At 41.2% G+C, this 144,179-nt stretch overlaps 4 protein-coding genes and 1 long non-coding RNA gene across 8 annotated transcripts; 3 read left to right on the plus strand and 2 right to left on the minus strand.

Moving 5' to 3' along the window:
• The first annotated feature begins 21,881 nt into the window (after nt 1–21,881).
• nsfl1c (NSFL1 (p97) cofactor (p47)) lies at nt 21,882–29,574 on the plus strand. Of its 2 annotated transcripts, none has more exons than XM_085345635.1 (9): nt 21,882–21,988; nt 22,712–22,812; nt 22,934–23,011; nt 25,452–25,617; nt 25,744–25,839; nt 26,826–26,935; nt 27,051–27,188; nt 28,048–28,218; nt 28,653–29,574. In XM_085345635.1, the coding sequence occupies exons 1-9, from the start codon at nt 21,887–21,889 to the stop codon at nt 28,813–28,815; spliced, it is 1,125 nt and encodes a 374-aa protein (XP_085201761.1). In that variant the 5' UTR covers nt 21,882–21,886; the 3' UTR covers nt 28,816–29,574. The 2 variants fall into 2 exon arrangements, with proteins under 2 accessions (XP_085201761.1, XP_085201763.1); XM_085345637.1 differs by having other exon boundaries at nt 22,937–23,011.
• Nucleotides 29,575–30,729: 1,155 nt separating this feature from the next.
• On the minus strand, nt 30,730–36,183 carry LOC146610765 (uncharacterized). The gene is made up of 3 exons (XR_014905025.1): nt 35,851–36,183; nt 35,592–35,734; nt 30,730–30,821 (listed from the first exon to the last, which is right to left on the minus strand). It is a non-coding gene; the product is annotated as an uncharacterized LOC146610765 (long non-coding RNA).
• Nucleotides 31,801–40,852, plus strand: fkbp1ab (FKBP prolyl isomerase 1Ab). The gene is made up of 5 exons (XM_085345638.1): nt 31,801–31,962; nt 32,069–32,116; nt 35,609–35,721; nt 37,828–37,995; nt 39,504–40,852. Exons 1-4 carry the CDS (start codon nt 31,827–31,829, stop codon nt 37,954–37,956), a joined length of 426 nt encoding a protein of 141 aa, XP_085201764.1. The 5' UTR covers nt 31,801–31,826; the 3' UTR covers nt 37,957–37,995; nt 39,504–40,852.
• Nucleotides 40,853–54,831: 13,979 nt separating this feature from the next.
• On the plus strand, nt 54,832–80,517 carry sdcbp2 (syndecan binding protein (syntenin) 2). Its single transcript, XM_085345486.1, has 9 exons — nt 54,832–54,961; nt 66,362–66,413; nt 67,201–67,297; nt 71,478–71,578; nt 72,357–72,521; nt 74,599–74,774; nt 76,007–76,178; nt 78,260–78,351; nt 79,000–80,517. Exons 2-9 carry the CDS (start codon nt 66,363–66,365, stop codon nt 79,052–79,054), a joined length of 909 nt encoding a protein of 302 aa, XP_085201612.1. The 5' UTR covers nt 54,832–54,961; nt 66,362; the 3' UTR covers nt 79,055–80,517.
• A 7,791-nt stretch (nt 80,518–88,308) lies between these two features.
• Nucleotides 88,309–101,217, minus strand: snphb (syntaphilin b). 3 transcript variants are annotated; one of them, XM_085345116.1, is made up of 7 exons: nt 101,168–101,217; nt 96,334–96,486; nt 91,984–92,163; nt 91,382–91,489; nt 90,441–90,590; nt 89,029–90,301; nt 88,309–88,986 (listed from the first exon to the last, which is right to left on the minus strand). In XM_085345116.1, exons 1-7 carry the CDS (start codon nt 101,215–101,217, stop codon nt 88,309–88,311), a joined length of 2,592 nt encoding a protein of 863 aa, XP_085201242.1. The 3 variants fall into 3 exon arrangements, with proteins under 3 accessions (XP_085201242.1, XP_085201241.1, XP_085201243.1); XM_085345115.1 differs by having other exon boundaries at nt 88,309–90,301; XM_085345117.1 differs by lacking the exon at nt 96,334–96,486 and having other exon boundaries at nt 88,309–90,301.
• Between the last annotated feature and the right edge of the window lie 42,962 nt (nt 101,218–144,179).

The raw sequence follows: 144,179 nt of genomic DNA on the forward strand, positions 1-144,179 counted from the left end.
CAGTAGATGTTTTTTTCTGAAAATGCTGCAAACAAGTTTAAGAATATAATTCCTCCAGAGTTCTCTTCTTCAATTCCTTGTGCCAACACAACACAGAGCAGCGATCTGAACTCTACTCTATTATCTTGTTTATAGTATTACATCCTCGTCCCATTTGACACGAGATATAGTGGCTCTACTGAAAAAGAAAGTCAAATCAGAAATTAGAAGATCTTCATTCAGCCTAGAAAGCAAGTTTGTTGCACTTTTTTAAGCCCTTTGTAAAGCTGTCATCTTACCATTTATGGATTCTGTGGTTCTCTTTAGCACCAGTGTAACTCATGTATAAATGGTAAATGGCCTGTATTTGTATAGTGCTTTACACAACCAGTCATCCACCCATTCACCCACACATTCACACACTGGTGATGGCAAGCTACGTTGTAGCCACCGCCACCCTGCACTGAAAAAACGGGAATTGGCAGGCTTTTGAATTTGCACAAATGAATTTAGTTAATGCTACACAAGCTTTTCATGTTTCTCTTATTTACATGATTAAATAAAGTACCATTTACTTGATTATAAACAATACTGAGACTACTCATTTTTCTTGCATTGATTTAAAGTGACTAAATTAGAATACTAAAACCATTGTAATCATGTTTGACCACAACCGGAAATGATGCAATATATTCAAAGACAACAACTAAATATGATTGGATAATACGACCTAGAGTCTTATCCAATAAGACAACAACATAATTTAAGGAGAGCGCAATTGACCGCCAGATTCTGGAAGACTGTTCAGCCACATGCGACCTTTGGCACCGAGTCAGGCATACTGAGAAGGTAAGTAATTTAAATACATTTGTTTTAGTTGGGTACGTTTTCACAGAATTGTTGTAGTGCATGCTATATGAAACGTAATCTGTAATGCATCTACATGTTGTTTTTACAGTGCTAGCTAAAGTTGGTATTAGCTTTGTGGCTAAAGCTGAAAAATATTAACAAATTGCACATAGTCGGGAGAAAGCAGCTGTTGTCGGTCAGATATGGAATTTATGCATGTGACAGAGAGCACTGACGTTTTTGATGGCTTAGCAAGTTAAAACGTCACTGAGAGAGCACAATAGTGTTTGTGTTACTGGTGCTAGTTATTATGGCTACATTGGCTAATTAGTCTGGCTGTAACCGTCAGAGTTTCAGAAGCTGGGAGGGCCACAGTGCCATACCTTAATTATTGCTGATGACATGCACTCAAGTTATAATAAGTATCCTGCCACCTTAGACGTGGGTTTAAGAACCTGTGCCCATAAATGCCAAATCATTTTTCCATTTAGTCATTGTTTTAGGTGAAGTGTCACTTACTTGACTATTCTATTGGTCACGGCCAAATAATACAGCAGATATCTACAAGGAGATAAGTTTGTTCAACAGACTATGTCTTATTAAGTGATGTATTGTGAATTTTCCAACATCGTCCTAACAAAAATTAGGATCCCCCCCCCCCCCCCTTTTTTTTCTACTTTGTGTAGAACATATGTGAGCTCATTTATACATTATGTATAAATGAGGGAAAGATTGGTACTTTAAAGAAACCATTGATGCTCTTCTGGACTGGAATACCTTTTTTCAATTAAAATTAATGTTTTTTGTGATGGTGGAATTTTTACCTTTATGATTACAGAAGTCAAAACATCAGATGATGATAGCTTACCATCTAAACTCCCCATCTCTTGGCAAGTCTGAATTAGAGAGCTCAGCTGTATCGGCCTTTCTAGTGGATTTGCTTAAAGAGGAGATAGCTTAAGTCATTAGGTACATATTCCCTGACATTCTAGAGGTCAACCTTGCACAGTGTGTGACATTAAAGGGCATAACTTATAGAAATGGAATGGTACTGGCCCAAAGGGCAGCAGGTGGATTGCCAGAATACTGAAAAACCATATCTGCATTGTATCACAGCATATTCTACATTGTCAGAGAGCTTGGTGGCTGGTACAGAGAGCACGACAGAGCTTTTGAGCTCCGCCCAGTATCCACAAGAATATTCACTCTCATTTCACTCTGTAAATTCCTTGATACTTATCCATTGGTTGACTATGAGATTGGATCAGTCCACATTGTGACTTTAAAAAGGCATATAGAAATAAAAGGTGTTCATATAAGTGTAATAGGTTCAGTCGCATGTATTTCATTAGATAAATTCTTCTTTTTTATGTCTGATCTTTATAACTTTGAGTATTGGGTATGGATAGCTTTATGAAAACTAAACTGAAATGATTCTTTCTGAATGTCTGATATGTAATTCTTTGTTGCCTACAGAGTCCTATGGTCCTAAAGACTGTTTTGGCTGACGGAACCTGTCGAAGGCTCACTCTCTAATGGAGCGCCTGAATCAACTGAGGATCTCATCGTTGAAGTCAAGAGACAGTGTTGTCTTCAGGGCAGTTTCAGACTTCAGTTTATGGATTCCTTGTTTGGGAATGAGTTTCTTAACCTTACCTCAGTTTCAGAAGTAGCAGACAAAGGGACTCTTAAAGCTATTGACATGTCAAAGCCCACAACATGGACATAAAAAAGAGTAACAGAGTTGGTGAAACTCAAGATGGAAAAGACTTTTTCATACAGAAGACATGAAGGTGTTCGTGATGCACCAATGGTGGAGGCTTTCATGGCAAGATGGCCTGCTCTATTTGATTTCCATGAGGTAAGGTTTGCCTCATACACGGTGTTCTTGTGGTATTAGCCTAAAATGGTTAAGGCACAGCCCATTGACAGCCCATTTCTTCAGCATGAGTGATTGCAGCCTTCTTCCAGGTATTAAACCTTTGAAGCTCATTCCTTTTTTTTTTCTTTTTTTTCGGACTTTCCACAGTGTGTCATATTACTTACTTGGCATGAAATGACTAACATGGCTTCTTTTTTACAGGGCATGGAAGAACGTGCCATCAGTGAGACTGTTGAAGACACCACTGTTTGAATTTATCTTCTTAAAGAGCAAGCTTCAGCAGATGAACAAGAGTTGTCCTTGCAGGCATCAGGGTGGCGAAGACTTTGGATAATGTAGCATTTGCTGTGATAATGCTATTTGGACTCATGTATGCATTAAACCTTGCCTACCCTGCGGACCTTCGCTACAACTTTGACGTTTTCCAGAAGGTTTTCATGGAACTGGATGGAGCTAAACTCTCTAAAGTTCTTGCTTTCAAAAACCATCTGTTTCATTGAGAAGTCAAAGACTGCACTTCTGCAATTCTTTGCAGTTTTTCATTTTGTGTTCAGTAACGTTATACTGCTTATGTTTTTATTGCTTTCCCCTCATGTGACTGCAATGCAGGATGATTTTTCCTTTTGGTATCATGTTGTAAGAAATTTTTACTGACGATTTTTAGCAATATGTTCTAAGTCAACCTTAATGTCCTGCTTACATGTTTAAAATGAAGATTAAAATTCATGTAGGTGTTTGGTATTAGTTATGTAACAATGTCATTTAAGGCTCAACTTAGTTGAAATCTTGTACAGGTAAATACATGTACAGAAGCTGAAACTGTTGTCAAATAACACACAAGTTATATTTGTGTAAATCTGTTTATTCATAAAAGCGTGTTGCTTTTTTTCAGGTAGTCTTAATTTAGTTTACATTTTCAATTGTGTAATTAATACAAATGTTATATGTAAGAGATGACAGGATCATCTATAAGCACTTTCTTTTATTTGCTGCTAAGGTCAGTTTTTTGTGAAATATTTGCAAATATATTCTCAAACTAACTTTTTCTTTTAGTTATTTCTGCAGGCTATCTTTAAAAATGTGTTAACAAGTTTATATGGATGTGATTTTGGACTTGTTCATGGCAGAATTGCTGCTTTCACTGCTGTTACAGTTTAATAAAGGTGAACTGTTCAGTAGCACTCACAGTCTTTGCCTTTTTTGTCAATAATGATCAGTTAATATTTCAATTGAAAAAATTAAGCAGGATTTAAAGCCATAATTTGTGTTGCAGGAACATAATTGCAATGTGTTTACATTACATAATATCATTGCATACCACTGGCAAATAAAAATAAGTTGGTGTTAAACATTAAAATATATTGACATTATGCAATACATTGATATTATGATAATAGATTAATATTAGTACAACAAACATGATTTTTTAAAGTAATCTGATGTAAATAAAATACTTTGATTTGGCAAGCTTTAATTACTTGAGGGAAAGTGGAAAATTAAGTCAGTCATACTTATTCATATTATGTGGGACCGATGTACACAATAAAATCAAGTAAATTGAAAGAACTTTTTTTTTCAGTGTGGGGCGCACTGACAGAGGCGAGGCTGCCGGACACTGGCGCCACCGGGCCCTCTGACCACCACCAGAAGCGGGTGAAGTGTCTTGCCCAAGGACACAACGACCGAAACTGTCCAAGCCGGGGCTCGAACCGGCAACCTTCCGATTACAAGGTGAACTCCCAACTCTTGAGCCACGATCGCCCCAATAAAAATTTAAAAAGAAATTAATAAAATTAAATTAATCCTAAAGACTGCAATAAAACAGCATTCATTACTAATGCAAAACAAATTACTAATATAACTCATAATCTAGATTTAGGAAGCTTGTATAAATCTATGTTCTTTTGCAAGAAGTCATGTTCAGTTTAACAGCCTGCTGTTGAAAATTCAAAATATTTTAGCAGGTTATGACATAAAATGGAAAATGCCTTAATCAACATGATCAATACATAATCAACATTTACATTAAATGTGGCACTTTGTCAGTTCTGTTTATCATTGTAATGAATTATAGTACGCATTTTCTCTTCTCGTTTTACAAAGTATGGTCTGGTAAAGAAGGTAATAAAAGAAGGATTGAAGCTCCTTTCCTTACCATGTGGAGAGTTCAAACAGCTCCTATTATAACTATCACACAGAAACATCTGGATCACTTTGGTCAGTTACAAACATTCTTTATAAAAAACAAAACAAAAAACTGAACTTATCAAAAAAGGACTGTTGGAAAATATCCAAAATCTTGGATGTGAGTGTTCTTGGTTCCCCTTACAAGACCTCTGTAGAGGCTCTTTGAGCCTAAACAGGTCAACGCCTGCAAAAGCCCACAGCTGTAGGAATGAATGGACCACTGTTTTATCTGCATGTTTTACACAATACTGTTACCCACCTTCATTAAAATGACACTAACTCTCAGTAAATTTGGAGGTGAATGCAGAAATATTTAATTTAGTATCCCTCAAACCATGTTCTGTGCAGTTAAGAAAACACGGGGTAATTATACTAGTATAAATACACACATAAAACCATTAAGACCCAAATAAGGCACAGCAAAATATAGTAAAGAATGCCTCTTGAGGCCCTCAATTAAAAATTGATGTTATGCTCAAACAAGCTCTTGGCTGTATCCACTGCATATTTCATAAACAGTCTGACTTTTCCTTTTTGCTTTGGCACCATTATGCTGGCTTGGGTATGTAGGACAGGAAGCCACTCACAACTACTTCCTGTCTGATAATGCAGATCTCTGGAAGACCTGGAGGAAACCCCACCAGGAGAAACAGGGGCGAGGGAAAAGAGGAAGTGGGGATCAAACTCGGTAGAAGAAGTTGTCACATAGAAAAGACTATATTTATCTCGATTCTTAACTTATTGAGAATGACACTGAAACAAGATGGGAACTGTCATGCACTTGTTTAATGAAATCGAAAAAGATAAAAAGCTGAGAAAGAGCATATAAATGGGAGGGGAGAACGGGAGAGGGATGATAGGCAGCTTGGGAGAAAAAGAAAAAAGTAGGAGACAGCAGGGAAATGTACAAAGATAGCACGGCAGCAATTGTGTCGCAGGATCCAAGGACTTGTTTTGTCTTCATGAGAATCAGAGAGGAGGAGGAGGAGGCAGCCAGGAGCTACATGTGTATGTATGAAAGAGAGTGAAAGACAGGGAAGAAGTGTGTGATGCCTGGTGTGTGTATACATGTGTGCGTGGCAGAGGGTGGAGGGGACTCCGGGGAGAAAGAACCTCGACTCAACCTCCAAAATCCTTTTCATGTGCGATTGGTGCCGTGCCTCTGTCTCCTTGTTATCTTCACACACAGGCCGGGTATCGCTTTCTCTGTGCTGGCCGACTCTGTAACTGACACCAAGTGTCTGCAGCACAACTTTGGCCGGCTTTTCTCAGCCTGCTTCTCCCTGCTTAAAACTGATTTGAATGAGGGTGAGAAGTGAATAGCTCAAATAATGCGGTGTCTCACTGCTATTTTTGACCTGGCATACATGTAAGCATTTGAATAACACTGCCATGTACAAAGCCCTTAATTTGAATGAGAATAGAACAAAAGGCTCAGCTGAGACTTTTTAGAAGGCTGAACCACCAGTTTTGACACACAGTGAAAATATACAAAATTCAAAGCACAACTTTATTGGAACAACGAAATGCACTATAAACTACACGGCAGATGATTCTACAGCAAAGCACCTAAGGTAATGAAGACTGGAAGATAAATTTAAATTGCACTTATTAGTATAAGTGAAAGGACAATTTTTTTCTTTTTCCTCTATGTTTGTATGTAGACACATTTTTCTTATATTCTTACACATATATATTTGATATTGGAGATTTATTTATGTTGTATTAATCCAATGGCAAGTAAATGCAAAAATTCATTGTAATGTGCACCAGCTGGTGTATGTTCTGAATGACAATAAAATAGCTATCCTCTTCCATTCTACAAAACCTTCAACAACTCAGAGCCTTCTTGCTATGAGATGGTAGTATTCAACTGAATTAAACTCAGTTTTATACTTCCAAATCACAACAGTCGCTCTATGGTGCTAAATGAATAGGGAATAAACCAAGGCAATTAGATGCCCCCCTGTGAGCAAGCACTTGGTGACAGTAGGAAGGAAAACATCCTTCCTACCTCCAGCAGAGCCAGGCTCAGGTAGGAGCAGTCATCTGCTATGACCAGTTAGGAATGGGAGCAGGGAGGCAGGACAAAGCTACATTGTGGGAGAGAGCCAGAGATTAATAATAACTAATGATGAAATCCGGGGTGGTGTACAAAGATATACTGAGTGAAAAGAACTTAGTGAAGAGAAACACTGAGTGCATCATTGTAAGCACCCAACAGCCTTGGTCTATTCCACCATAACTAAAGGAGGGTTCGAGGTCACCTAATCCAGCCCTAACTATGTGCTTTATCAAAAAGGAAAGTTTTACATCTAATCTTAAAAGTAGAAAAAGTGTCTGTCTCCTGAATCCAAACTCAGAGCTCTTTGCACAGAACAGTGGTCTGCAAACTGAAGCCTCTGCCTCCCATTCTACTTTTAGTGTCATGAAGTGGGGTGTGTGGCAGCAGCAGGTGGACCTAGAATGCAGGACTCATGACAGACAGAAATAAATATTAAATCACAGTGTTTATTTGTGCTGGCAAAACAGCAAAGACAAGAACACACCCAGGCTGGAACAAACCAGAGGCAAAAAAGACTGACACAAATTACATACACCATGACAATATATACACAGGAGGAGATTATGGTAGAGTGAACACACCTGGGAACACAGCTGAACAGAATCTGACGAGACAGGGAAACAAAAACTGAAGGTTATGCACACAGGATGAGGGACTGTCAGAATAAAACAGGAAGTCAGTAGGACTGAGACCCAGACTAAGACATATGAACCTGAAACAGTCACTGGAGATAAATAGACAAGGAGACATGACTGACAGGGGGGACCAAAGGATCAAACACTGAGAGATAATAAAAGGAACAGGAAGTGAAAAACACAGGGAAAAGGTCTTAAGACATATTAACTAGACAAGACAGGGAAACCAGACAACCACAGAGACAGGACACAGAGAGACAAAACAAACACAGAGACAAGACTGATTACCACAGGAGACGCTGGAGACAGGTCAGAGAGACGAGACTGGGACTGACTGTACATAAAAAGGTAACTAATGCAATAAACCAAAAACTAGAAATATAAATAACAAAACTATGAAGCTCTAGGAACTAATAAACTCAAGGCAAATACAGAGCTAAAAGATAAATATGTCTTAAATCTAAAAGAATAATAATAATAATAATGGATTGGATTTATATAGCGCTTTTCAAGGCACCCAAAGTGCTTTACAATACCACTATTCATTCACTCTCACATTCATACACTGGTGGAGGCAAGCTACGGTTGTAGCCACAGCTGCCCTGGGGCAGACTGACAGAAGCAAGGCTGCCATATCGTGCCATCGGCCCCTCTGGCCAACACCATGTAGGCGGTAGGGTAAAGTGTCTTGCCCAAGGACACAACGACCAGGACAGAGAGGCCGGGAATCGAACCGGCAACCTTCCGGTTACAGATATGCTTCCTCAGAAGTCCAAAAGTCAGAAGTCCAAAAACAAAACTCAGAATAAAAGCTCAGAGACCTAGGACTACGACTTTTAGAAACTCTAGGAACCACAAGTAATCCAGCAATCTGAGAGTAAAGTGCTCTTTTTGGGTGATATGATACTGTGAAGACTTTAAGATAAGAAGCTGATTCACAACTATCTAAAATGTCAATCAAATGTTTATCATTAATTGGTCCAAAATCATCTTTATTTTTCTTACACTGGGTCTTGGTGCAGGCCCTTGATTCATGTCTGTCTGAAACTAGCCACTCGCCCTTTAACTCAGCCTTTTCTGACTGGTTTGCGCCTCACACACAAAACATTTCTTTACGAGGGGCTGTTTAAAGTGAAGCTCTGCCCTGAAGCTGATTTTCCTGAAAGGGCACACCTGTGTGTGCCTGAAATCAAAGCGTGATGACATGTGACCAGTAATGGGAGGTCAACCCTCTAACTAATGTCTAATTCACATCTGTGACATAACACACCTTTATTCAGGGTCCTTTGGCAACCTGATGAAGGTCCTGTAATGCTGTGTTCTAATATATTGAATGCTGTGTTTGCTTTGCTCCTTAGATATTACCATGAAATAGTTTTTACTTTACAGGTTTGCAAGTGTGAGCCAAAATAAAATATTGCTTAAAGCTCACCGTTTGTAATTTGAGCTGTTTGAAAGAGCTCAAGGCTTTGTTTACAGAACATGTGCTCACCAAGATAACGACTGGAGGTTTTTATTACTGCCACCACTCTTCATTTTTTTTATCCTTATTTCAGAGAGACGATGTTTTGTCCTTCGCTGAGCTCTAGACACCACATAAAAGTCAGTAAGAGGTGCAAATTCACACTCTGTGTATTCAAAGACTGTCTCTCCATCCACCCCCACCTCTACACTTGGGAAAAAAAGATGATTCTGTGGAATCATCTGATTTACCTTATTTTAAGACCTTCTAAGGTTTTATGTCCTGATATGCAAAACATATCATATTCAAATTCAACTAGAACACAGTTGGACGCAAAAATTCCAAATGAAAAAGGGATTTTCTTTTTTTGGTGCAGCAAAAGCAACAGGGACATGGTGTAACATGTAACAGTGTGCTCATTTACTCCCAGCGCTGATTATCACAGACTTTACAGAGCTACTGCAGGAGCATCAGAGAGGAATCTCCTTTGTATTCACATGATACTTAAATGATATGTAAACTGACCTTTATGTGTAAATGAAGTCACAGAGAGTTACTACATTTCTGTTTGGGTTTGTTTTTTTTTATATAAACTTGAAAGCATAGCTGCTAAGGTGTTAATTGATTTCATCATTTGGCTCACCAAATATTCATCAAGGACAATCATTTGTAACTAACCATGCATCTGTATAATCCTGTTCATCATTCTATCTCTTTCCAACTCTGTGCTTTGTTTTTTGCCATTTTTTCTCTCGCTGTGTAACAATGCAGTGTCGGTGGCTTGCATAAGCACATGCGTAGACTGAGAGGAACTAGGTCTGTTCAAAGCATGATGACTGAAACAGAAATCCACCCCCCCATCCCCCTCCAAAAAAATCTGAGAAGATGAAACGACACAAGAAAAAAAAGAGAGAATCTTTAATTCTGATGAAAAAGAGGACACTTCATAGCATCTGTGTTGCATGCTAGAAAACCTCATTTGGGCAGAAAATGAGTAAGTTATCCTTCATCATCATTCCACGTGTAATTTAGTATATAGAGCTTTAGATAAAACTGACAAAGAAACTGTCAGAACATGAACGTGTTCACGCAGAAGCAAACTATGATGTATCATAAAAAATGATAAAAGCCCAAATCTTAATGCGTTCTATCATTTTATTCATGTCATGAATGAACATGAATAAACTAGACCATAGTCACCTGCCCCTCCCCCTACCACAAACACATCCACTGTACACTAACTTAGACGTGCAGACACTGAAGGCTGACAAATGTCGACTGAGATCTGGGGCAGTTTCCTCCTGGGCACAACATTGCTGTCCGTATGCAGCCAGATGAGCTCCTGCATCCAGCTGAGTGTGTGGTTACCACGGTGACCCCGATGTCTCGTCTCGTTCACGACCAATAAAAATGCCGAAAAGCTGCAGAAAGGAGGATTGTCTGGGGGGCATTTAGTGGAATGTCATGTAGTATTACCCCAAACAGAGTGTGTACTAGTGCACACAGTGTTAGTGTTGGACATTTAAAGGGTCTGGTGTGGTAATAAAACACACGCAAAGAGTCTGACGGTTTAAGGTTCATTTCAAGGCTCTTTTCTTTTCTTTTTCAAACCTCATTTGATTTAGGTTCAGCCTTTAACAGCAACACGCAGCTCCTGGGGCTTTATTGCACCAATGATTACACCGGCTCATTGACTTCCTTTTAAATTCAACTGTGGATGCACACATTAGGGTCTGTTTATATGGGCACATGCAGCCTTCCATACATTTACCACTACTAAGTGCCTGCATCCAAAATGCACAGATAAACATTAAAATATTGTTTATTTCAAGTTTCCTTTTAAAGCAACTAAAACCACATGATGCCTTCATGTTTGGTTAAAAAAAACAAAAACAAAACACTAAAACAAGCAAATTTGAATGAAAAAAGGATGCTTGTGCCAAGATCCTTTCTTTTTTTTAATTTTGAAATTTACTTACTTATTCCTTTTTTGTTCTTGGCATTAAAGGAACAATACACCTATATCTCAGGTATGGCGCAGACACTGTTGGAGTGTGGTAATAAAAAAAAAAAAAAAAAACCCCCAAAAAAACTGAGTATCGTGCATGACAGTTGAATGTTTTCCCAGTGGGTCATAATACTGTAGACCCACTTGGGTTCTATTATGTTTTGCTAAGTCTTTCTTAATGGTTAAGCAAAAGTAGAATTGTCATTTTTCCGAGCTGTCAAACGACGTGCAGGTACAGGTGTCATTTTCAAAAATGTGGTCTTTTTTCTACTTCAAGAAAGAAAAATTGCAGTAAATGCAATGCTGACAAAAAGCTTCTACAAGAGTTTGTTTATTTGGAATGACAGAGGGAGATGTTATCAGAACGAGTGCATAATTAGCACTTTGGGTGGATAGCTCAGAGCTGTGAGAGCAGTGCCTAAACTTTGGCTCCGTCCTAAACTCTTCATTCCATCCTCACACTGAGTGTGTAGAACTCACTCTCACTTGTTTCTCCTTCTGTGGGGAGGACATAGCAGTAAAGCAAGGGTGCCCTGCACGTTTTAAATGTGTCCTTGATCCAACACAGCTGATTTCAATAGCTAAATTACCTCCTCAACATATCTTGAAGTTCTCCAGAGCCTTGGTAATGAACTCATCATTTGATTCAGGTGTGTTGACCCATATTTAAAACCTGCAGGACGCCGGTACACCGGCACATGTACTACTACTACTAATAATAAATTGCATATACCGTAAATATAAATAACAATCCTATACACCAATGGACATTAGAATGCAAATTGAATAATACAGAACCTTGAACACACTTTTAGCAATATATATAGATGATGATGTTGACTTATAGAGAGCACTTATAAATGTATGTTTATGCAAGTGAACACCTGAAAAAGAGGCATTGTGACATAGTAACACAATGAAGTGCTGAATGACTTACTCTGAGACCAACTTGGAGACTGGCGTCAAGCTCCAAAGGCGATGGATCAGGTGGTTCAGCTGACTGAGCTTTATGAACTGATGATGTGTGGGTCTGCACTCAGCATGCAGCTGAAACACTCAAACGTTGTTTGTGACTCACATTGTCCTCCTCACGTTTCATATGTGAGTGGGAAAAAAAAATCTATTGTTGTTGGCTCTTTACTTTGGCCCTCAGTGCTAACTACTCCTCCAGATAGTCTGTTTTCTCCTGTTCACCATTAACTTGTCCCTGCTGGTTTTGTACATCTCTTGACTCCTTACACCCCGTTTTCCTCTCTGCATGAATACCAGAACCTAACATTAGTTGGCATAATGTTAGCTTATAAACAGCTGTTGCTGTTGTTGTTTAGCCAGCTTGTTGTCAGCAGTCCGGAGATGGGAGGGTCTAATCTACTGACAAGAAGCAATTGCGACAAAATTGGGAATAAGTAAGCGTGTTTATGAATGTTTCTGTGTACTAGAGCCCTGATTTCAGTACAGGAGATGAAATTTGAGGTGAGGAAGAGGATGAGGAGGGAATGAGGGAGGAGAGAGATGAAGAAGCAGAGTAGATAGACATAGTGAGAAAGAGATGATGAAAATATCTACGTCCAAATCCTAATTGGTCATATGCAATTTGAAATAGCTGTTTGTAAACAAGTAATTTAAAGGCATACTTTGTATGTGGCCAGCCTCTAGCAAGATACATGAAACATGATTAGGCAGAACAGGGATACCCATTCAAGATAGACATCAGGGTGGCTTCCACAAAACAGTGCCTCTTCTTGTGTATATTTAATAGTTTAATTCTATGTTCATTAATCCATTAATTTGTTGGAAGATGTAATTACACAGTAATCAATATATATTTATGAGTACAACATTTTTACCCCCCCCCCCCCAAAAAAAAAATTACTTGCTGTACCTTTAAACCAGGTCCACCCCCAGCAACTTACATAAATTATTGATAAAACAATGTAAACTAAATGTGCATGCCACCAGAATACTGTGCACTACACAGAATACTGCTTCTTGTCAGTTTCTGCAGTCCCAGAACTTGGGAACACAGACCAATTTATCATGGTTGCTGCTAACACGTGCAAAACGGAAAGCTATCCACATCCTCAAAAATGTAAACACACTGTTGTCTCCACATGAACAGATAGTGTAATTAGGTCAGCCAGCAATGTGCCCCAGAGTTTGTATCCTCCTAAGATGTCCTTTAGACATTCACATCCTAGACGCCAAACATCTATAACGGATTTGGAGATTGGAGAAAATATATGATAAGTGAAACATAACACACAAATAAATATCCAAATATGTTGCTTTTCAGCAGGCATGCGTATATAAGCAGTGTCCCTTGGTATGTTCAACATTTTTGTCATCGAAGGGAAGCTTAATTTTACTATGGATGCACAACATGCACCATAAAACATTTAGCAGACAGAACAACAAAATGTTGGCTGAACCATTTTCCATTCATCTACCGTATAAATAATCACAACTGAATAACTACTTTGTAATACTAAATAATCTCAACCGTAAATCAAGAAATCAATGTAGTCACTGTGGCATATCCTATTGCTTAGTGTAGCATCTTAGTGAACTCAAAAGCTGCAGACACCATTGTGATCATTTGAAAGTGGACCTGACAGGAGAGTGTGGGGTCTGACTGAGAAACCACAAGAAATCACAGGGCCAGCCTTAACCTTCTCTGTTTAGGACTATTAATTGAAAAATGAAAATTGTGTTTTATTTAATAATAAGGCACTTATGGCTCCACCTTTCAGACATGGAAGCTGTGTCACTCTTATGCAAAGTCTCATATATAATCCACGACAGAGTAGCATTAAAAAGCAGTTGCGTGATCATTTTTAGAGAAGGATCTTATCTCTACAACAAGTGTTTACATTTCAAGGTGGTTGCATGAACGCAGGTATTGAATGTGAGCTATAATACATTGTTTAGAATCTGACCTGAGAATGCACCAGAAACAACATTAAATAAATCTATTTAATAAACAACATATATATTCTTTTGAACTCTGCATCAGTTGCAGCCTTCAGCTTTACAGCTGTTGTGTGAACTGTAAATCACTGTGGGGTTTAATTAAAACGTGTTCACTGCTGTGTCAGTGTGTGTCCCCAAGTTACAATGTGATGCAGCGGGTGTTTGACCCTTGGTGACACTGGGCTGTGTGTGTGTGTGTGTGTGTGTGTGTGGGGGGGGGTGAAAGAGAGGAAATTGAGGGAGGAAAAAGGTGTCAGGGAAGGGAAGAGGGGAAAAGGAAGAGACAGAGGTTTGAAAATAAAGGAAGAATAGAGAAAACAGAGGAGGAGGAGGCAGAGGAAAGCATCCTGGCTGTAGTAAATCTCTCTCTGGCAGTCGAGAGAGCAGCAGCCAGATTCATGACTGCATGCTGGGGTAATAAGAGAATGGACTGTATCCCTTTTAGTGGCCCTCTTCACAGCATTGCAGTGCCTACAGCCAGAGTGACCTCCCTGCTGCTGTACACTGATTTATGTACTCTATGATCTGCTACAATATGCACACCCTTTAACCTAATGCAATTTACACTTCTTGTCATATGTAGGTCAGAAGCTTCTGTCTCGTCCCTGCAGACCCGGTTCTGCCAACTTTATCAGGTGATTGTCTGCTGCCACGGAGATAAAAATGGAGCTGGCTCTGGTTTTGGTCTTTTGGACGCACAGACAGGCAGTTTTCAAGTATCTGCACATGCAGAGATGCACCCGTGGAGAAAGAGGAAAAAGTAACAATATAATGGCTACGAAGATAATAAGGCCCTTCCTCTTTCCTTCTTCCTGCTGATACCAAACTGTTTATCTTGTGCAGGCTACACAGCCTCATGGGCAGAAGCAAAAGACAGAAAAAAGACAACAAAAAAAACGGAGATAATAATGTGTGGATATCCGCCCTGCCCACGAAACTCAAGGGAAAACTCAGTGGTGGAGAGTGAAAATCTTGTTCACATTGGCAACTTCTCTTTAAAAAAGTAGTGGAAATCCACAAATCCTTTAACGCAAACACTTGGATAATACTTAGCACCTTGTAAGTGGATGTGGAAAAAATGTTATCAATCATCTAACACATACTGAGCAAGTCTAGTCTCCTGTGCATGTCTGTCCACCAGAAATCCAAAGAAGGCCCCGAGAGCTCGGTGCAACGACAAAACACACACAAATAGACAAAACTTAAACAAATTAAGGACACATCTTTTGAGCATACCAGACTTTTTTCTAGGGAGACTTAAAAAAAAGTTGTAAGCACTGCTGGAACACAATTATTGTTGCAATAATTTACAGCTAAAATCAAATGTCTGTTGGTGACGTTGAAAAATGAGCCTATAAAGGCTTTTGGTTAGTTTTTAGCATGAAGTATTGTAGCAAAAAGTATGTCCGCTGTTTTATTTCCTTTTCGTTTACACTCTCACATAATGACTCTGGAAACCACGCACCTCTATGTGCTAACAAAGTCGTAGAAGAAGGGAACCAAAACATAGCAAATATGTATGTAAATGGTGCAAGACATCAAATATTCGGAAATTGTCATTCCATTTTTGAATGCAGGAGTTGGAATGCTTTGCTTTAAAGTGACACACGTAGTTCAGTCTGTGTGGCAGCACTACTTTTGTTCATGTAACAACCACAAGTGCTACTTCTATGGTTCCTGAGTCACCAGCACTCAGTGCCAGCACTCAGTGACTTTAGCGCATGATGTCAGTGACATCCCAGTAATGTATTAGCCAGATTCTAAGAAATAGCTCTGTCAGTTTGTAATTATGGTTAGACTCATGATAGGTGGGAAGAAAAGCTCGTGCTGACAGAGACCCTCAGGGCAGCCATTGTTAGGTCTGACTTCACCTGGACTTCTATGACGTCTGTCTGCTGGGATTAAAAATTCTCCCAAAGGGAAATACCAGTGTGGCACTGTGAATGCACTGGTGCTTACAACAGATGAAAAACCACCGCTGGGGATGACATCGATATAAGTGTACTAACTTTTAGAGGGGTACAAGAATCCTCTGCTTTGTTATTACAGAATATAACATGGATACGCCTTCAATTCCAAAAGGGTTGGCATGCTGTGGAAACAGAATACAATGATCTGTAAATGTGCAAATATTTTATTCACCATAGAACATAGAAAACAGTGACATGTTTTCCCTGCTTTATTATGAATAAAATGTGGATTTTAACCCTTAAATTTTGTTTTATTGACATTTTATACAGAATCCCAGTGTTTTTAGAACATTTTTTAAAATAAACTTTAAATTAAACTTTTTAATTTTTTTAAAGTGAACTTTAAAAAATGTGTTACACATAATATCAGATTACAATAAAAGCTTATGACACATGGTGTGTGTCTATCGAAGCAGAAATTACCAGTTTGATTGGAAATTATAGTGATTTTTATTTATTTTATGACATATCCCCAGCATCACCTTGTTGCACATATATGCTTCCTTTGTTGCAGGATTCCTCTCTGCAGAATGAATTGTTTGTGACTCTGCTGACCTTTAACAGGGCAGTTAACACAAGGCCTTGACCTTTTAGCCTGCAATTGTTACTATTAGCTACTCCCTGCCTAAAGACAAATGAGCATATTGCTATGCTTGACAATACTAAAGCAGGTGGAGGATGAATAAAGAGCAGGAACACAACGAATTATTGAAATATGTACTGATACAAGTTGGTACCAGTCAAGAGTTAAGTGGTAAGTATAATAAATCCTTGAATTTCTATGGCATAGTCTTCAAAAGTAGCCATCACTTATTTGGTGCTCTCCTGAAGATTGTAGACCTTCACTAAGTCTTGAGTTGTTCTATGCTGTGGTTCTTTTATGACATGACACCACTGGTAATTGCGATTGTGCAACTTGTACATGATTTAGAAGAGTGAGTGGCAGGGAGGTGGAGGGAAGTTCAGGGGCCTCTAGGTTTATGTACGCTTGGACTAACAAACCTCAAACAGCAGCTTTCTTTTACGCTCTGCTGGATACTGACCTCCTGAAGGCAGTTCAAAATTAAATTACTGTGTCCTATAATAGGAAGGTGTTTTTACCTCTAATAAGAAAAACTGAAAGATACAATATTAAGATTATCATGCTATTGCACATATATGAACAGAAACTATAATCCTATGGTAACTTTATCACAATAGAACCTGAAATCATATCTAATTTATCTACTCTCTAATCATATCTACTAATGTTAAATACATCATAAAACAAACTACAATTTACATACTTTTAAATTCAGAGAAATACTATATTTAGCATTCTTGTACAAAATATGAAAAAACGGATACCACTTTTATAACTATGCATTGTATGCCGAGGGGGAGCCAGGAGAGAGTAGCATCAGTTAGCATAAAGAGTGGGAGCAAGAGAAACAGCCAACATATATGATATATGTTAGATTAGAACTGGAATATTGTTGGATAATAATAATAATAATAATAATAATAATAATAATAATAATAATAATAAGGAAACTACAACCAAAAATCAGCTCAAGGGATCACTTCTGTGGTGTCCCTGGTTGCAACAGTTTTGTGTTTGAGTTTTATGCTAAGAAGCCGAGGATATACTGCATCACAAATAGCTGGATTTTCTTGTTTGAGTGCAACTAGCCAAACAGCGAACAGCCACTGAGACAGAGAGTTACAGAGACAGGCAGTGAAAGTGGACAGTGTGTCCTCTGTTTCTTAACATAAAACTCATTGCTGCAGCACAAATGTGATCTCCTTAAACAGATTTTCAGTTGTAGTGTCCTTATTTTCCCCTGAGTTACCGATTCTGTCACTAGTTAGCTAACATAAACTAGTGTCTATTAACTGCAACCAACCACATTTCTTACTGACAGAAGATGGTGCTGAACATGTTCTTAAAACTTTACAGAGCTACATCGATTTCAGTTTTTGAGAGTAGGGCTCAATGGTGTAAATTAGCCTTTATATGTGTAGCGTTTCATGTCCCCTTTAAGGCAAGGTCATGAATTTACCATTCCACAATTAAGTAGAGAGTAGGCTACTGAATTGTAGTCGTTATAAAAAATTACACATGCATTTCAGGTAGCAAATCTCTAAATCTTTTATTTTCTCCAGAAGGTCCTCCAGCTAAACAATTATATAGTCATGGTCCTGCACTGGTCCCATTGCTGTTTTGGTATTCCACTTTCAACAAGTAGGTTGGAAGTTGGGTTAAGCAGGTGATGATGTGCCTGAGGCTCAACACCAACAAGACCGAATACTTAGAGGCTGGCCCCCAGACCGACGGCACGATCAGCGTTGATGGAGAAGATCTGGCGAAAGTACCTCATTTCAAATACCTCGGATCGATGATCAGCAATGACGGCGATATCCTACTAGATGTACGAGCCAGGATCAACGCAGCGTGGATGAAATGGCGCCAAGTCACCGGCGTCCTGTGTGACCGAAGAATGCCCAATCGCCTCAAGTCAAAGATCTACAAGAGTGTAGTGCTCCCCGTCGCCCTCTATGGATCCGAGTGCTGGCCAGCCACCGGAAAGCACGAACAAGCCCTTCACACGATGGAAATGCGGATGCTGCGATGGTGCCTAGGCCTAACATGATGGGACCACATCATGAACACCGACGTTAGAAAGAGGATGGGAATCGCGCCAATCACAGATAAGATGCAAGAAGCGAGGCTGCGGTGGTACGGACATGTGGTACGGAGCGATGAGAACTCAGTGGTGAGAACAGCACTACGGCTCAGCCCCCAAGGACGTCGACCTAGAGGCAGACCAAAGCGGAGATGGATGGACCGAATCAAGGACGACGTGAAGAAGATCGAAGCCGATCTGAGCGACGCCCTTGACCGACCCAAGTGGAGACGACTTTGCAGAAAAGCGGACCCTGCAACCGAGCGGGAAAAACGCTAGGAGGAAGAAGAAGATGTGCCTGAGGATGGAGTCCCGTTTTTCAGCCGCCACACTGTTGTTTGTCAGTCTTATTTTCAGCACTTAAGGTCCAGCTCCAGCATCCAGTATCTGATTGTCTGCCTCCTTAGAGTGGTCATCAGGCTCCTCTGTGACTTTCTTGTTTTTTCACAAACCTTCAAACTAAAGTCTCAATTTCCTTGTCTCCCAGTGTTCCTTGTGTGGCCCAACTTACCTGTTCTCATCTAGCTGGTCCATTCTCTTTGGAATCCGTCAGAGAATTACCGCATCTACTCACCTGTCTGCCCTGGCACAAAACAGATCAGTGCTTCCCTTCCAAGTATCCTCCCCAGATCAGCCATACTTGTTATTAATCTCTGTCTCTCTTCCACAGCATTTCTTTTATCCTGTCTTCCTTCTCTCTCCCCAACCGGTCGCGGCAGATGGCCCCGCCCCTCCCTGAGCCTGGTTCTGCGGAGGTTTCTTGCTGTTAAAAGGGAGTTTTTCCTTCCCACTGTTGCCAAAGTGCTTGCTCATAGGGCGTCATATGATTGTTGAGTTTTTCTCTGTATGTATTATTGTAGGGTCTACCTTACAATATAAAGCGCCTTGAGGCGACTGTTGTTGTGATTTGGCGCTGTACAAATAAAATAGAATTGAATTAAGTAAAACCCTCTGGGACAATGCTGTGGAAGTCTTGTCTGTAGGTTAACCTGAGCCAACCTGCCTCTTCCTCTCTCTCAGTGGTTCCAGTCCTCATAAGCCAAACGGTCCCCAGGAAGTCTCGTAGCTGACATCTCCTCCAGTATTTCTTTGTCATTATTTAATAAATCTCTCAAACTTTTAATTTGTCTGCACTGCTCTAGAGTCCACTACTATTTTGGTGTATGACACATATTTGTAATATTTGTTGTGTGTTCTTATTATCTATCTTAACTATCTTAACAATCTCAAGTGTTGCTAAAATAATCTTTCCACTATAAAAGCCTAAAACCATCTGCACTAACGGGGAATGACACACACAAACACATTGAAATCTTGTCCAGGAGATTTTAGTTCTGTCTGTTTAACCACCAAAACTACTTGGTTAGGCAAATACCATGTCTTAAAAGTAATCTCTTACAACATTAGAAACACGTTAAAACCCTTAATTTTCTTGTATATCAGTGTGGTGCCAGTCCCACTGAACCTTAAAGGTGAAAACACTATTTACATTTCACTATGTATTTACTATTCACAGGAGGGGAGGAGGTCACGTTTTCTGTCCGTCAGTTCATCAGATGCTTCCAGTGACATTCCAGTTAACTTCAGCTGACATCTAAAGTCTGCCGTCTACTTCTAACATTTTGCAACTGTAGGCTCACTGTAACATTACACTTCGACAACATCAGCCTCCAATCTCATGGGACCATAAACACACACATAAATCAACACTCACGCCTTCAGGATTTCCTGAGGCAAGATTCACTGATGTCAAGCCGTGACATGGGTTGAAGCTGACTCTAGTGTGTGTTGGTGTGTGACAGGCTTTAGGACATGATAACAACTACTTCTAGTTTTGTTCCTTTTTCACTTTATACATCATGTGCATGTGATTTTTCTTGTTTTTCTTCCATTGGTCTGCAGGTTTACACTTCACTCTCTTCCTGATATCATTCCCTCTCTTGCTTTGAATCCGGGTGCTGTTGCCTCATTACGCAGAGCCTGAAGCTAAAAACATCCAAAGGGGGAACTATATGATCACAGCCTCTTAAACTTCCTCACTGTATTTTTCCTTTATTTATCTCCATCTTTTGTCTGCGTCTGTTGGGGGATGGTGGGTGTTGTGCTTCACCAATGTGACAGCAGGGTTTTCTCACTTCACTACAGATTAATTAGCCTTGAAGATCAAACAACGAAGAGCACATGGCACAAATAACCCCACCAACCCAACCCAAGAATCCTCTGCTTTGCCAAAATTAAGACGGTCCAAATCTGTCTGAATGTGGATTGCTTTGTGCCATCTGACCAGCCTGCGATCAGACACTTTATTGGAATACAAAGGTAGCCTATCACCCATGGGAATATTCTCACCATCTGCTTATCATACTGGAATCAGAGGAACATGTTTCCTGGAGCAGTTCTGCCAGAGGTGAGGGTGTTTGACATTTCAGTCAGCATTTGTTTCACGGAGCACTTGCATAAAAATATAAACTAGAGATAGGGGCTTAGAAGTTCCCACATTGATGTGTCAGAGTTTGTTGGAATGGAATCAGATTAACGAGACAAAATGAGATGAAAACCCTGGCAGGGCCTGAAGAAAAGCTAGAAAGTTGTTATAGTCTGTTTAAAATAAGAGGTGATCTTTTCTCTTTCTCTCTCCCAGCAACTCGCTTGTCACAAGGGGTCAGCCCAGCAGGCAGCCTTTACACCAGATACTCTTTTTGATGTAACTCCAAAAGGGATTTGTGTCCCCAGTTGGAACTGAACCAAATGCAAATGTATAATCCAACACAGTTAAATTTATAGACTTCTTTGTCCTAGTTCAGAAGCAAAGTTTGAATATATATATATATATATATATATATATATATATATATATATATATATATATATATATATATATATACATATATATATATATATATATATATATATAGTGTAACGCTAATGAGTTACTGCTCAGTTTAACCTGTGGGTATGTCGCCACCAAGTGGTTAAAATCATGTTAACAACGCAGAAAATTGTAATAAAAAAAATACACTGTGTTCAAAATTATGAGAGCTGTCGATACTCGTTGAAAAAATAATAAAATACAGTTTGAAACCACTTTTTTCTTTTTTGACTGTGATGTGTTTAACAATTGCTTCCTGTCTGGTTTGTAACAGGATAGGAACCATCATCTGTTGCTAGTTTCTTCAGGTGGAGGCGGACGAGTTATTGAAGGAGCGAATCAAAATGGCGAACCAAGAGGAGTCAGTGAGGGAGTTCGTCGCTGTTACTGATGTGGATGAGGAGAGGGCCCGTTTTTTCCTGGAGTCTGCCGGCTGGAATCTGCAGGTACGGCTTTTCTGTGATCTTCCATGGAGCTGCGGTGGACTGTATGAAAGACCCTATGAAGGAAACTCAGGTTACCGGGCAGGTGCCAGACCAGTAGCTCGACGGCTAACGTTAGCCGGGTTTTGCCGGTAATTTGTGCAAGTCACCCTTTGACAATGGCCGGACTGCTTCTTATCATCAGCAACAATTCACGCGTGCAGTTAGTCAGCTGATAGCGTCACGCGTGCAGTAACTACTGCTGTGTTATCATAAAGAAGATTGTCCATTAAGTGTTGTCTAAGCTGGTCTGCCGTAAACCTATTGACTCATGCTAGCTAGCGTTAGCATGCAACGCTAAATAAAATGGTTATTATTAGTAGCCACCTTCCCGGGTCGTATGGGCTGCTCCATGGGAGAATAACGTGTGTGTGTGTGTGTGTGTGTGTGTGGGGGGGGGGGGGGGGTTTAGGGAAATAAACGCATATCCACAGTATTTGCGTGGTCTGATACTGTAAGATAACACAGACATGGGCAGTTTCTTCACTGTACCAGCGTCGTCAGTGTACAAAGACAAAATAAGTCAGTGAAACTGTGGCTAAATCGCTTAATCCTCGAGAATGTTTGACGTGAGCTCTTGACTGACGTGTTACCGGAGCGGTGTACTGTATCATCTTGAGCTCGTCAGATATTATCTTACTGTCTGCTTCGTGCTGTCACATTTGCATGCTCGTTTTGCATCCTCAGCTTGCACTTGCCAGCTTCTTTGAAGACGGAGCCGATGATGACATAGTGACACTTCCCCAGCCTGAGGGAGGCTCCTCGGTGTCCCGATCCGCAGGCCCCAGGTATAGTCTCCATCCAGCCTGTCAGTGCTTTAATCACAATGTAATGGCACAATTATAAGAGGGACGTTTTTGTTTAAGTACAGGACACTTGTACATGTATTTATACAATTGTATCGTCCAGTAGTCAGCCCAGAGTGACCTCCTTCAGAGATCTAATGCATGAAGCAGAGGATGAGAGTGATGAAGAGGAAGGCCAAAGGTAAGTGTGCTTCCCTCTTGTCTGTTTATCTTCAGTGAGTGTGTGGAAATAAGACCACCGCTCTCTTAGGCTGAGTTACAGAAAAGCTTCAGTGTGTCTCAGTATAATACTCAAATAGATAATTACGAGCAAAGGAGGTGAATACCTTTTTGTGCCGGAGGCCTTTCAGAATGGGTGTGACAGATGTTGCTGTCTGTTTGAGCTGTGGATGGATGGTACAAAGTCACACCTAGCTGGCGTGGTTCCAGAATGCACCAAACTATTTTTGGTAACACCTCATTCTCTGGGAGCTGGTCGCTTTCCTGCTGTGTCAACAGATTCTGCTGCTGGATCAGTGCAGTGGACTAGTTGTTAAGGGGACCGTGTGGGGGTACTGATAACCTTCATAGTCATTTTTCATTTCATCCAAGCAAACAGAGCTAAAGAACACAGTATTTTATTCCAGAGTCAGTAATGATGTCATTTATAATTAACATTTCTTCTGGTTCTGTTTCTCAGTGCACAGTGGCTTCTGGGATAGTTTGGAGGAGGGGGGAGTGTCTTTATTTCAATATGTACACAGCTCAAAATGAGTGAAGGGACATTCACACATTGCTGTATTAATCAAAGTCAGTTCAACTTCAGGGATATCAGTTGATCCAGTTAGGAAGTGTAAACCATTGTGAATCCATTTTACTGACTTTGGTGCAAACGACATTCACAACAGGTGCAGTATACAGACAACAACAAGACCAGGGAATGGTTTTACAGCAGCTGCTCTCTCTTTACCTCTGATGTTAATTGTTTTCTGTAGTTTTCCTTTTGTTAGTAGTATTATCTTCTATGGTAGCATGAGACAGTACCTGTTGTAGAAATGGTGCCGTATTTCTTGAGAACTTCTTGACAAGTCAGTCTACAGGACTACCTGTGCAACCTTAAGGAGCTGTCAGTACAGTCACATGCTACTATGACACCAGCTTTAGAAAATAAAAACAGTTAGGAGGGATAAGAAGAGAGCATTGGTCTGCAAAAGCTTTCCCTCTTTGTTGTTGTCTTGTTGTTGCCTCCACAGCACACCTGTTGTCAGTTTCGTTTCATGTCTATCATTTTTAAGTTTGTTTCCATCCAGGCGACACACTTTAACATGCATAAGAATTATATAATGCAGCACTGTAGATTGTGCAGTTTTCAAGTCTGGTTACATTGTTTGTCTTGCTGCCTGACTACTAGAACAATGTGCACATAGTTGGCTACCCAGACACCCGTCTCCAGTGCAACTGTATGCTCATCTTATTTCTTTGTTGTCCAAACAGCTGATACGCTGCAAAGGACTACTCAGTAGAGATGTTCCATTTTCTTTTGCCTATTTTCTTCATTATGTATCAAAACTTTAAAACTATGAAAAGACACATTGAGAAAAGTGCTTTAAATTTGCGATTGTTAAATGTTTGTACCTTTAGCTTTGATTACAACTTTCCACTCTATCAGGTTGTCACATGAAGCCAGTCCAACACCCTTGAATAAGTTCTAACATATGGTTGCTTTTCTCACTCATACAGTTACTGTGCTGAATGGTCTGTAGTCCATTCATTGTTTCTAGATCTAAGCACTTTTCTCCCTTCTTCTCAGTTGGTTCCAGAATTGATTTTTTCCCCCTGTAGATCCACCATGAAGGCTTTATTCAGTTTTCTACACACAGTTGAGATCTGTCTGAAAGATTCTGAACTTGTCTTTCCTGTGGTGATCCTCCTACAAATTATTAAATAAAACCATGTACACTTTATAGTCCAAGATGTAGGAGTTACCTGACTAGCCTGTTTGTAAGGAAAAGGATAGACAGGAAAGACCAGAGCTAGCTGGTTAGCAGCAAGTTGACTTTCAAAATAAAAGCCAGGAGACTGTTGAATAATCAGTCAGTTGCCTTGTGTTCTCAGGTGGATGAAAAAGTAAAGATAAATCACTAAATGTGTTTTTTAGTCTACCCAAATAAGCTTACTCCTAAAAATCACACGTAAACACACATACTATCCATACACCAATAGACTTAGTTTATTTGTCATACCTCCAAGAGAACAGAACCATCTGCAATTATTTTACTTGTGGTCAGTACCTTTGCTCTAGACACCAACTGTGAGCTGGAGGACCACTCCGACCAGATCCTGTGCTGTTCCAAGCTTATAAAGGTTGCAACACAGAACAAGGATTACTGCGGCCAGTTGTCCATCAGCAAGACAAGAGACTCACTGTAAACAGTCTTTATTGGGCACAAAGGACAAGGACTTTAGTTTTTGCACAGAAACACTGTTGTTTTTCAACCTTTATTTTGCAATTATGGCTTTATTATCCTCACTCTCACACTGTGACATGCGACCCTGTAGAACACTATTCTCTCTCTTTCCCCAGAGTGGCTGTTGTTCTGTTTATAAAAGACTTCTAACTAGCTCTATTCCCACCCTCTCAGGTTTTTTGCAGGAGGATCAGAGCGCAGTGGGCAACAGATTGTGGGACCTCCTAAGAAAAAGAGCTCCAATGAAGTGGTAGAGGATCTATTCAAGGGGGCGAAGGAACACGGAGCTGTGCCTTTGGACCGCAGCGGGAGAGGACTGGGGGAGCCCAGCAAAGCTAAGGTGAAGTATAGCTACTGTGAACAGCTGTCCATGACAGGCTCCTTCTCTTCTATGTTGCTCCTGTTAGCAGATTTCTTTTGTGTCTGTAAATCAGTTACTCTGTTCTGATTGTACTTTTTGTTCTAGGCGTTTGTTGGCGGAGGTTACAGGCTAGGAGCAGCCCCTGAGGAGGAGTCAACTTATGTGGCTGGTGAGAGGCAAGCTTCCAACAGGCAGCAGGATGTGAGTGTAGATTATTTTCTTTCTTTTTGTGGGTAATTCAGTCCTTGCATTGTTTCCTGTCCTGTGTTTCTGAATCTGCTCCAAGGTAGACTTCAGTCAATCAAAGCCTGGGGCTCTTACGTTTATAGCAATAAAACAAGACAGTAACAGATGAAGGGTGATCAATCCTGTTCCAGGAATCCAACTAATCATTAATCAAATCCTAAAGAGTGTCCTGATGAGTAGAGTCACATAACACCGAGATGTTTGTTTTGTTGCTTTGTTATATAAACTGCACTCACGGCCATCTCACAAAGCATACCAGTGCTGAAAGGCATGATGCACTTAAGTTGTTGTTCTGAGAGTATTTCAAAAAGTATATTGGCTCTAAAAGTAGCCCATAAATCTGAGAGAATATGTAGGCAGAGTAGAGGTCTCTTTAGCCACTAAGACCAGACAAATCCTGCAGGGATGTTGCACTATTACAGGCACTCTGTGGCAAATATGCTGCAATTATGTATCAAGCCTGAATGCACTCTGCAGAGCACAGTTTGCCTGAAAGTATATAAATGCATGTTTCAGCAGCACCAACAGTACGAAATAAAAGGAGCTGATTTTAGAGCGTTATTCTAAGAAATCATCACTAGATTTGTTAGAATAACTATATTTAACTGCATTAATAATGCAAATCATACACCTAACCTAGGAGGCCTTTAGGAAGCATCCTAGTCAGAGGCCCAAACCATCTCAGCTGGCTCCCTTTTCTTTGTGGAGGAGCTGCGCCTCTGCTCCACCCAACCAGCCTTTAAAGAAAAATAATTTCTGATGCTTGTATCTGTGACTTTGTGACTAGTTAAGGCTAGGAACGTAGGTTGAATTGTGAGTGGACAGCTCGGGTCTCTTCAGAGCAACGGGTGGGTACAGCGTCTCATTCAGTGCCTCACCAATCTGTCTGTCAGTCTCAAACTGTGTGTGTGTGTGTGTGTGTGTGTGTGTGTGTGTGTTAGGTACATGTGGTGCTTAAGCTGTGGAAGACCGGTTTCAGTCTGGATAACGGTGAACTCAGAAGCTACGATGATCCTGGAAATGCCAACTTCCTTGAAGCGATCAGAAGAGGGTGAGATTAGCTGAAATCTATTATTTGTTTGCAATTTCAGTAATTTGCTTTTCGGCTCGTCTTATGTCCTGATGAATGTTAGTTCCACACTCACCCGTTCATCCTCATCCCACAGGGAGATTCCTCTTGAGCTGAGACAGCGGTCTCGAGGGGGCCAAGTCAACCTAGACATGGAGGACCACAGAGATGAGGACTTTACCAAGCCCAGGATGGCCTTCAAAGCCTTTGACGGTGAAGGACAGAAGCTGGGGAGGTGAGGATGACGTTTGATTTAACATTGTAGCTGTATTGTGTCTATTGTATGGTTTTTAAAAAAGCACTGACTGAGCTCAGTGCAAGCTTCATTCATATAAAGGCCAGTGAACCAGTCTGCCTCGTTTTTCAAGTTATCATGAATCATCTGGATGAATTACTGGTTTCTATGGGTCATAGAAACTCCAAGGTTACTAATAACCTGCATAAGTCATGCATGTTGACGGTAAGTACAAAGAAGACAATTCCAAAGCAATGGTTCAATCCTGACATTTGTATGGAATCATTCTGGATACGATGTCTTATCTGTATCATTAATCTTGAACGTACCACAGCAAAATTAAATAACCCACGACTGTCGAAGCTTGGAAAATCTTCTCATCCAAAGTTATTTCCTGGAAGAAGTCTGTAATATATATCGAAATTCTCACTATTTGATTTTCTTTATTTATTTGTGGATGGGGATATTTAATACTTTTATCAGTTTCCAGAACATTGTTGTGGTTTATAGGCCGGTGATTATCTGAAAATAATACAATCTCAAGCTAAAAACCTTTTCCTCAGGCCACGAAATTGTCTGCTGTCCACGGGACTGCAGGAGCATGTAATTTGAATAGTTAAATGTTTGATTGAATACAACCCCAGTAAAATCGATCAGCAAGCAGCAAATGGAAAAGCAAAACCCAAACGAAAGTGTTTCAGACAAATGTTTGGAAAATAACTGCAAACCAAATCAGTAGCTACTTTATTCTTCAGATGTGGACATTCATGTATTTAAAGTATACGTTGTGTATGTTTTGCATTCATAACTTCTGTTCACTTTGGTCATGTTTGGGGTTTTTTTGCCCTTTTCTCTCCAGCGCCACACCAGAGTTGATTTCAGCTCCGCCCACCTCCCAGCAGGACCAAGCTGCCAACGAGGCCCAAGCCACTGCCTCAGTGACTCTCGACCCCTCCCAGCCCGTCACTAACATTCAGATCAGACTTGCCGATGGTGGCAGGCTGGTCCAAAAGTTCAACCATACCCACAGGTAAAAAAAATTTAAGTTGCATGTGTTTCTGCTGGACGTGGATATGAAGAGGACAAGATCTGTAGATATTTGGTCCCAGTTATGCAACCAGTCCTTGTGATTGTTAAGGCAGAGACATTGTGTTGTTTCAAGTGTCTTATTAGGGACACAAGGTTTGGGGGGTTGTAAATCAGTGAATCCCTGTCTCATAAACCCAACACACTGTGATTTTACACCAATACAAACCATGTTCTTAAAGAAGAGAGAAAGAAACAGATACACAAACTGTGGTACACGAGTCTGTAGACAACATTTATCTTGGTCAGTGCTACCAGCCTAAATAATCGAAGAAGGTGAAATCAGTCCTGTATCAAAGAGTAGAAGCTAACATTGTCAGATTTCATCCTGTCATATAACCCTTCTTTCCTGTCCTGCCGTGTTCTTGTGTCTCTCAGGGTGTCTGACCTGCGGCACTTTGTGGTGGCGGCCCGGCCCGCCATGGCTGCCAGAGAGTTCATCCTGATGACCACCTTTCCCAACAAGGAGCTGATGGATGAGAGCCAGACGCTGCAGCAAGCCAACCTCCTCAATGCTGTAATCGTCCAGCGGCTAAAGTGAGGATGAGAGAGGAAGATCAGCCCCCTGAACCCTCTCCCTGTCCCCCTCCTCCAGCTGCCCTCCCCCCTCTTCCACTCCTCCCTCTCCCTGTGGTGTGGCTAAGCAGCTCTTTGAAACCTGCTGCCCTATCGAGGGTGGAGAGAAAACAGACTTATGTATGGACTTCTAATTTCTCAGTTTTGTTTTTCTAAAGTGAAACTTAACACTCTGCTTCACAGCCCTGTCCCCCCAAATTCTCCCCCCTCTCCCTGTCTGTGAAAGACGGTAACGGGGACGAAACTAAAAATCTTCCAGACTGGAACAGAGTTCATGTAAGAGCCTGTCGGAGCCTGAAGATGCAGTCTGAACGACAGTTTAGTTATAAAGGTGTTCACTAAAGATTTGTTTGTTTTCCATTAACCCATCTTTTCTTTTTCTATAGACCTTAACTCAGCCCATCAGCTGTCAGTAGCCGGTGCTTTGGCAGATCCACACCGTGACAGATTCTCACTTTGATTCTGTCTCAACAGCACAGACCAGAATCACATAACCAAAGCCAGTTTATTATCGCATGATGACGTGGCTTTGTACAAGTTTCCATTTCTCTCCACACATTCATGTTGGAGAGAAATGGGTGATGATGTAACAAAACATCAAGGATTTTTCTCTCTCCAAACAAACCTGTACCAGTAGCCTTACTCTTCTTTACGCATCTCCACAATCACACCTGTCCATTTGTTTAAATGAAGATGGAATAATTTTTTTTAAATCAACTCCTTTTATCACTTCCTTCTCTTTTTTTCTCTCTTTTTTTTTTTTTTTTTTTTTTTTTCCACGCCGATTGTAAGATTGTCCCAGTTAGACAGAGGCATTTTGATATATGAACACCAATTACACATGGCTTTATTATTAAACCAATGGTTGAGCAAAAGAACATTTAGATTGTAAACACTGGTTTGTGTTAGCGGAAGTTGAATTCTTAAGATACACTGACATCTTCTATGCATCCTGGGGCAACACAAAAATATGTTTGGACCTCTGGTGAAATAAATCCATTTTATGGTTGATGTATAAAGAAATGATGGTCTTGTGTTTTTGTTATTGTTAGTGGGATATCTGCTGCTTTTATAAAGTGAGAAAACATGAATTATAATATGCTAGATAATGTTAGCATTTCACCTGGGGGACATCAGTGAGTTTATCAGTGACGTAACCACATTTCATGTTGGTTTTCTAATGTGTAAATCCCTCCATTTGTCAGACTTCCCAAAAGAAATTACACATGGACCCAGCAAAGGTGTGTATACACCTTATTGCCAAATACCGCCATTTCCATTGTCAGTCTGGCACACAGACTGTATCTAAAAGAAGGATGTTGTCACAGGTACGTCGCCCTTCTGGATGTTTTGGCTGTCAGAATATTTGGTTTGTTTTCAGGAGTGACCATATTTGGACAAGAGGCTGGAAGCCTAAGTTATTGCATGCTAGCATGTTTGGTTAATAAGGTGCATCAATGAACTGCATGAATGCAACATTAAACACACATCTGCTAGCAACTACTAAGTAGCAGACTTATCAAATACTAAGACTGAACTCACCAAAACTGAAGCAAACAGATTCTCTGCATCTGGCAGCAGGTTTTATTGTTTGTCCAACTGTAATTAGCAGAGGTAAAGCTTGGCACACAGCTGCCAGCTATTCAAAGTGGCTACCTTCCTTAACAAAACAAAGGCATTCTAAAAATATTTACCCACTGTATAGCACTTCTTAAGAAAATATCTGTAGAGTCTTGGTTTCTGATTATTTCTGCTGTGAGGTTGAAAATTTTAAAATGTAAGAATTGAGAGGAAGGCAGATGATGTGGTTTCTAATCTAGGGGTCCTCCTTGGATTTGGGCATGCCAAAAGGGAGGGAGACGATCCCAGCTGGACATGAGATTGTCAGTCGTGTCTCTTGGCTGGCTTCGTTCCTAGCCTCTTAGTGCCCCTTTGGAGAGTGTTGTGTGGGAAGAGGGAGGTCTGAGCAATCTGCAACACATGGTAGATGGATTTATGGAAGTGTCAAGCTTTGTGTAATATCTGACTATTGATCAGATCTGATGGGCCCCCTTTGTTCTAATAGTGTTTTATTGTTTGTCTTACGTGACTCACTGTATAGTGTTTAGATCTAAGAAACCTAAAATCATTCTCATGAATAAAAAAAGCTTCCACTTTAAATATTTCCTTTCCCGTTCTCACATACAGTTTAAGCTTACTGTATTCTGAATTAAGATCTCAGAGGCCACACACACACATCCACGTGGACTCGGTTGGCATGCAAATATTTTATAGTGACTTTAGCATAACAGTCTCAACTACTGCGCTACAGTTTAACGATAATAATAATAATAATACATTTTATTTATAGGTGCCTTTAAGACCCTCAAGGTCACCGTAAAATAGTACAAGAACAATAGCAACAATAAAATAATATTTTAATAATAATATAATAAACATGGCAAGATAAAATTTAGACATAAGGTTGAAAAAAATGAACCATGGAGAATGAAAAAACCTAAGAAGCAGGTCAGTTCTGATTCTTCTTTCAGTCAGAAATGAATGGCACGTAACTTTTTTAATTTCTTGCTACGTTGTGCTTTTGCATTTAAGGAGCACTTGCTGGTGCCCAGAGTAAACCCAGTGCGCTGTGATCGGTTTTTCCTTTTTGAAGGCCTGTTTTTCTGTTATTTGCAAACTTTTTTAATCTTGATTTTTTTTTAAATCACAAGATAATATCTGAACAATATATTATTCACTTTTAAAACAGATTTTATTTATTCTAATAACATTCATCTAAATATGAAAACGGGTGGCCTGTGGCCGCCAGGGGTCCGTTCCAGTGATTTAGATTGGGTTTTACTTTGGTGGTCGTGGGCGGAAGTGTTGATGTGAGCCATTGACGCTAGTGTGTGTGTGTGTGTGTGTGTGTGTGTGTGTGTGTGTGTGTGTGTGAGTGTGAGTGTGAGAGAGAGAGAGAGAGAGAGAGAGAGAGAGATGTGGAACATCCGCCGGAGGAGCGCGCAGACTGACTGCGGGAGGAGTGTTGCCGTGTTCAGGGACAGCAGCAGCAGCTCCAGGACGCACAGCGCTGAAATGGGAGTCGAAATCGAGACCATCACCCCCGGTGACGGTAAAGCCTGCTGTACATTTTAACGTGCTTGCGTGCAGCCATAGAAACAGCGCCTTAATTGCGTCATGAGCATGTTATGTTGAGCTCCCTTTTGGCTTCTCCACAGGACGGACTTTCCCCAAAAAAGGACAGACGTGTGTGGTGCATTATGTCGGTGAGTTTGACGTGACAAACTTAAACTGTACGTGCACGGACACACTGTACACGTTAGGCACACCGGCGGGTTCACGGGAAGGCCGTCCGAGTGGAGTAACGGCTGTGGGCACTGTGTCCTACACCCGTTCTGAAAAATAGCTCAGCGTGATAATCCTGAAAGTATCGCAGGAGATGATGAGAATCCTCGCAGGGACGCTGTGAGGGTTGGATTAAGAGCAACGTGCAGCCGGACAAAGTGTGCACAGCAGACATATTTTGTGCCTCAGACCTTTCCAGGCAGTGATTTCTCAGTAGGGCAAAGAGGTATTACTGTCAGTCACCGACCGAGCTGCGTGGAAATTTAACCCCTTCGTCGCGTTTCTACTCCCCGCACATTCGGTGTGTTGGGTAGGTGAAAACGTGCAAAGCAGCATCAGCAACAGTAGGTGGAGTTGGTGGTGGAGGTGGTGGTGTGTCCCGGGGACGGTGCTCTAGATTCACCACTGCGTAAAATAATGCGCGCCTCAGTCTGGGGCCGACCGCTCCATTACAGCCTCATGAAGATCACTGGATGAATGTGGTCATTTGTCTTGTCTGGATAATTAACAAATGAGGAGGTGGAGGGGGGACGCAGACTGATTCCGCCGCAGGGTTCACTCAGAGGACCAGACAGACAGACCAGAGGAGCCCAGACAGCACGGTTTTAAATCCCGTCTGATTTCCAGCGCTTTTCTGTCTTTGTTGGAGTTTCTCTGGGGTCGTTGGGGGGTTGGGGGTTGGTGGCGTTTAGCTGAGCCGATTATAACCGTCTGGCTGACTGTAATAATAGCAGGCTCAATCCTCTACTATTTTCTGGAGAATTGCACGTTATGTGAACAACACTGAATGTTGGTCACTTCGTCACTCTGAACAAGAGTTAGCAATATCAGTCACATCTTTTATTTTTAACCCCTCCTTTGTGCCACCAGGATAGAGCTGTAGGACTGATGTACAGCACAGTCTGTGGCTAAGACTTATTTTCTGTGTTAATTAATATCTCAGTTGTCTTTTGGTGGTTTTTTTGTGTTTTTTTTAAGAAAAAATGTTTAGAAAGGAAGAAGCTTATTACAGTTCACTGGAGTCAACTTGGATGGCAGCATAAAATGTTTTGTTGTCTAACTAATAATCCAAAGCCACAGGGTGCAGATGAAGACTGAAATGGTTCAATTTATTTAAGTTTTAATTATATAGTGCCAAATCGCAACAGCAGTTGCCCCAAGGTACTTTATATTGAAAGATAATGATCCTTTAATATTAGAGTAAAACCCAACAATAGAACAACCCCTTATGAGCAAGCACTTGGCGACAGTGGGAAGGAAAAACTCCCTTTTAACAGGAAAAAACCTCCGGCAGAACCAGGCTCAGGGAGGAGTTGGGTTGAAATTGAACATCATACTGTGTTAAAAAAAGTCTAAAGTAGTGACTGGGGCGATCGTGGCTCAAGAGTTGGCAGTTTGTCTTGTAACTGGAAGGTTGCCGGTTCAAGCTCTGGCTTGGACAGTCTCGGTCATTGTGTCCTTGGGCAAGACACTTCACCTCCACCAGTGTGTGAATGAATAGTGGAATTGTAAAGCGCTTTGAGGGCCCGAAAAGCGCTATATAAATGCAATCCATTATTATTATTGATAGCATAACTGATTGGCAAAAACAATAGTGGATAAAGAAGGATTATCCAAAATATGAACACTCGTCCATGACAAATTGTCGACATTAGCAAATTGGTAGCACCGTTTAATTGACTAATGACGTATACTTGACCTATTAATATTAACAAGCCTATGAGTATAGAGTTATTAACTAATAAGCACGGGGTTTCACAGTCAGATCCAGCCCTCACTCGTCACATCTGGTTTCAAAGCACTGGTGATAGAGAAAAGTGACTAACTATCCAGTGAGTGACTGTGTCCATCTTTTATACTGGCTCTCATTTAAACAGACTAAGTTTTGGCAACATATACCCCCCAACCCCCATTAATCTCTAGTTGCCGATCAAGTCCCTCGCTCTAACCTCTGTACCGCTGAGCTTTCAATGTGGCAGCCCTACCCTCTGGACTCCTCTCCCATCTGAGCTCCGCAACGCTAGCAATGCAATGCTAAAACCGTATGTTGAGGTTTAGCAGTCGGTTGTGTGCATGCTAGCAGAATTTGTGCAATCAAATTTGTGGCTTTTTCTATTGCCAAAGTTTTGCATAAATTAAAATTCTCCTCAGATAGTGCTATATGAAAAACTAATTTATTACAAGCCACTCATAGTGGAGCATGAAGTTTGTGGATCAGCAAAGTCATTGAGAGTTTTCTTGTGGAAATTGCACACTACTTCATGGAAATCCTTCCTCGTGTTGCTGTTGAGACGTAAAAGCAGTGGACAGACTGACAGATATCATTAGCATGCTTTGCAGTGTATTAAAAGGGAGTAACATGTAGATCATGTCATGCAGTTCCCAGCATACTAGACTACATATTTGTCTGCACCTGTTTTTAGTTTGGCAAAGCGTGTTGCCTGGTGAGACAGACATAACTCACCCTGTAACACAAGCCTCTTTGCTTCGAGATTATGTAACATGAAGTCAGAGCTCATTTGGGCTTTGCAAGGCAAAGCATATTTTTTAAAACTTGTTTTTAGGCTTGAGACTGCATTCTCTCCTTTTTAATAACCCACAATCTGCAGGATTTCCTCTCTGAGCCGTCTCCCTTCCTGCAAGCCTACAAAGTTATCTTGACATGAAACAGGATATTCCGTTACACAAGCGAGTCTTTTTTTGATGCAGACATCTGTATGAAGATCAAAACTTGGTCTGTCTGGGAGCAGCTCTGCATCCAGGAAATGATCAGCGTGTGAGAAAGTCATTATTGGGTTCTTTGCACTGCAGTGCTCGGATCGAATGGGACCTTTAGCTTGTCCAGATAATCTGATATCTAGATTTCCAGAAGAGGACAGGACACCCCACCGTGCCGCTGGGATTACAGGCTGCATCTTGCCAGCTCGCCTCCTGATCTGCGTATCGATATGTGTTATGTTGCATCAAGCAACCACACACACAGACACACACCCTTCCACGGTGGTGGTAATAACAGTAATAACGATGGCGGAAATGGTATTGGAGGGCTGCTATTCTGTGCACCCATGCCTGCATCTTCCTGACTCACATTCAAACCCACCATGCAGACAGCTGCAGCTTCTATTTCTGAGATGCTGAGAATCCCTTTATTTGTGCGCTCTGTATAAACACAGCAGAGATGATGGATGCCAGAGAAGCTTGGAAGACATCACTGTTTGCAATGGTTTTATGAAACAACTTGTACACGTTAGATATTAGCCGGCCTGAACATTCTGTGAGTGATTAGTCCTGTAATTGTTCATGTTCAGGGGTAATGGCTGGCTTTTTCAACAGCAGGATGAGGGCGTGCACCAGCAGCTGTTTCTGTTTCTCTCACACACTGTACTTCCATCTTACCGTTTCCTTGTTTGCAGGCTCTCTCACAGACGGACGGAAGTTTGACTCTTCTCGTGACAGAGACAAGCCTTTCCGGTTCAAGATTGGCAAGCAGGAAGTGATCCGAGGCTGGGAAGAGGGTGTAGTGCAGGTAGGCTGGAGAACTTTGGGAAAAGGTAAAAAGGTTATTATTAGTAGCGTTACATTTTTCCATCATAGACTTTACATGGTGGGTTAGCACGTTTTAGTTTTATATATTCATCCCTCCAGTGATACCCACCTTCAGTTTACTAGGCCATAATCTTCTCACTTTTATTTGGGAAGTTAATTTGCTGCTAACCATTTTGTATTTTCCCTACTAGCTGAGTCACTGGGTAGGTTACTGTTGTGGCGGTCTTCAATATCCATCTGCTGCTTTGTAGGAAGGATCTAGTCCTGTGGTTGGAAAGATTCCAACTCCACTATCTTGGACTGCTGCTGGTGTTCGTACTCCTTACTGGAGATCTTCTGCAAGCTGGAAGGCCACCAAACTGGCTCATGTGCTGCAGTTCTAAGCTGTACAACAGAAGAAAGCTTACTTCACCAGCTGCAGTCCAAGATGGTGGAATTTAACTACAACATTCACTGAAGTTGATGATGATTCAATAAAACATGGATACATCTATGCTCATTCAGCCTATTTTCAGTCAGGTTAACAACCATCGACTCTGCTGAGAAGATGGAAATAACAAAGCTGACGTGTTCCACTGGTTTTGTAGTTCTTTTGGAGCCGGAAATAATAATGGATTGCATTTATATAGCGCTTTTCGGGCCCTCAAAGCGCTTTACAATTCCACTATTCATTCACTCTCACACACTGGTGGAGGCAAGCTACAGTTGTAGCCTGGGGCAGACTGACAGAAGCGAGGCTGCCATATCGCACCATTGGCCATCACCAGTAGGCGGAGTGTCTTGCCCAAGGACACAACAACCGAGACTGTCCAAGCCAGGGCTCGAACCAGCAACCTTCCGATTATAACACGAACTGCCAACTCTTGAGCCACGATCGCCACGAGAAGTGACCATATTTACAGCCGAGGATGGTGTGCTAAGTTATCACCATATGCTAGCTAGTTTGGTTAGCAGACATGCTGTTGCTAATTAGTCTGAACACTAAAAAAAAAACAAAGAATTTCAATCAACAGTTCAGGGACTCTGATTAACTGTCTGCTAAGCGGCGCATGGGCTGGACACAAAAACAAAAGAAAAAAACAGTCTGACCATGAAAGCAGATATATGAAAAGAGGTAGTGCGAAGTAAAATTCTTACCGGGCAAAAAATGAAAACTGAGATTGCATTTTGCAAAATGTCTTTTAACTTCTGCTTAGGCTATTTGCAGACTTGCAGTCCAACAGATTCATTCACGATTAGCCAAAACGTAAATAAGTGCTGAGCTTATTGTTCCCACTGGTTTTACATTGGACTGACTTGATTGCAGAAAGGAAATAAACATTTTATTATGTGTCTTAAACAGTCTTAAATTTGTATCTAGTACCCCATACGGAAACCCCAATACAGCACATATAAAATAATGATCAAGCAATGAAGCTAAAGCTGGTCTATAAGCTGTGTGAATTTATTCAGATGTCCTCAGAGGACATTCTGCAGTGTATTGTATGCCACTGGATCAGATTCTGGGGGAAAAGTCATAAAGCTCAGCAGCTTCAGCAGTCATGATTTAGAGGCAAATGTAACTGGGATGGTTTCAAAGAAGATGTATTTTGCTTCTGTAACACATAAATTTATTGACATGGTTCCATTATCGAGTTTTCACTTACCAAGCTCTCCATTAACTCTGTTCCTCTGTGCACCAACACAGCAAGGACACAGCTCCATATCTCACCCGCTCAGCCGTGCAGCATTTAGATGAGGTGGCTGGTGCTGCCTGTGTGGACATCCTGTATTTTTAATGGTAGCAACTTCAAGTTCTCTGTGTGCTCAGTGTGATCTTTAATATACCCACAGGGCATTTAGATTGATTTGCTATTGTGCAGTAAAGCAGTCAGAGTAGATGCACTGTGGATAAGATTGAGGAAAACTGAAGCATCATTAGTAAACAAGATATTTTTACTGTCCCCTGTGGCTTATTATCTAACTTCCACTGCAGAGACTACATTATGATCCAATTAACTGTATTTTCTAGCAGAACAAGTGCTCAATAACAATCCATTGCCTTTGTCCTGTTTCTGTCTCCTCCTCTTCATCCTCCTGCATCTAGATGAGTGTTGGTCAGAGGGCCAAGCTGACCTGTTCACCTGACTACGCTTACGGAAACAAAGGCCATCCGGGCATCATCCCACCTAATGCCACCCTCCTCTTTGATGTAGAGCTGCTGGGTTTGGAGTGAAACAAACCCGCTGGCTTTATTTATTTTTTTTAATGTTGTGTAAGTAGTCTGTAAAAAGTCACAGTCTGATATACATTTAGCTAGCTTACATATTAAACACAGGGCAGCACAGCAAGTGATGAATGGACTGGTTCTCGTATCATGCATTTCGACTCTACTTGAGCACTTGGAATGCTTTATACCCATTCATGCAAGCACTTTTTTCCTACACTTAATTGCTTTCCATCTAAACACACATTCATACTCTGACGAACACCCTGGAGAGCAACTTGGCGTTGCCCAAGGATTCAAATAAAAAATCAGCCACCCAAAAGCCCCATAAACTCATAAGGCTAGAATACAAGGGTTGTTGTTATTGAGAAAATAACTGGTAGCACACTCACAAGTTCAGGCTGTCCTAGAGCTTTCCTTTGTCATTTTAATTTTTTTCTTTTTGTCCTGACAGGACACAACTAGCCTACTTTAACACAGTACCATAGCATAACAGTTGGCTAGCTTCTTCAGTAGCTAGTTTATTATTTCACATTACATGACATATTGTAGCTGCAGCATGTATTGAATTCACTCACTACCTATTATTATAGCATTTCATTATGTTACAGAACTAACATATTCACACATGAATATGAACTGGCTAAATTTGGGTTAAAAACTGAGCTAATGTAGCTATAGTTATAATGTAGCTAGTTAGCTAGTTATGGCTACATTCTAACTTTCTTTCTGGGCTCTGTTTTTTTAAAGCCTCGGTGTTAGCATTGTTTTCTTCTACTTCAGTGGGTGTTTTTTTTTTTCTAGCTTTAGTTTTTAGCTGACATTCAAAAGCTTGGTTTACAATCTCCTAAAACTCTACAGGTATAACACAAAGACATAGATACCCCATAATTAGTGTAATTAATACTAAAAAATAGAATTTAATGACAGTGAATCAGCTTAGTGGATGTGACACCAGACAGCTTTGGGCCACTCCCCTAACTTTAAGTGTTATTAATGTGGAAATTAGCTATAAAGAACAAAACCATTTCTCCAGGTTGTAATGTTACAGCTAAAGCTCTGTTTGTAGCCAGTTTATACTGGCCATTAGAGGAAATGAAGTTTTTGGCTTTTAATTCTGTAACCTAGAAGTTGATACTTGTTTTTAATGTTCATATATATCCTATATTCCAAGTTACCGTCTCAGTTAAATCCAGTTTGGATCCCAGAAGTGCACCTATTCAAATATGTTTCACAGCATCCATTTAGCATTTATGCTTAATTGACTTCCTACACTCCTTGTTTTTACCCTTACCCCTGAATTGGTCGTGGCAGGAAGTTTCATCCTGTTTAAAGGGAGTGTTTCCTTCCCAGTTGCCAAATAGGCGATTGTCTGGTTGATGTGGGGGGTTATCTTATTCCATTAAGTGCCCTGAGTGTATATACTGCTGTTAAACACTTAAGCTTGATAAGATGACTCTTAAATCTCAATCCAAACTAAAGTGTCAGAGGTATCTCCATCTGTACATCCTAAAATGTTTTTAAACAAGATGTTCTCCTTCATGTTGTCATCACAGGGGACTTCCTACACGGGCGACCAGGAGAGAAGCTAGGAGAGTCTGCACTTGAGGCTCAAGTCAATATTCCACTACTTATTTCATCAAACTATGACAGTTTGTGTTATTTTGTCTCTGTGACTGAGTTGATTCTGTTTTTCCATCTTATTCTTCCTCCTAGAAAAACCATGGGTCATAGCCTTAAAAACCTCCACGTTCTTAATCTTAAAATGCTAATTGAATTGCTTTTCTTTGTGTTTTAGAAATGTTGTGCATGGTTACGCTGAAAAGTACATAACCAATGAACCACTAGCCGAAACATTCATCTTTATAAGTCCAACCCATACTGATGTTATATGTTTGACAGCTTGTTGTATTCCAAAAAAAAATAAAGGAAAAAAAAAAAAAGTACAAAAACATATTAAAAGCACACATTTTTATCCCTGCCCAGCTTCAAATTGGGTTAAATAGGCATAAGGTTAAATTTAATGGCTACTTGTTGTGAAAGTCAGGGAAGGCCTTAATGGTGCGATACAGGAACGTAGTTTCTGTAAAACACCACTGTGTTTACTTTTTCATTGAACTTGCGAATTTAAGCTGGCACAAAAGAGAACAAGTAACAGTTGTAGATAGCTCTCATGTGTGCCTAAATCTTCTCACCAGATACACGGTTACTACTTTACCCTATCTGCATGTTGTAGGCCTGATGGAAACTTAGTGCGTACATGCTGAAAGCTTTGCATCTGATTTTATTATTACTGCCTTCTCATCTTGCCAAGTCTTTAAACCCCATTTAAAGCCATACACAGGTCGAACGGTGCAACAACGGGATTTGTGGGAGCACGTGTCAATTGGAAGTTTGGTTATTTTTGTCTTATAAAAATAGGATGGAAATGTTTGAAATCAAGGGGAGGGTGTCAGTCAAATTGCAACCTCCCTGATTTATTTTGTGGATCAATTACAATTGTGTATTTTTTCAGATGCTCACTTTCTATCTCTAGAATCAACATGGCTGATGTTCAACCTATGACGATAAATTTTCTTCTTTTTTTAGTTATATTTTATTTTTTTGCCACTGTTAAGTACCACACTGCCTAACTGAAGTCTGTGTTGTCATAAAAAAAGTTGCTGACACACAGGCGTCCTTGTGGTTTTTGTATCTAAAAAAAAAGTAGTAGTTTTAAATGGAGTTTAAATGAAGGGATTTGCTGGCCTGGCTGTCTGATATTGACTGTTGATGTTGCACATTGGCCAAGCTGCAACTGGTGTGACAGCAGTCCACCTATGTACTGTGTAGTTCTGTGCTGATGCATTACTGTATGCAGGCTAAACCAATGAAGACATATTTAAAATAAAAGAAGTACTCTCCACATGCCTATGAAGTTTATTTTTGGCTTTTTTTTTCTACTCCACTGTATTTGATTTATTACCATTTGGGGCGTGACAAAGTGCAGACCAATCATCATGCTTCAGAGGCTGCCTCTGTTTATTGACTGCTGCTCACTGACCTGCAAGCCAAGGGTGGGGTAACCTAGACAACTAAACTGATGAGCAGCTTATATAATAAATTGTATTAACATTAGATAAACACTTTAAAAATCAATAACTTGTGAAACTATTTTACCACAAGTGCCTACAAGCTAATCATAAATACCAGCTTAAATAAAAGCTTTTGTGCATATTTTTTATCTCTCCTAGAATTCCACTTGGTGCCATCTGGAACCTTTAAAAGGTGCTCAGGATGCATGAGCTTACTGGGGGGGAAAGTAAAAATGTGCTGCTTCAAGCTGACTGGAACTCTGTATGAGTTACTGCACTGCAAAAAGACCACTTGGATTAATACTGAATGAATACACATACATTGTTGGCTTAACCTTGTTATAACTGCTTTCATCTAGACAGCAAGCAATACCATGTTCTTAAAATCTTTGAAGACAAATAATGAATTAACACCTGAATTCATGTTAAGTAAACCTTTTGCCTTCTGTGTTTCTGGTTATAGTTATTATTGACAACATATAGGCATATAGGGAATATAGAAGGATTCTAAGTATCACATTACTTCTAAAGGTCAAATAAGTTAAATCTTTAATAAAATGTCTTTTATCTTTAAAACTATGCTTAAAATGCTGCTACCTTTGTATTAGCAACATTCAGGAAATGACACAGGAATATGGGGATTCAAAATATCATGTTCTAGTTTGCGTCTAAGTATCATGTCACCTCTGACCTCAATTTTAAATTTCACATCTGTGTGGAGTTTGCATGGTTTGGGGTTATGTAAATAGGTAATTCTAAATTGCCCATAGGTGCGAATGGTTGTCTGTCTCTATGTGTTAGCCCTGCGACAAACTGGCGACCTGTCAGGATAGGCTTCAGCCCCCTGCAACCCTCACATGGATAAGCAGAAGAGAATGGATGGACAGTTCTGATCTTTACTATGCAAATTACAGATTCTTTACTCTTTTCAGTCTGGTTTTCAAAAGTACTCCAATGAGACTGCTTTCTTGAAGATCTATAATGATCTTTAAATAGCTTCTGATGCAGGGAATTATTCTGTAATAATTTTGCTTGATCTCAGTGCAGCCTTTGATACCATTGACCATAAAATCCTACTTAATACGCTTAAAGTTTTCACTTGTGTATTTTGGTTTTTCCTTAGGCTGGGTTTCTACTTATCTCAGGGCTGCCCAATCCCAGTCCACAAGAGCTACTATCCTGCAGCTTTTAGATGCATCCCTACTCTAACACAGCTGAATCAAATGGTTTGATTACCTCTTCAGCATGCCATCATGTTTGGCAAAGGCCTGATAACAAGCCATTCATTTGATTCAGGTGTGTGGGAACAAGGATGCAAAGCTGCAGGACGGTAGCTCTCGAGGACCGGGATTGGGCACCCCTGACTTATCTGATAGGACCTTCACTGTTAGAGCAAACAAGTTCACCTCCCTGACCTGCAGGTTAGAGTTCAGTTTTGGATCCATTATTATTTTCTTTCTACATGCATTCTCTAGTTGGCATTATTCAATCTTTTAATAACATTTCTTATCATTTCTATGCCGATGACAATCAGCAGTATATGTCTTTTAAGCTTCATCACCTAAACATCACCGAATTTAGGATCTTCTTGCTGTGAGGCAACAGTGCTAATCACCGAGCCATGGTGCTGCCCAAGAACTAATTTTCTACAATTGCTTTGTAATAATTTATAATAATTTGCTTCTACATGGCAATTTTGAAATAGGCAAATAATTACCAGTAGAACTTGCATCAAGATTCTGTTTCTTCAGAATCTGTTACTTCACAGTTACCTTGCCTCAGTATTAATGAGTCACTGTTAATGACAGACAGCAATGTGGGACCATTGCTGGTGAGTCCCAGAAAGGACAGAAGGAGGTAATATATCTAAGGATATTATGACAAGGATTTCATTTGACCTGTTACTGAAGTTAAACCATTCATTGTAATTGGAGAAAAAGAAGTAGATGATCCAGGGCACCAAGGACCATTTTCATGAGGGGAGCCATTTGAGGAGATTTTTGATCTCAAGTCCATCAACTTATTTACAAAGTGATTGAGAAATGTATTGCAATCATCATCAGACAGCTGAGTTGGAGAACAAACAATACTGTTGATAATCTCAAATAATACCCTTGGATTATTCTTATGACAATTTACGAGATTATTGAAATAAGAGTATTTAGCCTCTTTCACTGACTTATTACACTCAACAAAAATATAAACGCAACACCTTTGTTACTGCTCCCATTCCCCATGGGATGGACGTAGAGACCTAAAATTCATTCCAGATACACAATATAACCATCCCTCCCAAACAGTGGTCACAAATCAGTCCAAATGTGTGGTAGTGGGCACATCTGCTATATTGAGATAATCCATCCCACCTCACAGGTGTGCCACATCAGGATGCTGATCTGACATCATGAGTAGTGCACAGGTGTACCTCAGACTGCCCACAACAAAAGGCCACCCTGGAATGTGCAGTTTTTTGCGCTATTGGGGGTCTGGGGACCCAGAACCGGTCAGTATCTGGTGTGACCACCATTTGCCTCATGCAGTGCAACACATCGTCGCATGGAGTCTATCAGATTGTCAATTGTGGCCTGTGGAATGTTGGTCCACTCCACTTCAATGGCTGTGCGAGGTTGTTGGATATTCGTGGGAACTGGTACACGCTGTCGTATACGCCGGTCAAGCACATCCCGAACATGCTCAATGGATGACATGTCCGGTGAGTATGCTGGCCATGCAAGAACTGGGACATTCTCAGCTGCCATCTGCTCTGAACAATGTGAACCATGATTCATCCGTGAAGCGCACACCTCTCCAACGTGCCAGATGCCATCAAATGTGAGCATTTGCCCACACAAGTCTGTTACGGCGACGAGCTGGAGTCAGGTCAAGACCCCGATGAGGACGACGGGCATGCAGTTGAGCGTCCCTGAGATGGTTTCTGACAGTTTGTGCAGAAATTGTTTGGTTGTGCAAACCAATTGTTCCAGCAGCTGTCTGGGTGGCTGGTCTCAGATGATCTTGGAGGTGAACCTGCTGGATGTGGAGGTCCTGGGCTGGTGTGGTTACACGAGGTCTGCGGTTGTGAGGCCGGTTGGATGTGCTGCCATATTCTCTGAAACGCCTGTGGAGACGGCTTATGGTTGAGAAATGAACATTCAATGCACGGGCGACAGATCTGGTTGACATTCCTGCTGTCAGCATGCCAATTGCACGCTCCCTCATTGCTTGTGGCATCTGTGGCATTTTGCTGTGAGACAAAACTGCACATTCCAGGGTGGCCTTTTGTTGTGGGCAGTCTGAGGTACACCTGTGCAGTACTCATGTCAGATCAGCATCCTGATGTGGCACACCAGTGAGGTGGGATGGATTATCTCAATATAACAGATGTGCCCACTACCACACATTTGGACTGATTTGTGACCACTGTTTGGGAGGGATGGTTATATTGTGTATCTGGAATGAATTTTAGGTCTCTACGTCCATCCCATGGGGAATGGGAGCAGTAACAAAGGTGTTGCGTTTATATTTTTGTTGAGTGTATATAAGCCAAGAATCTCTGAATTATTGCAAGATGAATATGAGTAGGCCCTGATACATGTTGAACAAAGTTAAGAGTCTGTAATGCTCAGGAATTCCTTAGTGATACTATTTGATGGATCTTCTGCATGAATATAAGTCCCTAACAGTGATGACCATGCCAAACCTAATAGTGGGAGTTAAAAAGACTTGAAATACTGACAGAAAAGATTAAGCAGACCCAGGAGGTGGAAGATAAATTAAAATATCATACATGAGCTGATCTCTTCCAATTTTGATCATAATCATCTCGAAAGAGCTGTAAAAGCTCGAAGAGATCACCTGGTATAAAAATGTATTGCGGGGCATAGCTATAAAAGATAAAGATGAAGCTGACGAAGTAGTACAAGGAAACCGTCTCTCTTCCCCCGCTGCCTCCGATGAGTCCTCCAAAGCAAAGGTGGAATGACCGGCAAGAGTGGAGATATGCTGGGTGCTGCGACGCACTCAAGCATTCTGTGCTGGCACGCGATGGCGCTAAACATGTTTAAGACATTTATAGCACTTATTTAATTCAGCTTCACAGACAGAGTTACATCTATGTCAGTTTTTGAGAGTAGGATTTTGTAGTGTAAATTAGCCCTTATACTAATAGTATAATGCAAATAAATAAATCAGCGATCTTTTACAATATATATAAAAAGAATCATGTTTTATACTGATCCAGAGTCAGGGTCAGCAGCAGACATGTACTAGCAACCTACTTTTTCAAGGGGCATTTAAGTCACCTTGCTTTTCAATATTTACAACCATATAGGCACACTACATCACAGAGAAATGTAGTCACAGTAGTCAAAAAATGGTCTTAAATTGCAGAGTGAAGGCAGGAGCCAAACAGGAGACATTTTATAAGTAGAGAATGAACTTATTATACACTAGAACAGTTGACTGTGAGCACACAATATCACCAACACATTTCCAATTTCTTTGCAATTTTCATGCTTTGGGGGGGGGGGGGGGGGTCATGCTTAAAAACTACATGCAAACGCAGAAGAATGTCCTCTTTTTAGTTTCAAAGATTCATGAGGGGTACTCCCCAAAGTCTGACCTGAATATGATATATATATATAGTTGTTTAACTAACTAGTGATAGTATGTCAAGAGTGAGCGAGACGTCGATTCACTGATCCACACTACTAGAATTTACAGCAATGACCTCTGAATGTTCATGTCACGAGATGGTAAATAAGAGAGGGAAAGTAGTCAGAACTGAGGGAATGCACTCCCAGGAGGCAACATTGCAGACATCGAGGACAGCTACAAATATCTGGGAACCCAGGGACTAGGACCTGGAGTTTTAAACTAAGCATTTAGTATTGCTCCACTCTTTCCCTGACTCACAAAGCATCACATGATGTCACAAAATGTTATTGATCAGTTGCAATGATGGTCTTAGAACAGTATTAATCAAGATATTGTTAGAATAACACCAACACGGGGATAGCTGACTGTTAGCGGGACATCCATTCGGTAATTCCTCTGGCACGTTTGTCCTTCTTATTAAAGTCAGCTGCTGAGAGCTCACACTGTTCTCTGTGTACAAATCAGCCTGACTCGCCAGATGTTTGGATCCATATTTGACTATTAAGCACATTTTGGCTATAATGTTTGGTCTTCTGTAAAGTGTCAGCTACCTTTGTAGCTTATCTATGACATGTTGTCATTTATTTGACACAATGTAGCTCCATGGTTGACCAGCACTTTAAGAAGTTGTGCAACTTGTTACTAAAATGTTCTCTTTTTATGTTGGGGCCCCTTATTATTTATCTTAATTTTTTTACAGTGCACAGCGATCCAGCCAGATAAAAAGACAGCCTCATGGCACTGTGACGTTAAGCTCCACTGATCTCCCCTACACCCCTTTGATGCATATTTGCTTTGTGCTTAAAATATGGCACTCATTAAATTATAAATTCTACCCTTCCTGTGCATCACTTTAGGTATAAATTCAAATGGTTATTATCTCTTGGCATAAGCACATTTGCAATACTAATCTATCATCGAATTCCCAGGGCCTCCATCTGTACCAGCTGAGAGGCTGCCAACAAGGACAAACCAGTCAATAAAAACAAAAATAACAAAAAAAAAAACCCCATAAACATTTTAGTGCATTCTTTTATCTTTACAGTGTGTCCCCCCCCCCAAAATAAAGCCCACAAAATGCGCAGGGTACCAGGAAAACACTCCCAAAACAGTTCAGGGGGCCGGCCTTGAGGTCGACGGCCCAAGAGTCCAGAAAACAGCTCAGGGGGTTGACCATGAAGCCAGCGGCGGCGACGGAGCAGGTCTTAACAGTCTTTGATTTAACAGTTTTCACAGTCTCAGACTTTACGTGGCCAGGTTTAGAAAAAACAGACTTGGCAAAAGTGGGTTTTAGCTTATTTCCACCACGATGAACAGTCTTAGGACTAAAAATCTCAGAGGAATGTATATTGTCATTAACTAGCTCGTGAGGAGCTAAACCAAAACTGGCCTCCCAATCCAAATCATCATCGAGAAAAGAGATCCCGAAGGTGTCTGAGGTGAGATTATAGTCATTTCTGTTTATTGGCTCAGGAGTGTGGGAAATGTAGTCATTTCGACTCACCACCACAAGTTGCTCAGAATTGTCCTTATGACGGCAGCGTGGGCACCGCTTTCCTCGGGAGGAGCAACGCTGTGGCTCCAGCAAGGAATGTGTGTCCGAAGTTAAACGAAGACCTCCCACTTGTAGTGTAGGTAGCACAAGTGCAGGCGAAGCAGCAGGTGAAGCAGCATGGCAACTCCGGGCACCCCCCAGAGCTTAACGAGTCCCATGAAAAATGTGCCCATAGTGGGGGTGAGCCATGGCCTCCACCGGAGCTCCTCCTCTAGCTGGGAGAGAGCTACCTGTCGGCGCTCGTGCAGTTCAACGTCTGCTGGGTCCATGTTCTGGTCGCGATCTTCTGTTATGAAACGGCTGTGTGCAGGCAGGAGTGGTGATATGAAAGACCCAAAATGCAGACTCACGGAAATCAAAGGTGAAGTTAAATACAGCTTTAATGCTGAACTCCACAAAAAAGTAACAAAACTGAGACTCCAAGGTAAACTTTACACAGACAGAACACACAGCAAAACAAGGGTAGATCACAACACGGACACAGAGAAACACAGGGCTTAAATACACAAATGGAGCAATCAGGGAATAGGTAACAGGAGGGAAACAGCTGGGGCAAATCAGGCCTAACGAGACAAAGGAAGCAAAACCAGACACATTTACATGAGACACGGACTTTCAAAGTAAAACAGAAAACATAACACAGACTGAACTTACAGACTCACAGGCAGGCACTACAACAGAGGGAACAGAGACGTGGGACCAGGGCAGACAGACACTGACTGGACACGGGGATATAGCAGACAGGGGAGACTGCAACTAAAGATTACACAGAGACATAAACCATAAGACAGAGCTCTAACAAAGAAACCAAAGACTAGAAATGATAAATAATATAATAAACTCAAAAACCCTGGGTCAATGACCCAGGCATCCTAACAAATATACATTATGCACACCGTAGATTTATTCATGTCATAAGTGTAGACACTTCTGAGACCCTGTGTTTTAACCTATGGCATAACCTGATCTGTACCTCCAGTGCAGAAAGCCAGTAAAAATAATAACAAACTGTGTATTCATTACACACTGTTGAGGACATTGTACTGTGATGTTTGATGTGTGTTGGCTCTCCTGCACGCAGTAATAAATAGCTTGACCACAGCTCTTTCTGTGTTGCAGACTTTTTTTTTTTTTTTTTTTACAAAATTCCACGACAGTAGACACACGTTTTTCCCATACCTAAGGACTCTCCAGCTAACACTTCAGTGAAAAAATTTGGGTAAGACACTGAAACTAGACTAGACTAGCAGATTAGCCAAAGATTGAACCACCAACCTTCCAATTAGAAGAAGCCCTGCGCTACCTCCTAAGCCACAGGTTCCACCAGTCACAGGGTGCTCCGGTTAGCATTTAATTGGAAAGTTGAATTAAAGAAGAAAATGTGGTACAGTAGGAACATTATTGACAGGGCCCACCAGTAAAGTCCCTGTGCTCCCTCAGCTGAATTCTACTGATACACTAATTCATGCAGTATGGTAATGAAAAATTTAAATACCCATATCACTGTTAATGTATTGAAATGCAAGCTCAATTTAATTATTTAGTTCACAGTAGTTTAGTGCTTCTGCAGCATAAATGGGAACCAGCATGAATGAGGGGGACACTGAATGGATGGGCCTGTGCAGGTCAGTCTTTGAAAAGTACTCACCATGAGTCTTTCAAACTAAAAAGAGGTCATCTACACATCACTTTGTGCATTTAGTTTTAAAGCATGGCCCTATTGGAAAACTGCAAAATAAATGGAAACGTGTTGATGATATTGTCTGCTTACAGTCAAATGTTCAAGATTGTGATGAGTTCATTGAGCCAGAGAAAATGTCTCCCCATTTGTCAGTTGGTTTGCTTCTAGAATCTAAGACATATACTTTTGCACATTTATAACTATGGTTACATTCCTCTGAGTGTACAGTCTATGCCTTTGTAAATATGCATAGCATTTGCTAATTATTTATTTCATCATCATCATCATCATCGTTTATTTATATAGCACTTTAAAAACGCACCAGGCAGACCAAAGTGCTGAACAACACAAAAACAAAGAAAAGCAAAACATAGTATAAAATAATAGGAGGGATGTCAGTTTCCCGCAGAGTTAAAAGCCAGGGAATAAAAATAGGTTTTCAATCTGGACTTAAAGAGCTGCACTGAAGACGCTTGTCTAATATGAAGGGGAAGGCTGTTCCAAAGCTTCGGAGCCGCAATTGAGAAAGCTCAATCTCCTCTGAGTTTCAGCTGCGACTTAGGGACTGGCAACAGCAATTGATCAGCTGAACGGAGCAAGCGAGTAGGAACATGAGGCTTCACCAAATCGGATAAATAAACAGGGGCCAGACCGTTTAAAGATTTAAAAACCAATAAAAGGACTTTAAAACGGATCCTAAAAACAATAGGAAGCCAATGTAGTGAAGCCAGAACCAGAGTGATGCGGTCAAATTTCCTTCTACCAGTTAAAAAACGTGCCGCCGCATTTTGCACTAATTGCAAGCGTGACAGGGTGCCTAACCCAACCCCAATTAAAAGGGAATTGCAATAGTCCAAACGTGAGGTAATAAAGGCATCAATAAGAGTTTCCAAACTGTGTTTGGAAAGGAAAGGCTGGACCTTCGCTAGGTGTCTGAGGTGATAAAAAGCCAATTTTACCACCCCATTTACATGACCATCAAAGGTAATAATAATGGATTGGATTTATATAGCGCTTTTCTAGGCACCCAAAGCACTTTACAATACCACTATTCATTCACTCTCACATTCATACACTGGTGGAGGCAAGCTACAGTTGTAGCCACAGCTGCCCTGGGGCAGACTGACAGAAGCGAAGCTGCCATCGGCCCCTCTGGCCAACACCAGTAGGCAAGTAGGGTAAAGTGTCTTGCCCAACGACACAACGACCAGGACAGAGAGCCCAGGGATCGAACCGGCGACCTTCCGGTTACAGATGCGATTCCCAACCCCCTGAGCCACGGTCGCCACGGTAAGTGCGGAATCAAAATTCACACCAAGATTTACGATTGAACTTTTCAGATAGGAGGTCAAAACACCAAAATGAGCATCTGGAGAAACAATAGAGCAATGCGGGCCAAATAAAATTGCTCCCGTTTTATGATCATTAAAATTTAAAAAGTTATTTGCCATCCACACTTTAACTTCACTGAGACAGTCAAGTAAAGATTGACAGGGAGAAGTAACCAGGTGGCTAAAAGGTAAATAAAGCTGACAATCATCAGCATACAAGTGAAAAGATACTTTATGTTTTCGAAATATCGCACCAAGAGGGAGTAAATACAGCGAAAAGAGTAATGGCCCAAGGATAGATCCCTGGGGCACACCCCAATGCAGAGGAGCCACAGAAGATGCAGCTAACCCCAGCTTAACACAGAAACCTCTGTCAGAAAGGTATGACTTTATCCATATCCAGTTAAATATATCTTATAGGAGACACACACAGTGATATTTGAGAAGTGAAATGAAGTTTATTGGATTTACAGAAAGTGTGCAATAATTGTTTAAACAAAATCAGGCAGGTGCATAAATATGGGCACTGTTGTCATTTTATTGATTCCAAAACCTTTAGAACTAATTATTGGAACTCAAATTGGCTTGGTGACCCCTGACCTACATACACAGGTGAATCCAATAATGAGATAATTTAAGGGGGTCAATTGTAAGTTTCCCTCCTCTTTTAATTTTCTCTGAAGAGTAGCAACATGGGGGTCTCAAAACAACTCTCAAATGACCTGAAGACAAAGATTGTTCACCATCATGGTTTAGGGGAAGGATACAGAAAGCTGTCTCAGAGATTTAAGCTGTCTGTTTCCACAGTTAGGAACATATTGAGAAAATGGAAGACCACAGGCTCAGTTCAAGTTAAGGCTTGAAGTGGCAGACCAAGAAAAATCTCGGATAAGCAGAAGCAACGAATGGTGAGAAGAGTCAGAGTCAACCCACAGACCAGCAAAGACCTACAACATCATCTTGCAGCAGATGGAGTCACTGTGCATCCTTCAACCATTCGGCGCACTTTACACAAGGAGATGCTGTATGCGAGAGTGATACAGAGGAAGCCTTTTCTCCGCCCACAGCACAAATAGAGCTGCTTGAGGTATGCTAAAGTACATTTGGACAAGCCAGCTTCATTCTGGAATAAGGTGCTGTGGACTGATGAAACTAAAATTGAGTTATTTGGGCATAACAAGGGGCGTTATGCATGGAGGGAAAAGAACACAGCATTCCAAGAAAAACACCTGCTACCTACAGTAAAATATGGTGGTGGTTCCACCATGCTGTGGGGCTGTGTGGCCAGTGCAGGGACTGGGAATCTTGTCAAAGTTGAGGGACACATGGATTCCACTCAGTATCAGCAGATTCTGGAGACCAAATGTCCAGGAATCAGTGACAAAGCTGAAGCTGCGCTGGGGCTGGATATTTCAACAAGACAATGACCCAAAACACTGCTTAAAATCCACTAAGGCATTCATGGAGAGGAACAAGTACAACGTTCTGGAACGGCCATCTCAGTCCCCAGACCTGAATATTATTGAAAATCTGTGGTGTGAGTTAAAGAGAGCTGTCCATGCTCAGAAGCCATCAAACCTGAATGAACTAGATGTTTTATAAAGAGGAATGGTCCAAAATACCTTCAACCACAATCCAGACTCTCATTGGAACCTACAGGAAGCGTTTAGAGGCTGTAATTTCTGTAAAAGGCGGATCTACTAAATATGGATTTCATTTCTTTTTTTGTGGTGCCCAAATTTATGCACCTGCCTGATTTTGTTTAAACAATTATTGCACACTTTCTATGAATCCAATAAATTTCATTTCACTTTTCAAATATCACTGTGTGTGTCTGCTATATGATATATTTAACTGACATTTTTTTTTTATTGTAACAACCAATGATTTATATAGGAAAATGATAACTATTAATAAGGTTGCCCAAACCTTTGCATCCCACTGTACATCCATTTCTGCAGCATGGTCAGGCCTATATGGTAACCCAACCACAATCATAAGAAAGGCTGCTGATTTGACAGTTGTTGATCATGAACAACCTCCACAAATTGGGTAGGCCATTGAAGGACCTTCAGGACTGGCTCTTACATAGTGCTTTTCTACTCTGCGTGAGCCATCAAAGCACTTCATAATACAAACATTAATCACACACATTTTTCCTTGGGTAAGATACTGAAACTGCAACTCCTTGGAGACTAGAGCAGCCAGAGATTGAACCACCAACCTTCCAATTAGAGGATGACCAAAAGAGAGTGTGATCCACCAGTCTATATCTGCTGTGATTACAGCCCGGTACAGGTATAAATCCACAAAAGCACCACGAGGTTCCCGCACAAACTAATGAATCAGATCTAGCTGCTAATCGTTAGCGTCACGGCTAATTCACATCGCTACCAATAACTTATATACTAATGACACATAGTGGGGATCAACGGCCAACTTTCCCACATTCTCTGCAACCCCGTGGACTCATCTGTAGATACATTTTAAGTTATTTACCATCTTGTATCTGCTTACCTGCAAATATATATATATTGACATAGCACAACGTTACACACTTATCAAGTCTCACACAACACACAACTCAAGGCGCACTGCCTTGTGGTTAGTGGCTGGTCTTATTTACTCCCGCTAGAGCTGCTCATTTTAGGGGATACTCCCTCTTGTGGTGTAACGGAGGAATAACTACCCTTCCTGCACTATGTCATTTTTGGAGACTGGAGCACACATTATTTTACCACAATCAAAGAAAATACATATTTGAACAATAAGACCATTTAACTAACTATAATATTGTAACTAAAGATTATCGCACATTCACCCAATGTATATACTACACACACACACACACACACACATATATATATATATATATATATATATATATATATATATATATATATATATATATATATATATATATATAATGTTTTTCCTCTACCCCCCCCCCCCCCCCAATTTTTTTGCACATGTCGAGGAGCGTGTCAGGCTACATTTCACTGTGTGTTATACTTGTATAACTATGCATGTGACAAATAAAGAACCTTGACCTTGGGGGGTGCCCTGTTTTGTCCACAATGTCTTTCTTGTCCTTACACCTGTATTACCTCCTAAGGCACAGGTCCCAGCTTTGAATTTTGTTCCAAACAAAAATAAAACAAAATGATGAAAAGAAGATTGGACTCTTTGCCCTTAATACCAAGAGTCATGTCTGGAGGAAACAGGCACTGCTCATCACCTGACCAATACCGTCCCTAAAATAAAGCATGGTGGTAGCAGCACCAAGCGCCAAGCAATTTTTCTTCAGCAGGAATTAGAAGACTAGTTGGGTTTGATTCAGGAATTTATAGAGACATGCTTGATGATAATCTGCTCCAGAGTGCTCTGGATGTCAGACTTGGTCAAAGGACAAAAACCCAAAGCACACAGCCAAGATAACAAAGCAGTGGCTTCAGCACTCTGTGAATATCCCTGAGTGTTCCAGGCAGAGCCCAGACTTAAAACCTCTGCAGAGATCTTAAAATGGCTGTGCACTGACACTCCCCATCCAACCGAGGTCTTCAAAGTCAGCTTAATAATAACTAGTTCAAAATTCAACAAAAGTGCCTTATAACTTAGAAACTATGATTCTTACAGCATATGATTCTTAAAGCATGTTGTGTATTGTCAATATGTAGAACATACTGTATAGAAGTTTAAAACATCATTGTCACATTTGACCTCTGACCTCTCCTTAACATGGATGTATTGACAGCAAGAATGACAGACAGAATTTTAAATTCTACAAACGATATTTTAAGTGTCCAAAAAGGACTGGATTGATTATGATGTAGAACACAGAGTATGTTTAAAACTGCTGAGTCATAAAGCCTCTTGCAAACCAGGTGATTTCTTTATTTGATATATTCTGCTGACTACAGGCTATTTACGGACATAAGGAAAGATATCAGACATAAAAAACACATAGAAACATTGTAAAATCACTTTTTTTGGCTGATGATTACTGTTTGGCCCTCCCTCACTTTGTACTCTGGTAGCAATAAGTCTGAGTCTGACTCCTCTTCTACAACTATGAGTAAAGTCCTTCCTTCCTCACTCTGCCCTCAGCTTACTTAAATATTGACATGGGTGTAGGTATTAGTAAGACTTGTTGTCCACTACAAAGGACACTGAGTGAACGTTTAGTTTTGAAAGAAATGCCTGTAACCTGAAGTTAAGAGTGTCATACTGAAGAAGAAGTTTGCAACATAATCACTTAACCTCCTTTTTTTTCCTATGAGCTACAATGACGTCGCTCTGAAAACAAAGTCCATGTTGTCTTTTAGCTTAACCCAGCATGGCCTCTTCACAGTACAGTAGGATTCATTTATACTGAATTGCGCTTGAGTTAAAAGTCTTAGACTCATGTTCCCCAAAGAGAACAAAAATGAACAGTTGTCTTATCATTAATTACCGATGATCACAATGTTTTCGTATAATTATGGTCCTGGTGAGTTAATATTCATGTGACCGGTACTGGGCGTGGCTTACAACGTCAATACTGATTGACGTGGTTGGCACGACCAGGAAGCCAGGAGTGACATCACTTTCCAGAAGTCCCCTTCAGGTTTGATCGGCGGAGAGCCACAGCGAAGCAGAGACAAGAAAAAAAAAGGCGTTCGCTGCTATCTGAAATTCAGGAGCGTTTAAGCTGACTTTTCAACCAAAAATTTAAAAGGTAAGACGGCATTTACCAAATTGTTGTAGCAAAGCCTTCCTAGTATTAACTGTTACATCCTGACTTCGTGTACCTTACAAGCTAACGTCGTTACGGCTAGCTCTCTGCGTTCCTGCTGTTTATGTCGGAACAAAGGGGGTCTGCTTCTCGGCTCCTCCGCTGCTTTTCTCTTGATATGCACACCTCCCAGTGTGTTCTCATTTCAGCTATTTTTTTTTAGCAGCGTTATGACTGCCCAAAATGTACCCGTCGTCTTAAAGCACCTCATTAATATTTAATGGCTGTGCGGTAAGGTTAGCTAACGGTTATTCGCAACACTTTAGTGTCGTAAAACTTAATGATTGTCATATGATTTAGACGCAACTGAACGACCTCATTAAAGTCATAAAGACGCTTAGCCATTATTAGAGTATTATGGCAATGGCGAACCTGATATTACTGACCAGTCGTCTGAAAAATGCAGTTCCTGTGTTGTTATAGCGTTAAAACAACAGCCTAAAGCATAACGGTATGCTAGCTATCTTAAGTCCTGTAATGTAACGTGGTACAGATAAATAGGGCACATTAGCAAGGGTGTGGGCTTTTTTTTTTTTTTTAACCTTTTCAGTCCTTCTCCCTCCCTCTTTCGTTTTCCCAGCCATGTCAGTAGACCGGAATAAGCTGCCAGGAAGACCACATTCTTAGATCGAACCAATTCGTTCAGGCTTACTGAAGTTGGCCTTCTCTTTTCTTTCCACTATCCATCCAAGCTTTTTGCTTCGCTGGCTCCATATTATCAGGCTGAATAGAAGTGATGAAAAGTGCTTTAATTCAGTATTTTAGTTTTTGGGGAACTTGGACTTTGCTTGCACTCTTCTATTCGATCCTGCTTCACACTCCCAGGACAGAGTTATTGTTGTTTTGTCTATTTTGTCTGTTTTCGTTTTAATTTCTTTTCTTTTTAAATATTTTTCTTAGTTTCCACAGTGGGTCTGCTCTTTAGTTTTGTGCTTTTTTTAAAAAAAATATACTTTTACTAGTATTGTATTAGTTTAGTTTTTATTCATAATAAGTGAAGGGTTGAGGGAGCATATTTATCAAGTGCAAGTCATAACAAATATATAAGGTATAACAATAATATAAATGTAAAATAATGTAAAAGATGGCTGCTGCTACTGTAAAGCCACCTACTGTCATGCTTAGTCATTCTGTAAAGAATACGCTGCTTTATCCAACTTCTTGATTCATTTGGGGACCATAATTTCCAAAATAAACATTGTATTTTATTCAAAACTAGTAATATAGAACATGGATTCAGGAAATAGGAAAGTGTTTATTGAGGTCATGGATTAGGTCAGCAGTACGGTTATTTTCCATGGACTAGATCGACCATCGACTAGATGTTTGTTTTTATTGTGAGGAATCTCCCCCTGCAGACGATTAGAGACATTTCAGGTCTCAGGCACTCCTGATTTGGCTTCACTTTTCAGACTTCAAAGGTACAGCTGTTTTTTATATGCAGTCTGTGTACAATACATGCCACCTTTGACTTTCAGTTATGACCAGTTTCAAAAAACATAGTTAGTTTTACATGCCCACAAGTTAATAATAAAAGACAAATTACTTAAAATTAAACTTTTTTTTATTACCTGCTTGTAGTTGTGTTTTTTGTGAACTATAATAAGCTTTGTTCCTGGCCATGTCTTATTCTAGTGTATGCAGATGAAGATTTGCTTTAAAGCCATGTGATATGGACTTTTTGTGTTGTGTAAGTTTTCTTTGAAATGGTTGCCTAGTCACAGCCCTGTAGGTTTCAGATGAATGTCTGAGCTATTTCCCCTTTGGCTTTTTTTCCCACAGGGTTTCTTTATTTCGAAATTATCTTAAGATCCCAAAAAAGCAGAGTAAAAAAAAGAAAGAAGTTTTGTGAATTGTGAAACTTTCACAATACAGGCTGGGGAAATGCTCCTCACAAGGGTTATAATCTAACAATCTTAGATTATAACCAGCCACAGACAACCTGCAGTATAAATGCTTTTACTTTAGCGCATTTAGCTGATGGAAATATCAGCTGCCCACTTCTTTTAAGCTGCAGATGCAGAAGTGAGTCAATGATGGGATTGTGTCATGGCAAAAGTTGGTCAGACTCTCCTTTTTTTCCACCACGGTTACTCCCTTATACCTAAAACCTGCAGATATGAAGGAGGGATATAAGGAGAGCAAACAAACAGAGCTGAAAAGTAAACAGTAGAAGGTACAAGAATGTGCCTCTGTATCCACTGGCACAATGATGCACTTGTATGTGAGGACTGGGAGGAAGAGAATAGAGTATTGGCTGGAGTAGCTGAGAGAGTGAGATGTTATTGTGGTCAAGTGATTTGCTTACTTTACGGGCTGAGTTCAAGTTTTATTCACTGGTGTTAAGCTCGGTGTCTGACTGCATGTCTTGCCACAGGATTGTGATATATCGCACATATTAGTACAATAATTTGGTAATGCATCATACAGCGAGTTACAAAGCATTTACCATGTAATGTTTGGTATTTAAAAATACTCACAATACATTTTACATTTACAAGTATTTTAGGTACTGCAAAGTAGTTTCAGGTACTGAAAATATAACCCTTATTTCAGAAGAATCATATGACATATGGACATTACACCACAAGTCATGTGCTGTATTACGAGTTGCTAAGAACAGGGTTTTTTTTGATTGGCTATATTTGCCTCAGTATGTGGATAAGCTTTCTTTGGGAAGTTGTTTGTGATGGGTGCATTAGCAGGATGGAGAGCAAGTCATTATTTTTTAACTTGACTCCATTTAGTTTTTCCATTTTGTTGTCTTTCTTGCTGAACTCTGTCATTCAGCTTCAGTTTTGGTCCTAGTTTGGTCCTAGTTGTCCTTTATCCTCCTCACCAATTTCCTGTTTTGTTTTGATAAATATGTGTCCAGATGTCTTGTGATCATGACACGCAGTTAGCTGTCACGATGTGACAACTGAGCTTGTAGAGAAGTAGAAAGTCCAGAGTTTGTTTAACATTAGCACTGCTAGCACCAATAGCCTTGGGTTTTTCCATGTTAACGTCTACATCCTGGTGCAGAATATGGTTACACGTCTCTTCAAATGCTTCGTTATTTTCCAGTTTATTCTGACAAAGCCTACATAGAGTCGCTCTTTTTTATTTATTTTTTTATTAATTCATTTTCATTTAACGTCAAAGGTTTGCAGAACAGCACTGCTTAGCACAGCTGTCATATATTTACTTTCCTCTTTGCTCATTTACAGCTCACATTCATAAAGAGCAAGAGAGAGAGATAAGGGTGCCTCGATCTGCAGCCCCAGGTAGTGAATGTTGGCCTTTTAATATCAATGAACCATTAACTGCCATTGCACATTCATAAAATAAAAATAATTTATAGAGCCAGATAGAGCATGGCGATATGGCCAAAAATATTTATCACGATATATATTTGAAAATTTGCGATAACGATATAACCGACGATATAATTGATGCGAGACAAAATACAACTCCACAACATTACTAGCGCAAAAAGACAACCTTCCATTTATTTTCACTTAAACAAGAAGCTGGTTTTTATGTACATTAAAGCTTTATAAAAATGTAACAGTGCAAATGCAAATTCCTTGCTGAAAGTTTAACCAAAAGGCATTTCCAGTAGAAATGGGCTGACATATCCTGAGCATAACCATGTATAATATCCACTGAAGTTAAAAAGAGGTTCTTTGCAACATTAAACTGCAGTGTGCAGTACGCATTTTTCGGACCATAAGGTGCACGGGATTATAAGGCACATTAAGCGAAACAAAGCAGTCAGATAAATCAAACTTTATTAAACTCATTCTTCTTGCTTCCTCCACTTCTGTACCATTGATTCATTAATGTTGAATTCTCTGGCAGCTGCTCTATTCCCATGTTGTTGCAGTATATTAATGACTAACCTCGTATTGTGGATGGATTATCTCAGTTGTTCTCCTGACTGAAGTTTGGTCCGTTTACAGCATCCTGCCATGCGATTGCATTTGTCTCTAACCATGAAGAACCTTCACGTTAACTTTTATAAGTGGAAAAGTGTTAGTGTTCGTCCTCCAGCTTCACTGTTTATGTTATGCTAACATAGCTGTGTCGGTAGCGATCACGTAGCACATCATTATATACCAACTAGCCCAACTTCAGTAACCCTACAAACGTCACTGCTGTTTAGTTTCCTGTCTTCATTTATGTTGGAAGTGATAGCAGAGCTGTACGTTTGATTTTTTTCAGAAATCTCTCAGTCAGAACATGCAATATCATGCTTAGGTAACTAGCTAAACTAGCGAGCTAACTTCCGCTAGCTTCCTGCTAACTTCTAACTCCGTTAAATGTAATAACTTTTGTTTTCATGGATGCCTGGAAGTTAAACTTCATAGTTACACCTGGTAAAGCAGCAATGCTGATCGTTTTATTAAAGATGAAAGAATTTAGACAGTTTTTAACTCTCAGTGATGCTGCAGTGTTGTTTGACCTGAAGTGTACGGAGTTTAGGACCCAGATTACTCCCAGATTTAAGAGCATCTTAGTCCGACAAATACGACAATAACAACGGCCGCTTGCATGTTCTGCAAAAAAATGTGCTTTGTTGTGTATCTGACGGACAAACACCAAACCAGTTCCACATCACGGAAGTTGCACCATTTTTACAAACCAATTCTGGTTCATCTGTTTCACTCAACAATCGGCCATGTGCGTATGAAAACAAAGACACTGCGCATGCGCGTTTTACTCCCATTCTATCGCGATATTTCATTTTCCTATCGTTGCCTAACATTATACCGGTATTACCGTGAACGGTATAATATGGCCCAGCCCTAGAGCCAGATAGTGTTTTGGTAGTTGAGAGCAGTGGGTATTTAGTAAAAAAAAATGTATTCATGTTATGGAAACCAAGAAATCTTCATTAGGAAAAAAAAACAAAATTCTGTTGAAGTCTTTGAGCTCTTCAACACATTACAGTCTTTCAACTGAATTAGAATGTATTTTTATTGCCAGGAGGGGCATTGACGCACACCACTGCTTTTATGAATACAATTATAAACTGTAATATATTTATCATTTGTAGCAGTAAATAATCAATAGTGAGCTGCCTCTCCAGTCAGTTATTCATCCTGTCCATGGACGCAGACTCCAAGATCTTGGACCAGCAGCTTCTGTGAACTTAGTGTGGCGGCACCCGAACCAGTTCTCCAGCTGCTGGAGGTTCTGATCACTGTGGTTGTCTAACTTGCAGCGGGTTTCCAGAGTATAACAAGGATTACTGTCACCAGCTGCTGTCGACAGCAGTACAGTTGAAGTACGTCTCACTACAGGATGACGGATTCTCCAAAGATAAATTATCTAATAGCTGGTCATAACAGTGACCTCATCAGCTTGCTGCTGGGGGAGATACAAGACTGGAATTGTAAAAGTACAACTACCTTTGAAAAGGTGTCCAGTGCAAGATTTATGTCACAAGAGATAAACACCTTTCATTCCTGTCAGTAAATGCCATCTTAGTGTTGATGTCATAAACAAGACTTTTTCCATTATGTAATGGTACATATTTGATAATATCCGTGATACATAAATAGCTACCAAACTAAAAAGAAAAAGATCATCATGTTGTACATCCATGAAAGTCTTTGAAAGCCTCTCATGAAATACAGTAACAATTAAAAAAGTAATTTTCACAAAGTAGTTGGGTATATGCCATGAGTGCCCTCTGTGTGTGAGTGCATGATTGCCTATCACAGGCAATCATGCACTGTAGCTGGAAAATGAAGAGGTTTAAAAAGTTCATCCATTGCAACATGTTCCATTTGTAATGCTCTCTGCTTTTCCCGGTTCTTTGCTGCTTGTTACCTTTCATGTATGAAGTCTGCAGATTGTTATCTGGAAACTAAACAACAACAAAACATCACAAGCTGAAAAGCTTAATTGTTGTGTAGTGCAGCGGTCCCCAACCTCCGGGCCTCGGACTGGTACCGGGCCGCGAGAGTTGAGGCTCAGGTGTGAAATGTATGGTTTTCCATGTTTTTATCGGTTTTCAGTGTTATTTTGTTATATCGTTTACTCTGTTTTCCTGGGTCTTTTCACGTGTGTTATGAATAAATCTTCTTTTTTTCGGTACCAGTACTAGTTTTATTTTGTTGTATTTATCCGCGACACCTTAAAGGCCGGTCCGTGAAAATATTGTTGGGCATAAACCGGTCCGTGGCGCAAAAAAGGTTGGAGACCGCTGGTGTAGTGTACACCTCAACACAATGTGGGGCAAAGAAGTTTTATTTTCAAAAAAGGATATCTGTGCTTTTCCTTAGTGTTCAGATACAGTGGTCATATTCAGTAAAACTGATTTACTTCCACCTTCCACACTTCTTTTTTACTGCTCACCTTTTCCAGCTACTAATGATAAACTATCGATTAAAAAGAGATAGTTTATGAAGTTTGCAATATAGATCCATGATTACGTTTGCCCTCATGCAACTGGGGCTGAACCAGTGTGGGAGGGGTTTTGTGGACCAAGAATAAAATATGAAGTGAAACTAAGGTAAATATGAGGATATGGATTTTGTATGGAAACCAGGCTTTGCTATTGCTGTGGTATTGACATTTATAGTCATTTTTTAGATCAATACTTTTGGTGTATGTGGCAGCAAATCAGCTGCTGAAGTGGGCAGATAAAGTTTATGAAGCTCCGCTTTTCACTATTATATATTCCCACGTGGTAATGTGTGGGTAAGTGTGTGTTTTCTTTTTTCTTTTTTTGTTTTGGGATTTGGTCAAGTACAGTGGAGTTGTTGCAGAGTTCTCTGGGTTATTTAAAGAATGCAAGACCAACAAAGGTGGGGTTTTCCAGGGTCAGAATGGGCTGCTGAGCAGTGACCATAAATAGAATTAGTGAATATACAGTTCCAGCAGTGAGTCTGTCACAAATTCCAATTAAGAAATCTCGTTAGCAGATTGTTTTTATTACAGAATGAATGATTGGTTTTGGATAAAATCTCTTTGAGAAAAATTGTGCCTAACAAGAAAAGTAGATTATGATGTTAATATTACTAAGAAGACGATATAAAACTGTTTTCAGGAAAAATAGCAATTACAGTTAGCTATTATTTATAAAACCAGTTTTGCAAGAAACATTTGGACAGATGTTCAGGTTTCAACTTATACAAGTATCTTTTGCTTTTAGGATGCTATGATCAGGGGTGCACATAAGTTGTCCGCACGTGTGCATGCACTGTCAAAATAAAAGATGCGCACCAGATAAGAAGTTGCAACGCGTGTTTGCGTGCATAAGATTTTCTGGAGGAGGACAGACATGATGGGAATATGCACCACATCTCTGCGTTCATCATTTGTTTGAAGGCAGCTCACTTCCTGCAACCACTTTTCCGAGAATATGCCCTTCTTTTGCGGTTCGGACTCCTTCTGACATTTCTTTGGAGGTGGAGGAACACCAAAGTAATCGCTTAAAGGAGCTTGCTTCTTCGACATCTTTAAGAGTTCTAAACAAATGTCTGTCCTCCCCTGGCTATGACAGTAAACTGAAAAGAATGGGTCAAAAATGGAGTCTGGTTGATATACGGTGAAGGTCAGCACTTAATTCAATAATGATAATAATAATTGTCAATAGAAAATTGTACTTGGTAGTCAGTATAATCTTTTAATAATATAAGTTTACATATGGTAGTGATAGGATGTGCGATCCTCAATAGTCTGCAAAGGCTTTGTGTGCATTCCAGAGTGCTCTGGCATTCACACCCACATCCTGGGAGCATGGGAAAGGTTGTACCTTCTTTTATTGTTTTACGGTAGGATAAACGTAGCTATGTCAGTATTAGTCTAAGTGCCTTTTTTACATATAGATGAACTGTTGAATTTTCCAGACCAGCAGGTTTAGGGAAGTCGTTTATGGGGTCACACTCTGACACACACACACGCACACGCGCACACACACACACACACACACACACACACACACACACACACACACAGACATATACACCTCCACATTCCAATGTAAGGAACAAACACCCACTGATGTATAAATAAAGACCAGGGCAGTCTCAGAGCTGCGAGTCTCAGAGCTCTCACTCTCAGTGCGAGTGCTCTGTACTGCCCTTGCATGCAAGTAAAACTGTGTGTTTCTCCTCTCTGATTCTCAGCTGAAGAAGTGTTTTAGAATACATCTCTTGACAACAATAATAATAAGAATTATAATAATAATAACAATACATTTTATTTAAGAAAGCGCTTTTCAAAACACTCAAGGACACTGTACACAAGCAATAACAACAACAAACATAACAATTTGCAAAATAATAAGGATAAAACGTTGAGCAAATAGATAAAATAAATTAAAGTAGCAGGAAACTCTTGAGAATCTGTTTTGTGACAATGTCCTGGTGAGATGAATCAGCATGAGAACCCAAAGAAACCTGCTGGTTTGAAGCCAGGACCTGAGTCAACATGCTACCTGAGCATGTTACCAGAGGATGCTATAGTTTATTTTACATAAACTTTGGACAACCAACTTTTTTTTACATAAGGTGTTGTCCTGTAGAAGCATCCATGAACTTTCTGTTGTGTCAGATTACCAGGCACCAGAGTACAGGAAAACATGAGCATTATTGTATAACAAAGCAAATGAGCGAGCAGGTTCTACAGTAACATACACCAGATGCAGACATGCTTCCTTGTAATGCGTAACCATGCCACTGCATGTCTTAGCCTGTTCTGCTGGACTGTTGACTGTCTACTACCTCTCATTTCCTCTTCCTGTTGCACCCAGCTGTTTGTTTGTGTTCATGATAATGTCTTCTGGCCTGAATTTTGTTTAGACTAAAACCGCAAAGGAGTCCAGGTTGCATTATAATGGTTTTTGCCATTGTAGGATGCTGAGAGCTAATACTCTCTGCTTATGTGTTTCTCCATAAGTCTTTTTTCCTCCACCTGTGTTGACTCAATATTATATTGTGTGGCAAGCCGCATGTGCTCTGTACAACTCATTTATATTTACAGACCTGAGTGTTATTCAGTGCAATGTTGTTGAACCTTAGCAGAGACCTTCATCATTACCACAGTTCAGAGGAGATGATTAAAAGACTTTCTTATATATTGTCCTACTTTTGTGCACTGTACACATTCTACCAAAATACCTTGTGTCATGTCTACTTTGTCCAGAATACGTCATTTACGGTAATGTGAGTTCAAAGTCAGCACACACATGTGCACACCTTCATTCATCCAGTGTTAAAACAAGACTGAAGAAGATAACTGTGTCCCTAGGTGACACACATTGGAATAAGTGACCTTGTTTTTTCTATGGTCCTTTACATATATTGACAGTGCCTGTGTGTTCACCTGGCCATTCGTTGCCAGGTTCTTCATTTCTGGAGCTTTGCTGCTAATGTTAAACTATGGAAAACTGTTCCATGTACTGTCTGGACAAAAGGTCACCTTAGCTTGGATTTATTCACCGCCTAACACAGATTTAGAAACACAGATTTAGAAATAGCCAAATGCTATTTCTAAATCTGTGTTAATGTGCTTACGGTTTGGCAATACAATAATAATACAAAGTGAGAGGTTGCTAAACAGTTATTTTCTGAGGGTGAAGAAAATGTATTTGATTTGATTTATTTCATCTCGATATACAGCGACAGTTGAATTAGTTGCTAGAAGAAGTCTTTAAAACATGTAAAAAGCTCACTGAGTGTGCCGAGGTGGAGACCAACCACAAGATGAGGGACTCAATGGAAAAGCAGCTGGTTATTAGAGCAGGGCGATATGACCAAAAATATTTATCACGATATACATTTGAAAATTTGCGATAACGATATAACTGACGATATAATTGACACTAGACAAAATACTTTACATCTCCACAACTTTATTAGTGCAAAAAAACCCATCAACGTATTTTCACTTAAACAAGCAGCTGTTTTTTTTGTGCATTAAAGCTATATAAAAATTAACAGTGCAAATGTAAATTCCTTGCTGACAGTTTAACCAAAAGGCATTTCCAGTGGAAATTGGCCGACATATCCTCAGTATAACCATGCATAATATCCACAAAACTTAAAAAGAGGTTATACACACACAATACTGTAATTGAAGCACAGTACGTATCACTCCGCGACGCTCCTGCCTACGATAGCCGTAATGCTCCGACAATCCATCAAGCGGTGCGGGTTCGTAGCTTAGCAAAGTCATACTGAAACATTTGACAGATTTTCGAGCGCCATGTACCACATAAAATCAATTCGAGGTCAGTAAACACAACCAGAATTCATACATAAGGCACACGGGATTATAAGGGGCACTGTCGATTTTCAGAAAAATCAAAGGATTGATTTTAAGTGTGCCATATTTTCCAAAAAACACGGTAATAACGACGGCCCGCTAGCATGCTCTACCAAAAATAGTGCTTTGTTGTGTATCTGACGGACAAAAGCTAAACCAGTTCCACACCACTGAAGTTGCAGCATTTTTACAAACCAATTCTGCTTCATCCGTTTCATTCAACGATCCGCTTTCGCCCTTCTCATTCTCCGTTGCCGCCATGCTTTTTCCGCCATGTGTGTATGAAAACAAAGGCACTGCACATGTGTGTTTTAGCCATATTCTATCGCGATATTTCATTTTCTTATCGTTGCCCAACATTATAACGGTTTTACTGTGAACGGTATGATATGACACTTACTGGTTATTGTGCAATTATTTACTATTTTATGTGCTTCTAACTATCTGTAGTGTTGTTTTAGTTCATTATTTTAGAAAGCATGGATTTTGCTCCTATTGCCCATGCACACACACATGCCATGTTGCCCCAGAAAGTTGCCAGAAATACAGTTTTACTCAGTGGTGAAGTGCACAAGAGCAGATGAACACACCCGAAACTCTGGCTGATTGGGACCCACGCCCAGTTTCCCACCTTGGCTCAGGCGATTAGAGGATCATCAGGGGGTCCTTTTGTCCCTCTGTGGGGGGTCACTCCCACTAGGTTTATATCTGGGACTCCCCACCATTTGACCTTAGAACTGAAGAAGCTTCTCGGATGAGAGGTGAAACGTCTTCAAGCAACTTAAAGAAGTCCAGACGCTTTTCTTTGCAAGCTCCTTTGACTACGATGACCTGGATGACTGAGAACCTTCACAGACAAGAGCAGAGTTTCTTACTTTGGCTTTCTGAGTGTTTGACTGTGTGCATCATTCACTCTTAATCTGTGTTATTACTCTTCGTTTCAAACACTAGCATCGAAATTACATTAGAGAGTTGTAATGGATGACATGAAGACAGTTTTCGTCTGGAGCTGGTGATGCTTATCTGGTTGGGTTGTTATCTTGTTATTTCCACTCACAGTTGGTTGTGTTATCTCCACAGCATGTCTCTGTACCCATCACTCGAGGACCTTAAGGTCGACAAGGTCATTAAGGTAAGGGTTTTGAAGTGAATCTATATTAAATGTGGTGCTGGCTTTGTAAGTAACAGGTCATGTAAAATATACAAATATGTTCCCAATGTGGTTTTCATTTTCAAAATGAGAAGTCTTACTGATGTTGTAGAGCCTCTTTGGAAACTCACTTTAGTCACCATAGCTTCTAAAGCAGTGAATGGGACCTTTTTGGAGGTAATTTAATAAAATGGTTTGTAAAACTTGTCCCTCCTCAGGAGGTTTGGATATTCACCAACCTTTAACCTATCCTTTGTGCCTCTGACTTTAATTTAACTCGGTACTTGAATCAGAGAGAACAGAAAACATAATAATAATAAACATATAACACTCACATGGCATCGCAATCACTGAGTGCTAAATAACTTTGTGATATCAGTATCAAACCTGCCTGCCACAGAAGATGTTCAGGGCAGTGTAAAAGTTTAAGAACCCCTGGTCAAAATTTCTGTTAAGGTTGTTGAAAATGGTATAAGCCTTAAAATTAATAATTCTTTTTAACTTTTTTGAGTTAGCAGGAATAGCAGAGGTCAAGCTGAGCTGTATAGCCCAGTAATACCACATTAAGTTTGAACATTGTAAGAAATCAGGAAATTAACTACTTACAGTAATGGAAATTTTTGCACTCCAAAGCCATTGATATTTGTTGTAGGCAAAGAAATCCTTCAGTCAGTCTCCTTACCAGCAGTAAAATACTTATGTATTGGTTTGAGCCCAGTTATCTCTAATTCAGTATTTAAAAATCACTGTGTGTTTGATTGCTTTTTAGGCCCAGGCCCAGTTCGCCCAGACTACCACACCCATGCCAGCCATCACTGAGGGAACCTACCAGCCCCAGGCTGCCACTGCTGGGATGCCAGGATCAAGTGAGTGTCACTTACACTGTTAAAAATCTTTAGAAAGTGTTTTTGTTTTGTCACCTAAAAACCTTCACCACCACCTTTTTTTCTTTGTCTTTTGGTTTCTCTTTCTCTTGTTTCTGTTGCTTGGTGTTTGTGTCTCTGTGTGGGGGGCCTGTGTTTCGGAGCTTTTAGTTAAGAACTTTGCAGTTGTATAAGGGAAAGATAAAGGACTGGGATTGGTGTTAGGAGTTATTTAGGAAAATAACTAGAGTAAAGGGGCCTCACACATTCTATTATTTGTCTTTTTGTGACTTGTTTCTGTTTTGTTGTGCATTTGTTTTTGTTTCTCTGTGTTTTTGTCTGCACGGAAGCCTGAACTGTGCAGTGGGTTGGATTTAGATGGAAGCAAGGCGAGAGAAATGACGACCCCACAAAAGATTAAAAGTGGGCAAAAGGGCCTTTGGAGATTAGAGAAAACCACTTATTTTCACTCCCCCTTATCCCATTCTCCCACTCATTCAATTTCTTCTTTCTCTGCTTGGATGCAAAGTCCTGTGGGCTTTTCCGTCTTTTGTTTTTACCTCAGCATAGCTGTCTATGAGTCACCATGGAGACTGGCTCTGGCAGTTGTGGTGGGACAGGGCATGAAGGGAAAAGGGAGAGGAGGAGGCGGAGTTGAAAAGGAGGGAGGAAGAGGAGGAGGTGAAAAGGGGGCAGTATGATCGACATAAGCCTAGTTGGATATACTCATTTTGTTCAATAACAATATCAGGGTGTCTTGTCATTTCGATTGAACAAACTGAACAGAAACAGTTCAGTTCAATGTAGTTTTATTACTATACTGCGGAATCACAACAATTCCCTGAAGGTTTTTTATATTCTAAGGAAAAGACCGTACAATAATAGCCAGAAACCCCCAACAATCAGATGACCTCTTTTGAGCTAGCATATTTATATTAATAGTAATTACTATTAGTAATAACTAATATTAAATGAGAATGAAAAGAGGTGAGTGAAGAAAAAGTGCTCAGTGCATCATGGGAAGCCCTAAACAGCCTAGGCCTATTGCAGCATAACTGCAGGGTTCAGGGTCACCTGATCCAACCCTAACTATGTGCTTTAGCAAAAAGGGAAGTTTTAAGACTAATCTTAAAGGTAGGGAAGGTGTCTGTCTCCCAAATCCAGATTGGAAGCTGATTCCACAGAAGAGGAGTCTGAAAGCTGAAGGCTCTGCCTCCCATTCTACTCTTCAAATAACCAAGTAACAGACTGATTATTTTTCAAGCGCTTATATGTGAAGAGACAGATTTTAAATTCGATTCTGAATTTAATAGGATGCTCTCTCTTTCTAGTCCCTATCCCTATTACAGTAGTCAATCCTAGATGTTATAAATGCATAGAATAGTTTTTCAGCTTCTCTCTAAGACAGGAGATTTCTAGTTCTAGTAAAACAGGACATCCTTCATGCTCATCCTAATCATCCCTGGGAGTGTGGAGATTTGAATTCAGGTCCTTGTTTACAGAGCTCACAGGTTGTTACTGTTGATACTTCACCCCAGTAGTCTTTTCTTTGCTTTGCTAATTTGAGAGGACAACGGAACATCATTGAATAAAAAAGGAGAAATCATTATCATTCCTAATACTTGCCCGTGTGGGAGCATGTGAAGCAGGCATGTGTGGGAGAGGTGAACCAAAGAGATAAAATAAGAGAGCATAGGAAGATAGACCAGGAAAGCAGAGAGGACAGGCCAACTGTTATGACAAAGTATTCTCATTTTCTGATATAGCAGAGCACATTCAGTGATTTTAATTAGGACCTATTGTAGGATTGCACTTTGAATTAGCATATTTTGTTGTTTGCTTAAGGCTTGACCAACGAGTTGTGGGTGCTTCTCTGTCTCTATGCTTCTCTTCCATACCATGATCAGACCTGTCATTTATTAGTGTGCCTTGGGGGATTTCTGAGTGTGTAGGTGGAGTGTATATTTTATTAAAATGGCATATTCAGATCATGTTAAAATAAGAATATGATACTAAGATTTTGTCTCAGTGATGTATTAATAGATCAGAATCATTAAACTACTCCCTCCTGCTGTCCTGTCATACTCTCTGGTGCGCTCAACATATACCACCTATCTACTGCTTAGTTTGTTTCATTTCCACTTTTGTCCTCAGTAAACCGACCTCACTGGTTTTCAAAAAAGTTTCTGTGATTATAAAACAGGAAGTCAGAATCCAATAGCAACAACCTTTGACAGAAAAGGTAAAAAAGCAATGAGTTCCTGTCAGACCTTCCTGATAAATTATAGGGTCAAACACAACTGGTCACAGACCATTATTTAAAAGAAAAAAAGCCACTTGCCCCCACACAGGCAGTACAGTTTAAATCTCTTTAATCACTTCCTTATTGAAGCTGTAGCTTTTCTGGTAACTGCGGGTAACATGTCAGCAGTGAGTAAATTACTTCAAGAATTACACCACCAGCTACCAGTTGTTCATTATTTTCCTGTTTAATCTACTAATAATTTTAGCTACAGAACAGGTAGACATATGACTTAATTTGCTGGCAATCCATTCTGGGTGTGGTTGCATGTGCTTTCAAAGTACATAAGAACATCATACATGGGGATTAACTTGTAATTAAATGGCTTTCATTCTTACTTTCATAGGTGTTTAGCAACTTGGCTGATACCTATTTCCCTCCTCTGAATACTACCATACACATTCTTCCTTTTGCTTTTTCCAAAATAAAGAAATTCAGGCAGGCATGTATCATCACTTTGCATGAAACTACATGGTTATATTTTTATATCTTTGGGATATTTACGTAGGCAAAACAAGAACACACAATGGACACATACAAGCAACAAGCAAACCTTTCCATAGCAGGTTATAGAGGGCTTGATGTCATAACACGGAGCTCAGTGCTGATGTCTGAATGGTTGTACTGCACAGCAACACAGGCCGCTCATTATCAAATTTCTTCAGCGGAAAGCTTAATAGCTCAGGCTGTGCCCTTGTAGTGATGGATGGCATGAATAAAATATAAAGTGTTGGAAAGAAGGTGGTCGGCTAAACAAACTTAAATCGTTTAAAAACCTGTGACTGCGGGAAACCTGTCTTCATTGTTATGTTTAGAGGTAGCACTTCTTTACCTTCTTTACTTCTTTTGCATTAATTAGAAAAATATTAAAATGTATTTGTATGGGATTTCATCAAAACCAGTGCTACAAAACACAGTGCACATTATAATCATTTCAATCACTTCAAGGATAAGTTACCAGTGTCTCAGCAAGAGTCAAGTGCAATGTCCAGAATAAATTATAGTGGGACTCAGCAGTCAACAATAAAATAACCTAAAAAAGTGTAAATAATTTAGAAGCAGGTCTGCTCCTAAGCCGTTAAAAGGGGATTTTAAAAAAAGATACAGATGAAGCGAGCTGGAGTATGCCAGGCACATCATTCTGCAACTGAGAAGCATGAAGTGGGAGAAATTAGCAGACTGTACACTGGTGGGTACAGGGACAGCAATTCCAGTATAGTGTACTGGGTCCAGGCATTCAAGGGCCTTAAAAGCACTAAGATAGAGTAAAATTGAGGTATTATGTGCACTCTTCCTGGTCCTCCTAGATTTTGCTGCCACGTTTTGGGCAATGTAGAATTCACTAATTGATTTCTAATCGATACCTGTTAAAAGGCTATTACAATAATCTAACTGAGAGGAAAGCACGAATGATCTTGAGTGTGACACTAAAACTTTTTATTGATTGTATTGCAGCAATCTTCCCTCAGTGTTCTTGTTTGTGTGTTTCTCAGAAGTGAGATCCATATCATACCAAACAGACTTCGGACCACTGATTGAACATTAATTTCTAAATGAGGACCAAATGAGGTCCCAATGCTAGGATGTTTCAGAACCACTAACATCTTCATTTTGAGTTTTATCACACAACATTACCAGATTTGTGTTGGTGGTCATAGAGGTGTGGTCACAGACATACCAGTGGATCAAGATGATATTTCTCTATATACTGTGGCTAAGTGGTAGCATATTATGTAGAAAGCTCGTTTTTTCCTTCCTACTCACCACATCAACCTCCTTCTACCTGCTCTGTCTGCCTCCAACTGCTCCCTTTATTTCAGTTCCTTCTTGACCTTGTTTTTCACCCACTCACCTCCTTCTCTGTCCCGCCTGTTCTCCCAGGCCTGTACCCAAATCTGGAGGAACTGGGAGACTACATGGGGCTGGCCCTCAACAGCGATGAAGTGCAGAAGAACTTGGCCCTGGTGCCTGTTGCTGACAATGTAAGCATTATAACTGTGTGTGTTTTGATCTTCATGCTACCCCATTATGTGTGGATATATGGCATGTTTCGTTTTTTATTTATTAACAGTTGTGACTAAAAGATATAATAATAGGCATTTTGGCATTTTATTTACACTAAATTCTGGTCACATTTAATTTAAAACTTCATAATTAATCTCACATCAAACCAGCAACATTTAAAGACTCAAAACCTGCTTTTATTGGATGTAGGAGTTGTGAGAGTGCAACAGTACTGTGTTCCTGGAGCTCCACATTACTAAATGACTCACTGCAGGCCTGGAGCACTGTGTGGGAGGGTGTGAGCTCTTCACTCCCCTCCAACACTGTGTGTGTGTGTGTGTGTGTGTGTGTGTGTGTGTGTGTGTGTGTGTGTGTGTGTGTGTGTGGAGGAGCGGGGGGGCGACGACACATTCCGCTCAGTTTTGTCACCTGGCATTTAACCATCTGAGTTCTTTGCCATTTGCTGCTTCTCTGCACCTCCACTGTTATTTTCCTGCTTTTTAAAAAATTAATTTCAAAGCATATTAACGACAGAAGTTTTTGAAAGAAAAGCCTAAAGCGTGTCATTCTCTGGTGGAGGAGGAGATGAAACCGAATCCTCCCACTCTATGTGATACAGCTTTCCTTTTTATGTTGACTTGAATATTAATGTAGCCTTGCTCTTAAATCTGTTTTAAATCACCCCTGCTAGTTCTCTTTTTTTTTTAACCCACGTCTTTCAACCTTTTCACCTTCCTCACTGTTTGCCCTTTCCAGCAAGTGGCACTGCCCTCTGGCTCAGGTGTTGGAGGGATGGTGCGGCCGGTTACCGGAGCAGACATTGGCATCAGGAGGGCAGAAATCCGCCCAGGACTGCGGGAGATCATCCTCTGCAAAGACCAGGACAAGAAGGTTGGACTCCGGCTCAGGGCCATCGACAATGTGAGTCAACAGCCAAAAGCCAACTCCTTCATGAATTATTCAGCACAGGCTGACTGTCATTAACAGCCCTTTGAAACCATACCAGTGACTGAGGAAATCCACACTAACATCTTGCGTTCTTAAGCACAGGATCACAGTTGTGATGTGGGTCAAACTGTCTGAAACATCTTTTCTTCCAGCGAATAGATCACTAGTGTCAGCTGTTTGATCTACTTAAACTAGAGCAGAGCTTATTCAGGGACAGTGTAACTCTGAATATTTTTATAGCAGATGTCCCCTAAGTGTGCCACATGCAGGCACTCATAAATAGTGTTTTGAATAGAGGAAAGCTGTAAGGAAATGCTTGCTGAATGCTTGTTTGTGTGTTAAAAATGTGGCTGTGCCAAAATCTGCATGGAGCCATAAAACATAAGGTGTAAGCTTATCTTATAGTAGTATGTTTGTGTCCTTTAAGGTGTTATTTGGCTAAACAGAGAGGTACAGAACCTACACAAACTTGCGTGTAGTTCATGCAGATGATGCTGCATGTAGAAGACAGCCTGCAAAGCTGTAAGTCAGCTCAGCTTAGGAACATCCCAAAAGCACGAAGGCCAAAATAATGAAGGGTGACAGCTTATAAGTATAAATAAACTTAGCAACATTACTAGTGAAAACGGGTTGAAATAATGACTTTAGCTAACTTTTAATTTCAAGTAATATCTACATAAAATATTTAAATGAATAATTACGCTTTTACCATGTGACTACTCTGCAGTGGGCTATTTTTGTTGTTGTTGTTTTTCTACCCTTTTCTGCATTTATTTTTTCATGTAAACATGTTTATAGCCAGATTGGAAAACCCTGGCTGAAGTGCCCTTTTTTAGGGTAAGTGAAGCCGCATGGGGAAAAGATATCCTTGGTTTGTTGGGCTTGCTTTGTAATACAGACCCTTCTCTGAGAGAACATTGTGAGGCTTATCAAGATTTTTTTAGGTCAGGTTGAAGGTCAGTGTTGACACTGTATGATTGAATGGAAAATAATTATTATAGGTTCAAAAGAACAAGGTCCTGTTCTCTGCCCAAGTAATATGAATTGATAAGAAGAGGTAATTATAGAATTCTGCAGCATGGCAGAGGGAAATGTTTGAATTGCTCTTACCTTGCAGGGGCCCATAGAGCAGGGTTGTGTGATACTTTGCATCAGAAAAATAACTGAACACGTCAGTGAGTAACACAGAGATGATAGTGTCGGTCATCTGAGCGTGTTTATGAAGCTGTCATATGAGTCTTGTGTTGACATCAGCTCTATGATACAGAATAAACTGGTGCCTTGTGTCTGTTGGGTAATACTGTTATTGTGCTGATTTCTTTTAGTCTGGTGTTACAGTTCTTTTAAAAATTATAGGTTCTTATTTCTTTTTAAGGTCTAGTTACACATTTACTTTGTAAGTGTGGCTGTGCTACCTGAAATCATATGAGTAACTTACTACTGGGCACAGCATTTATGTGTTTTGATAAAACTCATAAAGCCTCTATTGGAACCACCTGCTTTTGTGCTTGTTTCATTTTTAAGACAGAACCATTTTTATGGGCATGATGGGATGCCGTGAGTGAATTATTAGAATATCTAAACCTAAAAAAAAGTCAGCAACAAACCACAGATGGAGTGTCAGCTCAGGTAGCTTGAAAGTGCTAACAGGCTCCTAATGTAGTTAAGTTATCATGTACTTTGTGTTCTGATACAATGAGCCCTATGTCAAGTAAGCTGAAATAAGTGTGTTGGGGATCATTGTGGACCTGAAATTAAGCACTCTTGATTTCTTTCTGCACCAAGGAGTATAGTCAGCTTTGCATTCAGGTTAACATAGAATCCAGAGAAGAGACCTAAGAATAGAGATTATCAAATGTATTTTTATATCGCAGATCCATCAAACAAAACATTTTCATTGGATAGTTAGAACATAAACATCCTGTTTACCTTTTTATGGCCCATTTCTGTGTCCTTGTCACCTTCTTTTGTATTCTTTCCACTACCTGCATCTGTTTTCTGTCTCTTCCTCCATTCCTCACACTTTGAATGTTTTATCTGTTTCTCTCAGGGAGTGTTTGTCCAGCTGGTGCAGGCTAACTCCCCCGCTGCCCTGGCTGGGCTGCGCTTTGGGGACCAGGTCTTGCAGATCAACGGGCAGAACTCTGCTGGATGGAGTGCGGACAAGGCCCACAAAGCTCTGAAGGCTGCGTCTGAGACCCGCATTGAGCTGGTGGTCAGGGACAGGTGAGGGGACTTGTAGTGTGCAGCAGGGCTTGTCAAACCTTATATCAGGACTTGATGCTTCAAACATAACAGATGTCATACAGCTGGTCCATATTCTGTCCATGGTTGTGTTTAGCTTAAGTGGAGTGCTTTTCTATATAAATGTGCATGTCGGTCGTGAAGCCATGAAGCCAGCGCCTTACACCTGCATTCTTTCTGTAGGCCACCAGATGGCAATAGCTGTAGTTGAAAAAGACTTCTGGTCTCATAGACCTGCGGAGTTCTCTGCTACCCATTTTCCAAGAGCAGAAATCCTGAACTCAAGCATTACATTTAACTGTGAATTTGAAATAATAATAATATGGAGCTGGAGTTGAGCAGACTCTGTCCATTTTAAGCTAGCATCTACAGTGTGCTGTTGGTTCTCACAAGATCTCCAGTAACTGTTTGAATAATAAGCTTTTCATGAAATGTTTTTCTTGTCATAGTTTTTCTGTTCGTCCAACTTTGACTTTCAAGGGTGCTCATTAAGTTTCAGTGTTCATCATAAGATGACTTTTTATTTGGTTTCAGTCTCAGTTTTGTTTCAGAAATGAGAGTCACCAAAAATTCATTTTCGACTGTGGTAAAACGGTTGGACACCTATGTTTGTGAATGTGATAACTTGAGAATGAGGCGACGTAGCATTTTGAAATTGATACCATAAGTGTATCCTACGGTGTTCCTATAGGAGGCTAAGTGGTAGCACCATTGGTTTAAGAACAAATTGTTGCGAACGTCTTAATTTCTCTGCGGGCTTGCAAATTATAAATATTACAGTGCACATTAAAACTAGACACATCAAAACAGAACAGACACAAAAAGGATCAAAGGATCTCTGACTACTCGGCCGATGTATTATTACCTTGCCTTTTATACAGAAGTGCTACACTTTGGATTTTGAATCTGTAACAGGATGTGTTCGGTGATATCGATGTGTGAGCATATTTCCAATGTAAAACTGTAAAATATTTAAACTGCTGGGGTATTGTTGCAGTATCATAGCCTCTGTGGAGCTGAGATCTTTGGCTCCCTCTTCTGACTGTTTCACACATGTCATCTCTCCTCTTAGTTTCTGTTTTTTCGACTGTTATGAAATGCTTTTTTCTGAGTCACAGTTCTGTGATGACAGGCATGTTGTATGCTGCTTTATAGCAAAAGCTCTAAGACTTTCTGCATATGGATTATTGATGTTTTCCTGTGTGTGTCTCTAGGCCATTTCAGCGCACCGTCACCATGCACAAAGATAGCTCTGGTCACGTGGGCTTCATCTACAAGAATGGGAAAATCACCTCATTGGTCAAAGATGGCTCAGCCGCCCGCAATGGCCTGCTGACTGAACATTACATCTGTGAAATCAATGGACAGAATGTCATCGGACTCAAGGTCAGACTCTCACTCGTGCAAATTTCAGGCTTTTCATCTAATAGTTTGGTAGGATATTTTGTCATATTGTGTGTGTTGTGGAATCTGTATTATGATAGATGAAGTTCAGTATAGAGAATACCATGGACCGAAAATGACAGTGACTTCAGAACGTTTGCAATGCTCATCAGATGTTTGGTGACTGATTTTAAAGATTGCACTGAGATGGCTGCTTCCATAATAGGAGAACGTAATAAAACACAGGGACGCCCAGCAGTGTTAAGTAAGTGCAGTGCTCCCCAGCTCTGAGGTGTTTAATAAGTGTTGAGTAGTTTGCTTCCAGTGGGTGCGTAGTTTCTGTCTACCCTGTGATGCAGGTTTGCAACATGTTCTTATCTCGGGTTTGTTTGCACATCGATTTGATGCACCTTTGCAGTGCTCACGGTTATGGAAGCATTCACTTTGCTTTTGAAAATTTCTGGCTTTCTGCACCACTTGACCTTTCATAGAACCATGATTCACCATGTGAGAGTATCCAATGAGATCACGGCAAGTTGGTTCTGTGGATGTTTTAAAAAATAAATAAAAAAACAAACAAGCTGTAGTAAAATGTGAATAAAAGCTGGCAAATTTCATACAGTATATAAAAGACAGATGTAGCATACAGGTCTGAAAGGTCTTTGGGAGAATAGCCTTCAGCTCCCCTGATATGTCTATGTGACTGCAGTAAACACTTCAGTGATGAGCTAATGAGTTTAGTTTTTAGTTTAAAGTCTGGTCATTTAATAAATAAAGATAAATAAAGACCTAGATCAGGTCATGCTTTATCATGGGATTGATAAGCTGCTAGTCCTTGAGCATGCAGCATCACGTTATGCGGTTCCTCAGTTTTATCTGCCCCTCACACCAGTGTTAAAACAAGATGATGATGACAAAAAAACTCAGATTGAAGCATCACTAATTTGTGGAAGATGCAGTGTTCATCTTTCATGAGTAATTCAATTTGATTTATATAGCGCCAAATCACAACAAAAGTCGCCTCAAGGCCCTACAATAATACATACAGAGAAAAACCCAGCAATCATATGACCCCCTATGAGCAAGCACTTTGGCGACAGTGGGAAGGAAAAACTCCCTTTTAACAGGAAGAAACCTCCAGCAGAACCAGACTCAGGGAGGAGCGGGGCCATCTGTTGCAACCAGTTGGGGTGAGAGAAGGAAGACAGGATGACAGACATGCTGTGGAAGAGACCCAGAGATTTATAAGTATGAATCAATGGAGAGAGGTCTATTAACACATAGTGGGTGAGAAAGGTGACTGAAGAAGAAATACATAATGCATTATTTAAGACCTTGTATGTGAGGAGCAGGATTTTGAATTCAATTTTGGATTTAACAGGGAGCCAATGAAGGGAAACCAATATCGGAGGAATCTGTACAGACAGTTTTAGCTATCCTGGAAAGTAACTAGATTTTACTGACCAGATCTTATTACATTCTGATTTTTCAATGTAAACCCCCCCCCCAAAGCAAAATATGTGACAGTGTGGCAAACAAATTAAGACAGTGACCTACACATCTGAATGTCCACTAGCAGCCAGCTGCCAATTACAAGACCATTTATGATGAACACAATGCCTTATGTAGTGACTGGGCTTGAGCCTAAGTTCATCTAATGAGTAGCTTAGCTCAGCAGAGCAGCAGCATGTGCTGTGCCTGCATCCCTTGACTCTGGTAGAACAAATATGTAAACCCCTGTATGTAACGAGTCATCTATTGCATTCAACTTGTAGGTTGTTTTTAAAGGTCTGAAAATGACAAAGCGTAAAGGCAAAGTTTCCTGTCGCACTTGTATACCTGGTAGTTGTTTGGTAGTCTTGAAACAACAAACCCCAATTTCTCAGCTACTCCTGTGTTTGTGTTGCTTCCCTCGGCCTTCGTAGAGCAGTTGTGCTGTATTTCAGACCATTTTTTGTTTGTTTGTTTTCTTGTTTCCTGGAATACGTCTAAACAACAGAGTGAAACTGTGAAGCGAGTGTGTTTGTTTTGCACTGATTACACAAAGCCTTTACATGTGCCTCTGCCTGTGTGGAAATTTCCAGGACTCTCAGATCAAAGACATCCTGACCACCTCTCCGACAACCATGACCATCACCATCATGCCTAAGTTTGTCTACGAGCACATGGTTAAGAGGTAGGACTGCAGCAGAGACTTTTTCTGTCCATGCATCAGTTATTAACATCTGATCTCAAGTCAAACCCAATGTGTTTGGCTCGATCTGTGTGGAATAAGCCATAGAGTCACATTGAGTCACCTCTCGCCTGACTAGCCAACATTATCTTAACATACTGCTTACCACCCTTGAGCAAATTTAAAGGTTTAAATGAGTAATTAATAGAGATGTGTACTGAAATTAGGCATGAAATGGACCACAGGGCTTAATTATCGAAGACCAGAATGCAGATGAGCTCCAATGCTATCAGTGCTGCTTTTGGTACTGGAGAAAAGAAAAACATAATGGTTATTATTTCCACAAGAATTTTATCTTCAAGTCCCTTGAAGGTATTTATCTGTGAGGCATTTTTGCTGTTCCTGATCCACAGACAGCAGGGCCATGGCGCAGGTCTCTCATTTGCCACACCGTGCAGATGAACACAGACCCTGGTTTAGTGATGGTGGGGTAGAGAATTAAATGCTCAGAAGTGTGGTTGCACTGATTCAGACAGTGCTTATTGTCACAAGTGAAACAGTGATGCCCTCTAAAGAGTAGCTGAGTGCCCAGCTCAAGAGATCAGGAACCCATGCAGCGTTTTGTTGACAGGTTGTGTGCTTGTGTTCCAGGATGTCCTCTGGCCTGATGCGGTCAGCCATGGATCACTCTGTCCCAGAGGTGTGAGGACCAGGAAGAGGACTAGAGGATGTCAAGATGTCTACAGTGCAGATTCTTTCTCTCTGTTTTCCTTATGTCTTTTTCTCTATTTCTGTCATCAAACCAAACCTCCTCCTACATCACAATCACCAACCCTGCCCTTGCTCATCTCTAACATAATCTTAAGATGCCTTTTTTTCTATTCTTTACCTTTTCTACATTTCCCTCACCTGCTGACATTAGTATGTTTTATATGTTAACCTAGTACTCTGATATGTTTTTTTTTTCTTGTTTTGTATTTGAGATCAAGGACAGTAAAACAAAAAAAAATGTTTTTTAAAAAAAGCCATGCATACCATCATGAGTCCAGAGCTTCCTGCTCAGTGTGGAGATGAATCATTCACCTTTTCATAATGCTGTAAAAGCTGACGGACAGCCATCAGAGCCGTCCACGCAGATATTCAGCTGCCCTCCTGATCCCTGCACCCAACCCCTAACGTGTAAATAATCTGAGCTGAATTAACACCTGCAGACTCATATGAAGAGGTGTGTTGTGGGTTCCAGTGTACAGTCATTTTTACATGGCCAGTGAAAGTGATGGTGGTGTTTACTATTCTTTCTTTTTCTTTCAACATTAAAAAGAATCCCAACATTTCACCACCCAGGTCTGAGTAGCAGTTTCCGCTTTTTCCAAGAGATGGCGACATATCCTTGTAACGCATTTTCAAGCCTCTGACATTAAGTTTGCAGATAGTGCGTGTGCACATTCTGGGGAGCAAGTGTAAGGAAAGGGAGCAGCAGTACATTATCATTAACCTATGCAGCTGGGACTGTCCACAAACACTCTTTAAGAGCTATGACAGAGTAAAAAAACATGAGTTAGCAGGTGCCCAGCGCACCACAGGCTGCAGGAGTCCTGTGAGGCTTTGTGCTTCAAAGAATCGAGGAAACAGTTGGTGTTTGAATGGAGGGGTCGGCGCCAGGCGGACCCACTAAGTGCACTTTCCATTAACCTTATAAGAGGTCCTCTCTCCTATATTCATTTCAAGTTCCAACAATTTTTTTTTCATAATTGTTGTGTTTGTGATGCTTCATGTTAACGAGAGAAAACTAAAAGCTTAAATTTGATGCTGAAAAATCAATCGGTCAAATGAAAGCATTTAAATTACGCGTCATGGGTTTATCCAGTGAACTGCTGTCCTCTGCTAAGTTTTGTTAAAGGCCTATCCTCTTTAAAATTCCTTCCTTGACTGATGAGCACAGCAAGACTCACAGCAGAGCTCACAGTTGTGAATTTCTACTTGTTATATAAAATTTCTCCTTTTAATGCTGTTCATGTTCGGATGCATGTATTCCTTTAATTTTCTAGGTATGCAATCTGATTTAAAAAAAACAACCGCTGTCATTCTGTAAAAACAAATGCTAGAAAAATCTAAAAGTTTATATACGAATGTAACCATGATAATGTTGTAAACAAATAAAGTCTTTCTGCTCACATTTGTGTTCGGTCTCAAAGCATTGCATTTCTCGTGTTGCTTCAGATCAGCTGGTGTGGGAATAAACACAAAGGCAAAGCAGATGTTTCCTCCATGCTCTTTAATATAGGGGCTTTTGCTCTTTCTTTATACAGTGTGGTGGAAGATGTAGCCTACTGATGTCTGTACCTGTACACACTACTGTTGCTATTAAAATAGTTCATTTACGTGATATTATCTGGCAATATTTATGATGTCAGCTAAATTTCTACACGAGGCATTGAATGTCCTCAGTGGAAGGATGTTAAATGACTCCACCTCTGTTACATTAGTTACTATTACATAGGTTAGGGAACACACACAGTCAGACAAGGACTAAAGCGTAAAGTGACAGTACACATTCAAATATTGTCTGATTTAAAAAAAAAAGAAAAGCCAAACATCCTCCGTAGTCCTTTTCATATGCATTTAAAATCACATGTGTCTACAGGGGACATGTATATATAATCAGTCACCCCCACGCACTGTACACTGACATAACAGCACACTACAACAGGAAGTTCAGGTGTATCTTGGGACAGTCGGGTACAGCTACATTTTTCAGCACACCTGTAGTACCAGCGTAGGCATTCTCCTTGGCTTTAAAGTTCCACATGGTAAAAATACACCACAGGAATATTTTAATGCAATAGACTTAAAGCTGCTAATACGGAATCTCCAAAGTCCCAAAATAATCTTTAAAAAGTGACCATTGGAAGATATTACTATAGCTGCATAAAAAAAAAAGACGAATGCACAAAATACATTTTATCATGCTCAAGAATGGTACCTTGCATTCCATTTTTTTTAAAGTAATTAAACAAGAAGATCAAATATCCACATCTAATTCAAATTGTGCATGTGAGACTAAAAGTCATTATCAAAGCAGCTTGCCAAATCTTCATTATCTAGCATTGTATTTCAATTAAACATTTCAGGAACAGGAGCCTTGAGAATAAACATGTGCCCACCTAATGGTGCTAAACCAAGACGGCTGAGATGGTTGCTACTACCATTAACAATTAGCTGTTTGCTAAAGAGCTACTTTTGAGTGCTCCTTTGTTACAAGGGGTCACCAGATGATATGGCACCAGATATTTTACACCAGGTGACCTTTCTGACGCAAAGCACATTTGTGTTTGCCTGGAATCAAACCAGCCACCTTTCATTTGCTGCTTGGTAGATGTACCCTTTGGTCCTTCTGTCATCCTGTTTCCAAAAATCAGCTGCAATTAACAGCGGGACTGTCACATCAAAGTACAGTGCAGGTTTACATCAGTAATCACTTACATGATTATTATAGTAGACATTTTGGTACATAATACATTAATATTGAGAGGAGGAGGTAGCTTTCCACATTGTCACACCAGTTCCCTCACAGATTTATGGCTTTTGGTAAAACAGGGAATTGTTTTAGCCTCTTCATTATTTTTAGCCAAACCTTTCCCACAATGCAGCTGGATGATGGGCGCACAGCTCTTGCACAAATCATAACAATGCAAACGATGCTGAGAAAACCTCGTGATTGTGTCCGTAAGGCATTCATTCGATCTTTTCATGGATAGCAATGCATTAATTCAGATTATCATGATTGTCACTGACATCTGACAATTACATAATCGGATCACACAGTATGAGAAAAAAAATTATGTTTTTGAAATGAGAGCTTTTTAGAAATGTTATGGCATCTATGTATGTTAATACATAGATGTATGTAAATGTGAAGGGCTTAAATAAACAGTTCTTATTACATGAGAGAATACTGCTTTACAGCATCCACAGGAACAAGCCATACCTACATGTCTGTAGTATCTTATTTACGCCTAATTTTTGCTTCAGCTGTACTTTAAACTATCACTGCAGAACAGAACAATCAGAAAATGCTCAGTGAGCTCACACACACAGTGCAGCTCAAAAAATTTGGGTTGAAAATTGCGTCTTTCTTTCTTTCTTTCTTTCCTAAAGAAACACACATTTGTTGGAATTTAAAATCATATATTAGATTTACCAGAAATATTCTAAATGACAATAAATTGTTCAATAATCATAACCGAGTTAGTATTACATGAAAGTATTGCCAGTCCGAGTTCAACTTCAATTGCTATTTCATCAACACAATGCTTGGTTCTGTAACCAGAATAAAAAGTGGAGTTGAAGGTAAGAGGACCAGTACATCAGAATCTGTCATTAGAGAAACAGATGTCCACTCATCTTTTCACTTTCAACTTATGTTGAAAAAGTTATGACTTTTTATGAAGAGCATGAAATTCTCGGGCTAACCTCAAACTTGCCAGTGCTAAATTACAATCTCAACTTCAAGTAATTGCTTAAAATTCATAAAGTGAACAATAGTGCAAAACATATAAACCAACTGGTGAAAAGAATAGAATAGAAAAAAGAACAAAAGTGTTTTTTTTTAACGCAGAACAATTTGAGTTGCTGTTTTTTTGCTGGTTGTGTTGGAACATTTTTCATTCGACATTTAAATCGGGACGGACAGATTTAGAGTTATTCCATGGAGGGATTTATCAAACACGCCCCCTGGGCACAGGAGTTTACACTGAAGACCAAAACATTTTGTAGATACTTTGTATGATTGTTTTGTGTCACTTTATAGTAGTTTTGCACCTGCTTGTAACTTTACATTCCACTAACACTGGGGTCGGCAACCTGCGGCTCTTTAGTCCTTATAGTGCGGCTCCGCGTGGTTTGGGAAAATAAAGTATTTAGCTGAAGTGTATTTTATTTATGTTAGTTTGTTTTTAACTTGTAGTTCTAAATTGGAAGGTTATTGTGATATTGAAATATAAAATTAAAATTATATTCTATTATTTTTTCATCGCTCAAAATAAGCGTCACACTCGCGGAAGCCGGTATACCCGCCGAAACGCCGTGCATTTATCCAGACTTTCAACCCATAGACCAGGGGTGGGCAATTCCAGGCTCCGAGGGCCAGTGTCCTGCAGCTTTTAGATCTCACCTTGGGTCAACACACCTGAATCACATGATTAGTTCGTTACCAGGCCTCTGGAGAACTTCAGGACATGGTGAGGAGCTAATTTAGCCATTTAAAATCAGCTGTGTTGGTTCAAGGACACATCTAAAAACCTGCAGGGACACCGGCCCTCGAGGCCATAGCCCAATTATGGATCTTCGGATCCACATTATGTCAGCAGCTGTTCTCCACCGTGAACTATGTTAAAAACAAACACCGCTCACACCTCACAGGTGACAGCTTACAGTCCTGCGTAAAGATGAAGTGACTTCGTACAGCCCCGATTTGCAGACGCTGTGCGCAGAGGTTCAGGAGCAGAAGTCCCATTGTAAACATATCACAGCAGACCCGACGATGCTTCCATGAACACGCTTTTCAGCATCTCTTTATTGACCACTTTTCTCACACACGGTCGCTGTACGCATACAGCCGGCTGTAGCTTTTCAGCTCACAGCCCGACACATACCAACACAACAGCACAGATAGCACGGACGTTAAGGCAGCGAGGCGTGATTGCGGGTGCCGCTCAGGTGGGTCCGCCTCCCCTGCAGCGGCGCAGCAGACCACGCCCCGCAACACACATTAACCAGGTAAAATACATATTTAGGCAGAATTTTGCAAATATCTATTTTTCTGTTTTTAGCAGCATAGTGCTTTTTTTCCAATTACTTTTTTAAAAGTCAGGCCAAGGCTCCAAAAGCCCAAAGGTGATATAAGGATGGCGGCTCACAACAGTTTTTGTTTGCTACATGGATCATTTTAGTTCAGCTGGGTGTCTTTCCTTTTGTTATATTTCTTTAAGAGTTCAAAATATGTTAATTACATAAATAAAATGTAATTTTCTCTGTAGCACTTCATGGATTTCATAAGCAACACACCTTAGTTGTTCACACAGAGCATAAGAGTAAAACACTATATATACACAATGTTATATTCATTTTAGATGTCAAAAAGTATTTGCGGCTCCCAGTGTTTTCTTTTCCGTGGAAACCAGGTCCAAATGGCTCTTTGGGTGTTAAAGGTTGCTGACCCCTGCAATAACATCTTGGTGATTTTGCGCTGCTTTGATTTCCCTCTGTGGTTGATTTTTCTTTTATTGGTCACTGTGGTTCTCTTTGTGGTTGTTCCACATGTATTTGAAGTTCTTTGGCGTGTCTTTGTAGTTGTATGCAGTTGTTTTAAGCATCTTTGTGGTTGTGTCTCTGTGTCATTTTGTGGTTTTATGTCTGTGCAGTTGTTTTTCTTCTTCCTGCAGCCCTTTTACATCTTTTTGTAGTCATTTAGATATAATTTCACATCTATTTGTATTTACTTAAGCTCTCTTTGAAGTCATTGTTTTATATTTTTGTAGCCACTTCAAATCTCTTGGAAGTGATTTTGCATCTCTTTTAAGTATTAGACATCTCTACAGTTGTGTTTTCTCTGCATGTTTTTGTTGCTTCAAAGTCATTTAGGAAATCTCTTTGAAGTCATTTTAATCTCTGTACAGTTTAGGCACCTCTACAATTGTTTGTTTTATACATCTTTGAGGTCATTTTATATCACTGCAGCGACTTTCTCTTTCTTTGTAGTTGCTTTCTGTTTTTTTATCCAACTGTCTTGCAGACCTTAGTATTTATTGTCATTTTCTGTCTCTTTGTAGGGTTCTTTATGTTTTATTTCCTTGTACATGACTTTGTAGTCACTTTAGGTCTCTCTGAATTCATTTTGAACCTTTTTGTAGACATTAGACATCTCTTGCATTGGTTTTACGTTTCTTGCAGTTGTTTTGTGTCATTTTTGTAGTTGCTTGGTTTCTTTTTGGAATAGTTTTAAACTCTGTTTTAAACTCAGCCACCTATCAGTCATATGTCTATTGACATATGACTGATAGGTGGCTGTAGGTCAGGAGGTAGAGCAGGTCATCTACTGATTGTAAAGGTTGGTGGTTTAATCCCTGGCTCCCCTTAGTCTGCATGCCAAATATTCTTGGGCAAGATAATAACCCCAAGTTGCTCTCCCATCTCAGCATCAAAGTGTGTGAATGGTGGTTAGAAAACATTTAAAAACATAGAAGACAGTGCTTGGGTGAATCTGGCATGTTGTATGGAGTGCCTTGAGTACTCTGGGAGAGAGTATGTAAGTGTTATGTAAGAATTAGTCCTTTACATAGCATTTTTGTCTGTTATCTACTGGCAATTGTTTTCCACCCTCTTGCAGCCATATTGCTCTTTAGTGAGCTTTCAGATCCCATTCCAACTTCTGGGAAGCTTTTTGTTTTGTTCTAGCAGTCTTAGCAGTTAGATCTGTGCCCAGCAGGCCCATTCAGTTATCCAGCCATGATTTGCTTATTTGTTCATTTACACATTCATCTTTCATCACAGTCCTCTCGTGATGCACACATTCAGACAAATGAAAAAATACCCTGATGCTAAGTGCATTTAAAACCCAGACATCTTATTAATGTACATCTGAACTGTCGACTAAGATGTAGCACACGATGTCTGTAAATGCCTTTCAGAATGATCTGTTAGACAAGTTAAGCGGAGTTATTAGCAGTGACTGACTAGCTCTTGTACAGTTGACTTGGAATACATACTACCAGAATGACAGTTAAAACTACACCACAAGAGCATTAAGTTTAGCAGAAATATACAGCACAGATCACAGACTGAGCACAACTCATTCCATTCAGAGCTACACTAAGATACCAAAGTGAGCCGGTGAGGATCTACAAACAAAGTGTTTGATCGTGACATGGCATTTCAATTAGATTTAATCAGGTGACTTTAAGTAACACAAACTGAGGTCTGTTATTTTCACCAAATGTTGGTTCTGGCAACTTTGCTTTGAATACAAGCTTAAGCAGATAAGGCCCATATGAGACAATATGACTGAGTATGGAAAATATTCCACCCTAAAATATAATGTGCATGTTATTATTATTACCTTCCCAAACAAGTAGACTGCCCCAATAAATAAATAGATACATAAAATGAAAACAACAAAAACAAAAGCTCTCATATGGATTACAGAAACAAATCTAAGATTTTATTTAGAGAGCTTTGCTTTTTAATTTTTGAGTTTATCTTTGCAAAGACTCAGGCTGGCTCTCAACTGAGCTTCATTTTTAGTGTATAGTTATAAGTGTGGTATTGATCTTAGTTTGAGTTTAATAAATCTGAATAGCTTTATTTATTTAGGAGAACTAATCGTAATGCTCTCAGGGTAGAAACACAACGAACATGGCAGAATAGGTAAATCACCCATGGACTTTCTATAATAATTAACATCTCCTTCATTATTAATGAGATTCTGGCTGGCCTCCTGGGGATGCAGAGGTTAAGAGAAATTAAAGTGCACATTCTAACGTCAACATCAAGTACAGGGAAATTTTTAAGCAGTCTTTAGAAAAAAAATTGCAGAAATCAAACAAGGTACTTGCCTTTATCAGGTTAATTGGCAGGTTAGACTAAATAACTGCCTACAAAAGGCGCAACATGAAGACTTCATTCAACAAGGACAAAACCTGTTTTTTGTTTCAAGTGATGGTTATGCATATTATAAGTAGATGAGAATGATTGACGACATATGCAATTTTATGGCCTAAATCAATGCATGTATCTGTGTATAAGAGAAGATAAGATAACCTTTATTAGTCCCACAGGTGGGAAATTTGTCTCTTATCTTTTATTATAAAGTAATTTTAATCTAAAAAAATCTACATGCTGCTAATGGAGAGATGCCAAACAGTCTTTCATTGTTCTTGTAACAGTGACAATAAAGATCTATCTTATCTTATCTTAAAAACAGTCTCATCCTAAGTGTGATGGCATCATGGTTTTTGTTTTTAGATGCCTCAAACTGCTAAATGCATGAAAGAAAATTAGAAATCAGCTTCTATGCAGTTGATGTATACACACCTCAGATTAACCTACTGTATTTGATTAATAAACATTTTTGGCAGAGGTCATTTTAATGATGAACAACATTCCTTTGGGGGGTTGAGCTCAACCAAAACGCTTCTTTGGCCAGGAGAGAGAACTAAAACCTTAATACGATTAAAAGTAAGTAGAGTTTAACTTGGCAGCACAACTGAACTGGCCACAGCTGGGTGTTTATGATTTGAAGCAAATTTAATAGGTTTGTGTGTTTCTACCCTCGGAACATCCCTGAGTTTTGTGTCTACGTCATGATGGCAGACACACTCTGAGATTTCAGTCTTGAAGATCAATGAAAACCGTCTGCAGTCGTAGAAACATGTAAATTCTGATTTAGAGTGGATTTTCCCCTCAGCCATTGCTTAATGACTTGGTGAAGCTGTAGCTTTTTGTAACTTGGTTACACATGTATACAAGCTCTTATACATATATGCCACATATACACACACAACCAGTCAAATGTGTTAGAATTCATAGGTTGAGTAGTCAATGAATCTTTTACAGTTTTCCCTGCATTTAAGATCAAAAGAAACAATCAGCATAAAAGATTCAGGCATCATTCATTTCAATCAGCTCATTTACTTTTCCACAAGCCAGTAGAGCTGGCAGACATCTCGGTAGCAAGGCTGAGGAACATTGGGTGACAGACATTGCGGAGCAGAACCAAAACAAGGCAGAGCTTGTCAGTCCAAGAGCTTCACATTTCCTGTTTCTTATACCCCTCTTGCCTATTCTTGGCAGAAACTGCAGGACAGGAAGTCCTTGTCTTCTTGCACTTGAATCTTCCAAGAGAAAACCTATACAGGAAAGGTCGTGGTTAAGGGCCACAGAGGTGCTGAGCAGATTTTCCTCTTATATCTGTGATCCTCCTAAGTCTCCCCCGCCTGCGGGGTAGTGCCTCAGCCCGCCTCCCCTGCGCAGCGAGTGCAACGCCACAGTGCAACAGCCTCTCAGCAGTGATCCTATGTGATACATTGGCTGTCCTTCCCGGACTGGACCGCGGCAGAGCCACGCCACCGTCGGCACCACAGGAATGGCCACCGCAAGCAGATCAACTAGGAAGTGACGACTCCAGTAGCTTTTCTGAATCGTCCCAGAGCTAGATGATTCTCCGTTCTCTTCTGCAGTGTCCCCTGTGGCACCGTGCTCTTTTATTTCACCGTTATCATTGTCCTCATTGTGCACCTCCACCACTGTAACACCACCTATCTCCTCATGGGAAGTAGACCTTCTTGGCTGGATTGTGTGAGGCTGTTCTATAGCTGGAGATGATCCCTGGTGACTCGGACTCAGGTGAGGTGTCTCTACCTGGGTTGATTCTTGTAAAGGACAGCTTTCTTGCTGCGTGTCCACAACTCCGAGGTTTTCAAATGATGTCCCACCCTGCCTGCCTTCTCCACAGCATCCTCTTAACTTAAGCTCACCCTGCCATGTTGCTGGCATCGCAGCAAGATCACAGAGTTTTCCTTGAGCCGGCTTCTCTTCAGCACCCTGCCCTCCTATCTTCTCTCCCACTGAACCAATCAGCGTCTGTTGCCTTTCTTCTGCCAGTTTGATCATAACTATCTCCACCTGCTCTTCTGCCACAAAAGCTTCCTTCTCTTTTTCCTCTTTCTCCTGCTTTTCCTCCTCCTCTCCATACTCTTTCTCTTTATGCACAGGACTTTCCATGGAACACGCAACAGTGGCGGACCGTGGTAAAGATGGGACCACTGGAGTTTTGGGGATTGGCTCTGTTGCTGTACTCATGACTGTTGCTGTGGTTACTGAAGTTGTGGTGGTAATGGAGTCCAACTCCTCGTCCCCTTCATCAGACATCCAGGTTGAAGTGGGGCTACAGGCCTGGGACCGGAAAGTACGTTGCTCTGCGATGGTGTCCAGATCGGAGGGATACCCTGCTGTTGTAGGGATGGGGCAGCTTTCTGTCTGAATGCCAGTCTCCCTTAAAGGGTGCAGGTACAGATGGTGGTGGGAGAGGCAGGGGTGGCTCATGCAGCTCACTCCACCCAGACCACAACGAAAGGGTGCCAGCCCCTCCCCTGTGCACAGCTTCTCATACGTAGAAGAGTGTGGCATAGTATGCGGCACAGAGTGGGACAAATTGTGAGGGAAAGAATGAGGTAAGGTATGTGAGTAGGTGTGAGACAGTGAGTTTGGCAGAGAGTGGGGATGAGAATGGGGAAGAGAGTGGGAGAAGGTTTGCGTGTAGGAATTAAGTAAAGATGCTGTTTCCTCAGAAAGGAATGCGGCCTCCAGCAGAAGGTCAGCCCGGCTGGGGATGTTACTCTCCCCACAGCACACAAAGCCGCTGTCCTGGGTGCCGTCGCCTGAGAGACAAGGAAAGTCCGACCCGTTGTCATTGCGGTCCGCCAGTGCCTGATCACTCAGCTTTGTGTAGGTGGAACTCCGAGTTAAAGACCGGGCTGGGGAGCCATCACAAGAGCAAGACCCTCTTCCTCCTACAGTAAGTTTGGGTACTCCGCCAGGACTTTCTCCTGAAACAGATGCTGGTGCTGAACCCCCAACGCGGGTCCGACAGCCTGGCATGGCCTCCGCCTCCTTTGCTAATCCAGCCTGGGCCAACTCCATACTCAGCAAAAGGTTCTCCAGCTTGTGGTTCTGAGCGTTGATATCCTGAAAGTACTTCTGGACCCCTACATCTCCACTGAGGCCTCCGGCATCGCTCAGCCTGGCACGAACAGTATCCACAGCCTGTTTGAGCTGCTGGATTTCCTGACGCGCCTCCTTCAGGGCCAGCTGAGCCTCTACGCGGTGGCACTCTTCTTCAACCCAGTCCTCCTGCATTCTGTAAAGCCGGCCTCTCAACTCATCTATTTCCGTGTCCCTAAGAGGGTGACAACAGAGAAAGGGTTAGAACCTTTGACGATAAGAAGCACAGACCAATATACAAGATCTAAGAAGAACTAGCATAAAACCTTACTTTATAGGACCTGCCAGTCTCTCATCCTGTCTCAGTATCTCACCTGTCTTGCAGGGTGTTGATGGTTTCTTTTAGCTTGGCCCGCAGGTGTCGGATACACACCTCCTTCTGCTGAAGGGGTGTGAGGTACTGCTCTGGTGGAGGAGGCCGAATGCCATGGTTGTCTGTACATGACGTGTACTTCTGATGGCGTCTAAAAAAGACAGGACTTCAGTTTATGAAAAGAATAAGTGGTGTTTTCCATTTTTTGAGATGTTAAGAAAGAAGTGATGGAAGGAAAGTTAACATCACTATTATAAGAATTAAGAGTTTCAAACACTCTTAACCTTCTGAGGTCTAGGTCATCGGTGATGATGATATCACAAATAACTTTTTGCTTATCTTCAAAATAGTAGGTTGGGGCTCAGAGCTGCTGTTTTATCAGTAATGTGGGCTTTTTTCCTTTTTAACAGCACTCACCATATTTTCATTCACATATTCAACCAATGAGCATAAACTGAAAAAAGAAGAGACTGCAAATGTGCTCTTTCATACTTTTGGAAAGCGAACTGGAGTAAATAATTTTTTCTTGTGTCATATCATCACTAAAATTCTGATTAAATTTGATTGAATTATTTAATCAAAATTTGATAAATTTTGATTAAATAGCTAATTAAGGTAATAAGACAGCAAATCATATTAAGTTCTGTTTTCACTGAGTTGACAAAGTCACAAAGAGTTCCATTTTCTATCCCAAGGCATTAACGTTATACCTCTTGTCCATCAATGCAGTAGTGCGGCAGAGTTTGTGGTGCACTGCTGTTAGAGAACAAGCCCACAATTTGACAAGTTAGAGAAGTCATTATTTTGCAATGTTAGTGTTGGAATTTGGGGAAACATTAGTAGGAAGAATCAGAATCGGTGGCCCGCATTGCAAACATATTTAGCTCTAGCATTGGGACTACGCTGGTACAAGAGCTAGTAGAAATGTGCTACACCTCTTACCCTTTGGTTGGGCTGCATTCACTGCCTTTACATGAGCCTGAGTTGCTGCTGCTGCTGAGAGAAGCGTTTCCATAGGGATCTCTATTACTGGCCGCAGCCGGAGTGCGCCTGGTACACAGTAAGAGGAGACATGTTAATGTGTTCCTGGCAACACCATGGAACCACAGTCCAGACACTAAGTGAGCTGCTAAGCTAAACCATGACAAACGGATCCACAGTGCAAACAGAAATGAATGGAAAACACTTCAATCCAGGTCCACCACCATGCTTATACAACACAGGTCTACACAGATACACAGAGTACAATATTTCAGCATGTCGGCCTGAGAAACAAATACACACACTCCTCTTGGCACTCACAACAATGCTGAAACTGAAAAGGACATCAAATTAGCGTTACTCAATGAAAAAAGAAAGTTTTCACCAGAAGGGAACTAAAAGAGAGCAATCGGACAGAAAAGAAGAAGAGAGTCAGACTAGACAGGATGTCTTCTAGAATGTGGCGTCACAAAACATTTACAGCAGTGCAAAACATCTTGCCATTCCCATGCTTTAAAGGATCAAGACTGATCGGGAGGAAAAAAGAGTGAGTCGGGACAGACCGGGAGCGAGGGGTAGAGGGAGAGTTTGTTGAACGACCGTGGCGATCCGGAGACTTGGTGGAAGTGTATCCCTTGGTCGGTGACTTGGTCGATACATAGCCTTTAGTTGGGCGCATTGACACCATACAGCTTGACTCCATGGGCACGTAGTCTAACTCTATGAACCTGCAGTAGTCAAACCTGACCAGAGACAAGAGGGTGTTAAATCACAGAGGGTGGCAATGTGCCTGCTGCACACTGAAGGGAGGTAAGGTTGGTTGACATTTAGCATATCTCAGCATAATTTTAAAATGTAAGAACTCAAACAGTGAAGTGGCTCAGGAGAGCTTGCTTTCTAAAAGCCATGCTTCAATGTTGAGGCTCCTCTGTTTGGCTTCCTATACTGCACCGCTAATAGGAGCAGTTTACTGCTATGAGGCTTTTACTGGAATGTAAACTAACACTGCATCCTGAAACACAATTTACAAGTGATAAAATGTTTTAGGTCTTCTAAGAGCAACATGGAAGCAGCTGCAACAACAATAATTCATAAACGCCCCATTTTAACTCGCAACACACTTTCACAAAACTATCTCAGCAAACTTATAGAAATTTCGCCCCACTTTTGATGACAAGTGCAAACTAGCTTAGCTAAAAAAAAGTTAACTTTAAGACAACTGACACCTGTGCAAAACCACTATAGAGACCAAGTAAACCCACATAATATCAAAGAGTAGAATTGGTGGTGTATATATATTTTCACCTCTAGGCATTTTTACTATCCAGCAAAACATGACACAGTTTGTTAGTACAGTTTAATTATATCAGTGGTAGATAGGGGAAAAAAAAAAGGGTTATCTGTGATTGGCAACTTCTGTCAGCGTCTGTGTGGTTTTAAAGTCTATAATGAATGTTCACCAACTGAGTTACTGTTGTTCTTTAACAAGGACATAACTGTTGCCCAATCACTGGACACCACACTGGGAGGGGAGGACAAGCAGGGTCAATCAGAACAGCCATGATGGTATTGGACACAGGACACGAAAACTCCACACTAAACATGCACATAGTCTTGTATATAACTCGTCTCTGTCTTTAAACTTTTTGCTGTTCATGTCATATATATGTATATATATAAATATATATATCATACTTGATGATAGTCAGTGTTTCCCAGAAATACATATCTTACTTATTTCACCAACACAGAAAAACTAATGAAGCACAATGTTTTTGCAATTTGGCTGAATTTTTTTAATTGCTCTTGAGTTCATTTCACTCTATTTTGAAAGTACAGTTGTTAACTATGTCATGTTTCCATGATGGCAAAGTGACGATCTCACTGTTCGGGGGGTCCTCAGCTTCTTCTTCTGTTAGCTTTTCTTTCTCCAGCTCCACCATCATGGACTGCAGCTTACAATGCTAATCTTGCAGATCTGGAACAAGCTGGAGGTTCACTTTAAACCCAAATGCACAGCTGCTGGAGAACTAGTTCAATTGCTGCTATGTTGAACTCCCAGAAGATCACGGTTGCCAATTGCAGGTCAAAACTGTTTGACTGTTGTCACAGGATTTTACTAACTGAGGAAGTTGCTAGATAAACAGCTGACGACTGAATTATTAGATATTGGTAAGTGGCTGTCTTAATCATCTCAGAGTTCAGCTGTGAGCTTGAGGGCCACATTAATCAAAACTTCAAAGACTTTTGGAACTAATGCTGCTAAGCTGACTCCACCAGGGCTCTAGAGCAGAACAAGGACTGCTATGGTCTGCTGCCGTCTAAGACAATGGAGCTGAAGTCCATCGACACAATGAGGAAGTTACAGGAGAAGAAGCTAATTACTGTCCTGTTATTGTCACAAAGCACCTATGGAAAAGTTTTTAAATTTACTTCTAAAAAAAAAATTAAGCAATACACCAAGTCCAACTAGTGGTGTATGAAATCATGCATGCACATGTGTGCACAAACAAATGACCAAACAAAGAAACAAACTAAAAACTCTTGCAACACTATAAATGAAATTTTGAATTTTGAGTGCCCTGTAAAAGATTAATAATAATTTTACTCAGGGTTTATTTGAGCATGGAGCTAAGGTTCAGCAAAGGTTCCAAAAAGTAATTTTACGCATGAGGTCAAGTAAAAAGAACAAAAACCTTAATCACCTGGATTATGTAATAAACCGCTGGAGACAGTTTGTAATAGACAGATACATTATATTTAAACTATTATTGAACGCACGTCTGTTGTTTCCATTTTCTACTGTATATTTTGCTACTGAACTGAGTCACCGTGTCCTGTGTTACATAATTAGGGAGGAAGCCAGATATTGACAGCTCAACACTTGATAGCACAGAAATGGGGAGAAAGAAGCAGCAGAAACACTGAGCCTGGAAAATACACAGTACAACAGTGTTTAGGGCGTGACAGTTCATCCCAGCCATCTGCTGGGATGGAACTAATGTCTGGGGTGTGGGTGTTGTCTGCTTGAGGCAAGCATTTCCCAGTTGTCAGGTGTTAGCATGAGTGGGTGGAGAGGAGTGAAGAGATATTCCTTTACGAAAGCAACTTTGCTCAAGAGGCTGAAACTGATTTAGTAAACAATATCTCGATAAACCAAAAGCACATTCGCATTACAGGCAATGCTGCTGCACATGAGTGTTTCACACAGTGCTGTTGAGTGAGTGGCTGCGGTCAACCAGTGATCACAGTATGCACATTAAACGTGCCATTTCTACCGTGCATGTAGCCACTAAACCTAATCCTTGAAAGATTAGCACCAATTCTTGCGTTTAAGTGCATGATAGTATCACAGACTCTGTATTCGAAGGTGATGTGACACAACAACACGCACACAGTTCTTGCCACTTTCTGTGCTCCTTACAGGCCACAGACTGTATACATGTGTTGAAAGTAGCCACAATGACACTACCCTCTGATTTGGTTTGAGCATTTTCCACATTACCATTCTGATTTTTGTACACTTCAGTCAGGACTTATCATATCCATGGTAGTCACACAAGGCGTTTATGTTATTGTTGAATCTATTTCTATTTATATCTATCTATATCTATATCTATCTATTTTAAAAAAGTACATCATGTTGTTTTGGATAAGTCTTGAAAATAGCAACCGAGGCCACAACTCCAATCAAAAAATGTTTATAAAGATATCATGAAGTCAAACAGAAGTCATTAGGCTATAGCCCTATGTATAATAGACTCCAGGCATGCCTGCTTTTTTGGGACCACATTTTTACATTACAATGCACCAAATAGGCATGCTCCCCAGGTGAAGAACAAGCAGGTGACAAAGTAGTATAAGAGGAATGACTACTTGGCCTACGGGTCTCCAGCAGTCCATGTCTGTGTCCACAACGGAGGATAATCTTGGCTTGAGGTTTTAATGCACTATAAAGAACTATGCTAATTCCGCACTAAACTAATCATAAACCTTTAGCCTTTATGTTAACAGTAGCATGGTGCAGGTTTTCTTGTAGCAAACATCATCTAAAGTAAATGAAAATATAGCAGATTTTGGCAAATTCAATACATAGACCTCCCTTTGAAAGTCTCTTGTTGCTTTACATAGTTTAAAGCTAAATCTTAATGAATAACAGGACTACCTTATAAGTCATCAACTAGCTCTACGCTGTATAACAAGAATAAGTCTTTTAGCATTGATTGCATGCAAGTACCCATCTAGTATCCAGAGGTAATGTTAGCTAACTAAACAAGCTAGCTACTGATGGTAAACTCTTCAGTTTACCTGCACATACATGTCTGTGTCTGCTAAATTATTCTTATCTATGCTGGGGATGAATATTTATCCCAACTTCTGAGTTTCAGTACTGCGTCTTAGATAAAGTCTTCAGTGCAAACAACAGTCAAATAAAAAAATCGACTTTTACTTTTGGCAGTTGTGATCCTATGACACCGTTTACGGTAGATCAGGATCTGTTCTGTTCCAACATTTTATTAAACTCACAAACACATGTTTTTAGCATGAAAACTACCAAATAAAAGAGAAATTAACTAGATTCACAGCATTAGGAGACTCAAATAAAAAATCTACTTTGTGCCAACCGCTTGCCTGATCGTTGACATTGAAATTCCCTAAAATGTGAGCTGTGCAGCTTTGCAACAGGTGATGTTGACAGGAGAAGCCACACACCTGACTGCAAAGATTAATCCTAACCTGACCACGTTTCACTGCATCATTCACAGGTTAGAACCTTAACTTGCCTGTGTGCTGTTGTTTATTTTTCCAACATTTAATTTCCAATTTTGGTTTTAGTGGCTACAGTGCATGCCAAAGCTACAGCTACAGCTATGGAGCATGCTCTCTCAGACTGTAACTGAAGTGTGTCTCACGCAGGGGGCGCGGGCACAGGAATGGCCACTGGTGCTGTGGCGGTTGGCACAGCAGTCCCCGACCCAGACGCCGGCTTGGGTACCGGCACGGGCGAGGACGCCAGTATTTGCTGCAAGCGACGTTTGGGCTGCAGCACCTTCAGAGGGTTGAATCTGAGGAAAATAAATAAGAGAGAGGAGGACACCACAACTATACGTTGATCCGTCTGCAGTTACACAACTTTTCCTGTAAAAACATTAAACCCTCCAGACAGATTCAGCTTGGTTCCAGTTTAAGAGACCATTTATCAGTCTGTGCCCAACACATACACCATAGCAAGCAACAGCTAGATGACAGCAAAGACTATTTAACACATCAGCTGAAAGAAACGACACATTGGCTTTCTGTGGTATTAAAGTACTGGTAGTGTCAAACTGGACCACAGAAGAAAAGCAATGTCCATCACTCATGCATTAAGTATATAACAACACATTACTGCAGCATTCACATTCCGAAACAAGTTAATGGTTGTGCGAAAGTCAACAGTGGTCCCTACAGACAAGAAATACATCTTATCCTTTATCCTGTGTCCAGTAAACAGGCCAGGTTAGTCCAGTGGCTAGAGGAGAGAACATCAATATACTCAATAAACTCTGTTCAAGTCGGTTGCTATTTACAGCATTTAGAACATACACTGCTATGAAAACAGTATTTGCCCCCTTCCCAATTTCTTCTTGGCACACTCACAGCCTTCAAACAAATGTTAAAATTAGACAAACAGACTGAGTTTATATAAAAAGAAAAAAGTTATCTAAACCTAACTGGCCTTGGTGGAACAATAATGACGGGTTACGCCACCCTTGGCAGTAAGAACTACAATCAAGCGTTTGCAATAACTGGCACTGAGTCATTCACATTGCCGTGGAGGAATTTTGGCCCACTTAATTCAAAAAAGAGGTTAAGATATTTGCCAAAACATCTTAACTGGACTTAGATCCAGACTTACTTTGAACACTCCAAAATTATAGTTGGACTTACTGTTTTGGATTAGTGCTGCATAAGGTTCAGGACACAAGCTGAGGGATGGACTAGTGAAAGTGAACAATGTGGTTGATCACAACAATTTTGTAAATAATAAAGAGCTATTCTATTCTATTCTATTCAATACATTATTTAATTAGGGAGAACAATTACTTTTTCCGTGTAGGGCCAAGGAGTTTTGAATAACTTATTTCCTTTAATAAATGAAATCATCATCTAAAAACTGCATTTTGTATTTATCTTTGTCTAATATTAAAATTTGTAAGATTTATTGTCATTGTAAGAACACTGTGAGACGGGATTCCAGAGTGCTACCTCATTTGGAAAGGGCACAATGAATGTGGAATGTGTGATGATCTCAACATGTAAATGTAGTAAATAAAAAAAAAAAAGAAAAAAAGAAAAAGAAAAAGAAGGCAGCAAATACTTTTCATAGCACTCTAGTTCTCAATTTTAGGTCCATTTATTCATCAACAAGTCTTAGACGAGTTATTTACAGGAAGTACAGAAACAAACTGAGCATGGTGCCACTTTTTAAATAAAGACAGATATATTTATATGATATGTTGGTCTTTTACAATTTGACTTATTATAAAGCTACAATACAAAGTAACACATGCCAGTTTTTCCTGGTTTGCAATCAGCAGTTTCCTTAACTGTTTATTCAGAAGATTTTTACACATTCTTTACTGAAAGTACTGATAACTGAGTTTCAGTGCTAACTGCAATGCCAGCTTGCCATTTGGTGGTGTAATTTTGTAAATGTTTAATTATTGCTGCTACAAATCGTAGCAGTAACAGTAAATGTTGCCTTAACTTTTCATTTATATTTTTTTAATCCTTCATAAATACTGACAGCTAACCGTGTCGGAAAAAGCTCAAGTCTCGCAGTTCCCACTGCAGTCTTAAAGGCGCACACCCCACCATGTCATTAAATCGCTGCTGAAAATTTTTAGAATTTATAAAAGACTCATTAATGGAGTTAAATTACTTATTACTGTTTAAAACAACTGTCAATTAATTTTAAAACACCCTATTTTCTCTCACTTATTAAAAAGTGGCACCACATTGACTATGAATATTTGTTAAAGATAAACACACACACACACACACACACACACACACACACACACACACACACACACACACTGTTGTCCCCCCCCACTGACACCGGGCAAACCTCCACCAGCCCCACTCCTGCAAAACAGGTGAAAACAGACTTAAGAGCGACAGGAGTTAGTGCCGCTGAATCTTGTTTATTTATTCATTTATTTTATTTATTTTTGCTGTGTTTTACTTGCATCTATTTGAAAGAGTGAGTGTAAACGCAAAAAAATAATTTTATTTTATATGCTGGAATATGCAGAAAATAGGCTTAAATGTTAAACAAATTTCTTCAAGTCAACGACGGTTGCATATGATTTAATTTTTGCTTGATGCAATGTGCATAAAGTTAAAAGATTAAACCTAATAAAAGAGACTCTTTCATTTGATTCAATTTTATATGATGGATTATGCAGAAATCCAGCTCAAGGCCACTTATGGTTTATTTGGTTAACTTGTGGCTGACATTTAGCTAATCTGTTGCCCACATATGGGGTGGCTGTAGCTCAGGTGGCAGAGCAGGTCAGCCACTAATCAGAAGGTCGGTGGTTCGATCCCAGGCTGCCTCCTGGCTGCATGCCAAAATATCCTTGGGCAAGATACTAACCCCGTGTTTGCCTACTGGTGGTGGTCAGAGGGCCCGGTGGCGCCAGTGTCCGGCAGCCTCGCCTCTGTCAGTGCGCCCCCAGGGCAGCTGTAGCTACAATGTAGCTACAATGTAGCTTGCCATCACCAGTGTGTGAATGTGTGGGTGAATGACTGAATGTAGTGTGAAGTGCTTTGGGGTTCTTAAGGACTGAGTAAAGCGCTATACAAATGCAGGCCACATATGGCTGACATTAGGCAGCCAGGATTGAGATGCCCATAGGTCATCGCACCATATGGTTTGTCTTCAGAACTGAGCCAGAATACGGCAATGTTTCTGTCTGGGAGTAGTAGAGATAATAACTGTTGATTTAAATGTGCTTTTGTTGTTTTTTTGTTTAGCATGACCTTATTTTGGATACTACAGCAAGATTAGAAAGGAACATTATAAAAAGGTGATATTTTGAGATGTATGTATTGTGATGTAGTCCTAGCTGTGTATATTATTATTATTATTATTATTATTATTATTATTATTATTATATGTGTATATATTATTATCATTGCTGGAAAGCTGCATGTTTTTGGGGAACCATATGTTCGCCAATCCATCGTTCTACAGAACATGTTTCTATTTCTCCTTCCATTTCACGATGGTTCCTACATATTATCAGAGACCGAGACTTTGGTCTCTGATAACAGAAAAACTTAAAGTTTTAAACTAACAATGCGCAACTTGTAGATCCCAAAGATGGTCCTAAGTTAAAACTCTTTGGAAACTTTTTTAACCAACCAGCAAAGATATCAATGACATCCACGAAAAGCAAGTGAGGTCATGTGATTCACTTTATACAGTTAATCCAGCTTTCTTTTTTGACTTAAGACGATTTAACAATTCAAAATGGGGTTTTGACAGGATAATCTGTCCCGTAATCTGTTTTTCATCAGTGAAACAGAAGAAAAAAAGTTTTTCCAGTCTTTGACACTTGTTTGTACTCCAAATTTATTTATTTATTTATTTACACAAAAACATTTACTGCGGAGCAATTGAGCATAATGCCACACTTGTAAAAATGCACTGATGGGAGTGGAAAGTTCTGTGGGTGACAAAGCCAGTTCATTTCAGTAATGACCAGGGCAATCTACCAGGAGAATCAAATTAGTGGGATAAAAATGAGCCGACAATGTAAGCGCAGGTTCTGTGTTTAAGGGGAATCAGTATATATTGATATAAAGCCCAAGTCTCCCGTCACAATTTGATAGGGAGTGTGTGGAGTCTCAGAGGCCAACAAAAAGCTTCTTTTCTGGATAATTCTGAAAGCTCCTGCAAAGGAAATACAGCTTTGCTTTATATGAAAAAACTGGAGAGCAAGGACTGCACCAATAAGCTGAACTCATTTCAGCACAATATTAATTTTATCTCTTTATTATCCGCTACTGGTAAGAGTAGATGTTACAGTTAGGCAATGAAGAGGTGAAACATGCATAATAAAAGCACCAACACTATTATCACTAACATTTACAGTGATGCTGGATTCAATTGCATACACACAGGTTTTTAAAGTAGTGAAAAAAAACAGCTGCCTTTAAAGTAAAAGCAAAAAAGCTGAATTATGATTTCTCACAAAATTGCAAAAGACAGGAGATGTTTATTGAAGAGTGTTTGGTGTCTGAAATGAGATAAACTGCAAAATGTGTACTTCTTTATGTTTGACCTTCACGCACACCTCACACCTCACCAGGCTGGGCCTGGATGTTGCCTGCAAGCCACACAATACTCAGGGATGGTTTAGTATTTATACTTTTTACTCTGTTTAGATCGTGAGGCAGGACACTTTAGACTCTTGTGGTCGAATTGAGCACAATAAAAAGAAGTTACTGGTTTTTAGCAGATGAATCTCATTTTTTGCTTCTTATTTTTTTATTTTACAGACAAAAAGTATTTAAGAAACCATGAATCACTGAAATGAATTTTTCTCTACTTATTTCTCAGGGCTCTGAGACACTACAGTACAATATGACATACTTATTCCCTGCAGACTTTTCAACCATGGTTACCTTGCAGTGCACAGAAAGCCCATAATTATCACAGGTGAGCACAAAACAGGTATTCACTCTACTTACCGGCGAGAGACCGATGTAGACCTCTGATTGGGCGGGGCAGGGGCAGACATGGAGCCAGGCAACGTCTCGGGTTTCTTGTGCTCTAACCTTTTCTCTGAGTTTTTCAGCTCTATACTGAGAGCCTGCAGCCTGACAGAAAACAGACATAAGCAGTGAGTGAACACAGAGTCACACAAAGAAAGAGAGGACTGTTACACACTCAAATAAAGCGTGATTTCTGCTGACTGCCCATGTGCACCGCTATAGATGCCTTCATCAGGCTCCCTTGTGCTACTGACACAAGCTGACACTTAGCTTGCACAGAGTGGACATCAGCGTTCAGCAACAAATCACATTTCAATCATGTGGTACAACTAGCCAATCACCACTTCTTTGTCTGTTTCCAGGTCAAATAACAGTGGCAGAGGTGAGCAAAGAGAAGTGAGAGTTGCATCTGCATCTGGACAGATTTGGTTCAGTTTTATTTACATAGCACCAAATCACAACAACAATCACCTCAAGGTGCTTTATATTACAGCCCCCTATATATGAGGAAGCATCTGGCAACACTGGGAAGAAAAAACTCCCTTTTAGCAGGAATAAATCTGTAAATGTACACATATATACATGTTGCAGGTTTCTGCCACAGCTGTAGTGTAAGTACGTCCAAAAATATTTACAAATAACATCCTGCTGAGTTGTATTGTGAGAGAGAAAGACAGGCTAAAAGAGAGAAAAGCGGATGAAAGAAGAACTTAGAGGGGGGAAAGAGGAGGATTATTCTCATCAATAATACACCACAAACAATTTGGTGGGCCCTTGAGAGGCAGGTTTCTGTATGTGTGGAAACGCAGGACGCCTGCTGTCAGTCAGCTTCCTGCATTAACACTTCTCTGCTGTGTTGTTTTCCTATCAACCATGACTGTCTCGCTCATATTCTCTTCTGCTTCTAAAGTCGGCGAACAAAGACAGCTGAATGAAAGACAGTTTTTCAGTCAAATCCTGTCGATACTAATAATCTACCTACTGTAGAACCTCATCCACATCTGAGCTCTAACTTTAAATCCTCTTCCATTGTTCCTCGGCTCTCTATCATGATTTTAAAGCTGGTCTAAGATGTATTGTTGCATAGTTAGCAGTGAGCAAACTAAACCACAGACCCGCGCAGTGGCACAAATCTCTATCCTAATGAAAACACACACACGATCCTTATGATAGTGTTTTTGTATAAACCAGAGGTCGGCAACATGCGGCTCCGGAGCCGCATGCGGCTCTTTAGTCCTTATAGTGCAGCTCCGCTTGGTTTGGGAAAATAAATTTGTTTTTTTAAAGTATTTAGCTGAAGCGTATTTTATTTATGTTTATTTATGTTCTTTTTAACTTGTAGTTCTAAATTGGAAGAGTGTTGTGATATTGAAATATAAAATTATATTCTATTATTTTTTGATTGCTCAAAATAGGCGTCATACCCGCGGAAGCCGGTATACCCGCTGAAACGGCGTGCATTTATCGAGACTTTCAACCCCAGGTAGGCCAATTATGGATCTTCGGATCCACATTATGTCAGCAGCTGTTCTCCACCGTGAACTACAGTGGGGCAAAAAAGTATTTAGTCAGCCACCGATTGTGCAAGTTCCCCCACTTAAAATGATGACAGAGGTCAGTAATTTGCACCAGAGGTACACTTCAACTGTGAGAGACAGAATGTGAAAATAAAATCCATGAATTCACATGGTAGGATTTGTAAAGAATTTATTCGTAAATTAGGGTGGAAAATAAGTATTTGGTCACCTCAAACAAGGAAAATCTCTGGCTCTCACAGACCTGTAACGTCTTCTGTAAGAAGGTTTTCTGTCCCCCACTCGTTACCTGTATGAATGGTACCTGTTTGAACTCATCATCTGTATAAAAGACACCTGTCCACAGCCTCAAACAGTCAGACTCCAAACTCCGCCATGGCCAAGACCAAAGAGCTTTCGAAGGACACCAGGAAAAGTATTGTAGACCTGCACCAGACTGGGAAGAGTGAATCTACAATAGGCAAGCAGCTTGGTGTGAAAAAATCAACTGTGGGAGCAATCATCAGAAAATGGAAGACATACAAGACCACTGATAATCTCCCTCGATCTGGGGCTCCACGCAAGATCTCATCCCGTGGGGTCAAAATGATCATGAGAACGGTGAGCAAAGATCCCAGAACCACACGGGGGAACCTGGTGAATGACCTGCAGAGAGCTGGGACCAAAGTAACAAAGGTCACCATCAGTAACACACTACAACGGCAGGGAATCAAATCCCGCAGTGCCAGACGTGTTCCGCTGCTGAAGCCAGTGCATGTCCAGGCCCGTCTGAAGTTTGCCAGAGAGCACATGGATGATACAGCAGAGGATTGGGAGAATGTCATGTGGTCAGATGAAACCAAAGTAGAACTTTTTGGTATAAACTCAACTCGTCGTGTTTGGAGGAAGAAGAATACTGAGTTGCATCCCAAGAACACCATACCTACTGTGAAGCATGGGGGTGGAAACATCATGCTATGGGGCTGTTTTTCTGCCAAGGGGACAGGACGACTGATCCGTGTTAAGGACAGAATGAATGGGACCATGTATCGTGAGATTTTGAGCCAAAACCTCCTTCCATCAGTGAGAACTTTGAAGATGAAACGAGGCTGGGTCTTCCAACATGACAATGATCCAAAACACACCACCCGGGCAACAAAGGAGTGGCTCCGTAAGAAGCATTTGAAAGTCCTGGAGTGGCCTAGCCAGTCTCCAGACCTCAACCCCATAGAAAATCTGTGGCGGGAGTTGAAAGTTCGTGTTGCACAGCCCCAAAACATCACTGCTCTCGAGAAGATCTGCATGGAGGAATGGGCCAAAATACCAGCTACTGTGTGTGCAAACCTGGTAAAGACCTATAGTAAACGTTATTGCCAACAAAGGTTATGTTACAAAGTATTGAGTTGTATTTTTGTTATTGACCAAATACTTATTTTCCACCCTGATTTACTAATAAATTCTTTACAAATCCTACCATGTGGATTCATGGATTTTTTTTTCACATTCTGTCTCTCACAGTTGAAGTGTTCCTCTGGTGCAAATTACTGACCTCTGTCATCATTTTAGGTGGGGGAACTTGCACAATCGGTGGCTGACTAAATACTTTTTTGCCCCACTGTATGTTAAAAACAAACACCGCTCACACCTCACAGGTGACAGCTTACAGTCCTGCGTAAAGATGAAGTGACTTCGTACAGCCCCGATTTGCAGACGCTGTGCGCAGAGGTTCAGGAGCAGAAGTGCCATTGTAAACATATCACAGCAGACCTGACGATGTTTCCATGAACACGCTTTTCAGCATCTCTTTATTGACCACTTTTCACACACGGTCGCTGTACGCATACAGCCGGCTGTAGCTTTTCAGCTCACAGCCCGACACATACCAACACAACAGCACAGATAGCACGGACGTTAAGGCGGCGAGGCGTGATTGCGGGTGCCACTCAGGTGCGTCCGCCTCCCCTGCAGCGGCGCAGCAGGCCACACCCCGCCACACACATTAACCAGGTAAAATACATATTTAGGCAGAATTTTGCAAATATTTATTTTTCATTTTTTAGCAGCATAGTGCTTTTTATCCCAATTATTTTTTTAAAAGTCAGGTCAAGGCTCCAAAAGCCCAAAGGTGATATAAGGGTGGCGGCTCACAACAGTTTTTGTTTGCTACATGGATCATTTTAGTTCAGCTGGGTGTCTTTCCTTTTGTTATATTTCTTTAAGAGTTCAAAATATGTTAATTACATAAATAAAATGTAATTTTCTCTGTAGCACTTCATGGATTTCATAAGCAACACACCTTAGTTGTTCACACAAAGCATAAAGGTAAAAAACAATATATACAGTGTTATCTTAATTTTAGATGTCAAAAAGTATTTGCGGCTCCCAGTGTTTTCTTTTGCGTGGAAATCGCGTCCTAAAGGCTCTTTGGGTGTTAAAGGTTGCTGACCCCTGGTATAAACACAAAGCAACCTTAGGAGCACATCACAGAAAAATGTATCCACAGAGAATCTACTGTAGTACTCCGGCTTCCTCCCACAGTCCAAAGACTTGTAGTTAGCAGGGATAGGTTAAATGGAAACTCTAAATTGCCCATAGGGCATGTGAGTGTGAATCGTTGTCTGTATCTGTGTGTTAGCCCAGTGACAGACTGGCGACCTGTTCAAGGTACCTGTTCACCCTGCCTCTCACCCTAAGACTTCTGAGATAGGCTCCAGCACCCCCATGTGACCCTGAAAAGGATAAGTGGAAGAGAATGGATGGATGGGTCCTGATGGTGTGACGTGACCTGGAAATCAACTATAGGGACAAAAGTACTGGATCACAGTTATCTTTAAATTCAAGCGTATAATATATTCTGGTGTATAAAATCAAACACCTAGCCACACAGTATGTCCTTTTAAAGATTTGTGAAAAATCGGTTGTTCTAATGAGCTCACTGAATTCAAGTGTGATACTGTAATTAGATGCCACAATTGCAACATTTCCTTCCTCCTAGATATCCCACCTGTAGGTAGTATTATTGCAAAGTGGAAGCATTTATGAACCATGGCAACATAGACACAAAGTGTCAGCCCATCTTACATTACAGATGCAAATTTTATAGTATGTAGTTTAAATCTCCTCCAGCAGCAACATCAGCACAAAAACTATGTTCCAGGAGCTTCATGGCATGGGTTTTTATGGCTGAGCTGCAACATGTAAACATACATTGCCAAGCACAATGCCGTGTCAGATGGAGCGGAGTGAAGCACACCACCACTAGACTCTGGAGCAGTGGAAATGTGGTCTGTGGTGTGATGAATCATATTTCGTTATTTGGCACTATGATGGACAAGTCTGGTTTGGCAAATGTCAGGAGAACATTACCTGCCGGAGTGCCAACTGTACAGTTTGGTGTTGGAAGAAAAATGCTATGGCATTGTTTTTCTGGTTTCCTTCGACGCAGTGAGGAGAAATGTTAATGCTTCAGCTTACAGAGATATTTATTCAACTAGCTGAGTTTAAATAAGCAAGAGAACTTATTCTGCTAGTAGATACCGTTTTTTCTGGACCTTTTATATTAATTATTAGTTTTGTATTTGTAATTATTAGATTTGTATATAAACGATGAATTTAGCTGGTAAGACACCTTCTTTGTGTTTGGACTCTGAAGCTCCTCTAGATAATGAATGTGACTTGTAGATCTGAAAAGTGAAACCAGCATGGAAGTGTGTTTAATCTACCGTACATTAAATTATACCATTTGGCTAAGATCCTTGACAATTTAAAACCTTTTCTCTTAACTTCACTGTTTTTGACTTTTTAGAGCAAAAGTTTACTTAGCTTATAATTCATATCTACCAATCTTAGCTGCCTTAACTATCTTATATCTAACTTCAAGTCAGCATGTCATCCTGCTTTGGTTGCTGTCACCACAGATCAAACCACACCAGACCACATGATGCAGATGATTTATTAAGTTAGGCCTGTTATGCAACACCATACCCAGCCTGAGTGTGCTGAACAGGCAAGCAGCTTCTGTGCTGACGACATGGAAACACAAAACTGGAAAGAGAGGAGGTAAGAGACAAGAGAACGTGAGGATGAGAGGAGGAAAGAGGAGCCAATGGGATGAAAGGAGAAGACAGCACGTGTTGCGAGAAGAATAGTAACTAAGGAAAGGAAGGAGGTTTGAAAGAAGGATGATTCTGGACACACAGGACTATGGAATGGCATGATTACATACACACACATTCACAAACTCCGGATTATTCATACCCCCATGTGTCTGGAGCAGAACACACAGTGCATTGTCTCTCATGAAAGACAGCGTGTCCTTGTTGTCCAACCATGATGTGCCCTTGATGAATCTCAGAGCATCTGCAACAAATGTTCTGCAGTGTCAGTACGTGAAAGTTAGGGGTGGGTTTTTATAATCGATTCATCGATTAAAATCGATTCTGGCTTGGATAACGTAAAATCGATTCATTAAAATCCTGAATTGATTTTTTTAATATAAATTTATTTTGCCCGAAATGCCAGAATCTCTGGTGAAAGATCACAAAATTTCAACAACCACCAAACAGTTAAGACAGTAAATGAGAGCAGGTACAGGGATTCTACACAAAGACTTAGACACACAACGCAACCGGCGGATCAGAATCAGTTAGATGTCGCCTTTCTCACGGTCGGGGCTGAAAGCCGACAGCTCGCTGATTCTGATCTGTCGGCGCTTTGTGTTCACGCCCTTTATGCGCCGATTCTAAAGCTGTTAGTTTGATGTCTCTCCAAACAATATTGACCGAACCAGCAGCAAAAGAAGATCCAAACGCTTCACATAAACATCGTCATGAATTCACTCTGACTTTTACTGTTTTGCTTCCACCACGTTGCGCAGCTCTCTCTCTCTCTCTCTCTCTCTCTCTCTCTCTGTACTTCAAGAACAGTTTCCCGTCTAAAAATCTGTTTTCTTCATTATTCGCTTGCTTATTACGCACAAGTCTACCACAGCGCTGTCGGCCGACGTTTTTTTTTTCCGTTTTATATACTTCTGAAAAGAAAACCTCATTTCTGCCGTTCAATAGGCTTCTGAACAAATTTAAACTTTTTAAAATTATGCAAAATGCAAAACGGTTAGCCGTGTCTCTAATAAAACCGCTGTAACTTCAGAGGTAATGTTCATATGTTGATTAACGGTTTTCTTCCGTGTTTGATGTACTGCAGAATATTTTTATAAAATCCCAGGCCAGGAAAATCACCTTCATGTTTTTCTGTTTTATCCTCAGCTACTTTGACACAAAGGCATCTGCTGTGATGCTTACACCTTTGATAAAGTCTTGCGTGTGTCAGCTTCCTTTTTATAGATACAAAAATATGTAAATGTACTGATCTGAATTATAATATTTCTGACTGTCAAAATTTCCCAGATTCAAATCGAATCGAATTAAATCGAATCGTGGATCGAATCGATTCGGGACCTTGTGAATCGGAATTGAATCGATTCTAGAAATCAGTGACGATACCCAGCCCTAGTGAAAGTACTTACAGGCAGTACTAAACAGTAACAAAGATCTGACTTATTCCAGGATGCACAACATAATTTGTGAGAGGAATGCAGACTCACAAGTCTGCATTTAAACTCCTCCTTTAGTCTTTCATCTAGATCGAGCAGACTGCAGTGGTAACATAACTCACGACTTGGGGGACTGGAGGCTGTGTGTGTGTGTGTGTGTGTGTGTGTGTGTGTGTTTGTGTGTGTGTGTGTGAAGGTGTGACTCACACCAGTTACCAGAGCCTCCTGAATGCATAATGCAAGCCTATCTAATAAACAGGAAAATGCTGGAAACCAGAGGTTCATAAACTGCTTGATAGCCATAGGGTCTTGAACACTGAGTCACTGCTGCTATTCCAGAACAGCCATTCAACACCTCTGGTGTGTGTTTGGATGTGCTTGTGGGTGAGTGTTGATCTTACAAAGCAACTGTGGTTGTTCTGTAACAATTCAACAATTCTCCCGCCCTTGAGGGGGTCAATGTACGGAGCACCGCAGGGGACATGGGAGAAAAAAAAATTAAGACTGACTTTTGCGAGATCTCGCAAAACTATCTCGGGATCTCGCAAAACTTTTGGGATCTCGGGATCTCGCAAAAGTCAGTCCTAATTTTTTTTTCTCCCATGTCCCCTGCGGGGCTCCGTATCAATGATCAATGAGAAAGATCAAATAAAAGACAAACATAGACTGTAAATAAAAGATGGCGTCCTGGGTTTTAAACAGAAACCCAATTTGGGGGAACTTTACACCTGCTATCTTTCTAAGGAATGGCTCCTTTAGTTTTAAAATGCTGTTTTGTTTCATAGACGTCTATTAATAAAAAAGGCCTCTGTCTCCCATTGGTTGATTCCAGTAACAACTGAAGTCATAGTTAATGGTGCAAATCAGGATAAATCAGCGTATAGTTTAAGATGGCCTATCAGTATAAAAGAAGCTGGGCCCGAGCTAAGCAATGGATGATGTCACAGTGGTGACATCCATCCTTTATATAAGATATATTTTTATATAGGTCAAACTCCAGCAACAAGTGTTCTTATATAGAACACAGTCCTTTACTAATGTGTTTCAGCTTGTGGTCAGGGTTGCTATTACACACAAAAAGAGAGCATGTTAATACACAAGCAATCCTTTCTGTAATTATTTTAAATTAAAGTCTTTAGCATTTCAATGGATGACAATTCTTCATGGAATAATACCTTAATGTAATTAAAAGGTGGCAAAATAAAGCAGATCACAATGAATGAAACACCATCACTGTGTCCATTTGAAGTATTAGAAATGTATGGCTATATTTTAGGCACCAGGAAGTTCTCCAACACAGCTGCTGGCTCCGGCATCACAGTGTCAGAGTTAGATATATTCCGTGTGTTAGGGGTCAAAGGTTAATTATGTCTTATTTGCTACACTATTCCCAAACTAGTGAAGGCGAAGAATTCACAAGCAGTGAACTCCTCATCTGATTTCAATAGTAAATCTGTAGACTGAATGGAACACTGCGGCTCTCCGAGGTAAACAGTCTCTATCGCACTGGATGATGACTCATTCTTTTATCTTAACATACAGCACAGTCAGCCGCTTCTAGTAGCATCCTACCTGGGGAAACATAACAATATGACCCTCCACCATAAGTGCTATAAATACCAAGTCTTACACAAGAAAAACATGGTTATGATGTTGATGGTAGAGGTGCTGGTTTCCTGGATTTTTCCTACAAAGGACAAATTACATGTAAACACTACATAAAACACTGGAAATAACTAAAAATCTGCTGGTTGATCTGTTTGTTAGCCGTCGTCAGGTTTGGTCTCTGCAGTCTACAGTGCAGCTAAAGGAAAAAACAACAAGACACTTGGGACTTTGTTTCATAACAATCACAGAAGTCACTAATCCTCTGCGTTTCTTTGTGGAAGTTTTATACAAATGCATCCAGTGCAGCACTTATTTGATTTATGCTCTGCCCAGCTCTGCTTGGCTCAGCTGGTTGTCATGTTTGTGGCATTCCAAACATATGTTGCCGACAGGGAAGTTGCAGAGTGCACTCTGGGGAACAAACTATGCAATGGAAACACTCGTTACATGGATGAAGGGTGTTTGTCTCTTTTTTATGTTTTTAATTGGTACTGGCATTTGCAATGGCAAATAGCTGTTATTGACCGATAAAATCTTGAATTGAGGTTTCCAGAGAGGTGCAATTAAAAAGAATCAATTTTTATTGCCCTTTCACAATAGAAAGTGGTATAAACCTACCCACAGCAAGTCTCTATAGCAGCAGCTGATAGTGATGCAAATACACACTGCAGTAAAGGCTGCACAATGTCAGTTTCTCAAAACAGATGGCAACGTGAAGACCAGCTCCTCTTTCTTACAAGCCTTTCCCCATGAACATGAGCCATGAGCATATACAAACTTATTCACACATACAGTAAGGAGGTCAAAACGGCAAACGCAGATCAGGCCAGTCCTGCAGAGTCACCCTATTGCCGCAGTGCATGCAGAATAAGGTCCAGCAGAGCACAGCAATAAAGCTGCTACAGCAGTGCTCTTACTAATTAACATAACAAAGAAAAAATAATAATGTTCTAATCCTTGAACAAATATAATCAATCAATAATAACAAGACTGTTTTTTTTCTTTTATGCTCACCAGGGTTAATGGTGCTCTTATAGTTTCGTTACATCAGGCATTTATTGGACTTTTGCCCTCATTTGGCTTTGGTTAAAAAGCACTTCTGGATTTCTAAGGGGCTGTCTGAGCTTAATCAGGTCAAATGCTCAAAATATCCAATACACCATAGGTTTGTCATTAGTGAGCCAAGCAGCAGCAAATGAAACCACGCCAGAGTGCTGCAGCCTAAATGATCGTGCTAATAGCGTGTGTGAACCAAAGAGCATTGATAAAAGCAGGAAATCAATAATCACATTATTACAGTGTACAACTCAGCACTGCCTACATGAATCTCTTTCACTGTCGATTGACATTGCTTATCTCTCCTGCCTATTTCAGGCATGTATCATCTGAAGTGGTATTTTTGTGAACACTGGATGGATAGAAGAATATCTGCTCTCTTTTTTCTCTGTGTTGGTCTCCACCATCTCCTGAGTAACGTATGTACTCAATTCTTCACTGTGAACAGCCACGAAAGGGCGAGAGATGGAACACAGAAAAGATCGTCAGGACCAAAATCAAACATATAAAGTGAAAAAATGAGAGGAAATTGTTTACAACCTTTGCTTTTAGCCTCTGGTTTGACTTCATTGTGCAGCAATAATTGCAGCTAATCTTTTGAATAACTGTTGATGAGTCCTGCATCGACTTTGGAGGATCTTTTGCCCATTTCATAGTTTATAACATAATTTAATGTTGCTAAGTTTCCTTCCATAACTTTAAGGTTTGGACTTGAACTTGGCTGTTCCAAACCATTATTTTTATTCCTTTATTTTTTTTTTCTGTGTTCAGCTGAACAACTTGGAAGATTTCATGAGATCATAAGAAATCTCACTTGTGTATTTCCACCAACATGTTGTGAAGACGAGACTTTTTTAATCTCTGTTTTTGTAATGTAAAAACAGGGGTGCATACTCACACTTGATTATCATCCCAGTGACGGAAAATACCTTACAAATAACAATTTGTAATAATGATTCAATTTGTTAAATTGGTTGTCTTTATCTACCTGTAGCAACATTTAGCTTCCAGTTACACAGGCCTAAACACCAGTTGGTGACCAGGCAAACACTGGCCACTAGAGAAACCAGTGGTGAGTGGTTACTGGAGGTTGCTGCCATTCCCTGTTAAGTCCTTTGCTAAAGTAAGTCACAGAGGCATAGAGGCTGGTCGTTGACCCCCTTGCAACCACCAATCACTAGTCTTGGTCTCTAAGTGATGGTGAATTTTGTGTGAATGCAAAAAGAGACTGTTTGTCTTCATAGTAAAAGTTGCAGTGTTTGGAAATGTGTTGGTTTCAGCAGTAAGACATACGTTGCATTAAAGCAAACATTCTCAGTTTCTTTGTGCTGCACTTTTTCAGGTTTCACTACTGCTTGGTGGTTATTTAGCGAGTATCTGGTAAATGGGCTGATTGTCTACCTGAGCACTAAAAAGTGTTTTATACAACTTACCTCATTCATCCATTTATACATGTAGTTTTTCTACCTAAAAACACTCACACGGAAGCACCAGAGTTCATACTCCAACAGATGTACTGGAGTATGACTGCAGCAGTAACAGCCAGGAATAGATCCACCAACCTTGCGACTAGCAGATGACCTGCTCTACCTCCTGAGCTACAGCCACCCCAGTCTGCAAGCAAGTCATCATCTTCCATGCACATAACAGGTGACTGCAGCAATCTAGCAACCAAAGCAATTATATGAAGGTTGCTTGTGCAGTATTGTCTTTACGACCAGGTTCACCTAACAACTGCTACTAAAGACTACCAGCAACCTTCAGCTACAAATCACTATCTGCTCAGGGAGTACACATTCTTCTCTAGAGATCTGAGGGCCGCAGACCGGTCTCTAGGTGTGTAACTGAGGTCTGAAGAGCCACTTATACAATTAAACTTAGTATTGTGTAAAATTAAGCTTTCTGCTATTTCCCCTGCTCTTTCTTCTTTATAGCCACTAAACCTTATCTCCAGTTACTGTAGAAATATTGTGCAAACAACTGAAATTCAAAGTGACATGTTTTACTGCACATGTGGGCTATACCTATACTAAAAGGGAATACCCTTTCTTCCTTTGCAGCATTCATGGATTTGAAGGTTTGATTGACACTACAACAAATAGAACAAAGAGCATTTCATATACTGAGAGACCACCGGAGCAGTGCCACACTTGAAGGATCAACAATTCTGCTTGTTGTTCCTAAAATTTACTCTCCATGAGTGCATCTGGATAAATGGCACACATTTTTGCCTGGTGACTACGTCACCATGGCAACGGTCAGTCCGCCACTTGTTTGGAACGTGACCAGAAGGAGAGTGGCTATTGGCTGGGTGCACTGAGGAACAGGATGAAGGAAGGAGCCTGCTGCTGACAAGATGGCAATGCTGCAAAGGACAGCTCAGTCTTACAGCTTGCAGCAATGCATTGGACTTCTGTTTCAGACAGCGTACTGACCGTATGTGGCCTCATAAATTAATTAAGGTTCATAAGTGTGGCTGGAGAACTGAACAGTCCTAACGGAACAGGCTCAGTTCCCCAAGAGCCCCTGTGACTCCTTGGGTGCCTGGGTCTGGTAGCCCCTTTCTGAAGGGTATCTAAAAAGAGATTCAAAATGAAAGGATAAAAGAGACTCAACAACAAACAATTTAAACATGAAAATAGAACTTAAAATGGCAACGGAAATGGAATGGCTTTAAAATTAAGTGCACAAATACACACATTTCCTTAAAAAGGCAACAAATGATTCAAAACAATTACAAAGACCCAAAACAACTATGAAAGATCCAATAAAACAACACCTAAAACCATTCCACAAATATGCAAATTAAACAAAAGTAGAGGCAAAGAGACAGAGAACAACAAAAATAACATTTCTTACATATAAAGATCAAAAGCCTATAAACAGAGACTGAAAACAGTTTTACACAAAAGTAGAAAACTCAAATCTAAAAGACAATCACTACCAAGACATGCAACATGGCAACACAAAAAATGCAAAAGCTGCTAGAGATGAAAGAAAATGGGCTCAGTGTCTCATAGTGCATTAGTGTCCAAATGTATTTAACAGTCTTTGCTTGCACACATGTACTTCTCGGTGTCTACCTACTTAACTGTAAAAAACGTTGAGCATTTATGATGACAAAGTGGAGGAAGTGTTCTTTCAGCACTGGCACAGAAATGCACAATATGCTTTCTGTGCCAAGAATATTCAGGGAGATCCTTGCGCCAGAATCTTCAATCAAACTCCTTTCATAACTCCATCCATTCACTGACTACGCTTCTCTGCCACTCTATTAAAATCAGGCTTAAGCCTGACAGAAAACCCGTAAAAGAAAACTGTGCGCAAATGAATTTGCTCACGGAAACTAGACTGTTCTGTGATATGATCAGAGTAAAAGCCATGTGGACATGAAAAAAGAGCTCTGGCTCTGTCATCTGTCAGGCAGGACGTTACGTTAGTGGAAAAACAGGAATGCTGCAAGGTCAAACTGCAGCGCCAGGCAGCCCGTCACGACTCTGCCGCCTGCAAACATGGATGACACTCACTTTGAGTGTGAGCTACTTGTGCATGCGGAGCCAGGGGTTTTAAAAACTGTCTGCTGTGACGCTGCGTGGACAGTGTGTACTATATCTGACGCCCAAAGGCCCGTGAGAGTTCAAACATGGACGCGCAGGATGACCAGACGCGAAAACATCTGCCGGAGAAAGCGCACTGCGCATCAACATCATCATCATCATGCCTCCATCAGCTGCACCAAAACAAACAGACAGGCCAGAAAACAGCCTGACCCGACAACCAAGAGCTTTACTCTCCACAAATTCCCTGCACGGGGGCTCCATTCACTTATTATTTCTAACCGCTGTTGTGAGCCACTCGGTTCACTACACGCAGACTCGTTCTCCGCACTGAGAGAGCTCTGCAGCATCCACGGATGGCACCGATGATTTCCATAAACGGGCTTGACCCGGCCCCGCTTACCTGTGCCCGGCTTCCCGTATACCGCTGTTAGTCCGTCCACAGCTCCATCGCCATGGTTGTTGTTGTGTCCCTCATTTCTTCCACCAAGAGCTCCGCCTGATGGAGCGGCGGCACGTCCGAGGAGGCGTGGGGAGGAGGGAGAGAGGGGGCTGAGTCAGGAGGGATGCAGGGAGATGCACTGGATGGCTGCCGCGTGAGGAGGAGAGGCACAAGGGTATATGGACGGAAGCATCTGCGTCACGTTACGTCAGATTGATCTTTTTAAAGGGAAACACTGCTTCATTTGTCGGGCTTCAGCTCAGTGCAAGCTACAGTGCAAGCTTCTTTAACACCGAGAATACATTAGAGACAGGGCTGCTGTCACTGCAAGGAGAAAGTGGTCTGTTACTAGGTAACACTGCAATAAATATATAATTATGGCTATTGTGAAGATGTAAAAATATTTGTTGGGAGTGATCGACAGGATTTTAAATGAGTAAATCAGAGGGACAAATATATGCTCGGACATGTGCAGAGGAGGGGAAGTGGACATTCTGTGTGAATGATGTTGAGGTAGGAAAAGAGGAAGATCACAGAGAAAGTTCGAGGATGTTGTGAAGGAGGACATGCAGAGGGTTGGTGTGACACAAGGGGATGTTGGTCAGAGGATGAGAGAGAAGTAGACAAGTAGCCAGTGTCCAAACAAAAACTTTGAAAGACCTCCAGAAAGACTTTTGTACAGCGTTCAAGATAAACAAGAGTTAGTGAGTTTTCATTGTCCTCATTTAAAGTGCTATTAAATGGTTAAACATTTCTTTGTTTTACATAGACCTGTAATAAAACCTGACTTCCTTTTACTTATTTTTAAAGACTTTGTGCCAAATCTCAAAATTGTCCTATACTGACCGTCTCAGCCATAGTTCAAGAAACAATAGCTTTTACTAGAAAAAAAATCTTAAAAATGTTAATAGGCACTTCTGGCATACCTTTGTGTCTTTTTAAATGTGTATATTTCTAAAAGTAGGAAGTTGATCCTATATATCATTACTGAGAACACTGTCCTATGCTCCATTATGTCATATTTGGATTTTCTTCTTTTTTCTGATTTTATGTGGATAGCTATATTTAGCTGAAGAAACTCATTTAAGATCATATACCTGATATACCCCCGTCAATTATTCATGGTAAGTTTTTCTATTAGAATTGTGCAAATATTTAACCATGTTTACAGAAAACTGAAAGTGTTGAGTTTTATTTTCCTTTGGTGTGTGAAAATGCATGCATATTTAAATATAAACAGTATTTTAAATAAAATAATTAGGGGTCATTGTCATCTTATCAACTAATTATGAGAGTTAAGTTAAACCATGCTTATTAACTGACACTAAAACATAAAAGTCCACTGTTGTGATGCCTTTGGGATGTCACTCCAGATGGCAAAGATAACACACAAAAGAACAACATATCTTTAAGAAGCTTTTACACAACTAAATAAAATAAGTATGCATCTTAATCTCAATCTCTTAATTTTCATATTTACCAGTCTCGGCAGATGGCCCCGCCCCTCCCTGAGCCTGGTTCTGACGGAGGTTTCTTCCTGTTAAAAGGGAGTTTTTCCTTCCCACTGTCGCCAAAGTGCTTGCTCATAGGGGGTCATGTGATTGTAGGGTTTTTCTCTGTATGTATTATTGTAGGGTCTAGCTTACAATATAAAGCTTCTTGAGGCGACTGTTGTTGTGATTTGGCGCTGTATAAATAACACTGAATTGAATTGATATGTGGGCAACTGAGCTCTCTTTTAGAGCAGAAAGAACTGAGGGACAGATGAATAGGACAGATCCTCACAGAATGATGCTCAGTGTAAATTAAACAGAAATGCCTTAAACTGAAAGAAAAACTCCCTTGATAATCCCTGGGATAATGACGTCAACAAAATCTTGGAGATTCACGCAACACTTTCATGCCTTTAACCATCACTCAGATTCTAATCCATGGCTCTGGGGGAAAATTAGGAGTTATTTTGCCCGAGGACACTTCCACATGCACGTACAAGATGGGGTTTGTGTCACTAAAACTCTACCTTCCGATACAGCTGCCACAAAGTGATCAAACTAAAAGAATCTTGAACTGATAGCCACCATCTTGCTACTTAGGTTGTGGTAAAAATGTAAAATGTGGCATTTTTTAAACTCATGACATTTGGTTGGTAATTGTATCTGTGCAGTTTTTGTGTAATTTAGAATTTATTTCAAAATAACTTCCTGAAAACTGCCAGGTGTGTCTCAAGAGCTGACAGGACTTGATGGTATCATCCCATACCTAAAAGCGCTGCCTCTTGCCTGATGTCTTGAGTGAGTTTGAAAGGAGTTTGATTGTCAGGTGGGCACTGTTCATCGTCAGCGTGTCGTTAATTTAATCCAACAAACACTCCAGACTGCTCAACAGCGACGTGTGGTGTCCCAAGTGTGTCACCTCTGCTTAATGGTCATCTCGCTGCCCAGCTTTAGTCATTCCTCTTGATTTACAACCATTTGGTGGATATGGATGAAGAGGACAGCTGCAAAGGGTTGGCGCTGCTTTAACTTATCAAAAACACTGTATTGTCACTCAACCATGTGAGGTTTTGTCATCATCGATAAAAACACTTACAGACATTCAGAATATCTCAGTTTTGGGCCTTTTTTTTTTTTTTTTTAGCTTTTATGACAAAACAGTGGAGTGTGAAAATGAAAGCTACCAGAGAGAGCAGGAGAAGGCGAAGAAGATGTATTGGTACTGTGTCTGTTCTCTATTGGAAACCAGCTAAGATGACTCCAAAGGAAATAGCTAACGGCTAAAATAAGTTATTAGATGCCCACAAGTCTAATACATACGAGCTGCCCAAAGACCAGATATGACAAAAAATGTTACTTGAAGTTTACAAAAGAACACTGAGGCTTAGGAATAAAATAAGTTCAACTAGGGTCATCTATCAAGTCATGTTCCAGGGAAATGTTAGGGTTTGGCCAAGTTAAAGCCCAGATCGCAACTCATGTCTTTAACAGTGGCACATCACATCTCATATCCTGCAAATGTGGCAATGCTGAGCAAATTCTGACTGTAGAACCAAATTTTCCCCCAAATTTTGTACATCAACATTTTGAGCTTAATGCTGTCTATAGATTTAGATGAAGATCAAATCACTTTGTGAATAATTAACAGGGAAAACTAGCTAATTCCCATGTAGTCACCTTTTCATGAAATAGATTTAAACCTGCGGAGGTCATCAGTGCATCAAAATTCAGGGGTCGGATGTGAGTATTGATTGTTAATGCTGAAGTGGTTGCAATTTTTCTGCAGCAATGCAGTCTTTATTTTCTGAGGCACTGCAGGGCATTGATAAAAAATTATAGTTACCTGCATAGATGTAAGTAAATAATGATCAGTGTTTCTTGGCTTAGGGACAAAACAATCAGTGTTCACTCATGATAAAGAATAAGAAAGTACATTTCTTGAATGGAATTACAATTACAGGTCTCAGTATACATTTGCAAATAAAACTGCTATTATAATACTTTCTACATTTTTATGGATCTGTGTATGTATGGCTGAACATTGTTCCTCTCAATGCTGCTCCCTAGTGGGAATATTAAGAAAACACCAATTCAATTCAATTCAATTTTATTTATATAGCGCCAAATCACAACAAAAGTCGCCTCACGGCGCTTCAACATGGCAAGCATCATGAAGAAAGATGAAGGATGTGCACACATACAGTACGAGTTATCTTTCCTTATATCAGTAAAGCTGGAGTGCCTTTGCCACAGTTGGTGTATGAAGATAATTAGCTGATCACATATTCAGTTCATATTTCTATTTGTGTTTATGTAAAAAAAATACACATACATTGCTGTGAAAAAGTATTTGCACGGTTTCACTGTTTCCTGTTAAATTTATCATGCTTACGTGTTTAGGGTTCATCCAAAAAAAATAAAAAAATAAATAATAATAATAATAATAATATTAGTCCTAAAATAGCCCGAGTTATGATAAAATAAATTTTTTAAATAATGGTTTCATTTATTAAGGTAAAAAAAGAAAAAGCTGTCTAACCGTACCTGTCACTATGTGATAAGTAATCGCTACCTAAACCTAGGGACTACAATAGAGCATTTGCAATAACTAATGATGAGGCTGTCACATTGCTGTGGAGGAATTCTGGCCCACTCTCCTTTCTAAAAGTGTTTAATTTAGCCACACTGGAAGGTTTTCTAACATGTACAATCTGTTTAAGGTGATTCTAGAACATTTTATTCACATTTAAATCTGGACTTGGATTAGGTCACTCTTAAACCTTAACCTTATTTTCATTGTTTTGACATGATGTGGACTTGCTAGTGAGTTTTGTCTTGCTGTGTAACCCAAGTGCACTTTTTATCAGGCAAGAACTGATGGACATTCTCCTTTAGGATTTTCTGGCAGAGAGCAGAATTCATGGTTTCATCAATTATGTTGGATCATCCAGGTCCTGAAGCAGCAAAGCAGCCTCAGACCCTCACACCCCCACCATGTTTAACTGTTCTTTTTTATGAAATGCTGTGTTAGGTTTAAGGTGTAAGGGATGCAAACCTCCCAAAAAGTTCAAATTTTGTGTCATCAAACCATAGAATATTTTCCTAAAAGAGACCATCAAGATATGTTTTGGCAAATGTGAGTTGAGCCTTTGTGTGTTTTTTTTATTTATTTTAAACTCATAGAGCTCAGAAGGTTTGACAAGGTTTATCTTTGACCCCTCTGCAACCCTGAACTGGATAATAGGATGGATGTTTGCTTCTTTGGTGTTGGCTTTTTTTTCGTTGTTGTTAAAAATTAACAAGAAAGAAGCAAACTGTGCAAACAAATGCACCTGGAAGTGTGACGAACAAAACGGTTGAAAACACCCTTGATCACAAAATATAAAGAGAAATAAATCATTCAATAGACTAATGTGACATTAAATTAACATAAAATATAACCATTAATTATTTAGAAAATATTACAAAGATGTTTTGTTTTTCTATTGCACTTTTTAATCTCTTAATTTTCATATTTGCCAGTCTCGGCAGATGGCCGCCCCTCCCTGAGCCTGGTTCTGCTGGAGGTTTCTTCCTGTTAAAAGGGAATTTTTCCTTCCCACTGTCGCCAAAGTCCTTGCTCATAGGGGGTCATGTGATTGTTGGGTTTTTCTCTGTATCTATTATTGTAGGGTCTAGCTTACAATATAAAGCACCTGATGCAACTGTTGTTGTGATTTGGCGCTATATAAATAAAATGGAATTGAGTTGAATTGAATATTACATTCCCCAAATGAAATGACTCTTCGATGTAATACATAATTGCATTTTTCACCTTATTTTTCCCAAAGTTTGTTTTTCTTTCAAAATATCTTCAGGCATTTGTGCTTCACTTGCTCGTTCACTTTTCTGTTATGGCCTACCGATGCCTGTTATAACACTGTTCATGACATTTTATGTTGTCTGTTAATAAAATTCACATCATGGTATAATGTTTGAATTTACAGAAAGGGAACTTGATTAAACACAAATATGTTGGGTGGGAAATTCACATTTATTTCTGCATGTCTGCTCCAGCAATTGTTCAAAGTCCAAGTAAAGTAGGAGTATCCTGCAAAGGATACACCTGTGCATCCTTAGTCAACAAGCCTCCTCTCTCCTCTGTCCTCCAGATAAATTTCTGGGTCACAGGCAGGAGGACGAGGAGACACAAATAGACAAAAAGAAACGTGCTGGAGACCTGCCTCGTTCACAACAGAAAACGCTCCCTGCAGTGAGAAGATCAACGGAGAACTGTGGCGGCTGTGGGAAACAACAATGTCATTATTATGTAACTGAGACTGGAGACAAAAGCAGCCCCTGAAAGTCCCTGACTTAAATTTGCTTTGTGAGTACATTTGCATTTGGGGTTCATTCACACTGTTTAACATTCCATTTCTTTACTTCTGCCTGTGATACTGGAAACAGTCAGAGGCAAAATGACAGGCTGTTTCATACATCATAAATATGACTTCTGAACTCATGGAACTGCATTTCAGTGAGCATTAAGAGGTAAGAGGCGGTTGCAATAACCTGACAATCTGATGCCTCTCTTTTGCCGTTTAGAAAGGAAAAAGTGTGCATGTGCCCAAATCGATAGCACTGACAATTCTTCATCTAAAACACCTGAGAAGCTCAGCTGGGTAAGGACAGAGCGCACAGCAGCAAAGTTCTCTGTTTAATTTGCAAAAGACTTTAGGTTTAGGATAGGAACAAATTTTATAATTTGTTTACAGCATATACATATATTATTTCTAAAAGTTAATGGATCGGTATTTGCACATTTTGAGTTTTTCTATCCACCCAAAGCCCTTTTCCCAGGCTTCATTTACCCATTCACACACCTCTTTATTATTTAAACCTACTTATCTCTCACACACAAATGCATCAGGGGCACAGGGTCATTTACCATTTGAAAGTTTGGTGATTCATTTCCCAGCTCCTCCAGTCTGCATGTAGAAGTATCTTTGGGCAAGATACTGAGCCCTGAGCTGGCCCAATGCATCCATCTAGGTGCTTAGATACAGAAAAAAACTGCGGGTATAAATATGAGTGCATGTGTGAATGATGCTTGCAGAAAAAAGTGCTTAGTGCTCAGGGTAGAAAAGTGCTAAATAAGTCCATGGACCCACTTTATTAATCAATATTAGCATTATTATTTACACTTAAGTGATTTGAATTCTCATATACCATTTGCACAAAAATTTTGTCAATTCATAATTTCATTATACTAGCCAAAGAAACTAGTTTCATAACAAGATGATCTCATGCGTTTCCATTTTTAATGCTGGTTGTGAATAACAAATAAAACTGTCATTCCCCTTTGAAGCTTAAACCATGAAATAATTGCCAGAAAACTCAAATAGTTTGATATTGGAGCATTTATTGAAAAATAATTCAAAATTAATTTGCATATATGAGTTTCAGTTTGAATCATATTTGCTATTTGCTGCATTTTTAAAAATATATATTTTTTAAGGACAAACACCTTAGAGCAAAGAGTAATTTCATTTTATAGACAAGTGCACTAACACTTCCACTGTAACTCAATTATAATATCTAACAAGGAGGACTCCAGAAAGCACACACTGTAGTATTTTACCAATTAAAAGTACAGTCTTTTGTTTGTAGGGTAGCACTCCTGTTCATTCATGCAATTAGCAAATCGTATCATTAAAGAAAAAAAAAAGATGCAGCCGGGTTCAGGTATAGTGTCTGTGGAATAGCCAACAAACAGCCAGTAATGACAAGTTAATTACACAGGTGTAAGGTGTCAGGTTTTTTTGGCTGTTTCACAGCATTAGATTTGAGATAAACCAAGTAGTTAGGCTTAGTTTAGGTATCGAAGTACATATGATGAACTGACTAAGAAAAACTATGATACAACGAATTCTAACTAAAAAAAGATGTTTTCCCCAAGAAAATGGGTAGATAAATGACAGGAGGCTATTTAACCTTCAGCTTTGTTTACCTGACAGATGTTTTTCTTTTGGAAACAGTTACAAACTGTTATAAAGACAATTTTCCAGAATGTTGACTGTATAGTGCAGGGGTCCCCAATCCCAGTCCACAAGGGGGCCGGTGTCCCTGCAGGTTTTAGATGTGTCCTTTATCCATCACAGCTGATTTAAATGGATAAATGACCTCCTCAACATGTCTTAAAGTTCTCCAGAGGCCTGGTAATGAACTAATTATGTGATTCAGGTGTGTTGACCCAGGGTGAGATCTAAAACCTACAGGGACACTGGCCCTCAAGGACTGGGACTGGGGACCCCTGGTATAGTGTAACAAGACTAATAATGAAATATGCTGTTGGATGAAGTCTCAGTGCTTTGCAAACCCGTAGCAGAGATTTCATGCTGCATACATTGGGAAATGCATCTTTCAAGCTGAGTACTTCAAAAATATTTTCTAAAGCAAGCGAGAAAATTCTCAATTTGTTTGACGATTTGCTACATCATTCATACACTAGATGGCAGTATTGCCCTTGAGCACAATAACTATATTTTACTAGGACTGTGCATCTGCTTCTATGTGTTTTACTGAATTCCAAGTAATTGCCATTGATTTATTGTGAGAATTCTCACCAATCTGGCAATCCAGCTCACATGTGTGGGAGCATATTAGGTAATTTATTCTAACACTAATAGGTAAGCAGAGGCGGTGGTGTGTGTTTCATGATCAACAACAGCTGGTGTGATTATGCGAACGTGCACCCGGTCAAATCCTTCTGCTCACCGGACCTGGAGTACCTGATGATTAAGTGCCGGCCATTCTGGCTACCGAGGGAATTTACAGCAGTGATTATTACGGCTGTTTACATTCCCCCACAAGCCGACACTGACCGTGCACTCAGGGAACTGTACAGCGCGATCAGCAGCGAGGAAACCGCACACCCAGAGGCAGCGTTTATCACAGCCGGAGACTTTAATAAGGGAAACCTGAAGAAAGTCTCACCAAAACTCCATCAACACATCCTTTTCAACACACGTGGAAACCGGCTACTCGACCACTGTTACACCTCTTTCCGGGATGCGTACAAAGCCCTCCCCCGCGCCCCATTCGGCCAATCAGATCACTGCTCCATCCTGCTCCTGCCCGCCTACAGGCAGAAGCTGAAACAGGAAGCTCCAACCCGGAGGGCGGTGCACTGTTGGACGGACCAATCGGAGTCTGCGCTGCGGGACTGTTTTGATCACGCGGACTGGGAAATGTTTCACGTGGCCGCCAGAGACATTGATGAATACACAGACTCAGTCTGTGGATTTATCAGGAAATGCGTGGAAGATGTCGTCCCATCCAGAACAGTCAAATCCTTCCCAAATCAAAAACCCTGGATTAACGGAGATGTTCGCGCGGCACTGGCGGCACGGAACACCGCCTTTGCCTCCGCGAACACATCGGACTACAAACACGCACATTACCAACTCCGGAAGACGATCAAAGCAGCCAAACGTGAGTACAGGGACAGGGTGGAGCAACAGTTTGACAACCCTCGGAGTATGTGGCAGGGACTAAACACGATCACAGACTTTAGAGGGATAACCAGCACACCGCAGACCACGGCCTCTCTGTGTGAGGATCTAAACGTATTCTACGCTAGATTCGACGCAGCGAACACCATGAGACCGGACAGTGTGCGCACCGCGGATGACGTCAGTGCGCACACTGTGTCTGAGGAGGATGTGCGGAGGTGCTTCAGGAAGGTGAACGCACGCAAAGCTACTGGTCCGGACGGGATTCCCGGCCGCGTCCTCAGGTCATGCGCGGCTCAGCTGGCTGGAGTGTTCACGCACATCTTCAACCTTTCCCTCTCTCTGTCTGTAGTCCCAGCCTGCTTCAAAATGGCCACCATCGTCCCTGTACCCAAATCCTCCACCATCTCCTCATTGAACGACTGGCGACCTGTAGCCCTGACCCCCATCGTAAGCAAATGCTTCGAGAAGCTGGTCAGGGACTTCATCTGCTCTGCACTACCCGACTCACTGGACCCTCTACAGTTTGCATACCGCCACAACAGGTCCACTGATGATGCCATAGCCCTGACACTACACACTGCCCTGTCACACCTGGAGAAGAGAGACACGTATGTGAGGATGCTGTTTGTAGATTACAGCTCAGCATTCAATACCATCGTTCCCTCGAAGCTGGACAGGAAACTGCAGGATCTAGGACTGAGCAGCTCCCTCTGCAGCTGGATCCTTAGCTTCCTGTCTGACAGACGCCAGGTGGTCAGACTGGGCAGCATCACCTCATCCCCCATCACACTGAACACTGGTGCTCCACAGGGGTGTGTACTGAGCCCTCTCCTGTACTCACTCTACACCTACGACTGCACAGCCACTAACAACTCCAACATCATTGTGAAGTTTGCGGACGACACTACAGTGGTGGGTCTTATCACCAAAGGTGATGAGACGGCCTACAGGGAGGAGGTCAGCGCCCTGACCCACTGGTGTCAAGACAACCATCTCACCCTCAACATCGCAAAGACAAAGGAGTTGATAGTGGACTTCCGGAGGTGCAGAGAAGTACACACCCCCATCACCATCAACGGCGCTGCTGTGGAGAGAGTGAGCAGCTTCCGGTTCCTTGGTGTACATCTGGCTGAGGATCTTACGTGGTCAGTACACACAAACAAAACAGTGAAGAAGGCGCAGCAGCGCCTCTTCTTTCTCAGGAGACTGAAAAGATTCGGCATGAGCCCCCGCATCCTCAGGACCTTCTATCACTGTGCCATTGAGAGCATCCTCACTGGATGCATCACCACCTGGTATGGCAACAGCACCGCCTACAACTGCAAAGCTCTCCAGCGAGTAGTGCGGTGCTCTGAACGGATAATTGGAGGTGAGCTTCCCTCCCTCCAAGACATCTACAGGAAGTGCTGCCTGAGGAAAGCGGGGAGGATCATCAAGGACTCCAGTCACCCCAGCCATAAACTGTTCAGACTGCTTCCATCAGGAAGGAGGTTCTGCAGCATCCGGTCCCGTACCAGCAGACTGAGAGACAGCTTCTTCCATCAGGCCATCAGACTGCTGAACACGTCATAGACACCTCAGCTTCACTACTGGAACTTCAACATTATGCACTCCACACTGTATATAAATGCCACTTGTTTTGCACATATTCAACTCTGTATATTTTATATATTTTATTATTATTATTATTATTATTATTATTATTTTTTACTATTTAATTTGTAAAAATGTGTATACACACACACACACACACACACGTAGGAAAATATTTAGTATACACATCCAGAAATGCATACACTATTATATATTGTACATATATTTATTAGTTTCAGGTTGGCCATTCTTGTATTTTGCTCGTTTGTGTTGTTGTGTTTGCACATCTCTGTTGCTTGTGGGGCTCGCACACAAGAATTTCACTCGCATGTGCTGTGCCAGTGTGCCTGCACATGTGATGTGACAATAAAAGTGATTTGATTTGATTTGAACAATGAGACTGATTGCTTTGTAGAAAGAAATAAGAATGTGTTTGATGGATTTGTATCTTTTTTTTTCTTTTTCTGCCTGTCCCATTTGGTTCTTTAGCCGTCAGAATTGTTGTCTGAAGACCAACAAGGATACCCAATGGATTTACTTTGCCAAATGGATCATCACGGCCTTGTCGTATTGGTCCATTTGATCGACCTTTGTTGTTATTATTTATTTTATTTTCAGTTGTTACAGACGGGACAGACATGACTGAGGGATAGGAAAGGGAGAAAGAAAGATGAAGGAAAAAAAACAAGTGAGAAAGGGCACTTAAAAGGAGAAAGAAGAGAAAAAGGAAAAAAAAACTCCTGGATCACCTGTTGAGAGAAAAAGAAGAGAAAACAAGCAAAAAAAACCATACTAAACACAACACCATCACGTTAATCTAGCTAAGTGTAAACAGCAGTAAATACTAAATATTGAATGTTGTTGTGTAGCAAGCAAGACCGACAGCGCACAATATGCTTGGAAATAGCAGCCAATAGAGGTGTAGTTTATGTCTATGAACAGTGAACACCTGTGTGGATCAGCGCGCTTGTATTCAAAAGGTTTCCCCATGTAATGGTCTGCTAGAGGGTGTAGAGAGCCATAGCCCCGTCCCCCAGGGCATGAAGCAGGCATGGAGGAGATCCAGGCCCCAGACATCCAGAGGCCCCAGAGTGCGAGAGCCCAAGGAGGACTACCGGAGGGGCATCCATGCCACCCTCCTGGGAAGAGCTGAGGAGAGCCCCAGATGAGGCATCACCCAGTAGCCACAGAGCCAGAGGGGGCTGCAGTGGCGTGCCCGCCAGCTCTGCCGGCAGCCAGCTGTGCCAGAGTGAACCAAGCTGCAGGCCCAGAGGCCGGAGGCCCGAGGGCCCCCTTTGCCCCGGAAGAGGCCTGACCGAGCAATAGGCACCAGGCCCCGCCAAGTAGTCACCGGGAGTGAGCTGGTACATACCTGAGCGCCCAGCCCCGGACACCAAGAACCACCAACTGTTAGGATGCCTGGGTCGCTGACCCAGGGTTTTGAGTTTATTATATTATTTATCATTTCTAGTCTTTGGTTTCTAAGAGTTATGTCTTATGGTTTATGTCTCTTAGTTGCTGTCTCCCCTGTCTGCTATATCCCCGTGTCCAGTGTGTTGTCTGTGTCTGCCCTGGTCCCACGTGTCTGCCCTGGTCCCACGTCTCTGTTCCCTCTGTTGTAGTGCCTGCCTGTGAGTCTGTGTCTGTAAGTTCAGTCTGTGTTATGTTTCCTGTTTTATTTTGAAGGTCCATGTCTTATCTTAATGTATCTGGTCTTGCTTCCCCTGTTTCATTAGGCCTGATTTGCCCCAGCTGTGTTTCCCTCCTGTTGCCCATTCCCTGATTGCTCCCTCTATGTATTTAAGCCCTGTGTTTCAGTTTGCTGGTGTTGTGATCTACTCTTATCTACCAAATCACAAAATCACTTTTTATTGTCACATCACATGTGCAGGCACACTGGCACAGCACATGCGAGTGAAATTCTTGTGTGCGAGCCCCACAAGCAACAGAGATGTGCAAACACAACAACACAAACGAGCAAAATACAAGAATGGCCAACCTGAAACTAATAAATATATGTACAATATATAATAGTGTATGCATTTCTGGATGTGTATACTAAATATTTTCCTACGTGTGTGTGTGTGTGTGTGTGTGTGTGTATACACATTTTTACAAATTAAATAGTAAAAAAATAAAATAATAATAATAATAATAATAATAATAATAAAATATATAAAATATACAGAGTTGAATATGTGCAAAACAAGTGGCATTTATATACAGTGTGGAGTGCATAATGTTGAAGTTCCAGTAGTGAAGCTGAGGTGTCTATGACGTGTTCAGCAGTCTGATGGCCTGATGGAAGAAGCTGTCTCTCAGTCTGCTGGTACGGGACCGGATGCTGCAGAACCTCCTTCCTGATGGAAGCAGTCTGAACAGTTTATGGCTGGGGTGACTGGAGTCCTTGATGATCCTCCCCGCTTTCCTCAGGCACCGCTTCCTGTAGATGTCTTGGAGGGAGGGAAGCTCACCTCCAATTATCCGTTCAGAGCACCGCACTACTCGCTGGAGAGCTTTGCAGTTGTAGGCGGTGCTGTTGCCATACCAGGTGGTGATGCATCCAGTGAGGATGCTCTCAATGGCACAGTGATAGAAGGTCCTGAGGATGCGGGGGCTCATGCCGAATCTTTTCAGTCTCCTGAGAAAGAAGAGGCGCTGCTGCGCCTTCTTCACTGTTTTGTTTGTGTGTACTGACCACGTAAGATCCTCAGCCAGATGTACTCCAAGGAACCGGAAGCTGCTCACTCTCTCCACAGCAGCGCCGTTGATGGTGATGGGGGTGTGTACTTCTCTGCACCTCCGGAAGTCCACTATCAACTCCTTTGTCTTTGCGACGTTGAGGGTGAGATGGTTGTCTTGACACCAGTGGGTCAGGGCGCTGACCTCCTCCCTGTAAGCCGTCTCATCACCTTTGGTGATAAGACCCACCACTGTAGTGTCGTCCGCAAACTTCACAATGATGTTGGAGCTGTTAGTGGCTGTGCAGTCGTAGGTGTAGAGTGAGTACAGGAGAGGGCTCAGTACACACCCCTGTGGAGCACCAGTGTTCAGTGTGATGGGGGATGAGGTGATGCTGCCCAGTCTGACCACCTGGCGTCTGTCAGACAGGAAGCTAAGGATCCAGCTGCAGAGGGAGCTGCTCAGTCCTAGATCCTGCAGTTTCCTGTCCAGCTTCGAGGGAACGATGGTATTGAATGCTGAGCTGTAATCTACAAACAGCATCCTCACATACGTGTCTCTCTTCTCCAGGTGTGACAGGGCAGTGTGTAGTGTCAGGGCTATGGCATCATCAGTGGACCTGTTGTGGCGGTATGCAAACTGTAGAGGGTCCAGTGAGTCGGGTAGTGCAGAGCAGATGAAGTCCCTGACCAGCTTCTCGAAGCATTTGCTCACGATGGGGGTCAGGGCTACAGGTCGCCAGTCGTTCAATGAGGAGATGGTGGAGGATTTGGGTACAGGGACGATGGTGGCCATTTTGAAGCAGGCTGGGACTACAGACAGAGAGAGGGAAAGGTTGAAGATGTATGCTATGTGTTTTGGTTTTCCTGCCTGCGTTAATGTTTGTACTTTGGAAGTTTGTTACTTTGAGTTCAGCATTAAAGCTGTTTTTGAGTTCACGTCTGTCTCCGGAGTCTGCACTTTAGGTCCTTTTCCTGCCTGTACACAGCCGTCACATGACACCAATGCACCGACCCCTGAGGGCATCAGTTACCAGCAGGAAGTGTGGTGAGGGGAGAAAGGCCTTTGGAGGGTCTGAGAGTTTCCAGAGAGGTGGAGTGTAAGACCCGACCTGACATATAGACACAGACAAACAGGCACACACAGACACAAACATGCATTCCCACCCTCATGCACACATATACAAATACTCAGCCCTCACCCAACGTAGGGATAGACATACATGGACACTGTACACACAATCACACTCCCCAAACAAACTCTATACTAGTGATGGCCAAATGAAGCTTTCCGAAGCACTGAAGCTTGTATTGAAAAACGGTTCATTACTCGAAGCTTTTCAACACAGTCCTCTCTGGTGACATCTGGTGGCGAAAATTTTGAAGAGCAGCTTGAATCTGCAGAATAAAACGGACTGCTCAATTATCACTGCTCACTGAAGAGTGGAGTTCTCTCCGATATTGGTCCACCGTTCCGTTGCTTTGAACATGTAATTGGTTTTGTTTTCTCGATTGGGGGGCTGAAAAAAAATGTAATGCGTATTTGCGTAATACATTTTGATCAATAAACTTTCCCTATTTAAACATGCACTATGGTGTGGCCTTCCTTTGCTCATAACTCCTTGATGTTGGTAAATACAATAAGTGAGCAATATATATATTATACATATGATAATGCACAGCACATTATGGAGTATGCCCCTGCTGTGAAGTCCTGCCTCCATCTACTTGTCATTTAATCACTGGACAGCTGGACAGGTTCATACAAAATATTAGATTAGGCCAATTGTCCTTTACATATTTTTGACCTAGGGGTGGGATTGATTGTGAACTGGAAAGGGAAAATGCTTAGGGGGCTGAGTACGGCTGCATCGTCACTGATTTGTAGAATCATTTGTTAACTGGAAAATTTATTTTCCAGTGTTAGAAAATCAGCACTGCTCAGTGTTAGCCATTGTTAATCTTCAAAACTGACTAGGTTACTTTTAAACATATAACACTGTCAAAAGTGTTAATTTAACACTCAACAGTGTTGTATTTAACACTCAGAGGTGTGGACCCATATAGACACTCTCCAGTGTTAATTTAACACTGGAGATTTTGCTGTGTACCCTCGCCCCTGGAGGGGGAAACGGCACCTAGACCCAGGAGATGTTACCCTTTCCCCCGGGGTGGAGGCAAGCAGACCGCCCCAGGCTCCGCAGCAGCAGGGAGGCCCCGCATCCCAGATCCCAATCGGATGGCCAACACCTCCTTCCAGCCCCCCTGCCCCGATGGCCAGCCGAGAACAGGGGTGTGTGAAGACCCCAAACCTCCCTCCTCTCGCTCATGTGCAGTGTTGTTGCGTGTTGTTCTAAGGTGCATTTAAAATACGGGAGAGCATGGTGCTGCTGCCAGAGAGCAGCAGGTGTTAGCATGGCCCCTCTCGAGAAATCTCAATGTCTACATGGATTTAAAATCGAGAGGTGGGCACCGGCGCCAGAGGTGGGGCTGAATACACAGACCGTCCACTGGATGCCGTTAACGTGCCCACCCTCAAGGCCCTATATGTATGTGTTATGAGAGTGTGAGTAATGTGGATGTCTAAGTTGTGGAATAAAATTGAGGCACAGATGGCCAGAAGGGGACGGGGGGGATGCCTCCCCTGCACCCTGGTGACACACCCGCACCCCAAGGCCCTACTTGTGTGGGTGGGTGTGTTGGAGAGGGAAGAGGGAGGCAGCCGGGGATGGGGAGGATTTGTTTCTTTAACTTTTAAAACAAATTATCCCTTTCTCCCAAAAATTGCCATCTATTTGTCCAGGCCATTTGTCTGCACCACTGACTGTATTTTCACCCAAACAGAAGCAGACAGCTTCTGCTTCTGTGCAGACAGAAATGCTCAGCGACGCATGAATTTCCAGAGTCTATCAGGAAAATATTTCCGTTGGATAAGAAGGTCTTTGATTCTATCACATCTTTTTAACATGTCAGCACCTCCCACACTCTCATTTGATCTTTTTAAGGTTTGATATGATGCTGCATCAGTGTGTAAGCCCACTCAGGATGGCATGTCTGCCAACAATATCATTCATACCTTAAAGATGCCTCCCACCATGGAATGGCAGGACTCGATTTCATGGCTGATGTGAGCCTGAGGAACACTTCTATGATCATAGGTCTGTGTATAGGTGGGTTACAAGAGCCATCAAAGATATGATGGAAATTGCCATACCATTACAGCAGATGGACTAGGTGACTTAAAGTCGTGCCTAAGGGACATGAGCTGTGTAGCAGAAGAGCTGCAAGAATAACAAGTTTCCTTTCATCATTTTTCGCTCTTTTGTTCTGTTTAGCTTTAATGTTGCTGAATGCCTTTGCAATGCTGCTCTCTTTTAAATGACAGACTTTATTCTGAGACAGACATTCAGAGATCAAGATGCATTTAGAGATACACAGAAATAATGAATCATGATTCAAAGCCTATAAAAAAGCTTAGCAATAAGTAGGCGTAAATTACTCTATAAGATTTCATATCATCTTATTGTCATGTTTTCACACCTTTTCTGACAGTTGCACTCGAGATGCATGTAAACCATGAGTTTGTCTAACGCCTTCTATCCTTTGAGCAACTACTTCATTTTGACACATCAATAAGGTTTAGGTTTAAGTATTTAGGCATTATGTGTTGGATGTTCCCTGTGATGCCAGCAATATAATCTTTTATCTTTTAGTAGATCTATTAAACATTAGGGTGTGTCTGGTCTGATTGATCAGACACATCCTAATAAATCCTGTACATCGAGTTTTGTCACTTCTTGTACAGGTTTGAGCAAAACTCCTCTAAGCTTGCTTAATTGATGTTACACATCTGTATTTGTCTCCCTACACACACACTGTTTTGGTATTGCATCGATAAATGCTTTCTGCTGTTTTGTGTAAAAATGTTTAAGCCATCCAATGTATATAAAGATGGATGTATTGTAACATTACACAGATTTTGGAAAACAGAAATCTGAAGCCTGAATGATTTCATTTTGGCTGTTTTTGACAGAAAAGACAGAATCCTAAGCAAGGTTTTGTAACAGTACTTTTGATTCTAAAATATCTAGCATTTTAAAATGGTAATCTATGGGCAGTAACGTGTTTTGGTTTTGGGCTGGGTCTCCGGATTTGGCATCATTAGTTCAGGCCCCTCTGGATTCAGGGGCTCAGGATAGAATACATAGGATTAACAGCCTCTGCTAACAGTCTCAGGGCAAGGCCACCAAAGCATCTTTTTTGCTCCGTTGTGGCTGGGGCATAGTCTCTAAGGAAGCCTGTCAAGACTTAAATGGCACTATCTCAGTCTCTAAAGAGATCCTGTATGGAGCAGTCTCATGTGAGACACCACAAGGATGGGTGAGGGCTAGAACTCCGCTTCCTCATGGCAGAACCTCCACTGGGCCAGGTATGGAGCTGGCCTGAAGGGTTAAGAAAAATGTCACAAAAGGCACAAAAGACTGAAGAATAATCAGAAAAGTCAAAATCACACAGTCACCCTGGACCAAAACCAAACAGATTGTATATTTCCATACAATCTGTTTGGTTTGGTCCAGGAACTCTGAAAACAAACTCACAGCTTATCACTCAGGACCATGACACTGTGGTCTTATAGGCTTAAGAAAAGTCAAACAAACTCCTTTTAGGGATGAAATAATAAAGGATGCAATGCCGGTTTGTACAGAAAATGGATAAAATTCAAAACAGTGTTACTAACAGAAAACTTCCACAACATTTAGACCCTGTGAACCATCACACTTAACAATCTCTGCTTTGCCATTGGGTTTGCAATGTCTCTGTCTGTCCAGGGTGTACCCCACCTTTCGCCCTATGACAGTTGGGATAGGCTCCAGCGCCCCCCGCGACCCTGAAAAGGATAAGCGGAAGCGAATGGATGGATGGATGAATTGAATTGAATCGAAAATCCTATATTAATACAGATTTTTCAATACATATTACTCTGAGTACACCCTCAACAAACTTGAATAATACATATCTCACACACATGAACCAGGCAAACAGATCATCATGCATGAAATGAAAGAAAATTAATTTGTATCGAACATTTTTTTTGCAATGCTAGTAATATTTGCAGGTGAATACTGCATTCAAAATCAAACACAAGGTTTAACATCAAAATATCCCAAAGGTACCTTTAGTGAAAGCAATCATTATGTAGAACAGCCCATTTCAGAGCTGCACACATTATGCTGTGTTTATAATTTTTGTAAATGTATTTGGGGAAGATGTCCCTGAAGGCAACACACAAAACATTAGCATGCACTGCAGCTGAATATAAGCTACCACAATGTAAATAAGATAAGACAAGATAAGATGACCTTTATTAGTCCCATAGGTGGGAAATTTGTTTCGTTACAGCAAAAGTGCAAAGTTTTGTAGCAGAAATTAGAAAACACTGGAATGCAATAAAATAAAATAAAATACTATATACAATAGAATAAAATAGAATACCAATGCTATATACAACTGAGTAAGAAAATACAAAAGTACAACTTTGTCAGAAAAAGAATTGCACATATAGCAGCCTTATTGCACATGTGTGGGTTTGATCAGCTGCAAAAGTCTTTGTTGTAGAGTCTGACAGCAGTGGGGAGGAAAGACCTGCGAAAACTCTCCGTCCCATATCGTCCCCCGGTCCGGATGGGCCTGGGCCCCCTTTCCCTGGTGGGTCGCGGAGTATGGGGGTGCCTACTGGGGTCAGCGGGGGAGCTGGCCCCAGGGAGGGGTCACCTGCCCCTCCCTTCCTTCCCTCCCCATCTCCAGCTGCCTCCCACTTCCCGCTCCACCACAACCACCCACACATGCAGGGCCTTGGAGTAGGGGTGTGTCACCAGGGTGCAGAGGAGGCTACCCCCCCTGTCCCCCCCCCCCCCCTGTCCCCTTCTGGCTGCCTCTGCTTCAATTTTATCCCACAACTTAGACATTCACATTACTCACACTCTCATTACACAAACATATAGGATTTTGGGGGTGGGCACGCTAAACGGAGTCCAAATTGCCATCAGTGTGTACACCTCACCCCTGGCGTCGTTGCCCACCTCTCAATTTTAAATACACGTAGACATTGAGGGCTAGCAGGAGGGGCTATGCGCTTACCTGCTGTTCTCTGGCAGGTAGCTCCATGCCCTCCTGGGTTTTAAATGCACCTTAGAACACACATGCATCAACACTACAATGAGCGGGTGGAGGGAGGTTTGGAGTCTTCTCTCACCCCCATTCTCTGCGGCCTGCTGGAGCGGGGGGGCTAGGAGGAGGAGTTGGCCGTCCGACTGGGGTCTGGAATGTGGGGCCTCCCTGCTGCTGCGGAGTCGGGGCGGTCTGCCTCTCCCCACCGCAGGGAAAAGGGTAACACTACCTGGGTCTGGGTGTAGTTCCCCCCTCCAGGGGCAAGGGTACCTAGACCCGGTTTGTAGAGTACGCTTGGGGAGTGTGATTGTGTGTACAGCGTCTCTTTATGTCTGTCTCCACGTTGGTTGAGTGTGGAGTAAGTGCATATGAGAGCATGAGGGTGGGAATGGATGTTTGTATCTGTCTGTGCCTGTATGTCTGTGTCTATATGTCAGGTTGGGTATCAGACGCCACCTCTCTGGGGACATCTCAGGCCCTCCAAGGTTTGGAGGCCTATCTCCCCCCACCACCACTTCCCCTGCCGGTGGCGGACTCCCTCAGACATCGGTGCGTTGGTGGTTCTTTGTGTCCGGGGATGGGCGTCCAGGTACACACCGGCTCACTCCTTGGCGGCTGCTTATCGGGGCCTGGAGCATGGGGCTCGCTCGGGCCACTTCGGAGGTGGGGTGCCCCCGGCCTCTCGGCCTGGGGCTCGGTCACTCAGGCACAGCTGGCTGCCGGTGGAGCTCACGGGCGCGTCACTGCAACCCCCCCTGGCTTCTGCTCCGCGGCTGCTGAGTGAGCCCTCATCTGGGACTCTCCTCAGCTCTTTCTGGGACAGTGGCGCGGCTGCCCCTCTGTTGGTCTTCCTTGGTCTCTTGTGTTCTGGGGGCCTCTGGATGTCTGGAGTTTTGATCTCCTCCATACCTGCTTCATGCCCTGGAGGATGGGGCTGTGGCTCCCCACACTCCCTCTAGCAGATCATTATATGAAGGAACCTTTTTAAAAAAAACAAGCGCGTCCATGCTCACAGGTGTACACACGGGTGATCACACACACAAACTACACCTTTTGTGGCTCCTACCTCAAAGCACATTGTGTTCTGTCGATCTTACGTGCTGCACAATAATGTTTAATATTTTGTATTTACTGTCATATTCCCATATATCATTGTGATGTTGTTTCTTCTATTACTCTTGTTTTCTTCTGCTTGTGTTCTTTTTTCTTTCTCAACAGGTGATCCAGGTGATCGATATATGCATCTTTTTCCCCTCTGCTTATTCTGTTGGTTTTTGTTTTTTGCCCTTCTTCCCCGTCCCTCTTCTCAGCTGTTTTTTCTTTCCCTCTTTCTTTCTCCCCTTCTTTCCCCCAGTCAAGTCTGTCCCGTATTCAGCAAGTGAAAATAAAATAAACAATAAAAGGTGAATCAAATGGACCATTACGGCAAGGCTGGGATGGTCAATTTGGTAAAGTAAATCCGTTGGGCATCTTTCTTCGCCTTTAAACAACAATTCTGATGGCAAAAGAGCCAAACGGGACAGGCAAAAGAAAAAAAAAAAGATACACAACAAAGCACTATTTTTGGTAGAGCATGCTAGCGGGCCGTCGTTATTACAGTGTTGTTTGGAAAATACTGCACACTTATAATCAATCCTTTGATTTTTCTGAAAATCGACAGTGCCCCTTATAATCCCGTGTGCCTTATGTATGAATTCTGGTTGTGTTTACTGACCTCGAAATGATTTTATGTGGTACATGGCGCTCGAAAATCTGTCAAATGTTTTAGTACGACTTTGCTAAGCTACAAACCCGCACCGCTTGATGGATTGTCGGAGCATTACGGTTATCGTAGGCAGGAGCATCGCGGAGTGATACGTACTGTGCTTCAACATAATATTACCGTATTGTGTGTGCATAACCTCTTTGCAAGTTTTGTGGATATTATACATGGATATGTCGAGGATATGTCGGCCAATTTCCACTGGAAATGCCTGAGCTAGGACCAGCCGCTCCAGGGTCTTCATCAGGTGGGATGTCAGAGCCACCGGCCTGTAGCAGTTGAGGTCCTTGGGGCGTGAAGTCTTTGGCACTGGTACAACACAGGAGGTTTTCCAGAGCTGTGGGACTCTTCCCAGCCTGCTGTTGTTGGTGGTGGGGAGGAGTGAGCAGGATGAGTAGAGGAGGTGTGAAGTGTCTGAGGTGTCAGAGGTGAGACAGCAGTAGTGGGGGTGGGTGAGACTGCAGCCGATGTTGAAGACTGCCTCATGGCTGAATCAAATCTGTTAAAGAAATGATTCAGTTCATTTGCCCACCTCACATCCCTCCCAGGCAGAGAGTTCTGACCTTTGTGGCCAGAGATGGTTCTGAGGCTTTGTGTTTGTCTTAGTTAGTTTTGCTTTTTACCTCCCGTGTCTGTGTGGGGCGTACTTTGTGTGACTGGCTTTCTTTGCTAGATTATTACAATAGTTGACTTATGCAAGACTAAACCACTCCAAAGGGAAAGATTCCAGTCATGCAACATAAAAGTAGATAATGGAAATGCAATTGAACTTTTAGATAAAAAAATATAGAAGGTTATGTAATGTTGTAACTGGACAATCCTTGAAACTGATTGAGATCTGTGTGTGGCCTTCTGTCTGCCTCTCTGATTCTGATGACTTGTCACAGAAAAATATGTTCATTCTAAAGTCTGAAGACTTTATCAGTTTCCATGGTAATGCCTAAAAAAGTGTTATTTCTGTCCTTGAAAACTCCGAACCATCTAAGCGAATTGCAAATGTGAAGTGAAAATAGAGCTTAATGGTGAACAGATGTGCTGATTAATCAGTGTATCTGTGCATGAACCAGTTTGTCTTACATCTTGGCGGACTGCGGGCTTTTTGGCCTTAGGCTTATGCTACATTAAATCTTAGTGATATAATATCATTATTATAGTATTTTGCTAAAATTGCTGGAGGTCCTCTAACTCACCTTTTTCCAAATTAAAGGCGGTTGAAAGGTTTCAGTCCAAAGTGGAGAAGACTTAATCGCAGGTCAAAAAAAGCTTTTAAAAGCACAACAAACAAAACTTTAAACACTGAGTTAATACAAGAAAGCAATTGGCAATAAACTAAACTAAGAGGTAGAGGACAAAAACAGTCATGAAAAAGCACAGACTAGAGGTATCATAGGTCTGGATTACAGTTTATTTAGCTCACATGGTATAAAAAAACAGTTAAATGATAAAACAACCCCTCTCGAAAAAATAAATAATCTAAGAACAGACAAGCCTTTATCAGTGCATGCATATCCCCAAAGGTTATTTCCAAAGCTCCAATTTACAACAGTCACCTCAAGGCACTTTATACTTAAAAGTATATTAAAGACAGACCGCTAAAATTCACACAATTTCTTAAGATATGGTGCTTCAAGCTGATAGAAAGGCAACAATAACTGAAATAACTGTATATTATAACTAAACTATGCAGAAGAGCGTCTCTGAATGGACAACATGTCGAACCAGCAGAAGGTCACACTGGAAGCCAGTCCTGACCATGTGTGGACTGGCTACCCCCCAACAATAGCTGTCTCCCAGGTGCCCTCCCTGGCAAGACTCATATGTTGGTAATAATTTTAATAAAAATGAGCACAAAAGAGAGAAAGACACCCTACAATAACTCGAAAAATTAACTTGTTACTTATTCCTGCATATACAGTTTTTGTCATTGGTATTGTGTCACTTTATATGTCCCCTTGATTAGCCATCATCACCCCTCCCCTACGCTGGACCCCTGTACTGTTCTGTTTTGGTGTACCAACCCAATATTTTTGGTGGCCCCCATATGATAAAATTCTGGAGGCGCCCCTGCTCCGAAAATTGAGGCTACAATTGACACAAACTAACCGAAATTGGAAAAAAAAAGGGAGACTGGAAAAACATTGTCTGGTTTGATGAGTCTCAGTTTCTGAGAATTTGGCTTAATTCAGTCAGAATTTGGTGTAAACGACATGAAAGCATGACTATAGGTGTTATCTAAAAGGAAAGCCTAATCATGAAAGTAGAGAAGAGTCTGGGGTGAAATTTGTTGGCATACTGGAGTCTTCGCGTGTAGAATTTGCATCTCTCTCGGCTTACTCCCACAGTCAAAGGACAATTGCTCACAGGGGGTCATCACATTATTTGTGGTTTTCTCTCTATTGTTTTAGCATGTCATACTGAGGTGACTGCTGTCGTCATTTGGCCCTATATAAATAAAACTGAATTGAACTAAATTATCAAGGTTTGCTTTGGTTTAGGGTGGGTCTTTAGGATATGAATGCAGGAGAGAGAAATTAGCTCTAAAAACTATGTTTGTGAGAATTTAAACAAGAATAAGTAGAACAGACCAGCTCTCAAATGCTTAGGTGCACATGTGTCTCAGGTTTCTGGGATGTGTGTGAGTGTTTTGAGATATAACAGCTGTGTAAATCACCTCTGAGCATAACACACTCTTTTTTTATGAAGTGGGGGATGTTAAATAGTCAGTACATGATATTTTACCTTTGCATGTGTCAATGTGCGCGCGTGTGTGTGTGTGTGCGCAGGCACATTTGAAATGGCATGTTGTTTGCTGTTTTTGTCACTCGGCTGTACTGAGAAGTGGATTTTCTCACATTTTTCATTCACCACCTTTGCAACTTCAATCGAAAAACAGGTGCACACACACATGAAGTGAAAACTTTGCAGATGAATTTGAATCTCAAGTCTAATGTTTGCTTTGACAACAGAAATCATATTTGCACATGTTTGGAACATTGTGATTAAGCAATGGAAAAATTAACTGTGAACTTTGGGAGTAGGAGATAAAACAGACTGATCAAAGGTTTAGAGAAAGAGAAAGTTGAGAGAAGCTAAAACTGGAATCCCTTTTATCTGGTGACATCTTTTTCCACATACAGCAAGGAAAAGACAAACCTATGTCTAATATGTAAGAAAACTGAAGTAAGTAACTAGTAAACATATTCATAAAAATCCAGTCCCAATATGCATGCAGTAGTAATGCAGTAGTGGCAGATTCATTATCTAATAATAATAATAATTCCTGGTATTTCTTCTGCTTTGAGATTGTTTTTCTTTGATTGCTGGCTCTCATCAGTTTTACAGCTGTAGTTTTGTAGCTAGACAGCTAATTAAACTAACATTAGCTCCAAAAGCTGTTTTAAAATGCACTTTGCTTTCATTTTCCAGCTGGCTCTATAGAAGACGTAGCGTTAGAAGCATCACCCATATCCTCCTTTTTAAGCAATAAGTCGTCATTGTGAATGGCCCAAACATTGCGCCTACACCAGGGGTGTCGAATTCCAGGCCTTAAGGGCCTGGAAGAAGGGGCCCTGATGTGTGGAGTTTGCAGGTTCTCCTTTTGCCTGGATGGGCTATCTCCCTGAAAGGCGAACTTGGTCTCTGGCTTAGCGCTGAGATAGACTGGCCACCAGGGTGACGAGATTGTACCCCATCTTTCACGCTATGAAAGGAGAAATGGCTAAGAAAATGGATGGATGTATGCTGTGTGAAAAAATAAGCATACTCATAAGACAATGATTTTACTGTGATTTTGTCTATACTGTATATTGTACTATATGTTGTAAAAATGTTGCTGCAAGGATAATATAAACATTTCTTTTATACAACCTTCTCTATGCTAGATATAAAATCTAGGATCTAAAAAGGACATCCGATAGATTTCAAGTGTTCTTTTCGACCACACTGAGAAAAGACTAACATTTGAAGGGGTACTCCATGTAGAAATGTATGCTGGTGTTACGTTCCCCCCGAAGGGGTCTAGGCATATGAGTGAGGGGACCAGTAACAAATGAGTCCGGAATCAGAATGAAAAGGAAAACAGACAGAGTTGTTCTGTATTAATAGAACTTTATTACGAAATGGTACAGGTGGATTACAAACGACATTAACATTAACTTAAAGGGCCGGCAACGCCGTCTTACCAACAACGCCAAAGAAACAAAGAAAACGCTCGCAGCCACGAAAGGCAGGAAGACTACCAAACAAACACAATAAAAAAAGGAGGCACTTCCCACACTTCCTACCCTACTCCCCACCACGGGGAGACACTCTCAGGGCCCACAAGCCCGTCTGCTCACTGGTCAGAAAGAGGCTGTCTGTCCAACATCTAGCACCGAAACGCGTAGAGCCACCGAGGAAAAAAGCCACCCTGCTCACAGCTCATCCCCAGTTTAAATAGCCTCAGAGGATGATTGCTGACTGGAGTCAGGTGGCAAACGAGGCTAATCAGCAGCAGCTGTGTCCTGGGGAGAGAGGAGAGTGAGAGAGACAGAGAGGGGTAGGAGTGGCAAGAGGGGTGGAGGCGGGGAGAGTCGGCAAACACCCCACCCACACACTCCCACAGCCTCACAGAACGTAACATTCCCCCCCCCCCCCCCCCCTTACATTGAAGCCCTACCAAAACAACAACAACAACAACAACAACAACAACAACACCCTATTGCGAGCTGCGTGAGAGTGCATCAGCCACTATATTGTCAGTACCTTTCTTGTGTATGATCATCAGATTGTAATCCTGGGCCAGGAGTGCCCAGCGCATCAGTCGCTGGTTGTGATTGTACATCCGGTTCAGAAAAACAAGGGGGTTGTGGTCTGTGAACACGGTCACCGGGGAAGCGCTGGAGCCCACATACACTTCAAAGTGCTGCAGAGCTAGAAGCAGAGCTAAGGCTTCCTTCTCTATGGTAGAGTAGTTCAGTTGATGGGGTTTGAACTTTGCAGAGAAATAACAGACCGGATGGCACACACCTTCCTCATCATCCTGCAGCAGGACTGCCCCGGCTCCGGTGGCACTGGCATCGACCTCTAGCTTAAAGGGGCGAGAGAAGTTTGGAGCTGCCAATACAGGGGTGCTGCACAGAAGAGATTTTGCCGACTCAAAGGCATGCTGGCATTCAACTGACCATTCAAAAGGCACCTTTGGGCTACACAGTTTGGTTAGCGGGGTCACGACCACAGAAAAGTTCTTACAGAAACACCGGTAATATCCGGTCATCCCTAGGAACCGCCTTAGTTCCCGTCTGGTGGCTGGACTCGGGTAGTCCAGGATTGCAGCAACCTTCGCCTCCACTGGGCGGACCTGCCCAAACCCCACCTGCTTACCTAGGTAAGTGACGGTTGCCTTACCAAACTCACACTTAGCGAGATTGAGGGTCAACGAGGCCTCGGCTAGCCGCTGAAACACTGTCCTCAGAAGGGACATATGATCTGCCCATGTGTCTGTGTATAGCACCACGTCATCTAGATACACATTGCACTGGGGCACATCTCCCAACACCAACTGCATCAGTCGTTGAAAAGTAGCTGGGGCATTTTTCATGCCAAAGGCCATTACTGTGTATTGCATGAAGTGGTCAGGGGTGACAAATGCAGAAATCTCTGAAGCTCTGGGAGTGAGAGGCACCTGCCAGTAGCCTTTAAGGAGATCGAGTTTGGTGATGAATTTGGCAGGGCCGATGATGTCAATGCAGTCTTCCATACGAGGAAGCGGAAAAGAGTCAGAGACCGTTACAGCGTTTACCTTCCGATAATCTGTGCAGAAACGGGGTGTGCCATCAGACTTAGGTGTTAGTAGACATGGGGAGCTCCAGGGGCTACAACTAGGTTGTGCCAAGCCGTTTTCTACTAAGTACTCAACTTCTTCTTTCATGACCTCACGTTTGGCGAAGGGGCAACGATATGCATGCTGCTTGATTGGGATTGCGTCTCCAACGTCAATGTCATGCTCACAAACGTGGGTACGCGAGGGTACGTCACTAAAAAGAGACAGGTAGGAGTGCAGCAAGTCAAGTACCTCTTTACACTGGGACGGAGGAAGGTGAGATAGGTTGGCCTCGGCCTTAGCTAAAAAAACAGAATTTGACAACCGCCCACATTGCTGTCCCTCAGAAAGGGTACCCAGATCATCATCACCCTTAACTCCAACACTTAGCAGGGCAACAGGGACTGAACCGGGGACAGCCGTCCCAGCAGTGTCTGATGATTCTGTCATGCTGGTGTCTCTGGTATGGTATGGTTTCAACATGTTGACATGGCATAGGCGAGTCTTCCTTCTGCGTTCTGGGGTGTTGAGAATATAGTTGGTGTCAGACACTTTTTTCACTATCACATAGGGGCCTGAGAAACGAGCCATGAGGGCAGAACTGGGCACGGGCAACAACACAAGAACTTGGTCCCCAGGCTGGAACTGTCTTTCCACTGCTTTTTGATCACATCGTTTTTTCATGTTTGCCTGGGATACACAGAGAGCCTCTTTTGCTAACAAAGTAGCCCGTTGCCACCTGTCCTTGCATGTTTTTACAAACTCCACCACAGTAGTTTTAGGCACACAACCACTGAGAAAACTCTCCTTCAGCACCTTTAGCGGACCCCGCACGTCATGTCCAAACACCAGGGTAGCTGGGCTGAACCCCAAAGACTCCTGCTTCGCATCACATATAGCGAACAATACAAAAGGGACCCCTTCATCCCAGCTTTTTCCGGTGTCGTGGCAATACTTACTCAACATCGCCTTGAGAGTTTGATGCCACCGCTCCAGTGCACCTTGTGACTCTGGGTGATAAGCACTAGACACAGAATGAGAAACTCCAAAGGACCGTAGAGTCCGATTAAAATCCCTGGACATGAAATTGGTACCCTGATCTGTCTGCACGGTTTTCGGGAGGCCAAAGGTGGTAAAGAATTTGACTAGTGCTTTGGTAATGCTTGCTGTCGTGATTTTCCGCAGAGGAATCGCCTCTGGGTATCGAGTGGACACACACATTATGGTTAACAAGAACTGATTCCCTGCCCGCATCTTTGGTAAGGGGCCAACACAGTCTACCAGGATATGCTCAAAAGGTTCACCGACAGCAGGGATAGGACGTAGGGGGGCGGGGGGCACCGCCTGGTTCGGTTTACCCACAAGCTGGCAAGTGTGACAGGTGTTACAAAACTGCACTACATCTGCTTTCATTGCCGGCCAAAAGAAATGCTGCAGTATACGGTCATATGTTTTAGTGACACCCAAATGACCTGACCATGCGTGATCATGTGCTAACTGCAGCACATGCCACCGCAGACTGGTCGGAACCACCAACTGCCGCACTACGCTCCAGTCTTCTCCAGGCCTTGGGGTCCACTTGCGCATCAATAAACCTTCCCAAACGAAGAATGTCTGCCTCTTGCTCCCCTCACCTCCCTTATCCTGAGCTGCTGCGGTAAAACACTGAACTAATGAAGGGTCTTCTTTCTGAGCCTTCACAAGTGCTTCCCGGGTGAGCAGAAAAGGAGCTCCAGACACAGGAGCTGGCTCAACCACACTGTGAGCTAACTCTAAGGCTCCATTATCTCCCTCATCGGTGCAGGGCATCACATCCTTCTCTAGAATAGAGCCGATCACTGATTCTGACAAATCAACCCCCCACCTTGTTGCTGGGCACGTGAACGAGTCAGAACGCTCACCGGGAACACATCCGGGTGCTGCAGGCTGAGAGCATCTAACACAGGCTCTATAACAGGATTGTTGGTCACCTCAGGGGTAGGGTAAACTTTCCCACCCGCGATATCATTTCCCATTATAAAATCCACCCCATTAATCGGGAGAGAAGGCCGCACACCCACTGAGAAGAAACCACTCACCAGCTCACTCTGTACCCAGATACGATGGAGGGGAGCAGGCACAAAACTCATTCCAACACCTCTTACAATGATGCTAGAGTCACAGTCAGACTTCTCATTAAATTCAAGCACACTAGCTAGTATGAGGGACTGTGAGCCACCAGTATCACGCAGAATGGTCACTTCACGCTTATCCTCGGTCTTACCAGA

Source organism: Diplotaxodon limnothrissa, linkage group LG20 (genome assembly GCF_057381915.1).
Source record: "Diplotaxodon limnothrissa isolate DT_005_m linkage group LG20, D_limnothrissa_male_GT1.1, whole genome shotgun sequence".
NCBI classification, from domain to species: Eukaryota; Metazoa; Chordata; class Actinopteri; order Cichliformes; family Cichlidae; genus Diplotaxodon; species Diplotaxodon limnothrissa.

Coding starts and splice junctions, on each gene's coding strand:
- nsfl1c (XM_085345635.1), top strand. CDS start 21,887: ATGGCGAACCAAGAGGAGTCAGTGAGGGAGTTCGTCGCTGTTACTGAT. Junction 21,989..22,711: donor CTGCCGGCTGGAATCTGCAG/GTACGGCTTTTC, acceptor TTGCATCCTCAG/CTTGCACTTGCCAGCTTCTT. Junction 28,219..28,652: donor AAGTTCAACCATACCCACAG/GTAAAAAAAATT, acceptor TGTGTCTCTCAG/GGTGTCTGACCTGCGGCACT.
- fkbp1ab (XM_085345638.1), top strand. CDS start 31,827: ATGTGGAACATCCGCCGGAGGAGCGCGCAGACTGACTGCGGGAGGAGT. Junction 31,963..32,068: donor GACCATCACCCCCGGTGACG/GTAAAGCCTGCT, acceptor GCTTCTCCACAG/GACGGACTTTCCCCAAAAAA. Junction 35,722..37,827: donor GGGAAGAGGGTGTAGTGCAG/GTAGGCTGGAGA, acceptor TCCTGCATCTAG/ATGAGTGTTGGTCAGAGGGC.
- sdcbp2 (XM_085345486.1), top strand. CDS start 66,363: ATGTCTCTGTACCCATCACTCGAGGACCTTAAGGTCGACAAGGTCATT. Junction 76,179..78,259: donor AGAATGTCATCGGACTCAAG/GTCAGACTCTCA, acceptor GGAAATTTCCAG/GACTCTCAGATCAAAGACAT. Junction 78,352..78,999: donor TACGAGCACATGGTTAAGAG/GTAGGACTGCAG, acceptor CTTGTGTTCCAG/GATGTCCTCTGGCCTGATGC.
- snphb (XM_085345115.1), bottom strand. CDS start 101,217: ATGTCTGCCCCTGCCCCGCCCAATCAGAGGTCTACATCGGTCTCTCGC. Junction 91,490..91,983: donor CCCTCTACCCCTCGCTCCCG/GTCTGTCCCGAC, acceptor ACTGTGTACCAG/GCGCACTCCGGCTGCGGCCA. Junction 90,302..90,440: donor ATCAACACCCTGCAAGACAG/GTGAGATACTGA, acceptor TCACCCTCTTAG/GGACACGGAAATAGATGAGT.